The sequence below is a fragment of the Magnolia sinica genome, chromosome 11 (genome assembly GCF_029962835.1).
Source record: "Magnolia sinica isolate HGM2019 chromosome 11, MsV1, whole genome shotgun sequence".
Lineage (NCBI taxonomy): Eukaryota > Viridiplantae > Streptophyta > Magnoliopsida > Magnoliales > Magnoliaceae > Magnolia > Magnolia sinica.
Window position 1 is genome coordinate 47266581 of NC_080583.1, and position 144179 is coordinate 47410759.

Below are 144179 nucleotides of genomic sequence, written 5' to 3' on the forward strand. Positions count from 1 at the left end.
GTGGACTTTAAGGCTAATAGGCCCACCACTCTAGTGCCATTGTGAACATATTAGTGGAGTCCACAAATCAAGCCCAATACTATTAATAAGATAGGTTCAACAATCCATCTGACACATGTCCTAAGTTCACATACCTAAGAGGTTTCACCATCAGCATAGTTCACAAGTCTGAGTAACCACACAATTCTCATATGCCCACATGGTCTTATGGCCACTCCGTTATCAGAAGTCCATATGGTTGAGAGGCCATACAAATGTCACTATACATGTCATAATAAAGGACTAAAAGTTAGATGGTTATGTACTTTCATTACATCACAACTCACATAATAGGGCAACTGCTTTACTAAACTTTCACATGGTCAGGTGATACATACCACAATTTCACATAGTTTAGTATGTATATGATTATTATCATGTTCTAGTATCCATGCATATTTCAAAATATCCAAGCATAGTTGAACAATCACAATCGTACCCACCATTCATGGCTACACTACGTTACACCAATTCTTATACTACAACCACTTCACACATCACATAACTCGTATTCGATGTCACATGGTTAAGGGCCAAGGGCCACATTTCATCATACCATTTATGGTTTAGAGGTCACATTGCATAGAATCTAGGACCTTAATAGCATTAATTTGTGTAACCTAACCCTACATCACAATCGGTCTAATGTATAACTTGGTCATAATTGATTCAAGTGGTGGTGTCTATGCTGATAAGCATAAACCCATGTTGTTGAATGGCCATCAATGCCACTTGATTTCATACAGTTAGGTGGCCTTGTGCGTATTTCACAATCGTATGATTAGATGACTACATATACACCACCTTTGTACATGATTAGGTGGCCATACTTACGTTACATGACCTCATGATCAAGGAGTTAGCCCCAACTCACTAAATTGCATTGCTCATACCCAACCACTCCATCACACCCTAACACAAACATTATTCACACATAAGTTATAATCGAAAACGTTCCAAAAGCTAAACACAAATCTATGCTTAGGGCCACACTCCAACCACAATTCCACGGGGTCATGGGTTTTCTACACATTAGATAACTACTTAATTAAGGGTCGAAACTTAATGATGCTAAATTTATATCAATTTAGACACTGAAAATCGACGCCCACGATGATTTAAAATGTTATGGATTTGGTGGTGGGGGATTAGGCTGATTTATGAATGTTGGAGTCGCCACTAGCCAATAAAACTCAGAAACCCGCAGTCGGCTAGAACCTACGGAATATGTAAGGTTGGAGAAATCCGGAGACTTTCCTACCTTAGAGTGACTCCTGATCTACGATCCGGGATTCCGGGTAAGGGACCTCGGTTACAAAGAGGGAAAGAGTTAGGCACCCTCTCTGCCCGTACAAATGTACGATCTCTATTTAGTGTGGTAAAATAATCTCAAGGGATGATGATGATGCTATGGTCATGATGGGACTAGTCACACGTGGATTTCTGATGTAGCAAGATCCGAGATTTTGGCAGGCTACAGACCATACGTCTGACAATGTGTCTAGAAGGTGGATATGATGATGCTTATGCAAAGAAGTAAGAAAAATGGACTAGATTACTAGGAATTTCTGATGTGACAGGATCCGATTTACGGCAAGTCACAGAGCATACGTTCACTAGAGATCTAGAGAAGTAGGGAGGTTGAGAAGGGAGTAGATGTCATGATGAATGCTTATAAGATGATGGATCTTTGGCTTGATACTTGAATAGGTTAAGACATAGACTGAACCATATCAATTTGAGTTAGGCCTATGGATTGGATGGGTTGAGTGGAGGGTTAGGGGGTGGCTGGAAAAATCAGAACTTTGAGGGTTTGGGAGCTCCCTCCCTTTCCCTCACTCTCTTCTTCACTCACTCTCTTTCTCTCTCACTTTCTCTCTCTCTCACTCTCTTAGTTATTGTGTTGTGGTGTCTAGAAATGAGAAGAGGAGAGGGCTATTTATAGCCTTCTCCAATGGTTGAATGGTAAATAGTGGGTTTGAGAGGGTTAAAAGCTGAGGTGGCAAGTGGTGGTTGGTGGAGAGGGGAGAGATGCCACATGGCATGCTCTCATTGGCTAATGGGGTTGGTAAAAGGGTAAATAAGCTCAGATTAAGGGGTAATTCCAGGAGAAAGTTGACTTTTGGATGCTGGGACAACTGTCCACACGAGGGCCACGAGCGGTGGCAATCGAAGTACCACAGGTGGCAGTCAGACTGCCGCCTGCGGTAGTCAGACTACCGCACGAGCCTGGTTCGGGCCGGATTCACGCGTGTGGGTTTCGTGTGGTGCTCTAGTTTGTCCAATGGTCTCCGTTTTGGGTTCCTGGGACTCAAAGTGGTGAATTTAGGTATGGTTAGAGGATTCTAGCTAGGGTATAGGGTATAGGCAAGGCTGTATGTGTGCTGAACGGTTTGGATTGTGGTTTCAGGTTATGGATTGGGAGTTTTGGGACTTTTGGGTCATGGTTTGGTTTAGGCTAGGATTAGGGTTGTCCAAGGTATGACCATGGTTCCTAAATAGTCTTACCCTTCTCAAGATGTTAGCCTGGGTGGGGTGTCTACAGATACGCCTCTTTGGCTGAGGTTACAAGCAACTGAAGGCCAAAGCAAGTGGACACCCCACCCTTCTGGTCAGAAAGGATAGTGATTCAAATCTGTTGTCTGCCATTACATCGTTATCAGTTGACTATTTAGAAAAAGATGATCTACGCACATCACGAGGGTTGAGGAAAATGTTATGATTGTCCCCTGCACATTCGTCGCGGATTTACGGGTCACCAATCACAACCCTTTCACGTCAGATTGTTGATAGCATTAGAGAGTAAGTATGAAAAGTAAGGGCCTCTGCGCATTTATCGCGGCTTTACGAGGATTCTCGTACTGTTTGATCTATCGTTTCCTTTGCTACATAATCACCCTACGAGTATTCTTTCCATTTGATCGTCAAAGTGGTTAGCTGCCCTGCGCATTGGTGTGGCCTTACGGGGAACTCACTACGTCGACTTGGACTCGATCAAATTTTCTGAACATCCCGGACTAGGTATGTGTAGGTAACCTTTTGTCGTGCAGTCTGCTGATTCTGATACCTTGGTTACAATGGATTGTTGTCACTTTGAGTTTGATTATTCTTCCTAGAGATGGATCCACTCATTTTACTAGCATTTGTACGACTGTCCAGATATAGAGATCGGGCCAATCGTACATGTATCATGTACGGATTCGATCATCCTTTGGGGAAACCGGAAGGGATCGAATCTTATTTAGCTATTTGCACTGACTACAACTGGAGAATATGGAAGATTCCTCAGTGTACTGCGCGACGCGTGTATTTTTATTTATTTTTTTTTTTGAAAACTATCCGTTCCATCTCGCGGGTGGGCGTCGTCGTTCGGTTTTTTTATTTGTAAAAAAGGTCAGATGGCTTCCTCTAATAAGTTAATGGGGTTAATGATTTAGAAGAGACAAACCTTTTTGAGGCTATACTCACTGGGGATTTATTTTGTATTAGTTTGGTAATTTTTGGTAACTTTTGGGACTTTTTGGGATTTTTTTTTAGAGATTCTTTGGAATTGTTGGAGATTTTTGGAATTTTTTTATTTTTGAATTTTTTTTGGAGATTTCTTTAGAAATTTTTGGTGGCTGTCTTGGTAATTTTGAAAATTTGGGACTGTTTTGGTAACTTTTGAAAACTTGGGCTTGTTTTGGTGACTTTTGAAATTTTAGGCCTGTTTTGGTGACTTTTGAAAATTTGGGAGTGTTTTGGAAATTTTTTGAAAGTTTGGGATTATTTTTAGAAATTTTTTGGGTATTATCCAGGCAGCAGTCGGACTGCCGCAGGCAGTCCGGCTACTGTCGGTCCGTCGCTTGGACCGTTGGTCCGTCCTGTGCACTGGTCCATTTGATGCAACCTCCTTCCTTATTTGAATCTTGTATTTGGGACATCCAAAGACCCATTGTGGTCCCTGGAGCTATTTTGGAGGGGTTTTTATAGATTTCTTGAGCCCTTTTTTGTATTTTTCTTTATTTCCCCAACTTCAGGTAATTCTGGCCCTTTGCTGGATCTTGTCAGGCCGTTCATTTTTGGGAGCTTTTGATGGGTTGGATTTTCTCTTGGGCTTGGAGAGGGCCATGATCAGGACCGTTGGACCATCCTGATTGATCTGATCTGTTGGACTTATTTGTTTTGGGCCAAATGGTTGGTTGGATTATTCTCATATATATGTATATATTTTTTTTTATTTTTTGTGTTTTTCATTTTTTTTATGGAGTGGGGGTGTGATAAGAAAAGGGCCCTATCCTTAAAGCTTTACTTGATTTGATTTTTTTTCGGTGATGATCTGAACCGTTGGATGGATGATCTGGGGCCTACTTGTGCGAATGGATGATGTAAATCGTGATGGCTGGCCATTTTTGGTGAATGATGGATGGGTGGGATTTTCCAAGTGGTCCCCACATCATGATCTTGACAGATCTAGATGTATGGATTTATGTTGGATGATGATTTTTGGGAGTGGTCTCTGAGAAGAGGTCTTTTGGGAATGGGCCTTGAAAATGGGCTTGGACTTTTGAGATGGGCCTTGAAAAGTGGGCTTGGGCATGGGTTTTTTAGATGGGCTTTTGGAATGGGTCTTATTGGAAATGGGCCTTGAAAAGTGGGCTTGGGCTTTTTGGATGTGGGCCTCGATGTGGGCCTTGGATATGGGTCTTGAGAAATGGGCCTAGGCTTTTGAGCTTTTTGAAATGGGCTGTTGTGTTGTGGTCTTGGATGGGTGCTTACTTGTGTACCTTGCTTGTGTAGCATGCCTCGTCGTGGTAGAAACGAGGCTAGTTCTTCCCGTTAGTCGACTGATTCGTGTTATGTGCCTAGAGAGGGCCGACATCTGTCTGACCTGGCCCAGGAAGGTGGTGCGCCTACAGTTTTGAGAGGACGAGGAGTCAGGACGCATTGGCCCGATTAGTTCCATGACCCGCAGCCGCTATTCTTTGAGGTCTTGGAGCGCACCCCCTTTGCTCATTTGTTCTGAGTTCGTCTGAGTAGGATGAACATGTCTCTCTTGTCTGCTTTGACTGAGCGGTGGCATCCTGAGACCCATACGTTCCAGCATTACCCCGTATGATATATACATGCAGCTGGGCCTTTGGTACGATGGAGGATCCATACCTTTTGAGGATGACCTTCCGGTGCCCACTGAGGATGACTGGATGGGATTATTGGGGATGATGCCAGATGCTGCAGACTTTACAGGTCCTCGATTCAAACTTCTCTGGCTATCATCGAACTTTACCAGACGCATCCCTGAGACTGAGGCTGCGGCTGTGGTGAAGGCTCAGGCCTTGATTTTGTACACTATGGGTGTGATGATCTTCTGCCACGGGAACGAGCTCGTGAGTTCCCGTCTGTTGTCGCTCGTGGCAGACATCACTTTCCCCACACCGTATAATTGGAATGCGGCCCTTCTGGCCCATTTATATGAGGGGCTGGACAAGGTCAGCCGTTGTATAAACCGATCTTTGACTGGCTTCTACCCAGTCATTGAGGTGCCTTCTTGTTATCCTTCATGTCCCGCTTTCCCTGGGGATGGTCTGGTGTGCCCTATCTGATCATAGTTTTGCGCATCTAGGTCCCACCTTAATTGATCATTCGCCTCCGCATGATGTTGTGGTACAAAGATAACCGCAGTCGCACGCGCTTGTTTTTCGATCTTGTTTGGAGGTTGAATATTGATGCCCTCGTTCCTGATGATGTGAGTGATTCACCTTATTTTGTGTTGCCCCTGTGTTGCTTTCTGCTTGCTTTTCAGCCTTTTACTTGTTTTCCTTTTTGCAGTTCCATACCAGGCCGTACCTCCGGTCGAACGCGACGCTTACTCCTGGAGCTCAAGAGACTTTTCAAGTCTCCCGACGACGCCGTATTCTGGAGGACCCGCGTGTGACGAAGTGGTACCTGGGGGAGAGACTTTTTTGGTAGTTGACCGGCAATGCTTTGGTGCCACTTAGCCCGCCATTTGGGCCTTCTAACTGGAGATTGGTGCCTGAGAGAGAGTTAGCTGCCGCCTTGGAGGGCTACGATGCTAGCGCCTTCGTCGATCTGGATAGAGAGTATAGTTCCTGGTGTGAGCAACATGGCATTGGTCCGATCTTGCAGCCCGGCTACGCTCCTGGTGGCGGCGCACGTTTTGCTGGAGGAGAGATCTTGGGGCCCCACTTTCACTGCAAGGACACTAATACTTATCTCCTTAATGATGACTAGTTTATTGTGCCATGTAATCATGTATCCCTGCTTGTGTAATCCGATGTTTATATGAAGTTTAGTTTGTTTAATGTCGCCTTCTCGCATTATCTTTTTTATCAGTTTCACAATCTCAATTGAATACATAGACATTTGTTCTCGGGTCTTGACTTTTCGGAGCGGGCCCCGCCTGATTTTCGTCTGTAAGTGGACCTGGGCGGCAGTCGGACTGCCGCGGGCGGTAGTTGGATTACCGCCCGGAGACTTTTTTCCTTTCCGTTGTCCTATCCTGTCAGTGCGGCAGCGATGCAGAAATGTCAGATCTGTCGGCGGTAGTTGGAGTACCGCAGGCGGTATTCGGATCGCCGCCTCCTTTCATCTTTTCTTCCAGCGAGTACCCCTCTTCTCTGTTCATTCCTTTTGCCCCTCTTTCGTTTATTCTTTCTTGATCAGACCGTCCGATCATTGTCCTTGTCCCATCCTCCCTTCTCTTTGTCCTTTTTCCTCTTTGTTTCTTCCTTTTTGACTCTTCCTTTTGTCTTCATTATGGCTGACCATAATGAGAGGGTTGGTGGATCCTTGAATGGTGGGAAGGTTGGTGTTCTCACAAATGATGAAGAAGATCCATTTAGAGAAGTATTGATGGAGGTTGGTGGTGAGGAAATTAATGGTATTTATGGCATGGCTCCCATCATCATTGATCGAGGATATGAAGTTGGTTTGGATGGGATGGACTTGATGGTTTTGATGGTGTTCATGGGGAGGGATTGATGGGGTTTGATGGATTTATGCCAGATGGGCCGCTAGGTTTCGTGGATGCTGATGTGGCGAGGATGAATGGTTTGAATAATGAGTATGGTTTGATGATGGCATCTGATGGCTTAATTGATGGAGGGATGGACATGGGCGGTGTGGATGATGGCATTATGACGGTAGACAGTATGAATGGGGTGGATCAGACCTCGATGGGTGGTGGGCCCTATTTTGGTGGCCCAAGCGGTTTGGATTTGGCGGGTGATGGATTTCTTATAAATGACTTGGCTCAGATTTTTAGCGCGGATATCGGGACAGTGATGGGACAGTCAGCTATTGCTGGGGCCCAAGGTGTAGGCCCTATCAGTGATTTGGACACTTTGGGTATTACGGCTCCTAGGGCGTGCGAGTTCGCGACAGCTCCTGATGTGACAGTTGTTGGCGGCTCGGGCCCGCCTATTGCAGCTTTCCAGGACACCTTGCGCGATGCGATGGGCGATGCTGGCTTCTTTCGCCATCATGAGATAGACTTGCTGGACGAGGGGATGCCCATTGTTAACGATTTCCATCGGGTTCGCTTAGACTGGTGGCTGTTGAGCGCGGCATTGTATGATTGGTTTCCGTCTCTGAACCTGTTTTCCTTCAATGACCTGGAGTTGGGACTGTCACTGGAGGAGCTCTCGTGCCTGTCTGGTCTTCCTCTCACCCGAGAGCCTTACATTCCTGCGTCCGAGCCAGTTCGTTCTATTGATCTGATCTCCTGGTTCGAATTTCTTATTGCTCTTCCTACTCAGAGGGCAGGGTTGGCAAGCTTTCGCTTGAGGTCTTGTATGATCGCTGCTCCACTGCCCGTGATGATCCTAGGTCAGATTGCCAGCTCCAGTGCCTGAATGTACTGGTATTCTGTGTTTTGGCTAAGCTGCTCTTCTCTAGCTGGCGACAGTCCTCTTTGGCAGCTTTATTGGTATTCTGTGTATTGTATCGCAGGAGCATCATTTCTGTGGTGCTGGCGGAGCTTTTTCTAGGGCTGACCTAGTGTTCGTTAGGGTGAACTCGCATCCTCTGGGGTTGTTGTGCATTCCTTCGGGTATTCTCTGCTCTTTTCCTTTTCCTTGCTTAGCACTGTTTTCCTACTTGCAGCCTGAGTTTGAAATGTATTTCCTTGCAGGTTTGGTTATGGGAGCATTTGTTCATGACCCCTCAGCTTTATGGCCGCACTCCTGTCACGGTGATGTGCTGCTTGACGACCTTCCCCTTGGTGCTGAGGCCACTGAGTCACTATACCGTTGTATGCTCACTCAGCTACGAGGGTGGGAGATCAGTTGGGAGGCTCCCTGGCTCCATCGCTCCCCGTTGATTTGTAGTGCTGCTCGTACTCCTTTACTACTGCTGGGGCTTTGGGGGTACTGCTCTTATCATCCTGTACGCTTCCTTCGACAGTTCAGCTTTTGGTAGGATGTTCCGGAGTTTGCTGTCTCGGGATTCGGTCATGCCCCTCTTCCTTCTGATTTGCCAGCTTTGTATAGGCGAGTCTAGATTTCCTGGTAGGGCTCCTTGGATGCGACGATGCTGGAGCTCGAGTCTTGGGCTCCTCCTCTGACAACCGTACTGTACCAGCGATGGGTGGTAGAGCAGTCATTATATCGTCAGGTACCTGGTTGGCATTTGGAGGACGAGATTGCTGATCAGGACATGGTGGGCGATGCTGCTTCCTCCTCCTTGTGCGTTGATGATTCGTTTGAGGCTTTCGAGGAACGTCCTTTCATTGATCCGTCTTTCTTACTAGCCACACATGGTCACCTGATTTCTGAAGTTGCTGTCCTTCACCACATTTGTGAGGATATGGCTCGTCGACTCGCCATGGGACGACGATATGACGAGAGTATGTTTGCAGCATATCGTCCAGAGAGGGATGAGGTCTTCTACCTGCGCATGGAGGTAGAGAGGCTCAGATAGAAATTATCGCTGTATGAGAGGTAGGAGCTTACCTTTGATCCCTTTTTTTGATCGACTGCTTATTTTTGTATGCATGAAGGATTTTGTTTTTGATACAAAAGGAAAGAAAAGCAGTGTATTTGTAAGAAGGATGACATATTTTTGTTTTGTGCCAAATTTGTCAATGTGCGCTTGTGTTTGGATTTATGCTTTGGATGATTGGGATCAGACTCTTAGGCTCAGCCCATGTTGTATGCAATATCCTAGATTGTGTTCCTAGGGTCTTGGTTCCTTGAGAGGGTGTCTGGAATCGCATCCGCAGATTTGAGCAGAGTTTGATAGAGAACTGATCCGCAGTTGATCTTTCCTTTGTATCTCATTGTGGTGCTTGTTGCCTTGACTTTTCTATGCCTGCACTTTTATTTTTATTTTTTTCTTTTTCTAGCCACTTTTGCTCGTAATGCCCTTTCGGGTTTTCACTACGTCCGGTTCATCCCGTCATTTTTGCCCATAGCGTCCTTTCAGATTTTCACTACATCCCGGGTTTTTGATCTTGCCTGCCCCTTGGCAGCTGTGTTGTTTTTACCCTTGGCGCCTTTTTAGGTTTTCACCAAGTCCGTTATATGCCCGCTATTTTTACTCGAGACACTCTTTCGGGTTTTCACCTCGCCCTTTTTGCTTAGACATGTCCTTCTCTCTTTTTTTCTTTTTTTTTTAGTGTTGTGGGAGATGGAGAGACCTCTTTCATAGCTGGCCAACTCGTTACCTTTCTGTCCTTGTCTTTGATTACAATCGTAAGCTAGTTTCTGGTTGGGTTATTTGGGGGATGTGGTATAAGCTTATTCTCTCCTTTCTGGGTCTTCTTTTTGAGATCTTCTTTTCTTTTTCTCTTTCTTTTTTTTCTTTCTTTTTGCTTTCCCGCTTTTTTCTTCTCTTTTTTTTTCTTTCTTTTGTGGGAGAGATGATTGATGTTTCTGATGGGAGAGGTGGCGGATACATTTTTTTATTTTTGATTGGGGAGTGAGGGATGCAGCTTTGCGATTTTTAATCATTAACAAGGTTAGTTATGGTTACCCGTAATAGATTTTCACGTTATCGGCGTTAATGGGCTCGGAAAGATCCTCTCCTTTCAGATTAGTGAGCCAGAGAGCACCTCCTAGGAGTACTTCCCGAATGATCAGCGGTCCTTCCCATGAGGGTTTGAACTTTCTTCTGAGATCTAGTAGATGCGGTGGCAAGATACACTTCATGACCATGTCGTCAACCTTGAAACTCCTCTTCCGGACCCTCTTATTGTAGGCCCGAGGGATCCTTCTTTGATAACATTGGGAGTGGCTTAGCGCTCGCATGCGCTTTTCATCTGCCAGATGCAGTTGATCATATCTTGCTTGTTGCCACTCGCCTTCCTCAACTTCGCTTTTCAGTAATATCCACAGTGATGAGATTTCGATTTCGACTGGTAGTACTGCTTCAATTCCGTATACGAGTTCGTAAGGAGTTGCGCCTGTAGCAAAGCGTACAGACGTCCGATAGGCCCAGAGTGCTTAGGGAAGTATTTCTGACCAATCACGATATGTCTTCACCATCTTCTCTAGTATACGAATGACAGCTTTGTTTGCGGCTTCGACCCCACCGTTCATTTGAGGACGGTAGGGGCTTGACCGATGCCGTTGAATCTTGAACTTGTCGAGGAAATTGCCCATCCTTTTATTGATGAACGGAGTTCCGTTGTCAGTAATAATGGCCTGAGGGACCCTGTAATGGCTAATGATGTTGTTCTTCATAAACTTGACTACATGAGATGCTGCTATGGTGATGTAGGATGCTGCCTCTATCCATTTGGTGAAGTAGTCTACTGCTACCAGGATGTATTCATGCTCATTTGAAGCTTTAGGGCTGATCTTGCCGATGATGTCTAGCCCCTATGCAGAGAAGGGCAGGGTGATGTCAGGTTGTAGAGTTCGGAAGCAGGCGCGTGGATCTAATTTGCATGTTCTTGACACTTGAAACATTTCTTGACGTGTTTACAGCAATCGGTCTCCATCGTGAGCTAATAATAATCAAGTCGTAAGATCCTTTTTGCCATCATGTGTCCATTCATGTATGGACCGCATAGTCCTTCGTGGATTTCTGACATGACGTGCATTGCTTCTGTTTCATCCACGCAGCGAAGGACTTGATTGAAGGATTGCTTGTAAAGGACGCCGCCGATAATCACGAACCGTGCCACCAGCCATTGTATGATGCGACGATCTATCAGTGTTGCTCCTTCCGGGTATTTCTGGTGCTCGAGATATTCTTTGATGTCTGTGTACCACGGCCGATCATTCGAGGGTGGCTCAGCTTCGTCGATCTGTAAGCAGAATGCGGGCTCTTCTTGAAGTTCAACAGTGAGTTCCCATTCAACAACTCCTTTTAGGATCTCCAGCATCGAGGCGAGGGTAGCCAAAGCGTCTGCAAATTGATTCTTGACTCGGGGCATGTAAGAGAATAAGATCTCTTCAAACTCTTCGATTAAATTCTCCAGATAGACGTGGTATGGGATCGGCTTTTCATCCTTGGTCTTTCAGTCACCATTCGTCTGATTGATGATGGGTTGCGAGTCTTCGAAGACCCATAACTTCTTTACATTGAGTATTATAGCCTCTCTTAGACCGGCGATACATGCTTCATACTTAGCTACGTTGTTGGTGCATTGGAATGCTAACTTCCTGGATATGAGAACTGGGACGTCCTCGGGAGAGTAGAGTATGGCACCTACCCCACTCCCTTTTGAGTTTGCAGAACCCCTCATCCAAGTGGGACACATATAATGGATGGGCTGGATTTGTGAACCACATGTCGGTGGGCCCAACAAATGATTATAAATGTTATAATGGGAAGATAACCCCTCTCAACTTTTGTATGTGGTGTGGCCCACAAAAGTCATCGATTGACTTGATTTTTAAGCCTGAGGCCCACCATGGAATGGTGCATCTGACTGATGGGGTAGATGCTTGGCACGCATCACAGTGGGGCCCACACAGCTCAACCTCATCGGAAGTTCCCATGAGCTCGACTGCATAGAACCTATATATATATATATATATATATATAGAGAGAGAGAGAGAGAGAGAGAGAGAGAGAGAGAGAGAGAGAGAGAGAGAGAGAGAGAGAGAGTCATGTTCCCCTGCGCACGTGCAGAGAGAGAGAGTCATGCTCCCCTGCGCACCTATGCACGTGTGCACCTTTGCACATGTGTCATGGGTGTCTAATCTGGACGGTCCATGTGCTGCGGAATCCCATGAAACCTCATGTGGGAAATTTTCACCCTAATCTAAAATTCTGGTGGGCCATAGCAAAGAGAAATGCAAATCAAGGGAGGAAACTGTTTTAATTTTTCCTGGCCCATCAAAGTTCTAGATCAGAGTAAAACTTGGTCCTCGGGGGTTTCACGAGGTGCTGCTTCACATGAATGGTTCAGATTTTGGATCCACATCACGTATGATGGGTTCTCAAAAAAGTTCATATGTAACAGGTATGAACTGGTTCGCAGGTGAGCGTTTTCGTGTGTGTGTGTGTGTGTGTGTGGACTTAGTTGACCAAACTGTCCAGCTTTAGTCAAGGAACTGTAATTTTGATTTTCTTGTATAGTTTCCAAGTTGCCATCTCGGCATCTCTTTCTTGTGAGTTTTTGTTCTTTTAATAAAATTTTCATTCTCTCAAAAAAAAAAAAGAAAAAAAGACCAGCGATCTAATATGCAGATAGCCCTGTAAAAGTAATATACATCTAAAATGTAACTCAGAATTTTAACAGTTTAGTGTGAGCTTGTCCATGGCAGACAGTTCCTCCGTAATTTCTAACTGCGTGTATATCATCCAACCCATAATTTGAACGGTTTAGCGTGGATTAATTGTATGCAGGCCTGCAGTAATTTCTGTGCGCGTATCATTCATCAAGCGGTGCCTTCGCTACATGACAATGGATCCACATGATAATTGATCTTGACCATACAATCAGCCAAAAAACGTAATAATTATAACAGCTATTTTAGTTCATAACGATCACAACCTTCTTTTTTTCCAAGATTGTGCGCACACAATAGTCTTGAAAAAAAAAATAAAAAACCTCACCGACTGCAGAAGAATAGCAAACCGATAGAATAGTTAAATGTGCCCCATCCATCATTCTGACATATAGCCATTGGAACACCCACGAGGTGACATAGCAAATTAGCAATTGTTTGGCCCAGATTATCCAATATATGTCCGCCATTACAACCAGTTACAAAATGGTACCAAGAAAAAGTGTCAAGAGTCCAAATGCGAATCAAGGGCACAATCAAGTTGGAACCATTCCAGGATGTCTACACATGATTCTAGCAGCAGAAGCTTCCTTTGGGTAATCCATGATTACCAAACAAACTCATTTAAACAAGGACCAACAGCAACCTACTGGGGGTAAATGATCACATACGTTCCAACACATGGTAATTACCATACGTTAAACCAGTGTGGTTCTCACCCAAGGTGTGTAATCCGAACATGCATCCGTTCCACATCTTCATATTCATCAGACGTCTCAACAACCATTCCAATCCAAAGTGGGACACCGCAGGGAACAATGTACAATCATGCCCAAAACCTATACATTCACTTGTGCCCCACCTAAGTTTCATAATTGTTTTAGGTGTCCATTCATCCTGGTGGGGCACACCTGACGACTGGATTGAATGACTTGTACACAACACGTTGTCTGACATTCCATATGGAAGTTTCTATAGTGAATCCCATCCCCAGCATCCCACATTGTGGCCCACCTGATTTACCGATCAGGCTAGATTTTGGGGTTTAGGCCTAACATGAGGAGGCACATCTAGCGGATGGGTTGGATGGCACTCACACATAACATTGGAGCCCACATAGCTCGAACGCATAAGTTTATACGTAGTGATCATCACCCCAAACAATATTTGAAGATGTATATATGTACAGGATCAGTACCAGCCAGATAGCCCTTGCAAGCAATTTAAGCTTGTTTGGTCAGTGTTCTTAGTACAATGAAGAAGACCATGTGCTGTCGGATCCAAATCTATGCAACAAAATAATCAGCACATCCCCGTTGGATGGCTTTCAAGGTCGCCCTTCTCCATGAGCTTCCTCAAAATACTTTTTACATTCTGAAATCCAAGACACACACGGTGTTATTGGAGAAACAGGCAGCAATCTTGTCACCTTCCTTGTTCCAGCACACCTCGAAGATGCCTCCGCTCCCTCTGAATGTCTTCACAACCTTCCCTTCTCGCACCGACCAGATATGCATGCACTGATCTAATGACCCACTTGCCAAATACTCCCCGTTTGGGCTAAACGCAACAGAATATACAGGATCCCTGGTGTTTGTATTGAAGAAAATGGCAGTAAGGACAAAAGGTACATGTGGTTCTGATCATAATCAAAATCCTATTTCAACCATCACTACTTTCGACTAACATGCAATGGAATTTGGTAAGTTGTAGTTGGTACCTGTGACTATTCAAGCTGTAGAGAAGGCGTCCTAGCTCCACATCCCATAGCTTGATTGTTGAATCAAACGATGCACTGGACAATGACAAATAATGTTTGTAATTAACTCTTCTTCTTTTTTTCTGAAAGGCATGTTTGTAATTAACTTGATCCATTGAAACAAGAAATTCATGTTTACATTAGAGAGGAGACTGAAGAGAAAAATGTATTCATACAATGTGGCAAACGAATGAAAGAAAACATCGGCTGAAGCAGGAAAAGGATGCCGGGAGATGTAACATTGGGTGCAGCATTCTAAATCAGGGGCCCCAAGATGGATAGAGCATGGCCCAAAATTACTGATCGAACAATCCTTACATTCCAATTGCTGACCATCAATTGAATATTCAAATAAAATGGGCAGGTGTCCAAAATTAACAGGTGAAATCAGGTGGCCCAATTTGGATCGCTCAAACTTGCACGGGCAGGAGGGATCCACCCAATGTGATTTTTCAGGGTAAGCAGTAAGCATGATCCACGTTGGAGTACCCAAAATTGGATGGCTCAAAAATGGCATGAGCTGGAGAATGAGCAGCTGCACCATTGTCAGTTTGAGCTTACCTGATAGTAATTAGACCCAAAGAACATCTCTTCAAAAGAAAGAGTATCAAATGCTTTGGTTTGCTCATATCCTAGAAGCCAAAGGCTTCCATAGCCTTAATTCCATGTAAAGATTACAGCCACTTTCCAAGTGGAGATTGACATTTCTTGTTGGGTAATGAATATATATCGACTCAGTTTGAAGCATAGAATGCAAACCAGGACTCAGCCCAGCACTTGGTCACTGGGTTGGGTTGACCCGGGATCTCCTCCTACTAATGTTCTTCCTCTCATGGTATCCAAAAATGGTTATGTAATGGCTGTAACGGAAAAATGGCCCATAATGGATGTTACATTCTTCTTCTTGTTCTTTTTTCTTTTTTTTTTTGCCGTAATGGTGGCTGTAATGACAGTGACAAACGGCCACCGGTACTATTATTGAATACCTTGCTTCGTCCCCCTCACTAGAGAATAATCAAACGAGCAGTCATACTAAAACCAGGAAATACTGAGTCCGGCTGAAACCAGGATGGGACTGGTTTCCCTGACCCAATCACCCAATTAACTTTGCTTGGTTGATCAGTTTGGTTTGCAAACTCTGGACGGAAGTATGAATGGTGCTACTATAGAATAGTAATAGCCTCTAGAGTGAGCAATGGATCAGATTGACTTGTGACCAACCAACCCGACCCACTTAAAAACCAGACTCAGGACAAGTTTAAGGTTTCTGGTAGGGTTCATGTCAGAGAACATGACCCATTTACTAAACAGGTCAGGCTCTGGTTGACGTTGGCCCAACCAGACTCAACCTGCTCACATTTTATTTATACCAAGGGAATTGGAACGTGCAACGCAGGTGGAGAGAGGAAGGGAGAGAGAGGAGGGGAGAGATACTTTCGGAGGGAGAGAAAAAAACCGAAGGATGCAGCCACATGCACAGAGAGAAAGCAAAGGTCACCAACAGTGGGCAGGTTATCACGTGAGGGCTGATGTCCTAACATGAGTTGTCCAAGCTTTTTTCATCTAATTTTTTTTGGCCTGCTAGAGTTTTAGATGTGCCTCTTGCATGGTATTCAAAATCGATTACGTAACGGTAACGATCATAGCCGTTACACGTTACGGGTTTGAAATGGCCGTAACGGCCATTACAGAAAAATGGGCCATAACGATCCCGTAACAGACCGTAACAGTCCTGTAACGGTCCAGTAACAACAATTTTTTAAAAAAATAAAAAACTTAATGGTAGTGGCCGTTACGGCCACTGTTACCATTTTGGAACACCTTGGCCTCTTGTTTGGCTGATGTCCTAACATGAGGCAGCACGACAGATGTACAGATGGATGTTACAGTCATCATGATAGGCACCACATACCCTTTGTTGAATGGGCCCGTTGTGTGTGCTACGTGAATGCAACGAGGGGCGGGAGTGGACTACTCGCACATGAAAAAGGAGCGGGTAAAATCCAAGCTGTCGGTTGACATGGCTAAAATTCAAGCCGTCCATTTATAAGCACACAGATTGTCAAAATTCCAGGAATACCACTGATCTACGTTGAAAATCTCATTTAATGTCCGGTAGAATCTCAAAGGCCACAACTCTCCTAATTCTAATTGCATGGGCAAAGATATCCTTGGCTCGTCATGTTATATAGAGATATAAAAAACTCTGGCATAAAGAGTCTATGATTGCTCTACTAGTAGAGATGTGCAGATGGGAGGGTCTCTAGTTTGAGCCTATCCAAATCCATTTAAAAACAGGTCAGACCAGGGCTCAAGAATCTGCTTATTGGTCAGCCCCGGTAATCTAATCTCAGGTCACAAAGTGTACTCAAGCCTAAATTTTGGGCATCTTTAGTAAATGGGTCAGCCTCATGTTGACCCTCACCCAAGCCAAATCAGCTTCATTACCACCCATAATTGCTTCAGACATGGAAAGGTATCAACAAACAATCTTAAATTACTATGGCCAAAATAAATCGTATAGAAAAATGCCATCTTCCCCGTAATCATCTGGCTCACTAACAGAAGTATATAATGTAAGTTGACAACAAGCAAGGCGGACTAATCAGGTGCTTTGGTGTTGTGCCGTTACTTAGGCCTCAAGCTAGGTGAGAGGCATACGCATGTGACGAGGTGCACCTAGAGCCTAGGCACAAATCTCACATGCATGTGCCTTTGTGCAACCCAGAAAAGGATGCAAGGTACCAATGTGGCAGCTCCAAAGCGTGGAAATACTTAACATGGATTATATGAAGCCCCTTTATATCCTTTTCACCCTTTTCCGGGATCAAAGCTAGGATTTATGGAAAATAACTCCTCCAAAGATTTCTTAGATTCATATGATTTTAATGAAATATTTGAATGCTTAGGAATCATGATCCAATTCCTTCGAATGGTTTTGTAAATTTTGAATGGTTTATTATGAATGATTAGTTGATTCATTGGAATGTTTGAATGGATGTGAGTTTCAAAGAGTGATCTCTAACAGTCTAGGTCTCTAATAAACGTAATTATTTTTTAAATTAATTCACGGTGTAAAAATTAGTTTAGACCCGAAGCTGTTAAAAAAGTGTGTAAATATAGGAGAATGATCATATGCAGATGGTAGCTTAGCACGCAATTGACTGCTGTAAGCCCCACCATTGGTTTTGTATGGGCCCCACCATGTTGTGCATATGAAACCAGGGCCATTCAGCCCCTTCACCGAGCCTGGATGAAGGATTACGCCAAAATGAGGCCAATTCGCAACTCACGTGACAACCAAGGGTGGGCATCCTCTCATAACTGTTTCCCTGTGTGCATTTGGAATGTGTGTGGGTGTGGGTGTGTGTGTAAAAGATTGTACCTATATTATCCAGGTGTGCATTGTAGACAAGTACATTTCTAGACCGTGCGCCTTCTAGCTCTAGACTGGCCTTTTTCTTTCTAGACCATAGGTTGTCTTTTATTTTTATCTTATTTCTCTTATTATTTTTCTTTCTTTTGTTTTTCCTCTTTTGCCCTAGTACCAAGGATATTTTATGTAATTGGGGACATTTGAACTTCCAGCTCTAGTTGGAGTTTTCTCTCCCAAAAGCTTTTTTCTCTCTAGCATGGTATCAAAGCAAAAAAACTCCTAGGGTTCTCTATTTCTCTTATTATTTTTCTTTCTTTTGTTTTTCCTCTTTTGCCCTAGTACCAAGGATATTTTATGTAATTTGGGACATTTGAACTTCCAGCTCTAGTTGGAGTTTTCTCTTCCAAAAGCTTTTTTCTCTCTAGCATGGTATCAAAGCAAAAAAACTCCTAGGGTTCTCCTCTTCCTCACTTCTTGATGTCCCTTCCTCTTCTATTTTTTTCTCTTCTTTTCTTTCTTTTTCTCACAGATGTTTTCTCTCAATTTGAGAGTCTTGCAACCTAATGAGCGGTGGAATGTTATTAACAAGGATCTTGTCACAGTTTTTATCAGGCTTTTTGAGCATTTTTTCCCTTTTTTTTTTTTTTTTATTTTTATAACAGAAATTGGTTTGTGGCAGCTAGAGTTTGCTGGATATTTTCACTTGGATAGGTTTCTTATTCTTCTTCTTTTTTTCTTTTTTCTTTTTTTTCATCTCGATTTACAATGATTCTTTTACAGCCATCAATCAGGTATTTGGGATTTGTTTTCTTTTTAAAAATCATCAAGATTTGTTGATATCTGGTGAATTTAACCGTACAATCCACTTCTCTTTGGTGGTTGATTTGGAATAGTGTTTTAAATAGCGGATAGTGTGTAGCGTAGCGTTCACCCCTCTAAGGAGAGAGTTGTAAGCTACATAGCGTGTATCGTAAGCTACATGCTCTTCTAGATTTTTAATCAAGGTTGTGCTCAGTTGCTCCAATTTCATTGTATTCACCAAATTAGCCTGATTAATAATGAAATTAACGAAATTTCATGATACTTGGTGTAACCAGTAATTGGAAGGGGGTATCATCAAGGATAAAGGTAAAGAAAGAGCAACGAAACTGATTTAATACTGTTATTTATATTTCTTTTAACTAAAAGCATTGAAAAGATTAACTATTTTTTATTGAAAATAAAAAATAATAATAACAAAATAATAATTGTAACAAATCATTATAAACATTGATTGATTTTAATGTAGTGAAAAATAACTTGTAATGCAAGCCACGTAGTATGTAGCGTGTGGCATAGTATATGTAGCTTGTTGCTTATACGAATTATCATATAGCGTAGGCTACATGCGACTTAAGCTATTTTCATGAGCTACGTAGCATTGACGCTAAGCTATGCTACATGACGTAAACTGCATACTACATAGCGTAGCTATTTAAAAAACTGATTTGGAACTATGAGGATTAGTACTCTTTTTATTTTTTATTTTCTTAATTTTTTCAAAGACTGCTAGAAGCAATAGTTTGTTGTATCAGAATTTTTTTTCATTGATTGATGTGAAGTCGTGATATTTAGTACTCTTTTAATCGTTTGGAATATGGCTTCATCATCAATATCTAAGATTGTTGATCCTATCCCCTCTAAGATGGAGAAGTTGATGGTTCATTCTGAGAATCCTAGGTAGTAGATTACAAATGAACCATCAACCTCTCCATCTTAGGATATATAGATGGCAGTATATCCAAACCTTCTATGACTAATCTTTCTTATGGAGAGTGAAAATCGAACAATTTGTTGGTTATGTCCTAGCTCCTAAATTCTATGGAAGTGAAGGTTAGTGAAGGATTGTTTCTATTGTCCACTGCATGTGAGATTTGGTTGGCTACTTCTGAATTGTATATTGATCAAAATAGGATGGCCTGAATTCACAATATTTATCAGGAGATTAGTCATTTGAGATGGGGAGAGAGGTTAGTATTTGATTATTATACTAAAATGTGTAGTTTGCGGCATGAATTGTCTTTCATAGATGATCTACAATTTGGTTTTTTCCATAAATGCAAAAGCATATAAAGTAAGTGTTGAGAAGAAAATAATATTTGAATTGTTGGTCAATCTTAATTATGAGTTTAAGCCTGTTCGAGCTCAAATTCTTAGTTCTCTTACTTTACATTTAACTTAATAATGTATATGATTTACTTTTACAAGATGAGAAGCATTGTATAGCTACTGGATCAACTGTGGTTAAGAAATCTACCCTAATGACCGGATTCAGGAATTTTGGTTATGGTCGATGTTGGTCGAGGTAGAGATATAGGGAAAGGAGGTTGTGATGGTGGACAAGGTCATAGTTGTACTTGTAGTATTGATCCTAGTCATGATATGGGTAGAGTTAGATTCATGTCGAAGTAGATGGGATGTGTCATGGTTTGGGAGGAGATTTCAATGTAGTTAGATTCCTACACAAAAAATCAAATGAAGGTCAAATTTCAAGAAGTATAAAGGGCTTTTCCGATTAGATTTTGAAGAATGAATTGCTAGTCCTTCCTATGGGAGGAGCTAAATTTACATGGTCAAATGGGAGTGTCGCCAACCAAATCTAGGCTAGATAGATTCCTCATCTCTCCAGAATGGATTGAGAAATTCCCTTTGAATTGTCAAAGAGGGCCGCCTAAATCATTCTCGGACCATTGCCCAATTTAGCTAGAGATGGATGAGGATTGGGAGCCAAGGCCATTTCGGTTTGAGCTACCATGGTTAGAAATTGAAGGTTTTCGGGATTTTTTTAAAAATAGAATGGTGGTCTTCTTTCTCAATTTAGGGGGTGCAAGTTACTCCTTTTTCAGAAATTGAAGTTGCTTAAGCAGAAGATTAGAGAGCGGAAAAAGATCATTTGCATGTTCGAGAGGACTTTCAGTTTGAGCTACCATGGTTAGAAATTGAAGGTTTTCGGGATTTTTTTTTAAATAGAATGGTGGTCTTCTTTCTCAATTTAGGGGGTGCAAGTTACTCCTTTTTCAGAAATTGAAGTTGCTTAAGCAGAAGATTAGAGAGCGGAAAAAGATCATTTGCATGTCCAAGAGGAGGAAAAGTCCAATTTCCTTCTAGAGATCCAAAGGTTGGACACTAAAGAAGAAGAAGACGGTCTTTCAAAGGAGGAAAAAGCTTGGAGGGAGGTGTATAGGGCAAAATATAATGTTAGGTGTTGAGACTCAAATATTGCATATTTAACCCTTCAATTATATTAGTTTTCCTGGCATTTAATTGATAATTTGATTCAATTATATACATTTTTGTCATGCGAGGTAATTCGAAAGCTTATGATGAATATGCGCTCAAAAGGATGGATTTAGAGCTCAAAAGAAGATAATGAAGAATTGGATATTTGGAAGTCATTAACGAAGAATTCACATGCCAAAGATCCAAGAAAATTAAGTGAGGAATGAAGAGAATCGAAGGATTGAAGTTAAGAAAAGGAATCCTGAAAATTGGGAATTTTCAGGATTTTTGGAAGTTTATGATGAATATGTGCTTAAAAGGATGGATTTAGAGCTTAAAAGAAGATAATGAAGAATTGGATATTTGGAAGTCATTAATGAAGAATTCACATGCCAAAGATCCAAGGAAATCAAGTGAGGAATGAAGAGAATCGAAGGTTTAAAGTTAAGAAAAGGAATCCTGAAAATTGGCAAGAAAAATAATATTCTGAAACTCCGAGTCTAAAAGAGAAAGTACTGAAACAATTCCAGAAATAGACTTTGATGGCATCGACAATTTATAAATTTCGGGCTCAACTCGTTGGATAGTTCTGGACAAATTTCGATGGAATCAAAGACAGTTCGATGCTATTGAAGGTGCAATCGAAGACTATTCGATGGCATCGAAGTTTGCCATCGAAGATGCGCAGAGTGCATAAATTTGAGGCGGTTTGCGAACTTTTCTGAGGCAGTGCGAAAGTTTGACTTACAAAACTATTTAAAGGAGTCCTTAGGCTATTCCAAATCATCTTCTAGCGTTTGGAATGGGAGAGAAGGCCTAGGTGGAGGGCCGACAACATTCTTCCATTTCGATTTCTTCACAGTTCTAATAGATCTTTAGTTTTCTTTTGTTTTTGAGTTAGATTTGACTAGCTAATCTCTTAGCTAGGGCTAAGAGGTGAAGTTTTAGTTTATTTCGATACTTCCTTTGCTTTGATTCACATTTATGTTGAACTTCATTGATTTCTGATTTGAATTAAGAAATATTTTCAGTTTTCTATGGTTTATTGTGACTCAAATTACAATAGATGATGTGATAGCTTTGAATATATTCTTATCTATTTTGATATTGTTGAAATTGGTAAAATTCGTGATTCACCATCGTCTCCTAGGCAATTCTCTTCCAATCATCACAACAGTGCTTCATTTGTGAACTATTTCAATGAGAGTTCAGATTGTGCTTCAACTGTTTTATCTTCCAACTGGATAGGATGGGACTCCGATTCTAGTTGTGTTTTGTTGAGTCAAGTAATGTAACATCTTAATAGCTACAAGTGGATCCTTGGCGCTCTAGTTTCCTCTTTGATTGATAATTCATTGACAATTGTTCTCAATTCTTCCAGATTTTAGTTTTAGTTCCAATTCTAGTTCTACTTACTTTTAGAATACGTACAAGTATAGTCCCTATGGATTCGACCTCGTTCTCACCGAGTTATTACTGCATCGCGACCACGCACTTGGGGTTGTAAACACTAGCTTGTGAGAGGAAGAGATAAAATGGCAACAAAGGTCTAGAGAGACATGGCTGAAAGCAGGGAATAAAAACACCAAGTTCTTTAATGTGATGGCTAGTGCTAGAGCGAGATCAAATAAGATCACTTCCTTATTGGTGGATGGAGAAAGGATTGAAGATAAATCAAAGATTTCTGATAACATAGTGAAATTTTATACAGGCCTTCCGTCCAAGGATAGGAGAAGTAGACCATCTCTTGATAATTTGCCTTTTCATTCATTGTTGTCAGAGGAGGTGGATTCTTTGGGAGAAGCATTCTCTGAAAATGAAATTAAAAAAACAATAACAGAATTGGGTAGTGATAAAGCTCCGGGGCTAGGTGGTTTTCCTTTAGCCTTTTTTCAAAAATCCTGGGAGTGTGTGAAGGGTGATGTGTCGTGCTTCTTCCAAGAATTTTATGATAAAGGTTGTATAGCGATAGAGTTAGGAGCTACATTTATAGCATTGATCCCTAAGAAGGAAGGAGTTGAATGTTTGAAAGATTTCCGTCCTCTTAGTCTTTTAAGTGGCCCGTACAAGATTTTAGCAAAGGTTTGCCTTCCAAATTTCGGAAGGTGTTGGGAAACGTCTTTTCTAAATCACAAGGGGCTTTTGTTGATGGTATGGAATAGTTCGATTGCCCCTTATTGGCCAACGAATATGTGGATTCTTGGTCCCGAAAAGGAGAGGAGTAGTGTGCAAGCTTGATATCGAGAAGGCTTATGATCATGTCGATTGGGCATTTCTTGACTGTATGTTGGGCAAACTGATGGCAATCTTGGATTTAGAAATGTTTTAGATTCGCTAAATTCATCATTCCGGTAAATGTTTGCCAAAGGGGCTTTTTGCAGCTTCTAGGGGCTTCGTCAAGGTGATCTATTATCTCCATTCTTTTTGTCAAGATTATGGAAGCTCTTAGCAAAATGATTGATAAAGGTGTTCATGTTGGTTTGGTTAGAGGGTTTGGAGTGGATAATTCAAATTTTCAGATTTTGCATATTCAGTATGCAGATGATACTCTCTTATTGTGTAAAGCGGACTTCTTCATACAAAATCTTTGGTCAATTGTAGTTTCTTTTGAGGTGGTTTCCGGATTGAAGGTCAATGTCTCTAAAAGTAAGATTTTAGGGTATCCATGGAAGAAAACTGGATTTTTGCGGAGATGTTTGGGGATGTCGGGAAGCCTATTTCCTAACAACTTATTTAGGATTACCATTCTGTATAGGGCGAGACCAGCTAAACATATGTGAGGCAAAGTTATCGAGAGATGTGATAGGAAGATGTCCAAAATGGATGTCAAGGTACCCATCAATGTGAGGAAGAATGATTATAATGCAGGCGTCCTTGTCAAATCTTTCGGTTTACCTTATGTCTCTCTTTAAGTGCCCAAAGTCGATTTTAAGTGCTTTAGATAGACGAAGGAGAGACTTTCTATGAGAAGGGTCGGGACAACAACATGAATTTCATCTTGTGAATTGGGATGAAGATTGTATTCCGAAGGATAAAGGAGGTGCGAGATTGAGGAAGTTAAGACGAGATGTATTTAGCCTTGTTAGGAGAGTGGGTTTGGAGGTTTGGGGTGTAGAGGGTGGGGAAGTGGAGGGAGGTTATAGCTAGGAAGAATGGGGTAGAGGAAGGGGGGTGGTGGGCGAAGGCATCTTCTCTATACCAATCTTCTCATATGTGGAAATCAGTAGCGTCCCTTAAAGATAGAGTGTGGGAGGGTATAGGTTTTTCCGTGGGGGATGATGAGGGAATAAAATTTTGGGAGGATAGATGGGTCGGAGAAGCAAGTTCGAGGAAAACATTTCCATCTTTAGGGCCTTTAGCTAGGGAAGAGGGGGTGAAAGTGAGTAACTGCTTTTCAATGAGAGGTGAGCAAGTATCTTGGACTCCCATTTTTAGAAGAAATCTTCAAGATGAGGAAATCGAAGAATTGGTTCATTTGCTCCAACTGCTAAAGAATTGTTCTCCGGTGATTTCAGATGTGGAATCTTTGTAGTTAAAGGATAGGTCTGACTCCTTCGTTAGTTCTTTCTATCAGTTTATGACTAATCATGAAAGGAATGGGGGTGTTTCTCCAACGGCACATTTTTGGTGCTATGGTGCTCCTTTGAAGGTGGCGGCGTTTGGGTGGCCAGTGGGGAGAAATAAAGTGCTTACCATTGACAATCTTTGCAAGAGGAAGATGGTCCTTCCAAACATTTGTTTGATGTATTATAAAGATGCGGAATTTGTGGATCATCTGATTATTCATTGTTCCTTCTCGAGGGGGTGTGGAGTCTTGTTCTTCCTTCTTTTGGAGTTTTATGGGTATTCCCCAACCATATTCAAGATCTTCTCACTTCTTAGCATGGTGGGGGTTCTCTAACTTTGGACAAGAAGTGGTGGAGATTAACTTTGTTAGTGATTTATGGTGGGAAAGAAATGAGTGATGTTTCAAAGATAAGAAAGGAGCTTCAGATGTCTTCAGAAGGGCCATTCTCTTTGAAAACGAATGGGTGGAAGCTTAGATTTCTTCGCTTCTTTTTCGGGATTCGAGGGTGCATGTGTATAGGAGTTTTTTCTTCAGTGTTCATTTGTATATTTATATTTATTTATTTTTTTCTACGACCTTTTTCTTTTTATGGAATATCATCATAGTTTCAAAGAAAAAAATGATATGGATCATCTATGTACTCATTATGGCAGATATGGACATACTGTTGATTATTGTTGGGTCCTTCATGGTCGATCTCAAGGTTGAACCACTAATTTTGCAACTATAAATGGCAAGGATTCTCAGGATATTATCAGGGATAATGTCCCATTGGCAAATTCACCTATGATTTCATCAGTTGGTGATGTAGTTCATCTTTTGAAAAGTGAGCATAATGCCTTACTAAGGGATGTCACTAAGAATAAGGTCTTTTTATATACGTCTTTGGCTCAAGTAGGTAATACTTTCATAGTCTTTCACACTACTTTTATGTCAAGTTCTTGGGTAATTTACTCGGAGGCTACTATACTGATCATATGATAGGTACATCTATTAATTTTTCTTCATTTACCCCAATCCTAATTTAGGTCGTGTGAAATTAGTAGACAATACCCTAACACCTATTGGGGGGAGTACGATTATATGCTTCTTCATATTCCTATTCTTAAGACTGGTTCGAATGTTTTTGTTCATTCTAAACTTGATAGTATTAAAGATATGGTTGTCTCTAATTAACAATTGACTAAATCAAACTGGAAGATGTATGAAAGAAGGAATGTTTGTATTCCAGTTCTTTTTCAGGTCACCACTAAGCATGCTTCTTTAGTGACAGGTAATATAGTGTTCCTACAAGCTTGCCCATTTATACTAATCCATTTTTAGAGTCATCCTTGGATTTTTCAGTTGCTATCATAAAAGACAAAAAATAGGGTACTTCTTATCATGTTGATAGGTCTATTGCTTATCATTCTTCATCTACAATTCATGGGTTATTTATTTCTTCCCTTGAGTGTTCTTCTTCCACTATTCCTAAAAATTTTAAAGCGGCAATTAATGCACCTCTATGAATGCAAGCTATCGAATAGGAGATGGTTTTTCTTGAGATGAATCATGCATGGAAGATGGTTGATTTATCGATTGGGAAGAATCTGGTGGGTTGTCGTTGGTGTATGCTCTTAAGTACAAGCCTTATAGTATAGCTCGTTTATAGCTAAAGAGCTTATACAAACATGTGGTGCAAATTATTCAGAGACTTTTGTTCTTATTGCTAAGATGAATTCGATGTAGTTGATAATTCCTCCTGCAATTAATTTGAATTGGCCATTGCACCAATTAGATGTTAAGAATGCCTTTCTAAACGATGATTTGACTAAGGATGTTCGTATGCTTCCCCCTCCTAGTTTTGCTAGAAAGGGGAAGGAAAGAAAGGTATATTGTCTTAAGAAGGCTATATATGGTTTGAAGTAGTCTACTCGAGCCTAGTTTTAGAAATTTTAGGCCCTTACCCGTATTGGATTTACTCGCATGCACTCGGATCATTATTTGTTTGTTAAGTGGCATTTGCAGGACATTTAGGGCCTGTTTGATTTTCCATGATACATGTAAATCCTGGAAAATAAGTAATTATTACTTTTTTCATCTCATTTGAAAAGTTGAGAGTAGTTCCACCTCAAAAATCGATACAAAAGTGTTGACTTAAATCTGTGGACCCCACCATAATGTATATGATATATCCACATTGTTCATCCATTTTATTAGAACATTTTGGGGCATGAGCCGAAAAATGAGGTAGATCCAACAATTAAATGGCCCACATGAAAGGAAACAGTGGCATTAATTCGTCTGCCGTTGAAAGTTATTTCCTTTACTGGGCTCACATTGAGGCTTTTTCATCATCAAACCCGTTCATAAGGTCACACAGACATGGATAAGGGGAAAACACAAATATCAGCTTGATCCCAAACTTTTAAGGGCCCTGAGAAGTTTTTAATTGTAGACGTTCGATTCCCACCGTTTCATGTGGTGTGGTCCACTTGAGCTTTAGATCTGCCCCATTTTTTTGCTCATGCCCTAAATTCAGCTGGCATAACAAATGAGTGGTGTGGATAAGTCACATACATCATGGTGATCCCCATATTGATTTTGTAAATTTCTCGATTTAAGTGTTAAAAAAGTAAGTTGTCACATCTGCATTGAGAAAGATGTGGTAATTACCTAGGTAAATAATTATTACCCATTTACATGGGAATTACAATTGAGCCAGAAAATCAAACAGGCCCTTAAGGTCTCTTGTTCTAAGAAGGGAATCATTTTGTGTCTACAAAAATACGTCTTTGATTTATGGACTTCAACTAGTAATCTTGATGTCAAACCTGTTAATTTACAGAGAGAGGTTAATAGGAAGATTTGGGCTGTATCTCTCTCTCTCTCTCTCTCTCTCTCTCTCTGTGGACTGTGAACCTTTACTCAAGAGTTTTTATCTATCCAAAGGCTTTTTTTTTGTCTCTAACATGCCCTAGGAGTCATTTGGTGCCTTGGCCATATGAAGGAACGTGTGCCTTGGGTGTGTGTAGCGCCTACAACTATACTAATAATATACAGACAATTTTACAAGTCCATTGTGAAGTAGGAATCCTAGTGCTGGGTGAAGTACGATGATTTCAATCGTATAGAATCAAAGGGTTACACTCCTATGATAGTTCACCACCACTTTCAAAAAGGCTAGTGATTCTTCCACCATAGTCATGGCAAAGTTCTTTGGCTGTCCAAATTGCTGACTCAATTGTGGACAACTAAAACAACCAACTATATGAAGCTTCCCTTTATAGGATGCACTATAGGCCAAATGCAAAGCATACATATCTGATCACAATGAAAAAGGAATTTATGACATGAAGTATGTCAAAGATCAACCCGCATTTACCTTGCCAGTAGTAACTGCTGATTAGGATTGTTAGTTCCGGGGCCAGTAGGACTCCATCTAATTGTATAGATCTCCTGCAAGAGATTTATTCTTACTTCTGTGATACAGTTACAGAAATGAAAGAAATCATATCCACATTAAAAAGAAATGGGGAGAACCTTTGTGTGCTCCTTCAAATCGTGAAGGCATTTGTCCTGCTTCAAACTCCAAATCTGCAGCAAATTTTGATAGAACTATCAAACATGACATCATAGTCAACATGAGAGATGCCCAACTACATGGCAAATTGCTCTTGTAGATCAGTCAAAAGAAATATGAGGACATTAGATTCTGAGAAAAAAAATAATAATAATAATAAATCAAGTTGTTCCAGGAGCATGGCAACACATAGATCAAGGCCAAAGAAAGAATGGAAGACTTCCCTATGCTTCAGCTAGGCGCCGTTCTTGCAGCATGTACCCATTAAAACATGACAGAAATATATAGGAGCAGCAGCATCTGAATTATGCTATTTTAAGAAGCACGCGTGCAAATAATTTAGAAAGAATAGTAAGAATCACCTTTGCAGTAACATCATCAGAGCACGAAGCCAGCAATGAACCGGTAGGATCCCATTTGATGGCATTAACTTCACCCTGAAATAGTAGATAAAGATCATTCGAATGGTTTGAAGCCTCTAATAGATCCAGGCAGTCTTCTATTCCAACGGCTACCAATACTCCAGAAAAGCAAGCAATATAATTCCACACAACCAGATCATAACTTCACTCAAGAGTGTCTATGGAGGAGAACCCAACTTCGGTCTTTTTACTGAATCTGGAAAAGTAGTGTTTGGATTGCCTGTGAAGTCCAGTATGGAAATTGAGACGGGCCTAAAAAGGTGCCGCTCTCCAATTGGCCTTTTGTTTCTTCACCTGCTTGAAACAAAACAGATAGGGATGTCCGATCCGATTTGATCAGGTACACTCCCATACAAATGGGCCCTTATAAAGTAGGAACAAGAGTTAGTTCACTGAGGTCAATTTTGGAAATCACTGGGTCAACTTGCAGAGAACCTGAGTAAGAAAATCAAATCTGACTAGTTCAAACAAAGATCTCAGGGATCCCCCACTGACCTACCCAAGTTTGACCCTATTTTTCTGGACTTCCCTTGAAAATTACAACCTTTTTATATTAAATATGTAATTCTGTATGTCTTATGCAGATTTTACTTTACTCCAATATTTCTTATTGATGACTGGAACGATGATGGTAGGTGAGCAAAGAAGAAAAGACGAAACCAGGATTTTTGTTGGTAAGTGTTGGTTTAGTTCTCAGAATCTTTTTTTTTTTCCCTTTAAGGGAAAAAAATGAAAGACAGTTTAGTTCTCAAGCACAAGATGTCTCAACCAATTCATCAGCAATACAGTTGGAACTCCCTATATAGTAAAAAGAAACTCGTTATCTGAAAAGCAAAATCAAGAATTGTGTTGAGTGCTGGTACTCCAACAAAGGCTGCAACATGATTTAACTATTCAATAAAACTGAGGTCCCTTACAAAAAGACTACCTACGTGTCAAACTGTCAATGAATGAACTCATCATATATATCAGAGAAAGCACCTCCACCTTGACTGGCAGTGCCACACTGAGAAGTAAGAACAACAACAAAAGCCACAATTATGTTTCAAGAGCATGGGAGAACCAAGCCCATATACAAGCATGTAGAGTACCAGCACTGCTCATGATCATTGCCTTATGAAATTTGAAACGATGGCACATCCCTGGAAAGTGGACAGCTTGTTTCAGAATGAATTTTCCTTCAATAATCACTTACATACTCAGAACTTTTTGGAATTTGCTTCTGCTTATTACTATATTTCTATAAACAATAAACTTGGCTATCTGACCATAATCATTTGTTTCAAAATTTCTCTTCATTCAAGATTTGGCAATGCCTATCTCCTAAAGTGACTTGTTTCAGACTCCTAAAAGTAACTTGGTTTTCCACTTTAACTAGCCACATTTCCACTAACAAGCAGTTCTGGTAGACGGAACATACACTCAATGAGTGAACCAACTCAGCCAATTCAAGCTTTATGGTCCAAGTTTGTCTGCATCACGAATTCCAAACCTCTAGTTAGCTAAACATCCTTGAGGTAAAGAAGGATACTAGTTGTTAATGGATGTACAGTCTCTCTCTCACACCTATGCAATTATACATTTGAGTAAACAATGATGTGGAAAATACAAAATGCAGAGCTACCAAATATATATATATATATATCAACAACAGCATTAACTGGATGAACAAACCTGGTGCCCTGAAAAGGCCTTAATAGGGCGATTCTCTCCAATCTTGCAAACATAAATCATGTTGTCTGTTGAACAGGTAGCAAATGAAACATTGTTTCTCCAATCGACATCTAGTGTTGGAGCTGAAGAAAAGAAACTAGCAGACATGTCAAGCACGATTTACTCTGATATAGGAGAATCAATTCACCATTTTCACAGAGAATTAAGTACCAGAATGAAATTCAAATTGTTGTTTCCATTCCCCTGTTTTAACATCCCATACAATTGCTGTTTTATCCACGCTTCCACTAAGAAGACAATCACCCTTCTTGTTCCACTTCAGAGAGAAGATGGGCCCTCTATGTTTGCTTAGGGTATTCTTTAGCTCACCTGCTCAACCATGCCATGAAATGGCATACATTAGTCACCTTAACAATAGAGACCACTATACAAACGCTACTACGACTACTTGATAATGATAAAAGATGTGATAGCTAGTGAAGTATGAAGACAACAACTTATAAGCAGTTCATAGAGATTATTGAAGGCTTATGAAGATTTGGTTTGAGTTCGGATTGGGCGAAGTCCATTCGGTTCGAAATCGACTCACCCACTCAGTTCGGGTCAAGTGGGGTCTGAACAAGTCGAACAAGTCAAGTCAACCGAGTCGACTTGTCCCGTGCCCAGCTCTATATTTGCAGGTTTTACTATTATTTATAGTATTGGTGTATTACATACCTCGCAACTCGCATACATTCATTTCAATATATAGAGTCTAGGGACTTTCGTGTCCTACTATGTAATTCATATAGCTAACAATTTGATATCATTTCCTTCCATAGATCTTATGAAAAAATTAAAATTAGATTCAGTAAATAATGGTGCCAATTTAGGGTTGATTTGGGGGACCATTCGATGCCCCAAATTAGCCTCAAATTCATGCAATCTATTGGCACTTATTCCACTAATGGATTGGTGGACATTTATTAGACAGTGAAGAATCAAACATATCAAATGGTCCTATTTCAAAGAAAAAGTGTCTGTAAATTAATGATTCATATTTCAAAAAACAAGTCTGTAAATTAATGGTGAAAATTGTTCAAACAATTTAATTTGGGATTGTGACTTGGCAACAATGGTCCCAAAATTTAATTGGTTAATTTTGAATTGATATATTGATGCAGGACATGGAAAATTAAATATGATATGCAAGTTTTCAGGCTTAGATCCTACCAATTCAGAAACAATCTCACAAATTCCACGTCCCACATGAATAATCCAAACATTCAATTAAAAAGGGGAATCTATGCGGGTCCAAGCCGACATAGGTTAGGACTGGACTAATAAAAATTATAAACCAAACGATGTCAAAGGGAAATAAAATCAACTACTCATGCATAAAAATCAGTCTCTAATCTAAGGGATTCCCTAATTTCAATTCAAGGAACCCTAAGGTGATAAAAAGGGGCAAATCAATTAGAGATCATGTAATCTAGAGTTAGGATTCATGAAAAACGGCTATGAGAGGATAAAAACCTGAGCCAAAAGATGATCTCGCGTGTGGACAACAACAATGGCCCTAGACGGACGTGCGTGTGATCCCGGCCGTACGTGTGTGGGGCCCACTATTCAGAAAAAGGCCACTTTGACCCTGGTCAGCCGGGGATGGACTCCAAAACTCTCAAATCTTAGCTGGATCCGATGTACGGTTTGTGCGTGGTGCTCCGCCGAAGTTTCAGCTCGCCTGCGGGCCGAAATCTGGAAACCTTCTATAATGAAGAAATCCGATGCAATAAAAGGACAAATTTGAAGTACGGATGGTGGGAGAAGATGGAAAAAAAGATGATGGAAGATGGGGGTGAATTGGGATCGATGTGGCTTCGCACCACGGTAGTTAGCCCTTCGAAAAGGGAGGGCTTCGCACCCACTTTTGAATTCTTCCACAACTCACGAAGAGAGCAGAAAAATAAAGCAGGAATTTTTTATTAACTTCAATGAATGAAAAAAACTACAAAGGGTCCCAAAACTCGCACCATGTGCGCAACCTATTACTTGGCGATGAAGTAAACTAAAATAAAAACCAAATAAAGAAATCTAAAGTGTTCACAATGTTCTAAATAATAACAATAAGCAAAATCTAAAATATGAAATCAATCCGACTAGCGGGCCACGATCATGAGATCCCATGATGGGCTTTTCTTGATTACCGGGACCTTTTCTTAAACAAAAACTCCATCTTCTAGTATGGGGGCCTTCCCTGGACATCGTCATCGATCCAGATCGACGGTGGAGTCCTCCTTCGTGTGTACATGCGTAGGGGGCGGCATGCGTGCGCGTGATGTCCCCATCATATATGCCTCATGTACAATTTTTAAGGCCATGTATGTGGAGCCCACTCGATGTATTTATTATGTATCCACATTGCCCATCCATTTTACCAACTCATTTTAGGGCATGGTCCAAAAATGAGGCAGCTCCAGATCTCAGGTGGACTAATAGTGGGTGAGGTGGGCCACATCGATTTATTTGTACATCCATGCCGCAATATATTTTGCCAACTCATTTTAAGGCGTGGTCCAACAATTCAGGTAGATCTAAATCTCAGGTGGCCCACTAGTGAGTGACGCCTTAAATGTGGGGCCCACCTCAATGCATTTGTTATATATCCATAAGGTCCATCCTTTTTGCCAATTCATTTTAGGGCATTGTCGAAAAAATGAGGTGGATCCAAATCTTAGGTGCGCCAAATAGTAGGGATTGAATTCCCACCATTAAAAAGTTCTTGGGACCAATTGTTTTTTAGATCAAGCTGTTATTTGTGTTCTCCCTTCATCTACATCCATGTAACCTTATCAACAGGTTTGATGGAAAATAAACATTATAGTGGGCCCTAGGAAGTTTTTAACAGTGGGTATATTCTATCCTACTATGTGGTCCACTTGAGATTTGGATCCCTTCATTTTAGGGACCATGCCCTAAAATGAACTGGAAAAACTAATGGATGGCATGGATATACTACACATAAATCAAGGTGGGCCCCATGCAGTGACACAGTGCAAGTGCACTGAGCTACGTGTGTTGCGGAGTATCTTAAAAAAAAAAAAAAAAAAGTGCGTGGTTGTAAAATAGCCATGCAATCCATTTGGTGTTTTTTTTTCAAAAGAGAGGGAACCAAAAAGAAAAATAAGAGAGGGGGGGTCGCACCACCAGGGAGAATAAAGAAAGAAGAGCAACAGTTGTTGTTGCCACCATAGTCGCAACAGTCGCGGAAGAAGAAGAAGAAGAGAAAAATGTAAGTTTCGTTTTCTCCCCTTTTTCTTTAGGGTTTTTTCTTTTCTTTTTCCCACCTTGTTCTTTAGGGTTCTTGAGCATAACAACGATTACAAGACCGTAACGGCCGTGACCATCTCAAAAAACTAGGGGTCTCTGTTTCGGACCTGTATCGCATAATGGCTTCAACCGTTTCTTTTACATATCGGCCGCTAATACATAACCATTTTTGCACACCTTGGTCAAACTATACCATCTCTAAGTTTCTTCAGCTCAAATTTTTTATCAACCATGGGTCTCAATCATGTAAAAGCAAACCAAATCAAACTCAATAGTAAGAACTAAGAGCTACACTTTTAGGATTCTCCAATGAGAAGTTTCCCACTCGACCATATTCAGTGACATATATAAACAGTTCAGTGGTGAACCCCTTGTGGCGATGAAAATCACGCCGGGTACGTTGAGAGATACTATCAAAATTATTGGGAGATCACTGACAAGACATGGGATTGGTTTCTTTACCACCCCAATGGTTCAAAACATCCAACATGGCTTGCCAAAATGCCATTTCCAGTCAAAGACTGATACAAAAGTAAATATAGTCCCTTGAAGAGGTAGATTATGCTCGAATCAACCTAATGCCATCCACACTCAACCTCATCAAATTTACAAATCCTTTTAGCCAAAACCAAGTAACTTACCAGTGGTATTTGTCATTGCAGATCGCATATGCGATGGTGGCATATGCGATCACATATGTTGCATATGCGAAAATATGCGATCGCATATTAGCCATGGCACATTGAATTTTTTTAATTTTTTTAATTTTTTTTAATTTTTTGCAAAAAAAAAAAAAAAAACATTTTGTCTATAAAAAGGCTTCCAAATCTCCTCCATTTACAATATTCTTGCTCTAAAACTCTCTTACTCTATTTTTCTCTTACATTTCTTAATTACAAATGGTCTTAATCTCCCTCTCTCTTGTATTTCTGACTTCCAAGTGATCTTAATCTCTCTCTCTTACATTCCCTCTCTTTTGGAAGTTGGAAGATCAAGATTCAAGCACTTTTCAAGGAAGATAGCTTGTTGATTTTCTACCGTAATAAATAAATAGCTTATTGATTTTGTTGTTACTTCCAATTAACTATATTGTTAAATGTGGATGACTTGATGTTTTAATTGATTTTATCTCTCTCAAATGTATTTTAAATATGCAAAATTAGTGCCTTGATGGATGTGGAGTTCTACTCTAATCTTCTAAAAGGTGAGGGTTGGGTGCTCCGCATTCTCGATAATCTCTACTTTGGAGTAGGATCACCAAGGAAAATGCAACTTCGCTGGAACAACCCACAAGGGAGGAAGAGCTTAGGCCAGCAGTATCAGAGTTGGAAAGAGATAAATATCTCGGCTCCAAAGGTTTACCTATTGCCTACTTCCCAGAATTTTTGGAGGAGGAAAAATGGGTTAAAGGAAAGGAGAAGTTATCCAAAGAGATGAAGCATCCTTCATAGCGCTAGTTCCTAAGAAGAAACGTGCAAAAAGCCTGACAGACTTTAGACCCATCAGCCTGATTGGAGGTCTGTACAAAATCTTGGCCAAGATCCTACCAAGAAAGCTTAGGTGTTGTGGGTATTCTCTAAACAGCAAGGGACATTTCTATGTGGGAAGCAAATTCTGGGAAGTGCCTTGATGACGCACATATGCATCCACACAAGATAAGGTAAATCAGTTCTAATATGTAAGCTGGCTATAGAGAAAGCATACAACTTTGTCTGGAATTCTTGGAACATATGCTAAGGTTGGGTTTTGGGGGTGATTTGGAAATAGTGGATATCAAAATGCGTTGTTTCAACGCACTAGCTAGTCCTAACTAATTGGAGCATTCAAAGGTTTTTTGTGGGACAAGCGGCATATACCAGGTAGATCTGCTACCCTCTTATTTTGCATTTTGGGGGGAGAAGCCCTTGGCCGTGAGGGCCCTCATATTGGCTAATATTTCGAACCATAATGAAGAGGTATGTATTATAGTTATTGAAATGAATTAGGCCCATTGGGCCCAGGCTCATGTAATAAGGCCCATAAGGCCCCTACCCATTATTTTAAATGAAGGGGTGCTAGAGTTTAGGAACCCAAGCAACCTACTCCTCTCACGGTCCTCTCCATTACCTTTCTCTCTCTCGTCTTTCTCATCTCTACTTCATCTTCCTCTCTCTCCTTGCATCTTCTTCTCTATTTCCATTGCCCACCATTGGCCCCTAAGAACAGCACCATGTAGCCACAAATATGGTATTAGAGCATGGTGATCTTGGTGTTGGATCTAACATCATCAACCCCCATTAATAGAGTAAGGCGATTGTGCATTGTGTTTCTCCCGGATCAATTGGATCCACGTTATCGTGACGGTTGTCCCACCGTTTCTCATATTAGATCATGAACTCTAACGTTGTCCATTTTGGCCCGTCTATGAAGTTGTTCGATGTTGTTTTCTCTCACAGTATATACGAGCATGCCAGAATTGGATTTGCGGCTCCAATTCGAACCGAACACCAATGACCCCCAGCGACAAGATAGGCAAACACAGAGTATGACCGAGATCTCGAGAGATCGGCCACCTATTCAACCACTCACTCAATGTGTAAATGGATTAGGCGATAGTCAAAGGGTGGGGTTCGTCATTTGAAGATGGGTTACTCCTTTGCCTTTCGTACGAAAGGACTTTTTGATACAGATTAAATGAAATGGAAAGGAAATCCTTATAGTCGGCCACTGTAAACTCTTGAAGAACGCCTCTCCAATGTAGAACTGAATTCAACATATGAGCGTAGACCCAAGATTACAGCTAAAAGTTACCAGCTACTTGATTAACAATACTGATTATACTACGGAATGTAAAACAACAATCTAAAACGTAAAGATTACACTAAGAAATGTAATTCGCTTGATAGAGAAAGTAAAGGATTACACTACGGAATGTAAAGAGACTGGTAATTGAAAGATAATTGAAAAGATAATTGATCTGGTTTGATTGGTTTGGTATGAGACAAATTATTTTGTTGCAATCTTCTTCTATTTATAGCTCTAATCCAGCCATTCTGGATTCTTCCCACGTTCCGACGGTTATGGTAATCGTTCTTCATTACTTGGCTTCTGGATGCTTCCTACGTTCTGCTTCTTCTGTTTCTCCTTTAGCTACCTGTCAAGTGACCGTGCGAACTCGATCGCTTAGTACTTGTCGTTTAATCGTCAAAGCTCGGTCGCTTGTCCTCTCGACCACTTTAGTAATGTCAGGCCGTAATTGATATGTTGTGGCTTCGCTTTCCAACACATAACCATACATATTTGTAGGAAATCATTTGACTGCCCCATGCATATCCATACAGATCACACGTAAATGACCCTGATTGGTCGAAATAGGGCTCGGCCGAAACAGGGATGAACAGTAGCAACATCACCTTACGTTGTTGTTGTTGATGTTGTTGATGCACTGCTAGGTCGTATTTCATTGGGCCTCACGTGTTTTGGATCTATGCAGTGTTAGTTGTCTTAGACCTCAGATTTGAGACAACTACAGAAGTTGCTTTAGATCTAGATTTGTTGTGTTGTTGATCAGACCTACACCATTGCTCCATTACTACTATTCTCAGCTTTCTTCCTCAAAGCAGATTTGTTATGGTGTTGACAAATTCTCTCCACCGTTCATTGGATCGTTGTCAGAACTGTAGATTTGATTATGCCATATGATTAGATCGTTGTTGCCTCTCTTTTTTTTTTCTTGTTCTTTTTTTTTTTCTTTTTTGTGCTTTACAATGATATTCCTTTTTGCCTTTAAAAAAAATAAAAATAAATAAATCTGTTGGAGATTATTCAAAAATTAGTCCAACTCTTATGTACCCATGTTGATCAGCATTGTGCACTAATATCTCCTACTCTTTTGCACGTCATTGGCTTATCTAAATGCATTGATCCTATTCCTGCAGTAATGTTTTTTTTTTTTTTTTTTTAAAAAGTAATAAATAAATAAATAACAATTCTTGTTGCTGGGCCATTCACATTTTGCCATTCTACAACAGATGGAGTGGCTGTTGGGATAATGCCTTCTGCACTAACAGGGAATCGATTCGATCCTTCATTTTCTCAGTGCCCAGAGGTGTGACAACCAAGGCCTCCCAATGAACTCTGTCGTAATTCCAACCCAACTGACGTTGAAACTAAGGCCATCAAAGAGGCCTTGAAGATAAACCTTCCTTGCTTTGTCATTACCATTCTTGGATCTTCGGGGCACAGAAGCTCTGAAGGGGCTAGAACAACCAAAGGGCTCATTGAGGTCCTACATATCAGCTCCTTAGAGTAGATGGAGGCTTCGACTGTAATGGCATCTGTAACTTTGCAAAAGCCCCTCTCGAATTCTCCTTTCTCGACTCTGTGATCGGAGAGCGATATGACCTGGGGAAAGGGTTCTGCGCACGAATAAATAGAGATGACACGTGTGTTATTAGAAGAATACTTACACGTGCTAAGAGTTGAAGCATAAGATCGAACATGGGACTAAGGAGCACGAGCGACTTATTCTTATTGCAGCCAGCATGCAACTTCGCATCATGCATGAGGAACCCTCCATCGCACTGCCATGTGCCCTCAATTGAACCATCCTCCTTGTCATTGTCAGTGTAATCGTCGCTTGCTAGAATCATATCCCGGATCATCCACACTGTTGATTGCGAGGGGATCGTCGCCGCTATTAACATCTTCTGAACATCTGCACCATCTGCCATGTGATCCACCAAAATAGCAATCGTGATTAAAACATCACTACCTGCATTTCCATCTTCAACACGTAGATTGGAGGGAATCGACGGTAAAGGAAATGCATTCGCCTCGAGATGACGCGTGTCCCAAGCATGGCTCCAATCCAGGATAGTTGTTTGAGCTACCGCCATGCCCAGATTCAAAGCATGTGACATGTCTAATCCTCTACTCTCTTGGAGGATCAGTGGAGGCTAAGAGCCTTACAAAGATCCCATGGCGCACCAAGAATAGGTGTGGAGATGGTTCGCTTGTACAGTTGTACTCCACCTACCCCCTCTACGTCTTCATGCGACATGTCTCCCCCCGGCAAACAGTGCTCCGCAGGACTTTTCCACACGAAACTCCATCGTCTCCCGATCGAAGGATCCAATCGCCGCCAGTCGCTTCCATCTCCCAATGATTCCAATATCACCCCACCGCATCAGACAAGCCCCTGGTTCCTCTTTCTGCACCCATAGGTTCAGCCAATCTTCCCCAATCACCTTTGTAACGAAAGATGGAAACCGTCTAGCTATCCTTATTCGCACCCTGATCTTAGCAACACCCAGCTCTTGACCATTTTCCGTATCCGAATCAAGCTCCAGAACTTCCCCCAGACAAGAACCAACCGTCATGAAGAAGTCATGGAACTAGAACTCCAAAGGTATCCCCCAAATAAAAAAAAAACCAAGAATCTTTCGTGCCAAAACTTGAGCATTCCTCCCACCTATGGAGCATTCTCAAAATGGATGTTGCAGAAGAGGAAGGAAAAGATATTGTGCTTATGGGAGAGGATAGTCGAGTGTCTCAGTGAGAGAGTGGTGTCTCGAATGCGGGAGAAGGAGATAAGTATTCTGAGGAGACGGAAGGGGATGAAAGGAAAGGGGGTGGAAGATCGTCTCATCCCGAAGTGGGAGGCCGTCGAAGAAGACGAAGGGAGGCCGTAAGAGGCTGTCAAAATACACAATGTTACGTCACAGGTTTCTCGGAAGGGTGGATGCCAATCAACTTTGAAGGGTTTTTGGTAACGCTGGATTAGTTATGGAAGTCGTGATTCCTAGGGACTGAGTTTCTGCAGTGTACAGGGGATTCGCGTTTGTTCGGTTGAGCTTTCCCGAGCGGCGGAGACCTTGCATGGTGTGAGCTTCGGAGGAGCTAAACTCTTGGTGCGGAGAGCTCGGTTTGGGCTTGAGATAAAGAACGAGGTGGTGGGTCCGTCTGGCGCTAGGACGCAAAAATAGATTGTGTGGGCCAAAGGGGAGAAGATGGCATTGGAAGCATTGCCACCTCAGAAATCTGCAGGAGTGATTGTCTCTGCTATTAATTCAAAATCTTTTAGGGAGGTGGTGGAGGTAAAGGATCCTCTAACTGATCCTCATGTAGAATGAAAGGGGAATGTTTCGGGTGGTATCAAATATGTTGAGGTAGGGAAGCGGGTGATTATGGAAGACACCCTAGATTCTAGGGCCATTCGTCTAAAGCCAGAGGCGATTGTTGAGTCCTAGGCCTCTTTATAGTTCTATTATAGCGACTTCGAAGGACGAGGCAACTCTTTCATAGATCAAGCTATGGTTTTCGGAATATTGTGGTTTGAATCCAAACGATTACGATTTGAAACCGATTAAGGACAATGAGATATGGATTCGACTTCGCCCGGACAGGGATTTGGATAGCTTGATTTTCACTGGTTCCATCCACAAATACGGTCCTTTTGCTCGAGTTCAAAGATGGGAGAAATATTCCTCGTTCGGGAAGGAGGACAACTGGTTTCTCCTCTAGGGGATACCTTTGGAATTCCAATTCACAGATTTCCTCCTCGTGGTTGCGAGCTGTTTGAGGGAGTTTGTGGAAATTAATTCTGCAACGGAGAGTGGAGAGGAATTGGGGTTGGCAAGAATATGCATCAAAAGGAAGAAGGGTATTAGGGATGTTGATCCGATTTTGGTGAAGGTTGAAGAGGGAGTTCAGGCTCAAGGTGCAGTAGGATGTAGTGGGAGTTCGGTATGATCGATGGAAGACAAGGGAACATGGTACTTTTTCTATAGGTAATGGTGATTCCCTGACCCCAAGAAGATGTTGCTGGAGGGGGGTGCTCTCGCGGTGTATCAGATAGGGAAGAGAAGTGTTGTCGCATTTCCGTTGGCTACGAGGGGGTTAAGTGGCGGAGGAATGAAGGAGGTGTTGACGATGGCGACGGATGTTCGGCAGGTGAACAAGACGGTGGTACTCTAGCTTTGAACCTTCCTTTGAATGGTAGCTTGTATGGAGGTTCTGATCTGGGAGATATCCCAACCCTGACTCGCTCTTCCGAGGCAGAGTTTAAGTCGAGTCCGATTTTGGTTCGACCCTCAGGGTTGGACACAACACAATCCATGTGGGTCAACGATTCCGAGCTAGAGTCCTAACCCGATACATGCCACGACAATGAGTTCTCTTCGAGCAATATGATCAGTCGCTGGATGAAACAAGTGTGGGTATCTGCACGTGTCCCCCGCTCGACTCGTCCGCATGTGGAAGCGTCTAACATTTCAAAACACTGCCACTAGCCCTCTTTTTATACTTCGTAAACAGCAGCAACCCTCCTTTTCTTTCAAAGAGTTAATTGTAGTAGGCCCTCCTTTTCTTCTAAAGAATTAGTTGCAGCAGGTAGCGAAGATTTTGATTTGGTAGTTTAGAGCGATCTATGCGTCGAGGAGCCTCACTTCTTCCCTGGCGATGATCATACCCCTGAGAGCAGTCAATGCGCGGTCTCTTTAGCTGAAGGTGGGGCAAGTGTAGTTTAAGAGGCGGTTCAAAAGGATCTTCCGAGGGAAGGGATTTTGGTCATTCATGAGGCGATCAAGCAAGGAGAGCTGAAAAAAGAACTGATGGTGATCACCTCTTGCGCTGAGAGTGTCGGAGATTCCAAGGTCGAAAGTTCTTGTAGTTGTCGGTCCAATGGAAGTTTTTCAAAGACCTTCAAGCTACACTAAAGGTATCACCCAAAAAAAAAGTTTTTATGGGCTAAGGATATACTGGAAAGAGTAGGGGGGCTTGGCAGGGCTTTCCTTCAACAACGTCGAAGAAGTCTACGAATTTCATCAATTCGTCATAATCAGGAAATGAAGCATCAACAGGACGACCATGCTTTGAACCAAAGAAAATCTCCCAAAGGCATGTGGATGCTATTGGGTTTAGAATGTTCGCGAAATTATGATAATTTAGGTAATGTTGTTAGCGGGAAGATTAGTTTCTCAATGATTATTTTATCTTGGAATGTTAGAGGTTTGGGTTGCAGGGTCAAGAGAGCTAGGTAAGAAAAGTTTGCAAGAAAGCTAAGGCAGATATCATATCCCTTAGAGAATCCAAGTTACAGGCTCTTGACTCAGGTATCATGGAATCTGTGTGTGTGTGTGTGCGCGCGGGAGGGTTAAAGCCGTCGATTGGGTGGGCATTGATGTTGTTGGATCTGCTGGTGGGATTTTGCTCTACTGGAATACCGACAAGTGGAGGAAGGTGGATTCTTTCGCTGGTTCTTTTTCCTTGTATGTATTGCCGATGGATGTTTAGAATGATTTTTAGTGGATTTATTCAACAGTTTATGGGCCTTGTTCTTATAGCATTTAGGACAAGTTTTGGGAGGAACTCAACCATGTTTGTCAGAAGTAGGTAGATCCGTGGTGCATCAAAGGAGATTTTAACGTTGTTAGATTTTCTTATGAAAAATCTTTTTCTTTTCTTTTTTTTTTTTGGTGGGGGGGGGGGGAACTTCTCGGACTAGGTGGCGATGCACGAGCTGGTGATTCACATGGTTGAATGGGCAGCCAGAGGCAATTATGTCAAGATTGGACATTTTTTTTCTCTCCATATTAGATGGAGTGTTTTCCTTTCATACATCAATGGTGCCTCCCAAGGATTGCTTCAGACCATCGACCTATAATCCTCGAAGTGCCTAAAGACAATTGGAGCCCTCGATTTTTCAGGTTCAAGGTTGCTTGGCATCAAATTGACAGTTTTATAGAGCTAATTGAGGAATTGTGGAGCTCTTTTGTAGTGGATGGGTTCGCTGGCTTTCGTTTGAGGAGAGAGGTTATGAGCGTCAGGGAGGTAGATTTCGACTCTATGGCGGAAGAGATCAACGAGCTTGATCTGTTAGAGGAATTTAGTAGCCTTTGTAGTCAAGATAAAAGCACAAGAGAAGACCTTTCTTTGGAATACGCCCAATGCGTCAAAGAAGAGGAAATTAGGTGGTGCCAAAGATCCAGGGCCTTGTGGTTAAAAGAGGGCGACAAGAAAACTCGTTTCTTTCATGGCTTTGTCAGTGCTCGTGATCAGGCAAACGGAATTTCTTCACTTCTAGATGATGGGTCAAGAATTACAGAAAAGAATCAGAATTGCGACGCAAATAGTTCATTTTTATTCTAGTCCTCTTTCTGGGGAGAATTGGAAGCAGTTGAGATTACAAATTATTGAGCTTTTGCAGCTCCCATCAATCGATGCCTCATTCCTAGAAGCACCTTTTTTGGAGGAAGAGGTGAGTGCGGCTTTGGGTTCTATGTGTGGAGATAAAGCATCAAACCCCAGTGGTTTTCCGATGTTGTTTTACTAGAAGTTTTGGCATATTTTAAAAGGCAGTGTTATGGATTTATGTTCGGAATTTTATCGTTGAGGACGCTAATCTAGAGACCTCGAGGCCTTCTTTATCACTATCATCCCTAAAGTTGAAGGGGTAGTTCATCTCAAAGACTTTAGGCCGAATAGCCTTATAAATGGCCCTTACAAACTTCTGGCCAAGATTCTTGCTTTTTGGTTCAAAAGTGTTCTTGCTAAGGTTATTTTTTACTCCCAAGGTGCTTTTGTAGATTCAAGGAGAAGAAAAGTGGATTGGTGTGTAAGTTGGACGTGGAAAAGGCTTATGATCACATAAATTGGGGTTTCCTAGACTATATGTATGGTAGATTGGGTTGTGGCCCTTAGTGGAGAAGTTAGATGAAGGCATGTGTTCAATCTGCCTCTTTTTTTGCATTGGTCAACGGCTCACCGAAAGGCCTTTTCAAGGTTTCAAGAGATTTGAGACGGGGATCAGTTATCCCCCTATTTGTTTGTGGTTATTGGGGAAGCTTTTTGCAGAATGCTTCAGAAGGGAGGGGAAAATGGGCTTTTGAAGGGCTTCAAGACCTCAGTGATTGGGTGTCAGATCAGTCACCTTCAGTATGCCAATAACATGCTTCTTTTCTATGATGTCGATCTCCCCTCGATGGATAATCTTCGAAAATTGATTGTTTGTTTTAAAGTTGTGTCAAGATTGAAGATCAATGTGGCTAAAGTTGTTGGGAATAAATGCTTGTGATGAAGATCTTTGTCACTTGGCGGGTACTTTTTGTGCAAAACCAGGTCTTTTCCTTCATCTTATTTAGGGCTTTCTTTGTGTATCAGCAAGCCAGCTAAGCACATTTGGGATTGCACAGTAGAAATGATTGAAAGGAAGATTGCTTCCTACCAATGCTAGTATCTTTCCTTGGGGGGTTGACTCACGTTTATCAAAACATTTCTTGTCCAGTATGATGGTTTATTTTTTGTCCTTGTTTAAATGTCCCAAGGAGGTGTTGGATGAGTTGGAAAAGATGAGGAGAGATTTTCTTTGGAATGGTGCTTCGGATGCTAGGAAGTTTCGTCTTCTCAAGTGGTCCGAAGTGTGTAAACCGATTAAAGGAGGGGGGCTGGGATTAGATGCCTGCAAGATATGAATGTGGCTCTTCTTGGCAAATGGGTATGGCGGTTCATGTCCGAGGAGGGAAGATTATGGAGGAAAACAGTTGCTTCAAAATATGGGGTTCAAAGGGGTGGTTGGTTGGTGAAGGGATGATCGCTATATAGAGCTTCTCATGTTTGGAAAGCGATAGCATCAACAGAGCATCTTGTGTTTCGGAGGATTGTGTTCTCTTTGGGCAATGGCCATCGCATTTGTTTCTAGGTGGATAGATAGTGTGGAGATCGAGCACTTCAAGATTTATTTCTTAGAGTGTCAAGGCCAGCTCTAGACCGTTTTGTAATGGTCGCGAACTGTTATTCTATTCTTGGAGGGGTAGTGGTTTGGAATCCCCCATGTAGGAGGAACATGTCGGATGACGAATTCGATGATTATATTGACTTATTGACTCATTTGGCAAAGGTTCATCCCTCCCCTTCTGATTTGGATTTTGTTCTTTGTTTAGGGTATCCTTCCGTTAAATTCTCAGTGCGTTCATTTGTGAAGTGTATTCGGGAGCATAGTCCTCCTTCGATGGCTCCTCGCCCATTTCATTGATGGTTTTATGGAGCCCCTCCGCAAGTTGCGGCCTTTGTTTGGTTGGTGGGGCATAAGAGAATTCTCGTCGTGGATAACCTTCAAAGGAGAGCATTGATATCGCCGAATACGTGCCTAATGTGAGAGGAGAATGCAAAATCTATTGATCATTAGTTCTTGCATTGCTCCTTTGCTTCTACAGTGTGGAGTGATTTTATCTAGTTGCTTCATGTGGAGTGGGTTATGTCGAGGTCAGTAGAAAGTTTTTTTGTGGGCTTGGCATGGTGGTGGTGTGGGCAAAACTGAGAAAGTTAAGTGGCGCTTGATTTTGATGGGGATTTGGGCTATTTGCAAGGGGTGGTAGAAATGATCGTTGATTTCGAAATGAAAATGTGTGGGTTGAGGCTCTTATTAGTAGAATTGATGGGCTGGTTTCCGAGTGGGCTCCTTATGTTAAGGGTGTTTCTCTTGGTGATCTTTTTTGCATGGTTTAGAACTTTCTTCATTGTATTCTTTTCCTGCTTTGCGGGTTGTTTATAGAAATTCTTGCTATCTCTATAAATAAAATTTATATAAAATAAATAAAATAAATAAAAATATTCTCGCATCTCGCACCAACATCAATGATCTTATCCAAGTCGACCTTTGGCCATAGAGAGATCCAAACATGGCATAGCCCAATCAAGAAGGGCGAAAAATCTTCTAGGAGCATACCACAAAACTTCTCGAACCACACCCTAATTAGAGAGAGGGAGACGTTCTCTCACGGCTCTGCAAACAAGGAATGCTATAGATTTTCCTTCATAAGATTCAGCACCTTCAGAATCACCCAAACCATAGGCATCCAATTGGTGTTATCTATAAACACCCATTTCTTAGCAGGAAAACAATTACGTTTAGAGGACACTTCAATGGTCACTTGTTCTTCCCTAGTCTCTCCCATAGTAGACTTCGCCACACCACCTCAAGCAATCGCATTTCTGGAGGATTTGGATTTGCAAACCTTAGAATTCTCTAGCACTTGTAGAGGGACTCTTTCCCTACCCATTTTAGATGTTGTTGTTGCCGACTCCTTGTTTTTCAACTCCGGCCCAAAGTGCGCCCGTTGAACCAACAATTTCTTCCCACCGAAGCTCTCCCCGTGCAGCAGCCTAACCACCCGGGCTAGCTCATCTTCCAAACCCAGTCGGACGAAAGCAAAAATCCACAAGGGGTCGCGGAGAATCTATCTCCAAGGATGACAACCTCCATAATTAACAGCTGCCCAGGTAAAAACACATTCGAAATTGGTTGGCGCCCATCCTTCCAGAAAACCAAAAACATACAGGGGTCAGGTATCGTCAAGCTTGGTTCTCGCCCCAGTTCTTTTGCCATTCATCGAGGATCGATTCTTCCCTGTTATAAAACCACCGCCCTCTTCCCCCTCTTCTACACTATCTCTTTCTCACAAACTAAGATTATCAACCCCTAGGAAAGTCCCTACGATAGGGTTCTTTTGCTTACGTTGAAACCCCTTCAGCACGTCCAGCAGAACCTTTGCTACTTCCCTCATGATGATGTCGAGGCATTGTTTCCTTTTCAAGCGGAAAAAAGTATTCATGTGAATGGCTTTTACTAAAGGTAATAAATAACACCTTTTTGTCCTTCGGAGTATTTTCTTGCACTTGGATGCTAATAGATGGGAAATGACTTCACAAGATTGTTGCATGTGAGGCTTATCTCATTATGTGATGCTAGTCAAATAGATGGTGTGATGCTATGCATGTGTGTGAGGTAAGATCTAAATTGCTCCTCATTAGTATAGAACACATTCAGAGGGTGATTTCGAGATAACCTAGGTCATCCCATGCTCAAGTTGCATGAGCATGCTATTTTAACTAAATCAACTTGAGCATGTTATTTTAACTAAATTAAGCTAAACACACAAGGAACTTCCATGAATAAAGGATCAAGAGGATGTAGAAATGGATCAATGCTAACTCTTAGGGCATGTTCACATGCAGGGCATGGTCCAAATCAGACAGGATTGCCATAACAATATTATTTCCAGCATGTGAAGAAACAAAACAATTCAGAAAGAATGTCTTTTTAAGCTTTCTTTCTTTCTTTCTTTTTCCAGTGAGTGTGTTTTAAGCTTTAGCATGTTTCCACTTGTTCAAATGCTTTAGATAACCAAACACCCAAAATTTTGGATTCAAATCATTTTGGATAGAAGTGAAAAAAGTAGGATTCACCCTCTCCAAAGATGCCAAAAAGGCCAAGCTGGCCAGAATATTCAAGATGCATTCCCAGTATATGCAGACAACATATATAAAATAAACAATACTTTCCATTTAAAAAGATGAATTTGTAAAGTTCATATAGAAAGAAATGTGTTAACAGATGTGCATAACTGTACAACTGAGATTAAATTGTTTGGTGAACACAGACGCACCCACATGCACTTACACATGCACAGCAGAAGATCACAGTGAACTAATTTCGAGTATTTCAAGATTTATGTCATCGCCAACAATAGCAACATGAAAGTATCATAAATAAGTACATTTATGGTGAACACTGGATTAGCTGAAACATAAGGTTGACGTGACAAACGCTAAAAATGAATGACATTCCAACTTTTACTGTCAGATGTTTGAACCAAATAAGCACAAATAATAAATGCATGTTAAGAAAACTTACCATCTCTGCTCCATATTCTTGCCTGTCCATCGTAAGAGCCTGTAGCGAGAAGGGTCCCTTCCCCCTGCATGATAGCAAACAATAGAGAGAAGATAAGTGAAAAGGGCAAGCAAGACCATTTCATAGCAGTGTCCACCTAGATTAGTACTATGCAAAAAAGATCAAGTAAGATTGAGAAGATATATCCAAAGCATTTATCCATGAGAAGAGAATAAGGATGATAATGTATCAAAAACTTCAACAACAATAATGCTGGCAAAACTCACATTCCAATCAAGAGTTGTGACATCCTTGCATTTCTCGTTGGTTCTTCCCTTAAAATGTTTCAAAACTAGTACCTTTGGAGTTCCATTTTGTAAACTAGAGCTACAAGGTCCATCTGCAATTGCCCAAATCCGCGCCGTTGAGTCACCGGACCTATTATAAGTAACCCATAATCAAGAACAGAGTAGAGTAAACAGCAGAAAAAGTGATACCAAACAAAACACATTCACATGGGTACCTTCCAATTAACCATATCAAAAAAAAAAAAAAAACCAAATATAAGAACAGAAGGAAAATAACAAGTAAATGAACTCTAGCAGAAGTTTGATGATGCATAAGCAATAAGAGCATTTACTAAGTGATTATAAGACACTACCTAGAAAAATGCAATGGATTAGGTTTAGTGATCTTTGAATACCAATCTGAACAATACCACCAAATTTTCCAATAGATAGAAATGGTGTTTGTCCAGATTCAGAACCTGAAAAAAATACTGAGTAGATAGAAATTATATCAACATCCTGACATTTTTTAGACCTTCCTCTAACAAGGATGTTTGCTTCTGATCACTAGATTATTGGGTTAAAAAAAAAAAAAAAAAATCTCATTGTTTAAGCATCGTTTTTTGAAAAATCATTGAATAAGCATTGTATTCTGCAAAACTCTTAAATCAGTTGTAAAATCTACATGAGTTAAATTTGCTGAATTTTTACAGGTTTCCATGACTTATAAGATCCAATCTTGTGGCTTATGGAATTACTCAAACACCTGGAGCTGGATGGAACATGAAACAAGTATGGATGGGAGGTTGGAACTAGGCAAAAAAATTAAAGTTTGTGTGAACTCCAGAATCTTAATTCCTTTATCAATTTCATGATAGGAGGGCTAGGCGAGAGAGGGGTTAGCATGGCAGTGCATATCAGGTGGTTAGGTAAACCGGTTAATCACTCTTCACTCATGATAGTTTTCTCATGGAACATCAGTGGCTTAGGGTGCCCCCGGACAAGAATGCAGGTCAAGGGCGTATGTAGATGCCAGAATGCTCAAATTGTTCCACTGCAGTAGACAGAACTACAGATCTGAGACAGCGTCATGATCTGATTGATGGGGTTGTCCATCGTTTGGAGTGGGGGGTGGGCGCGCATCAGGATGAATTATAATGATATTATGAAAATGTAATAATTAAGGAAGATGGGAGGGTAGGGAGATCATCAGTTTCGATCTCTTTCAATGAAATAGTATCAGGATCCAGATGGATGTTGCATGGGCCAAATGACCTGAATCTTAGAAGGGAATTCTACGCTGAGCTGAACAAAGTAACAATCATGTGGAGTCTCCCAAGGTGCATTGGCAATAACTTAGGTGTAATCAGGCTCTCCAAGGAAAAGAAACGAGACAGTAGGATGACAAGAAATATGGGCACTTTTCAGTGTGCATCCACAGAAATGATCATATTGATTTTCCTCTCTGGGGAGGGTCCATTACTGAAGACCAATATTGAAGTTATCGGCGAAAAGTCGATAATATCGGTGTCGCGAGCGTTGCGACACTGAAAACCCCTTTTTTCGTTTCTCTGCCAGTTGTCGGTGAATTATCGACGATTTTTTAGAGTTTTCGCGATAATCATAGTTGTTGGGCGACAAATTCGTTGTAGCTACCTAACTGGGTCACAAGCTGCACTGTAACTAACAACCCGTTTCGCCGAAAAAAAGGTAGTATCAGAAATTTTGGGGAGAGCATCGTATATGCGAAAAATTAAAATTAAAATTAAAAATTTAAAAATTGTAAGAAGGTGATTTCGGTACCTGTAGAAGAGGTACGCCAGATTGGAAGAAGAATTCAGTGGGCCAATCAATCGATTGACAACAGATGTGTGTATGAAAAAACCTCCCCTTTCCTTTTTGTCTTCGAATAAATGAAAATTTTCAAAATCAACAGGAATTCTGGCAAATAATCTATGATATCCCTTGGGAATTTTGGTTCAATTTGGGGATTTGGGTTCGAAATGGAAACCCTTATATTGGGATTTGGGTTCGAAATGGAAATGGGAAACCCTATTCCCCTTTCCGAAAATGGCATCAGACACCCTTTTTAGGGACGTGGATTATGCTGGTGTTGCTTGTGAGTCGTGAGTTGCGGCTACTTACAGTATTGTGGGCCCCACTACGATGTAACGTATTTTATCTACTCCTTCCATCTATTTTGGACACTCATTTTATGGAATGAGCTAAAAAAATGAGTTAGATCCACATTTCAGGTGGACCGCACCATAGGAAACAATGGTGATTGAACGCTTACCATTAAAAAATTCTTAAGGCCCATTGTACTTCTTACTTTCCACCCAACCACTTCATTAGGTTCACACAGACCCGAATGAAGGGAAAACACAAATATCAGGCTGATCATAACTTTTGGGCCCCAAGAAGTTTTTAATGGTGGCCATTCAATGACCACTATTTTCTATGGTGTAGACCACCTCAAAATTGGATCTGACTGATTTTGTGGCCCATGCGCTAAAATAATCTGCTAGAATGAATGGACAATGTAGATATACATCTTATATTATTGATGTAGCCCCACGGCCAGGGTCGCACCCAATAATGGACTGTGAACAAATCCCACTGGTACTGGGTTACTCGTACGGTTTTAATGTACTAGGTAAACTGTGTTGGGCCCACAGTGAATGTATGTGCTTTATCCACATCGTCCATCCATTTTTCGAGCTCATTTTAGGGGTTGAGCCCAAAATTGAAGCATATCCAAAGCTCAATTGGACCACACCACAGGAAATCGTGGGAATGATGATTTCCAACGTTGAAACCTTTTTAGGGCCCACAGTGATGTTTATTCGTTATCCAACTAGTTCATAAGATCAAAAAGACATGGATGAATGGAAAATACAAATATCAGCTTCATTTAGAACTTCTATGGCCCTCAAGAATGTTTCAAAGGTAGACGTTCAATTCACACTATTTCCTATGGTGTGGTCCACTTGAGCTTTGGATATGCTTCATTTTTGGAATAAAGCCCTAAAATTGCTTGGTAAAATGGATGGACGTAGTGGATATAATACATAAATCACGGTGCACCCCATGGAGTTTACTCAGTATGTTAAGACTTGCTCGGTCTGCAATCCGCTCCTGCAAAACCTTCAAAGAAGGGCTTGCCATGGATGTAGGTGGGGCCCACCATGATATTTGTGAGAAATCCACTCCGCCCATTTGTTTTTCTAGATCATGTAAGGACATGGGCCAAAAAATGAGGCATACCCAAAACTCAAGTGGGTCGCATGATAGGAAACAATGCAGAGTAAACCTCCATCGTTGAAACATTCGTGGGGCCACAGAAGTTTTGGATTAGATTTATTTTTATTTTTTTTCCCTTTTTCTTGGTAGTGGCCCATCTGATGTTGGTTGTTTGACAACAACAATTGTATGATCCAAGCCATCCGAGCGAGGGAGGTGAAAAACAGCATTGTCTCAAGGCCATCCAGAAATGTGTACTTTTTTAATTCATTTACTTTTACCTGTCTTAATTATTATATGTTAGCTACACTTGTATTATATAAACTCATTTTGGTTATTATTGGAGTGTTTTCTTATGGCAGCACATGCTTTTTTGAGCCCATTAAATGAGAACTTATTATTTAATGCATTCTTTTTGTAATTTTTTATTCCTAAATATGCAAATATGTGTATGTAGGCATGTCATGAAGTTTCACCAAAAAATTCCACCGTTTCTCCCATATTTCCCCTCATTTTCCACTCATTTTTGGTTATCAACGATAACAATATTATATCTTTATCTCCAGCCAGCAAAACTTGTAGCGATACCGACAACTCGAACATTGCTTAAGACTAATAACCAGGCAATTTTGGTGCTGACAAGAGTCGATTGACTACCTTTATAAGGTGATGGGGAATCCATTCATCCGAAGTTGTTGCAAAAGGCGGTGCCTCACCCCATCTCTAATCATTGTCCTATCACACTATGTCTAAGTTGGACCCCTATTCCCCAATCCAATGTCAGTTTAGGATGATGTGGATGGAAGAGGGTTTCTTGCAAAGTGTGAAAGAGTGGTAGTGTATGTTACAAGTAGAAGGGGGTGAAGCTCAAAATGCAAAAAGCAAAGAACGAAGAGTGGAATAGATCCTACTATTGGAGAGTCGAGCAAGTGATGTAAAAAATTCTCATCTGATCTAGGCAGGAATGGATAGGAAGGAAGAAGTTGGAATAAGTGGTGGGTTTTGTTGTAGGTAAAAGGGGGAGGTTACGTGAGGCTTATATGAAGCTCAAAACTCATAGCAAAGAACAAAGAGTAGAATAGATCCCACTTTGGGAGACATATCAGAGATTCCATATGAGATCGAGGAGATAGAACGGAAAAGGCAAGCTCTCAGAGGAAGATATAGTCTGTAAAAAAGATTTATAAATTGAGTATAAAGGAAGACGAAGGAGGAAGAAATAATGTGCGTCAAAAGTCAAGGAACCTCTGGTTAGAGGACTGGTATACAAAATTCTTCCATGGCTAGTGCTAGCAGGGTTAACCGCATCCAAAATATTGAGGCAGAGTATACCACAATCCATCCTATGTAAAAGATGCTAACAGGTCCGAACTGTTATTAGTAACCTAATTTATATCGTCACTCAAGTATCCTGTCCAAAGACTCCACACAATGAGGAACATACGAACTAGCCCTCTCAAAGTAGGCAAAGACTCCACACAATGAGGAACATACGAACTAGCCCTCTCAAAGTAGGCACGTTGAATTGTAACTTTCTGAACTTGAGAAATTTTTTAATTTTGATTTGTGACCTTCTAAAAGGGAGATTTTGTGAGATGGCTATAAGACCGGCCATGCTTTACATTATAGAATGTTGGGCAATTAAGAAACAATATGCTCATAAGATGATTGTGGCTGAAATAAGGATGTTGAGATGGATGAGCGTCAAGACAATGATAGAATTAGAAATGAATGCATTCAAGGGAATTTAGGAGTAGCACCAATAGGTAATAAGATGGAAGGAAAGTAGACAGATGTTTGGTCGAGCAACGGAGATCAAGAATTGGTCAGTTAGAAGAAGCGAGTTGGTACAAGTTGAAGGCTCTAAAAGGGCAAGGGGCAAGCCAAAAAGGACGTGGATGGAGGCAGTAAGAGAAAAGGATTCATGTAGCTAGACCCAATTCTTTGGGATAAGGCTATGATGACGGTGATTTGTACCCTTTCAAATATTTACCATAAGTTTGTGCTTGAGTTAGTATAATATAACAAAATAAAATCTATAAATTAATATGCGCAAAAGTTTTGTATGCTTACTTCCATGGAAAATATGAAAATACATGAGGTTCTTATAGACGCACACACATGTTCGTGTGAGTATTGATGTGCAGAGAAAAGAAACAATATTCTAGTGGAATCAATCTTTCTTGACAAAGAAAGCTAAACTAAAGTATACAATAAGCAAGAAAGATACCCACCCTGATGCTAGAAGGGAGCCTTCTGGACTCCAGGCACAAGCAAAAACCTGTAGGTGGAAAGAAATGGCATAATGCAAAGAAGCTTTAGCTCATCTGTCAGTAATAGCTTTAAAAAAATGTATGGAGAGATTATTGCAACCCCAGACCTCAGAAGTATGTCCTTCCAAAATGGTTACATCAGAACTAGGGATCTCACAAGACAGAGATGGCGTGCTAGGAGTTATATCCATTGGTTCTGGACCTGCACAGCATATGAAAAAGAGGTCTTAGATCATTTACATGAGAGATTGAGATGCAGAAATTACAACACATATTGTGTGTGAGCGCACGTGTGTGAGAAAGAATTTTACAATAAGAAGAAAAGAAATAATACAAAAGGACACAATAGTTCTGCAGAAGCAGAAGCATGTGTGATGTGTCTAAACATTTTAATAATGGACTTTACAAATAGTATTCATCACAGGAACTTTATCATGTATTATTTGTCCCTAAAAACACAACGTCCAAATTATCTATTGAAAAACTTAAGTGGTTCAATGTAAAACGTTTGCTATAAACTCCCACTAGTGTGATGCCCCAGCCTGGGTAGAGGGTTGGTGTCAGGTATGTAACTAGTCATTGATTTTTTATTTTTATTTTTTGAGAGGTAACTAGTCATTGAATTTTGCTGAAGCAATTGTGTGAATTCCACCCCGACAAGTTGATTGGCGGATCTACTAATCCCAACTCAATTTGGCTCAGATGAAACGACGAAACCAAGCGGCCTCTTGTGTGACTTGTCCCAACACGAGAGTCCGAGACTGAGCTGGCTGATTCTTGTGGTGGGTGCGCCCAAACTGCCAGAATTCTGATTTGACTACGCCGAAACCATGTGATGCAGGATAACTAACCATTTTCTTTAAAAGCTCGAATTGATAGAGTGTGGTGAATCATTCCCTTTATCTCATAAACCCAGGCCCCACGTCCCATGGGTTGGGTCATGGGTCGAACCCCCCTCGTGGGCCCCACATCACATGGGTTCCACCTCACACAGGCCCTCCACCCCGAGTGTGCCCCTGCATCCCACAGGCCACCCCCCTCGAGCCCGGTGTGAAAATGTTTTTGCATTAATCACCCCCGGTGAGGAGTCTCGAACACTAGACCTCCCGCTCTAATACCACTTTGATGCAGGACAACTAACCACTTGCTCTAAAACCTTGAACTGATAGAGTGTGGAGAATCAATCCCTTTATCTCATAAGCACAGGCCCCACATCCCATGGGTTAGGTCTTAGGCCAAACCCCCTAGTGGGCCCCACATCACATGGGTTACGCCTTAAGCGGGTGGGGCCCACCTCACATGAGCCACCCGCCTCATGGGCCGCCCACCCTGAGTGTACCCCTACATCCCACAGGCCACCCCGCTCGAGCCCAGTGTGAAAATGCCCCCGCATTACCATGGAGTGTCAAATGATATTTAAACCTTGATGACATATTAACCTAATCTTCGAAATTACCACAATGCCTTTAGAATTAAAGTATCTGTGGTTATAATTAGAAATATCACGAACAACATGTATAATATTTTAAGTTCATCATTCTTTGCAAATGAAACTCCTTGGTGACAGCATAAAAGGTACATGATGATAATATGGAGAGAGAGAGAGAGAGACTCCGGCCCCGTTTGTTAAATCTGAAGTCTAAAGACCGAATCTGAAATCTTAAGCCTGAATCTGAAATCTGAAGTCAAAAAACTTGTTTGATAATTATGGCTGAAGTCCGAAAATTAAGACTGAATTTAAAACAACCTGTTTGTTAACAAACATCTTAAATGTCTGAAATATGTTAATTTGACACATTTGCCCCTATCTCCCATTTGGAAATGTTTTACATTATAAAGAAATTATTTTTTATTAAATAAAAATAAAATCACTATATTTAATTCAAATAAACTAAAATACTTAATAGAAAACTAAAATATCATTATTCATAAGGCCCTCAATTCCTCTTAGCGGGAAGATTGTCACTATGTGTCATGTAGCGTTGAGCACCAGTAGCAATAAAACCTTCAAATAAGGCCCACCTTGATGTATGTGACCCCAAAAACGGTTTTAATGGTAGATGTTCAATTCCCCGCTGCTTTTTGCAGTGTGGTCCACTTGATAGTTTGATATGTCTTATTTTTCGTCTCAAAAGCCTTAATATGAGCTCGCCAAATGGATGGACAGTTTGGATATAATCATATAACACATACCTTATGATGGGACCCACAAAACTTGACGTCAATACGGCATCTATATCGTTGGTGTGAGGTACACCTAGAGGTGTACACGAACCGAACTAGCTCGGTTAGCTCGCTCGACTCAACTCAAAAAAGCTCGATTCGACTCGGTTCGAAGTTGAGTTCGAGCCAAGTCGAGCTGATTTTTTGAGCTTGAAAATGAGTTCGAGCTGGCCCCAACTCGACTCGACTAGAATCGAACCAGTTCGGTGACTCGGTTACTTTGATATTGATGTTGCTCACCAAGTGTTTAATGAAATGACTCAACGAAGTGTAGCTGGTGGAAAGGAAGGTATGTATATGAAACCAATACCCTTTTTTTCTTGATTTTTATATTGCTTAGAAGGTGTTTGATAAAATATCTGTAAAACCATTGCTGCTGTCTCAAATTCAGTGAGATTGGGCAATCCAGGTGTTTGTGAAAATGTTGCAATGGCGAAATTGGCTCGAACTGGCCCGAGCTGCTGACAGAACCGAGCTGAGCTGGCCAGTCAGGCTCGAGGACCGAGCCGAGCCCAGTTTGAGCTGAGGTCAGCTAGTGGCTGAGCCGAGTCGAGCTGAGGCCGACTCGACTCGGTTCAACTCGATGTACACCCCTAGGTACACCAGCCAATCCGCATTCTACTTGGATGTGGATTAGCTATTGACAGGTTGAATAGCGAGATTCGCTGCCGAAGTGACGTCACCAAGTTCTATGGTCCCACTATGATGTATGTGCTTTATCTACACCATCCATCTATTTGGAGATTTAATTTTAGGGCATGAGTTAAAGAATTAGGTAGATCCAAATATATAGTTGACCCCAACACAACAAACAGTGGGGAGATTGATGCCTACCGTTGAAACCTACCTAATGCTCACCGTGATTTTTATTTAAAATCCAACCTGTTCACAAGTTAACACAGACATGAAAGAAGGGAAAAAACAAATATCAGCTTGATCAAAAACTTTTGTGGCCTATTTAAGTTTTTAATGGTGGGTGTCACTCTCCCCACTGTTTTCTGTGGTGAGGTCCACTGGAGCTTTGGATTTGACTCATTCCTTGGATCTTTACCTAAAATTATATTTCCAAATGGATGGACGGCGTGGATACAAAACATACATCATGATGGGGCCCACATAACTTGGTGACGTCACTTCAGTAGCGAGTCTCGCTACTCAACCTCTCAGTATCCAATCCGCAGAAACAGATTAGCTACTCAACTGATGATCGGTGCTATGTGGGCCCCACCATGATGCATGTGTTTCAACCATGTCGTCCATCTATGTTTCTAGATCATTTTATGGTATGAGACCAAAAATGAGGTATATCCCAATCTCAAGTGGACCACATTATAGGAAAACAGTGTTTAATGAATGTCAACCATTAAAATCTTTTTGGGGGCCATAAAAGTTTTGGATCAAGTTGATCTTTGTTTTTTCCATTCATCTGGGTCTATATGACCTAATCAACAGATTGAATGTCAAATAAACAGTACATTGGGCCTTAGGAGAATTTTAATGGTGGATATCCAATCACTATTGTTTTCCCGTGGTGTGGTCCACCTGAGATTTATATTCCTCTCATTTTTGGTATCAAGCCCTAAAATGATCTTTCAAAATGGATGAATGGAATGGATGAAACACATACATCATGGTGGGCTCAAAGAAGTTCCCCATGTTAAAAGTTGGGATGTGTATAACGCAAGGGACAAAATTTCTCTCGCAAAGGATAATTTTGGATTTTAAAAAAAATTAATCACAGAGTGCATTCTCCATTCCCCATTAAGCTAGACTCCTATCACGGAAAAATTTCAACATAAAGGACTCCCATCACGGAAAAATTTCAACAAAAAATCGTGGAGCGCTTTCCTTCTTATGCGTTAACAAACACCACTAAACATGGAATATTTTCAGAATTCCACGTTAAGAACAAATATTCAGCGTTAACAAACAGGCCCTCAAGTCCCCAAAAACTTAGTGGGACTTCCCATGTTCAGAGAAATGGTCCAGTACCCTCAAAGCACAACAAGCTATGGTGCTCCTACTTGTATTAGGATGTATACGTAGTCTTATCAATCAATCTTCACTGTCAATTAAGTCTGGCACATGCTTCATATGCCGCCATGCAAAAATAGACTGATATGATGATTCTACCATCTAATCAACAACCTATAAAAACAGAAGGGAAGGATTATTTAGGACAAATAGGTCCAATCAACAATTGCAACCACCCATATGCCAAGGCCTGTCATGAATGGGTTATGTTTTAAAGAATTAAACATGATAGTGACCATCTCATCCATGGCTTGGAAAACAATCGGCTATAAAATAAATAAATAAATATAAGGCCAACTTTCGGGTAGATAGGATCAGTGTTCGAAGTATCAGTATCGCTACAAGTTTCGCTGGCCAGGGATACGGAAACAATATTGATATCGACAATAATATCGCTGATAACCGGAAATGCAGGGAAACATGGGAAAAACGGTGGAATTTTAGCAAAACTTTAGGAAATGTTAAAATGTACATATTTGCATCATTGTTTTCAGTAGCGTGTGTAGCGTAGCGGTAGCGTACGCTACGTAGCTTGCCTGTGCTTTTTTTTTTTTTGGTTTTTCCATTGTATTAAACAGTGGTGAACTCACACCACAGGCAACAACTAAAGTTTTTTTTTTTTTTTTTTTTTTTTAAAAAAAAAACCTATTCAAAAAGGCTTCCAGACCCAAACCGATGCTACCGACGCTGCTACTCTCCCCACCCTTCAATCTTGAGATCAAAAATCTACTTCTAGAGGCAAACCGACGCTGCTGACGTTGCTCTTCTCCCCACTCTTCAATCTTGAGTTCGAAAAGCTACTTCCAGACGCAAACCGATCGGCTGTGGAGCTTCAACATTTGCAGTTTTCAATGATTCAATTTCATCTTGAGATAAAAATAGGTACGCTCATTCCTATTTTTTGATTTTTTTTTGATTTACAGTGAAAATAACTTGGTATTTTTAGTTTTTTCCTCATTTTTTTCCCTTTTAAAATGTCGGTTACTATCGGTTGTTTATTCTTTATACTTTTTTAATTTTTTTCTGTGGTATGGCCCACGGGAGGCCCACTGAGGTGCGTGAAGGAGTGGATGTGCATTATTTTCTATGGTGTGGCCCACGTGGGGCCCACTGAGGTGCGTGAAGGGGTGGATGTGCATTATTTTCTATGGTGTGGCCCACGTGGGGCCCACTGAGGTGCGTGAAGGGGTGGATGTGCATTATTTTCTATGGTGTGGCCCACGTGGGGCCCACTGAGGTGCGTGAAGGGGTGGATTTGCATTGTTTTCTATGGTGGGCCCACTGTGGTGTGCGTGTGTGTGTAAGTGGTGTGCGTGTGTTGATTTTTGTGATTCTATGATTTGTTTGTGACGTGTTTTTTTTTTTTTTTTGGTTAAGTAGTGAACTAAAGAGAGAAGAATGTTTGAAGAAAAAGAGATTTTGCATGGAAATATGTGGCTGATAATCCACTTGGACAATCTCATAGAAATTATGTGCTATGCAAATTTTGCGGTCAAAGATGTACAGGAGGCGTGACTCGCCTAAAGAATCATTTGGCCGGAACCCACAATGGGATAAAGCCGTGCCCAAAAGTGACGAAAGAAGCCAAGGATGAGTGTAGAAAGGCTTTAAAGGAATATCATGATGGAAAAAATAAAAGAAATGAGGTGTTTCGAGATATTGGGAAAGGGGGATCAACATATCTTTCTGGTTCTGCAAGTGATAGCGCTATCGTAGGTAATGATGCTTTCATTAACAGCCAACTTGGTAGTGGTTCTTCTGGTAATCAACCAATGGCAAGAGCAAGGGGTCCTATGGATCAATTTGTTAGCAGTGAGCAACGTCAATCCACATTGAATTCAAGGTGGAAGAAGGAAGAAAGAAAAGAAGTATGCAGGGTGATTGGAAGATTTTTTTTGGGGGGAATGCTTTGTCATTCAACCTGTGTAATAGCCCATACTTTTCAGCATTGTGTAAGGCTATTAGCAAGTTTGGACCGGGATTGAAGCCACCATCCATGCATGAGATGAGAACATGGATACTAAAAGAGGAGGTTGCTAATACTAATAGTTTAATGAAAGCATACAAAGCTTCCTGGAAAACTTATGGATGTTCAATTATGTCTAATGGTTGGACGGATGGAAAGAATAGAAGCATCATTAACTTTTTGATTAATTCTCCGATGGGAACAATGTTTTATAAGTCTATTGATGCTTCAGATTCAATAAAAGATGGAAATTTGTTATTCAAATATCTTGATGAAGTTGTGGAAGAAATTGAGGAAGAAAATATGGTCCAGGTTATCACGGATAACCATTCAAGCTATGTGAGTGCTAGGAAGAAGTTGATGGATAAGAGGAAAAGGATATATTGGACTCCATGTGCTGCACATTGCATAGATCTGATGTTGATGGATATTGGAAAATTGAAAATATATTCTGAAACGCTTGAAAAGGCAATGACAGTGACCAAGTTTATTTATAGGCATGGAATTGTATTGAGCATGATGAGAAGCTTCACGAATAACCATGAGCTTCTATGGCCGGCAGTGACACGCTTTGCAACATCATACCTCACCCTTCGAAGTATTAACAAGCAAAAGAATGGTCTTATAGCCATGTTTGCATCGGAACAATGGTGCTCATGTTCTTGGGCTAAAAAACCTGAAGGAATAAAGGTACGGGCTATTATAATGTTTGATCCGAAGTTTTGGCCGAATGTTGCCTTATGTGTTAAGAGCATCATGCCATTGGTAAGTGTTTTAAGAGAAGTAGATTCGGAAGAGAGGCCAGCAATGGGGTTCATTTATGAATTAATGGACATAGCAAAGGAGAAAATTGCATTTAATTGCAATGATGTCAAAAAGAGATGTTCCAATTTGGAACAAAATAGATGAAAGATGGACTCCTCAGCTTCATCGTCCTCTACATGCAGCCGGGTACTATTTGAATCCTCAAATACAGTACTCAGATAAGTTCTCTACACACCCCGAGATAAAAAGGGGGTTGTTGGAGTGCATGGATAGGATGATCCCCCATGAAGAGCATGCTGATGCTGATATTCAGTTGGATGAATATGACAAGAGAAGAGGGGATTTTGGCTCTCGCCTTGCACTCGAAACCATGACAAAGCGTTCCCCAAGTAATTTATAATTTTATATTTTGATATTTTCATTTTTATGTAAATTATATTTTTATAATTGGTGAAAGTATTTCATTAATTTATAAATTATAACTAATTTATGCAGCTGATTGGTGGGAACACTTTGGAGATAGAACTCCACAACTTACGAAGTTTGCAGTACGAGTTTTAAGCCTCACATGCAGTGCTTCTGGCTGTGAGAGAATTGGAGTACTTTTGAACAGGTGACTTTTGTACCATTCAATATTCTAAATTGGCTAATTTTTATTTAGTAGATTAGCAAGTCTTTGATAATTGGCTGACATAGATCATCATATGATTAGATCCACACAAAGAAGAGAAATCCGCTAGAGCAACAAAAGCTTAACTCTCTAGTATATGTGATATATAATATGAAACTGAGAGAAAGAAGCATGAAGAGAAGGGCGGCAATGGATCCAATATTGGTGGACCACATTGAATCAGATGATGAATGGATTGTTGAGAAAGAAGGCCCTGTTCTCCCAAATGATCCATCATGGCTCGAAGATCAAAATATGGCCTTTGATATTAGTGCCATTACAACTATTCAGGAGTCTAATGATCCAATTGACAGCAATGCACCATCAACATCAAATATTTCTGAAGGAGTTTGCCCCCCACCTTCCTCAAAGAAAAGGAAGGCAACTACTTTAAGGGCCCGTTTGTTAAATCTGAAGTCTAAAGCCTGAATCTGAAATCTGAAGCCTGAATATGAAATCTGAAGCCTAAATCTGAAATCTGAAGTCAAAAAACTTATTTGGTAATTATGGCGGAAGTCTGAAAATTAAGTACCGAATTTGAGACTATGTTTGTTAACAAACATCTGAAATGTTAGAAATACGTTAATTTGACGCATTTGCCCCTATCTCCTGTTTGGAAATGTTTTACGTTATAAAGAAATTATTTTTTATTAAATATAAATAAAATTAATTTATTTAATTCAAATAAACTATAATAATTAAGAGGAAATTGAAATATCATTATTCATAAAATAAAATTAAAAAAAAAAATTCCTTATGAGGAGTATCCAAAACTCATTTTAGGACATTGGAACAGAATGAGGAGTATCCAAAACTCAAGTAGGCCATACAAGATGAAACAATGAGAAAGGAATGCCTACCGTTAGAACCTTCCTAGACGAGATGAAGTGAAAACATCATGAACTTAAACTAATACAAAACTTTCGTGGCCATATAAATGTTTCAACGGTGGTCACAAAATCTCCATTATTTCCTAGTGTGTGGCCCATTTAAGTTTTGGATACATCTTATTTTTTGTTGCATGCCCTAAAATAAGCTCCAAAAATGGATGGATGGACTGATTTTCTCACAAACATCGTAGTAGGCCCCACACAGAATCTTTCGCAGGAAGTTCCTGCGGGAGTCTTTCACAGGAGGCGTATTAGATACTGACAGGTTAAGTAGGAGACTGGCTACACTGAAGTGACATCACCAAGTTCTGTAGGACCCACCATGATGTATGTGTTGTATCCACACCATCCATCCATTTGGAGATATCATTCTAAGGCATGAGACAGAATGAGTCAAATTCAAATCTAGAGTGGACCCCACCACATAAAACAGTGGGAAGAGTGATGCCCACCGTTGAAACCTTCCTAAGGTCTACTATCATGTTTATCTGAGATCTAACATGTTCAAAAGTTAAGACAGACATGAAAGAAGGTAAAAAACAAATTTCAGCTTGATCTAAAACTTTTGTGGCCCTTAAAAATTTTTAAGGGTGGAGGGCACTCTCTCCACTGTTTTCTGTTGTGGGGTCCACTCGAGCTTTGGATCTGACTAGTTATTTGGCTCATACCCTAAATTTATATCACCAAATGGATGGACGATGTGGATACAACACATACATCTTGGTTGGTCCCACATAACATAACATGGTGATGTCACTTCAGTGGTATTCTCGCTAATCAACCTGTCAGTAGCCAATCCGCGTCCTTCGCAGGAAATCCAAGAAACGGATTGGCTACTCCGCTGGTACCTGCCAATAGCTTGTGGTCGGTGCTCTGTGGGGCCCACAATGATGTATGTGTTTCATCCATTCCGTCCATCTATTTTTGACAGATCATTTTACTGTATGAGACCAAAAATGAGGTATATCCCAATCTCAGTTGGACCATATTACAGGAAACAATGTTGAATGAGGGTCGACCATTAAAAACATTTTAAGGGCCATAAAAGTTTTGGATCAAGCTGATTTTTGCTTTTTCCCTTCATCTGGGCCTATATGACATAATCAACAGATTGGATGTCAAATAAACAGTACAGTGGGCCTTAGGAGGATTTTAATGGTGGATATCCAATCGCTATTGTTTTCATGTGGTGTGGTCCACCTAAGATTTATATACCTCTCCCTTTTGGGATCAAGCCCTAAAATGATATTTAAAAATGGATGAACGGAATGGATGAAATACATACATCATGGTGGGGCCCACAGAGCACCGACCACCAGCCCGGGCTGGTGTCAAGGGGAGTAGCCAATCCGTTTCCAGAAATCCAGGTCCGATCTGGACGGAAGCGGATTGGCTAGTGTGCCACACACCTGTGGGTCACATAATAAAGTATGTGTTATACCCAAACCTTCCATCCATTTTTCGTGCTCGTCTTAAGGCTTGAGCAGAAAAATAGGACAGATCTAAAGATCAAGTGTACCACGCTGCAAAAAGTAGTGGGGGATTGAATGCCTACCATTAAAATCCTTTTTGGGGTCACAGAAGTTTCGTATCAATATGAAATTTGTTTTCCTCTTCATCCAGGTATTTGTGACCTTATGAACAGATTGGATGAAAAAGAAACATTATGGTGGGCCATATGAATTTTTTAACGGTGAAAATCATTATCCCGCTGCTATTTTTGGTGCAGTCCATTTGAGCTTTGGATATGATTCATTTTTTGGCTACTATTGTAAAATGATCTCAAAAAATGGATGAATGATGTTGATATAATAAATAAATCATTGTGGGCCATGTAACTTTGATCTACTTTGAACCGTTCGCACAACTCGAAGCTCGAGGAGCGTAGGCGCTCGTCTTCCCACAACACGTATCTAGTCCCCTGCCATCAACCCTGTGGCTTGTGTTCGGTGCTCTGTGGGCCCGTTATGATGTATGTTTTTCATCCATTTTTACTGATCATTTTAGGGCTTCACAAAAAAAATATAAATAAATAAAAATAAAAATAAAAAATTGAGAGGGATATAAATCTCAAGTGGACCACACCACAGGAAAACAATGATGATTGGATATCCACCATTAAAATTCTCCTAAGGCCGACAGTACTGTTTATTTGACATCCAATCTGTTGATTAGGTCATACAGGCTAGATGAAGGTAAAAAAACAAAGATCATCTTGATCCAAAACTTTTATGGCCCCAAAAGGTTTTTAATGGTGGACTTGAGTTTTATTCAATTTCCATTGGTTTTTATGGTGTGGCCCACTTGAGTATTACATATACCTTATTTTTGAGCGCATGCTCAAGAATGATCTGAAAAAGTTGGACTGTGTGGATCAAATAAATTACGGTACGGCATAAATAAATTTCACATGTTAAAAGATAGTTTTCTAAAAGAAAAAAATATCCGTAGTAGTAAGGGTAATTTTGGAATCAAAAAAAAATTTTAATAGAAAATTTTATGGAGCGCATTCAACGTTCACCATTAAGCCAGGCTCCCATCGCCAAAAGAATTCGGCGAAATATCGCAGAAAATCACTCAGCACTTTCCGATTTCAGTGTTAACAAACAACTCTTAATACGAGGCATTTTCTCAATTCCGTGTTAAGTGTTAATTTTAAGAGTTAACAAACAGGCCCTAAGTAAGTGTTTATAGTTATAGATTAAGTTACACGAACATTTTTAACAAAGAAAGTAAAAGACCAATGAATCTCTTTTCTTTTTTAAATGTGTAGGTGGTCCCATGGGAAGATTTCTTACTCCTATAAGAGAGGAAGGAGATATAGGAATGAGTGTTCATGGTGTGGATGATTTACATGCAGATGTAGATGCTGATGCTGATGATGAAAGGCCTAGACCTGGTGACGAAGTGAATGAGGATGATGACAACGACAATGATCTATTAGATATAGATGACCTTTAGAGTTTAGACACTAGAGTCTAGAGAGTAATTATTGAGAATTTGACATATCGATTTTGAGGAACGTGACATTTGTATTGTACTTAATGCTCTTAACTTTGGGATTTTTATTTTAAAGAATGTGACATTTATATATTTTGCTTTTTTCTTATAACAAGTTCTCATTTAATGGGGCCTTAAAAGCATGTGTTGTTGTAAAAAATCAATCCAACCATCCCATTTGTCCTATTTAACCATCCAACATTCCATCCAAACATTCATTGATATTGTAAAATATCAACAACACATGATATTTCACCAAGAAATCATCAACAATTGTAAAGGAAATGAAAGATTGTGGTCTCAATATTACGTATATTGCGTTATCGATAATATCGAGATAGTATTAATATTATCAACGAGAAATTGAACACTACACACAACCATGTGCCCATGAAAAAATTTTGAAATAATTTTTTTCCAATAAACAAAATTTTGATGATATTAATACGTTGGCGATACTATTGAAATATCATCGATACACTTATGATACAAGTATTACCTAAAATAAAGGATTGGATCCACTAGAAATGTTGATGCATTGGCAATACAAGCGACACCTAAAATTTACATAGTTGAAAATATTGGCGATTACATTAGCGATATTGATACATTGACGATACTTAGCAATACATTGCTAATACCTGAAATTTTTGATACTACCAGCGTTACCGGTTTCGCTACCAATGTTATCAGTATTGTGAGCTAGAGATAAAGATAATATCGGAGATATTTCGATAATATCGGAGATAATTCGAACACTGGATAGGATCACCTGTTCAAGGTGATTTTTTAATGGTGGCCCATAAGCAAAGCATTACATAACAATATCGACCGGTACAATATGACCCTCTAACAACCTCTTTCTTTGGAAAATAAAATCTCAAAAATCATTTATAAAATTCTTAAAACGTGAGGATCCTAAATATGTATTCCATCCTGTTTTAGACATTTATTTGGTGTAACAGGCCATTCTTCGATAAGAAAGTTATCCGTTGGGCAATGTCAACTTGACATGCTAAAAGTTGACCATATATGCCTTAATCAAACACAAATCAAGCATGATTTAGTGGATTAAGGACCATCACATATACATACAACAAAATGATGATGGAAAAATGAGAGGAAAAAAAAAAAGGGGTGACAGTTTAGTCCTTCAAATATTTCCCAAAATGGTTCACTCGCTTCAATTCATCGAATCCAACGCATTTGATCCTCAAAACAGACCTAGATCCAGTTTAAAATTAATTTAAAAGCTTCCTTCATGGTTGAAATGAATAAATAAGTGGAAATGGTAGAAAAACTGAAAATAAAAATTTTCAAAATGGGACCGTGGGACCATCGGCCTATAATAGCCATATCGACCCTGTAACAGTGTGCCAATATGGGGCATATCAAGCCCATATCGATCGATACACCCTCATAACGGACTGATTTACCCCCTATAGTGTAATGGGGTGACCGTTTCCTTTACGAAACAGCCGATACAGCCGAAACAAAACGTTTTTTAATACCATGCCCATAAATCTATGTAGGGCCCGACGGACTATCCAAAAGGGTTCCTAGGACAAGATGACCCGCTGAAAATAGGAGCATCATAACTTACAGTGCTCCGAGAGCACCAGACCTTCCTCATATTTGCTCAAAGCTACTACTCCCCAACCTCATGACAGAATTTTTTGCACTTGATCCTAACCTGAGATGGCAGATAGGAAGTGAGGTGTTTAATGAAGAGAAGGTATACCATAAATGTTATACAGCAAAAGGAAATAAACAATACCATTTATTAGTAGCCTGTGACGAAACAATGACACTCCACTTTTTTTTTTTTGCTTTTTTTTTTCTTTTTTGAAACTTTTAATCAAAACACGTCCGAACTCCAGGACATGACTCATGTATTTCAGGAGACTTTCTGCTACTTGGGTTGAGTTTCTCCTGGAAACACCGTTCCCCACGTGAGAAATTTCCTGAAAAAACTGCCGACTTTATTTTTTCACCCTCACCCCTAAGAAAGGCAGTCTTGCCATGATTCATAGGAAAAGGGATTTCTCAAAATCCAAAACCCTAGTTCATCCCTAACTCTCCCCCAAGCATTGAATGACCTCAAGTATATCGCCAAAGTCGGTGAAATCAAATCCTTTGATGGTTTGTTAAAGGTTGATGAGGCCATATCTGTACAACAGATATTATCCAATGCTTAATGTAGAGGTTGGATGTTATCATTCAGGTTTTCAAACTGCACTAGTGGGGCACATGATATAATGATCCCAATCATTGATATGATGGGTCTCACCATGGATGACCCATCAGCCAAACACGAGTGGGAGATCTTGGATACAAAAATTTGGCCTAGTTCTTGGTTGCATATGAACCTGTACTGCAATATCTTTCCTAAACATCCATTTCAGGCCCACCTATTTCATAAGGGCAGTCTTGGCTGGTAGACTGCTTGGACCTACTAGCTTGGCCCGTGGGCCGGACTTGGGCCTTGCATGCATGATCAATTGTTCGGTCAGGCTTGGGGTCATGTCATTTTAGCCCAACCTAACCTGACTTTATACGCTGAATTATATCCCACAAATATGCCATTTTAATCCTCAGTTAGGTGATCCATCCATCTTGAATTTAGACCTTTGGTTTCATTCCTCTAAAATGTTTATTTCCGTGAATGTGTGGCCCACTTGCTAGACAGAAAAATTAGGAACATTCAAGTTTTAAATAGGAATTTAATCAAATTTCAGGCTCAGGCGTGGACCGTTATGCTAGGCCCATGCCACACTCAGGCCAGGCTCGGGCCTCATGTCTTAAGTTACAGGTTGGCCCATTGCCACCCCTACCTATTCAAGCCTTCATATTTTTCCGCCCAAGAGACTTACTCCTTGGTATGGGCCATCCAAAGTGGGACCCATTCATCAATGGTTTAAATCAGTGCACCATGGGCCCCACTTTCTCAGGTCAAAAGTTTCAATGGTGATGTGCAATTTTTCAGCCCTCCAAATGTCTAGTGAAAAAAAAAAACACGCAGAAAGAGAAAATAACCATCCACAACAACCATACTACAGTGAAACAAAAAAGGTTCATTTTTGAGAAAGGAGATTTATGATTAGGCCCACTGTTTGCAGATTTCATGCAAATTACACATATGACATGCAAGGTATTCCGTAACGGTAACAGTGGCCATAACGGCCACCACCGTTACCTTTACGATACGGGGCATAACAGCTGTTACATCTCCATAATGGCCGTTACGGTCTCTCTTTTTTTTAATTTATTTATTGAAAAAACCTCCGAAAAACATGTATCTGCCCCGTAATGTTGATTAAAAAGTATTGAAAACCTATGTCTCATAACAGACTATTACGGGGCTATTATGGCCTTTATAGGAGATGTAATGTGTTGTTAACGGCAATTATGGGTCATTTTTTTTTCCATAATAGCTGTTACGACCGTTACAACCCCATAACGTGTAATGGTTGCCACCGTTACCTTTACGTAACGGCCTTTACGGCCCCGTAACGGCCTTTACGGCACACCATGATGACATGCTGGTGGGAAATGCATGGTTGCATGATAGTTGTATGTAGGCCATCAGTTCTAAAAGTAGTTTAAGTCGGATTTAGCTATTTTCAACATTGATCTTTAAAATCAATCCACACAATTTGTTCCCAAACATTCCTAAAACGCCCCCAACCACTAGAATTCACAATAGCAGCCCATCTTTTCATATAACTCTTCATTGTGGGTTTTGAGTTTGTATAAGCAGACCTGACAAGAAAAGGGCAGGCTTGGGATGTAGTCGATAAGAGCAGTAATATTACCTCTTTTATACAAAAAGTCGTGGAGGATATGGTACCCAAAGATGGTTTACGTAACAGTGACAATGGGTACCATTACGCGTTACGAGGCCTAATGGCCACTACAGAAAATTGGCCCGTAAAAAGCCATTACACTTGGGGAAAAAAAAAAGGAATAAAAAAGGCCATGATGGCCCATATCTTAATGGTAACAACAGTAGTTGTTATGGCCACCGTTACCGTTATTGAATATCTTAAAGGATTGCGGGTGTCGAGAAGCACAGGGGGTGAGGAGATGACTAGTTGTTAGGTATGGGATGGTCAGAAATGGTTGGGACATTAATGTAGCAACTCGTAACTAGAGTTGCACACAAACTGACTCAGCTCGAGTAACTTGCTCAACTAAAGGCAACTTGACTCAGATCGAAATTGGGTTCAGGCCGAGTCAAGCTCATTTTTTGGTGCTAAAAATAAAAAAATAAAAAAATAAGTCGAGTCTAAGCTGGACTTGGTCTTGGGCTCGAACCCGACTCGGCTGATTTGACCGGGTATATAAATACTCGGCCATCCAAAAAGCCTACTATGGATCCCACTCGGCCACCCCCCTTTTTCCTCTCCTCTCTCTCCAGCGTCTTCCTAGCCGTTCTCTGATCCGTCGAGCACCGAGAAGCACCCCGCTCAGCCACCACCCTTTCTCCTCTCCTCTCTCTAGTGTCCGACCGGCCACTCCGATCCAACGAGCACCAAGTAGCACCCCACCATTTCCGATCGGCTTTTCTCCGTCTCCGATCTAGCGAGCACCGAGCAGGTACTCTCTCTCTCTCTCTCTCTCTCTCTCTCTCTCTCTTTCTATTTGCCCCCTCTTGCTCGGCCAGGCAGCCGGCCACTGTCAATAGCTGACAATGGCAACCCGATCGACCACTGGCCATGTGTACAGTATATATTATATTAATAATATATATAATATATATTATAGATTTACATATAATATATATAATGTATATATAATTATATATTCATATATATTATATATAATGTATTTATATATTTGTAATACATTATATATTATATTATAATATAATATTATATAGTACATTATAATATAATATATAATATTATAAACACCTAAATCCCTAAATCATTTTAAAGTATAGTATATATATTATATATTAATATTATTGTATAATATATTATATAATACACACACACACACACACACACACACACACATATAACTATAAATTATACAATCTAAGTTAAATGGATGGATGGTTGGGAGGCAGGGATGGTTGGATGGATGGATGTATTGGGTGGTTAGATGCATGGATGGAAGGTTGGATGGATGTATTTGTTAGTTTGTTAAACTGCTTTTAATTTGTTAGATTGTTAATTTGTCAATTTGTTAGATTGTTAAATTATTATATATTTTTTTAATTTGTTAATTTGTTAGATTATTAAGTTGTTTTTTATCTATTATTGTTGGATTGTGAGATTGTTTTTAATTTGTTAGATTTTTAAAAAGAAAATAGACTGTAAGAATAGATAATTAGCTACCCGTTTGAGGATTTTTATGTTGTCAAACATAGATACAGCATGTTCTTGGATGCATAGAAATCCTCAAATTGTCTCATTTTTTAACAGTTCAGGGTTAAATAGATTGTAATATCTTCATTTATTCCAATTTAATAGTCTTTTCTTTTTCTCTCTGGATATATTTCCTACATTTATTTCAATCATCAAATATTCACACTTGGTGTGAATGGTTGACATGGGAATTAAATACAAGATGAATATATCTAGAGAGATAAGGGAAGATGCTGCCGGAATTTTGACGTGGCATTTAAATTGAAAATTAAAGTCATTACAATTTATCCAACATTGAATGGGTGACTGATTAAGACGTTTAGGCAAGTATAGTCGTCTAGGTAAGCATTACATATTGTAATTCTATAGAGTGATGTAGTGAAGATGGATAGATAATCAATTACCCGTTTGAGGATTTCTATGTTACCAGACAAAAACAGTATGTTCTTGGAGGTATATAAATTCTCAAATTATCCTATTTTTGGACAGTTCAGGATTAAATAGATTGTAACTCAAATACATAAGCATGTTTCGATTCGTCTCTCCTTTCTCTCTGGATATATTTTCTGCATTTATTTCCGTCATCAAATGTCCACACTTTGTGTGGATGCTTGACATGCGAATCAAATACAGGATGAATATATCTGGAGAGATAAGGAGAGATGTTGCAAGAATTTTGGCGTGGCATTGAATTTGGAAAATGAAGGCATTATAATATATTCAACCTTGAATGAGTGGTTGATTTAGACAGTTAGGCAAGTATAGTCATCTAGGAAAGCATTACAATTTTCAATCTATAAAATGGTGTGGTGGTGAATATTATAACATTTCAAAACCGTCCTATATATGACTAGTGAGGAAGCCACAAATACCCTGGTATGGGTGTATAGCCACATCTCCTCTTATTGTAGAGGGAGACGTCTTCAACTGCAGCTAGATGAAAGAAAAGATCAGTAGTATGGGATGATTTTAAAGAAGTCATGGTTAATGATGTGTTGAAGATCAAATGAATTTACTGCAAGTCATTGTACGATAAGAATCATGGGGGGTCAATAACACATTTAAACATACACAAGCAAATTTTTTTAAGAAGACCAAAGATCACACGACCAAGCGGTTGTTGTCATTTAATAAGTCTGAAGCGGACGACTCCCAAGGAATAATTTTCACTCATAAATTTGAGAAAGAGAAGCTGAAAGAGTGGTATGTTAAATTAGTGATCGTTGAAGAAAAACATTTCAGAATGATAGAAAACAAAATGTTCATATCTTTCTATCAATTCTTTAACCTTCGAACTAAGGTCTCCCACGTCACTGTGCAGAGAGAGCATGAAGATGTACACAAATGAGAAGATTAAACTAAAAAAAGTTTTGGCATCAGTCTCTAGAATAAGTTTGACATATAATTTGTGGACGGTGTCCAATGAAAGAAAGGTATACATTTCATTAACCATGCACTACATAGATAAATATTAGAAACTCCGTAAGATAATTTTAAACTTCCGCCACCATCTTCCTCATACTAGTTTGTTTATTTCATATTGCATCTACAGTTATCTACAAGAGTGGGGCATTGAGAATAAAATTTCTACAATAACTTTAAATAAAGTTTCAGCAAACAACAATGTAATTTCATATCTACGTGACCAATTCAAGGCAATCGAAAATTTATTTTTTGATGGAAAAATACTACAAGTCAGGTGTTGAGTCCACATTCTAAGCTTGGTTATGCAAGAAGGGCTGAAAACAATTGACCACACTACAGAAAACATAGGAGAAAGTGTAAAATATACAAGGGGTCGCCTTCGAGATTGAGTATATGGAATGACATGATCCAACGTTTGAATGTGTCATCTCAAAAAATGTTTTAGTTAGATGTATGTATACGTTCAAACTCGATTTATGAAATGTTAGATACAGCAATGGAATTAGAGCTTGCATTTTCTGAATACGCACCACGTGACAAAACGTATTCTTGGTTGCCAAGTGCAAATGATTGGCGTAAAGCAAAAAAAGCTCACAACTTTTTTAAAGTTTTTTATGACTGCACGAAGATTTTTTCTGAAAATAAATATGCAACTGCGAATCTATTTCTTCCATCTCTTTCGAAGACTAAGGATGCCCTACAGAAAAAATTGTCAGCATGGGTCCAAATTTTATACGACAGAAGACAATTGGTATGCAATTGAAGTTTGAAAAGTACTGGGACGAATGCCATTTGTTAATGGCCCTAGCAGTTGTTCTTGATCCTCGTTGCAATATGGGCTTGGTCAAGTTTATTTTTATGAAGATTTATTCTGTTGAAATGGCGGTAACGGAGAACTCCAAGGTTCATCACGCACTGGAAGAATTGTACAATTTGTATGCTACTAGTTTACCCAGAGTAGGTGTTAAAGAAGTTAAGAGCTACAGATGTTTCTATAAGTGATGATAATGTACTCAATGAATACATATCTTACTTAGCACAAGAAGAAACAGAAGTCGAACAAAAGAATCAGAGCTAGAATTGTATTTGGAATAGTCAATCATAAAGCGCTCGAACTTTGATGTTTTAGAATGGTGGAAGACGAGTCAGTGAATCAAAATACCCTACATTATCTATGATGGCACGGGACATATTATCAATAATAATTTCAACAGTGGCATCAGAATCCGCTTTTAGCACAGGGAGTAGGGTTGTGAGCAAACATCGAAGCTCACTTTTACCAAAAAAGTCGAAGCATTAATTTATACACAAGATTGGTTGTGTCCGATATGGGGAGGTAATATTCATGATGAGGAAGAGGAGATCGAGAGTCAAGACGAGACTACACCTATAACAACAACTACATGAAGGCGGTTATAAATTATTTTCATTCTGTTGAAACTTGAATGTAATGTAATGTAACTTGAGTTGAAAGTGGTTCAATGTGATTTTTCTTCATTATTGCTTATTTGCTTTTGTTTATCATATTGCTTCTATTTAGCTCTTATACCAAGTTATTCGTTTCTAATTTCTATTTATTTTTATAAATCCTCAACATACTACCTTTTTTATTTTATTTTTAAAGGTATGTCATCAAATTAAGAGCTTTAGAAGAATAGCAACTCCAACTCACCTTAAAATGTAGTATGGAAGATGATTCTAGATAAAGAAGTCCAAATTCGTTTTTAGACCCTTCTAGATTCAAATAAGAAACCTTCCACTCCATCGAAACCTTCTAGTATACGGAGAACTACTACGGAAGAGGTAGAGGAAACCAGATTAAGAGCTTTAAAAGAAAAGCAATTCCAACTCGCCTTAAAACATAGTTTGGAAGAGGCTTCTAGACATCAGCGATATCCTCCAAGACAACATGATGCCGAAACAGGATCGAACATGAGCAACAAAAAGAAGAAGAGTAACAAATTCAAGTTTCTCACCCATCTCGGTGAATTTTATAAGGCGTTAGGTACTATATACAAATCTTCACACAAAGAAAGTTTGACAAATCCAGTTCAAACTATAAAGGAGCACGAAGGAAACCTCTCTTCACCTTCTAATTCAGGAGAGTTGAACCACTATGTATATGAAATATTAGAGAGCAACTCAGATAGACCGAACGACGATGCAGGAGTGTATAATTATATATGCCAGGAAGGCACTCAATTAATGTTGTGAACAATGTAATTATGATGGATGTAATCATAATGGATTATAATTGTATTTTATGCATTTTAGTTTTATGTTTAACTTTGAACTCAAATTTGAAATCGAATTCAAAATCGGCTCGTTCTCAATAGATCGAAATCGAACTCAGCTCAAAAGCACGAACTTGAAGCAAAATGATAAGCTCGAACTCGACTCGGAAGCTCGAGCTCAAACTCAGCTCAAAAGCTTGAGCTCGAAAGCTCGAGTTGGCCCAATTTGCTGACCAAACCAGGCCGAGCTAGAAAGCCAAGCTCGATGAACGAGCCGAGCCGAGCCGGAGCTTGGGTTGGCTATTAATCGAGCCGAGCCGAGTCTGAGCTTGGGTTGGCTGTTGATCGAACCAAGCCATGCCGAGCTTGGCCCAACTCGACTCATGTACAGCTCTACTCGTAACAACAAGTCATGCATCTAGAGGGCCATTTCTAGGTGCAAAGATTCACGTATAGGTGTATAGATATACTAGATTCAAGGATGGCAATGGTAACAAAATCAGATTCTGGAAGGATCCTTAGTGATTGGATCCTTGTTTGCGATTGCGCTAAACAGAAATAGCTTGGTGGTGGGTGAAAGAGTGGTGTGGTTTCCACAAATTAGGCACCACATTAAAGATGAGGAGATTAACAGCCTTATTGGGCTTATGGGAATGCTAGAAATGGTATTCATACCCTGCAATGGGAGGGATAGAAGGATATGTATTCTCGACGGGAACGGGACCTTTTTGGTGAGGCCTTTAGCGAATCATTTCAACAGTGTTGTTATGTGTATGCGCACACGTGCACAGATCGCATATGCGAAGGTGGCATATGCGATCACTGCACATGATATCCCATATGCCACGTGCGATAATATGCGATGTATGTGATCGCATACAGCATATGTGCCAACGGTCAGAAATCAGATCGTTTTCTGACCTTGGAAATTTTTTTTTTTAATCTTGATTTTTGTTCTCTATAAAAATGGATTCTAAGCACTCCTACATGCACTCAAAGCTCAAACTCTCTCTATCTCTATTTTGCTCTCTCTTACACTCTTTCTAATATAATTCCAAGCCCCAAGCTCTACTCCATCTATATTTCTTTCAAGATTGACGTTTCAATCAAGGGAAGGGATAAGTACATCTACAAGGATTCAAGAATCAAGAGACAAGACAACCAAGCTCCATCCATTGAACTCTCTTTCTAGTTTCTGATTTTTCCAAGTTATAAAGATCATAAATTCATAATCATATTCACACAACTCTCTTTCTATCTCTCTTTCTAATTTCTATCTCTCTTTCTTATCTCATTATCTCTTAAAGTTTCATAATCGTATCCAAGTTCTAACTTCTAACATTTTTTTTAGTTTGTTACTTTGTCTTACAAGTTACAACTTACAAGTTTACAAGTACAACAACACAACTTACAAGTTTACAAGTACAACAACACAACTTACAAGTCTACAATATTCTAGAATCAAGACTCAAGGGTCAAGGCAAAAGTGAAGACAAGATCAAGAAGTGAAGAATTTGTTTTTTTGTAAATTTGTAATTGTAATTGTTGTGTTTGTGTGTAAATCTCTCTCTCCCCTCTCTTTTACTACAAGTGTAACTCTCTCTCTCTCTGTTTCTTCTTTTCTTTTCCCTCCGCCCTTTCTACTACTAGTGTAAGTGTGTAACTCTCTCTCTCTCTCTCTCTCTCTCTCTCTCTCTCTCTCTCTCTCTCTCTCTCTTTGCCCTCTCCCTTTCTAGTTTCTACTACTACTAGTGTGTGTATAACTCTCTCTCTCTCTCTCTCTCTCCCCAAAGTCCCATCTCTTTAGTCTCACTCTTTACTCTTTAGTCGCTTACTTTAGTTTTTAGTTTACTTCTTAGTTACTTTTTATATTAGCAATCAATACACACACACACCACCAAGGCACCAACATAATGTCTTCCTCTCAATCTTCCTCTTTGAAACCCAAGTCGAATGACTCGAGTTGAAAGTATGGGTACTATCGTAGTGTTTCGGATATGACTCACAGTGTGTGAGTTATGTGGGTACGTGGGTTCCGGTAGCATTGCAAGGCACAAGCAACACCTTGCACATTTACCGGGGTCAAATGCAAAGGCATGCTACAAAATTACTCCAGAAATCCAAAGGGAGATCATGGAGTATATGGAAAACAGTCAAGAAAGAGATGCGATAGTGCCTTACGTCAGGAGGAATATTTGGAACAAGGCGCATATGAAGATATAAATGTAGTTAATGTAGATGAAGCTAATCCCACTCCCCCTACTTCGACAAGCCAGTCTAGACGAAAAGTACAACCAACGGTCTCAAAAAGACCTTGAGGGCATAAGCCCATGATAGATGGGGTAGACCACACCCCGAGGATGTGATCAACCAAAGGGGTCGAGGCAAAGCGATGGCTCAAACAACTTTAGAGAACCAGTATAAATAAAAAGATAGGAAAACCACTATTCAATATATTGCTAAGTGGTTTTACCAAACTGGCATTACTTTCAATGTCATTAAATCGAAAAGCTTCAAAGGAATGGTTGAGGCTATAGATCAATTTGAACCTGGGCTTAAACCTCCTTCATATCATGAAATGAGGGATGCATGCCTAAAAACCAAAGTTGAATATACACGATCCTTTATAAATGAATATAAAGAATCGTGGAAAACATATAAGTATTCACTAATGGCCGATAGACGGACTGATAGATCCGGTCGATCTTTGTTGAGTGTGAAATATTGCATATTTTCCCCTATTTATAACTTAGTTTTATAAACATGATAGTGCTTAATCAATTTAATTATGCATGTTTCCATGTGCGAGGTGATTTGGAGAGCTGAAGGTGAAATTGATGCCAAAAGGAAGATTTATGCTCAAACGATTACTAAATGAAGATTTGGAGATTTGGATGTCATTAATGAAGAATTCACATACCAAAGATCCAAGAAAACCAAGTGAGGAATGAAGAAAATCAAAGATTTGAAGTGAAGAAAAGGAATCCTGAAATTGTCCTACAAAAAAACATATTCCTGAAATTGTCCTGAAAAAGCAGATTCTGAAACTCCGAATCTATTTTGGGAAACTGTGCAGAGTGCATAAATTTGAGGCGATTTAAACTCCGAGCGTATTTTGGAAAATTGCGCAGAGTGCGTAAATTTGAGGCGGTTTCTAGATTTTTCCAACTCAGTGCGAAAGTTGGAGTTCCACAACTATAAATAGGACTCCCTAGGATGCTCCAAAGCATCTTCTAGGGTTTAGATTTGTCTCAAGAAGCATACACAAGGGTGGAACAGCTGCCAAAGAGTTTTTCTTCTTCCCTAGTTTATTTTCATGCTTAGTTTAAGAGATTTGGTTTCAATCAAGTCTATAGTTGGTAAAACCTCTTAGCTAGGTGAAGCTTATAGCGTGTTTGGATGTTTATTTTGCTTTGATTCTTGTCCTTATTGAACTTCATTGATTTCTAGTTTGATATTAAGGGAATATTTTCAGTTTTCTATGATTTATTATGACTCAAATTACAATACATGTTGTGATAGCTTTGGATATCTTATTTTCCTGTTTTGAGATAATGAGATTGGTAAATCCCGTTGTTCACCATCGTCTCTTGGGCATGGAAGGGTGATGGAATCCCTTCCGATCATCACAATTCTCCTCTATTAAGAACTAGGTCAATGAAAAGTTCGGATTTGATTTAAATTACTTTTATCTTCCAATTGGATAGGATCAATTGGATAGGATAGGACACCAATTCCAATTGTGTTCCTTAAATCAAGTAAGATAGCATCTTGATAGCTACAAGTGAATCCTTGGCACCCTAGTTTCCACCTTTAAATTCATAAGTTTTAATCAACATTATTCACCATTACTCTCAATTATTTAGATTTCAATTTGGATCTTTTTCTAGTTCTAGTTTTAGTTATTTTCAGAATACGTACAAGTTTAGTCCCTGTAGATTCAACCACGGTCTTACCAAGTTATTACTACATCGCGACGCTACACTTGGAGTTGTGAACAAGTTTTTGACACCGTTGCCGGGACTACTGCTGCATTTTTTTTCTGAGATTAATTAGTTTTGGAATTAGTTTAAGATAAGGATTAGTTCTTCTTTTGTGCTTCTAGGTTAGAATTTTTTGAATTTATTTCTAGAACTAACTTTCTTTTCTGTTTTGTAGAACCCTAGCATAACAATCTTAATCAGGTAACTTCTCTCCAACTCTCTATTATCTTTTCTAGATTTCTTATTTGCTTTATTTAGTATTTTTTTTGTTAAGTTTAGTTTTGTTTAGTTGTTTAAGGGTTGTGTGAGTATTTCATGCCCAAGTGAGTTCGTGACAACACTCAACATCTCTTAAGTGAAGAAGGATTAGTCGAAGGGTTGTATATCCATCACCGGATTAGACACCACTTGAGATCCTTTGAGTCAATTGAAGTGAAGGCTACAAATCAACCTGCAAATCAGCCTCAACCTCCAGTTGAGGAAATCCAAGATGAAAACGAGGTGCACAATACATCCCTGCCTCGTACTCTACGAGATTATTTACAACCGGCAGGGGTGAGTACGCCTTCCTGCATGGTCTTTCCACTTAATGCAGGAAACGTGGACATCAAACCTAGAGTGATACAACTCCTTCCTAAGTTTCATGGACTAGATTCTGAAAATCCATACCTGCGCATCAAAGACTTTGATGAAATAGTCGCTACATTACACTTCCCAAACGTGTCTGAGGACACAGTGCGACTTAAATTATTTCCTTTTTCATTGAAAGAGAAGGCTAAGACATGGATGCACTCCTTAAAGCCAAGATCCATCGGTACATGGACCGAGATGACCCGAGAATTTCTCAAAAAGTTTTTCCCGTTTCGTAAAACTAACACTAAGGAAGGCAATTATGAACTTTGCCTAGAAAGAGGAAGAGACATTCTTCCAATGCTGAGAAATGTTCAAAGATCTCACGAATTCTTGTCCACATCATGGCTATGAAATATGGCGACCAATTAGTTTTTTCTATAACAGATTAACTTCACCAATGCGTCAGTTCGTAGAGATGATGTGTACTGGTGAATTCATGAATAAAGAGGTCGATGATGCATGGGATTACCTTGATCAATTGGCAGAAAATGCACAATTATGGGTCAGCTCTCCAAGACTCACCACTTCTAAACCTATTCAAAGGAAAGGGGAGGAATTTGTCTTGAAAGAGGAAGACGATATGAGTGCAAGAGTGGCGAATCTCACAAGAAAAGTCGAGGCCATGGAACTTAAGAAGGCAGAACCCAAAAAGGCTACGGAAGTTGTTTGTGGTATTTGTGCTTGTAACATACATACAACTGAGAATTGTCCAACAATTCCTACTTTTCAAGAGATATTGAACGAGCAATTAAATGCCGTAAGCAACTACTAAAGATCTTTCGGAGGTCCCACCTCAAATACATACAATTCCAGCTGGAGAAGCCATCCAAATTTCAGTTGGAGGAATGGACAAACGGCTAACCCACAAGAGGCCCTTACTCAATTTTTAAATCAAAAGAAACCTCAAGAGGATACGATTCAAAAATTCATGCAAAACCAAGAGCTATTCAACCAGAATACGGTACAAGCATTCCAGGATATCAAAACAACAATGGGAATGTTTGCATCGTCCATTCAAAGGATTGAGACACACTTAGCGAGCGGGGAGAAAGGGATGCTTCCAACCCAACCTCTCCCCAATCCAAAAGCACAACGTAAAATAAGTGACCCGAGTTCTTCAAATCAGATGGAACAGGCTAAGTCTATCACCACTCTTAGGTGTGGGAAGACAATTGACAAAGCTATTCCGGCAAGGGCTAAAAAGCCTAAAGACCCAGAAATAGATGAGAATGATAGACCTAGCAATGCTCCACATGGGTTAGAACCGGAACCTCAACGTAAGCCGATTGCGTCATTCCCTCAATGGTTGATTACACCAAAACCACTCTCTAACTCTCAGGATATTCTAGAGGTGCTTAAACAAGTGAAGGTCAATATTCCTATAATGGATGTCGTGAAACGAATACCTTCATATGCTAAATTTCTGAAAGATCTATGCACTACCAAAAGACGGCAAAACATTCAAAAGAAATTTTTCTAACAGAAAAAAGTGAGTGCCATCCTCAAGCAAGATGTGCCACAAAAATATAAAGATCCTGGTAGCCTAACTATCACTTGTATAATAGGGAATCGCCATATTGAGCACGCATTTCTTGACTTAGGATCGAGCGTTAATTTAATTCCTTTCTCGGTATACGAACAATTGGGTCTAGGTGAATTAAAACCCACCAGGACTACATTACAACTTGCAGATCTCTCAGTCCGTGTACCGAGAGGGATAATTGAGGAAGTGTTGGTCCAGGTTGATAAATTATACTATCCAGTAGACTTTATTATCTTGGATACTCAACTCATCGTAGATCTGAGCACCCAAATTCCCGTTATTCTTGGTCGCTCATTCATTGCTACATCAAATGCTATCATTAATTGTAGGAATGAAATTATGAATTTATCTTTCGGAAATACGACATTGGAACTCAATATTTTTTTCAACATGAGCAAACAGTCAGAAGATGTTGATGATATCCACGATATTAATTTGATTGATTCTTTTGTGGAAGATAGAGACTCTATACTCTGACCCTCTAGAGACATGCTTGGCCAACTCCCTTGATTTAGATGATGACATGATTAAGGAGATGAATGTCGTGCTTGATGTTACGCCAGTACTTGAAGTTAACCGGTGGAAGCCACAATTTGAAGAATTACCTCAAACCGATGTAGTGTCTCTACCGTCTAGCCTCAAAGCACCAAAGCTTGACCTAAAACCTTTGCCCTCCGATCTTAAATATGTCTTTTTAGGTTAAGATGAGACATACCCGGTGGTGATTTCTTCCCACCTTGAGAAAGAACAAGAGAGTTTATCTTAACTCTCATTGAGCATAAAGGAGCCTTTAAATGGTCTATTACAGACCTTAAGGGAATTGACCCTTTGATTTGTACTCACCACATTCATCTTGATGATAATGTGAAAACCTCCCGACAACCACAACATCGACTCAATCCAAACATGAAAGAAGTGGTTAAGGCTGAGGTACTTAAGTTGTTGGATGTGGGTATCATATACCCTATATCCGACAGTCAATGGGTGAGTCCAACTCAGGTGGTTCCTAAGAAGTATGGAAGCACCATCGTAGCCAATGTCAATAATGAACTCGTGCCAACTAGAGTCACTACTGGTTGGAGAATGTGCATTGACTACAGAAAATTGAATACTGTCACAAGGAATGACCACTTTCCTTTGCCCTTCATTGATCAAATTTTGGAAAGGCTAGCCGGTCATTCTTACTACTGCTTCCTTGACAGATATTCGAGCTACAACCAGATAGAGATGGCCCTTGAAGATTAAGAAAAGACAACATTCACACGCCCCTTTGGCACCTTTGCTCACCAAAGGATGTCATTCGGTCTGTATAATGCCCCCGCCACTTTTCGGCGATGCATGTTAAGTATTTTTTCTGACATGATGAGGCAATATTTAGAGGTCTTAATGGACGACTTCTATATCTTTGGTCCATCCTCCAAGTGTCTGGAAAATCTGAAAAATGTACTGAAACGATGCGAGGAAAAGAATTTGATTCTGAATTAGGATAAGTGTCATTTCATGGTTCCTAAGGGAACTGTTCTTGGACACATAATTTCTTCCAAGGGAATTGAGGTAGACAAGGCTAAAATTGACCTTATCTCTAACCTGCCTCCAATTAAGAGCATACGTGACGTGCTATCCTTCTTAGGACACGCCGGATTTTATAGACGATTCATAAAGGACTTTAGTCATCTCTCTCGTCCTTTATGTAATCTTCTCCAAAAGGATACCCCATTCGAGTGGAGTGAAGAATGTCAGAGAGCTTTTTCTAAGTTCAAGGGCATGTTGACTACCGCTCCTATCATGCAGCCACCCGACTGGAGCATATCTTTTGAGATAATGTATGATGCGTCTGACTATGCTATTGGGGCAGTGTTAGGCTAGAGAAAAGAGAAGAAGCCCTACGTTATTCACTATGCGAGTAGAACTCTAAATTCTACCCAAGTAAACTACTCTACTACGGAGAAGGAACTCTTAGCCGTAATCTTCACTCTGGACAAATTTAGGTCTTATTTGATCAGATCCAAGATCATCATCTACACTAATCATGCGACGCTGAAGTTCCTTCTTTCCAAGAATTATGCTAAGCCCCGTTTGATAAGATGGATCCTCATAGTCCAGAAATTTGACTTAGAAATACGAGACAAAAAGAGAGTAGAGAACGTAGTGGTTGACCATCTCTCGAGACTTGATCTTCCCGATCCCCTTGAGACAACACCTATAAACGACATATTCGTTGACGAACAACTGTTTAAACTCTCCCAACTACCTTGGTTTGCTGACATTGCAAATTATCTTGCCACGGGTTTCACGTCGACACATTGGACTGCGCAAGAAAAGAAAAAAAAAATTTCACCGAGGTATGCAAGTTCTTCTGGGACGATCCTTATTTGTTTAAATATTGCCCAGACCAAATTCTAAGAAGATTTGCGCCAGAAAATGAATATCAGAGTATCATCCCAAATTGAGAATTAGGTTAATGAAAAGTTTAGATTTGATTTAAATTGCTTTATCTTCCAATTGGATAGGGATAGGACTTCAATTCCAATTATGTTCCTTGAATCAAGTAACGTAGCATCTTGATAGCTACAAGTGGATCCTTGGCACCCTAGTTTCCACCGTTAAATGCATAAGTTTTAATCAACATTATTCACCATTACTCTCAATTATTTAGATTTCAATTTAGATCTTTTTCTAGTTCTAGTTCTATTTATTTTCAGAATACGTACAAGTTTAGTCCATGTGGTTTCGACCTCGGTCTTACCGAGTTATTACTACATCGCGACCCTAGATAATGTTGTTGAAGAAATAGGTGAGAAATATGTTATACAAGTAATTACAGACAACGCAGCCTCATATGTAATGGTTGGTCGTCTTCTTATGGAGAAGAGGCGGCGTTTATTTTGGACCCCCTATGTGGCCCATTGTATTGATCTTATGTTAGAAGATATAAATAGATTATTTATAAATGTGATTGCAGGGGTTAGAAGAATCACGGTCTTTATGTACAAACATGCTCTTCTTCTCAATCGAATAAGAAAACACATTGGGAGTAACTTGCTACGTCCAGCAATCACCTATTTCGCTACAACCTTTTTAACACTACAAAGATTACATGCAAAAAAATCAGAACTTGGAAGCTTCGTAGTGTCGGGCGATTTTCAAGTGGGCCTTGGTCAAAGAAGGCCGAAGGGAAACAGGTTCAACAAACAATCATTTCACAAAGTTTTTTGACACAGGTGGTAAAGGCGCTAAAAGCATCCGAGCCATTAGTCACTGTGTTGCGGTTGGTGGATGGGGATGAGAAGCCCGTAATGGGCTACATATATAATGCGATGGATAGGGTGAAAAATAAGATCATAGACCATTTTAGCTATAAAGACCGTGATTACAAGCCAATTATAGATATTATAGCTAGAAGATGGGACAGCCAAATGTCATCTCTATTGTATTCGGCAGCTTACATCCTTAACCCAGCCTGTTTATTCACTTCTGCTAGATCTTACTATGCATATGGTTGGATTTATTGATGTGTTGGAAAGAATGATTCCAGATAGAGAAGAACGGGACAAGATCTCAACTTTGTTGGACTTCTATACAAAGAGTGAGTGGATATTCTCAAGGGATATTGTCATCAGGCATCGGACAATGAAACTACCCTGGAAGTACTAATGTACCATGAATGTCAGACTGTCAGTCTTAGTGTCTTACAAATAGTTTTTCTACAATGTGTCTCTAACCTACTTAAATTGTTTTTCTCAGCTGACTGGTGGGCTGCCTATGGAGTGGACCCAAACAGGAAGGATCCAATTCTAAAGAAATTGGCTATGAGGATTCTTGGACTCACGTATTCTGCTAGTGGTCGCGAGTGCAATTGGAGCACGTTCGAGGCAGTAAGTTTGTTTAGTAATTGTAAACTTCAATTTTTTAGTGTAAGGCCTAAGCTAAATTAATTACCTAAATAGTTAAGCCAAATGCGCTTTCTTTCATGCAAATTCATACCAACAAAAGGAATCGCCTTGAGCAAAAAAGGCTCAACGACTTGGTTTTCGTTCAATACAGTCAAAATTGTGAGAACAATTCCAAACTAGGAAAGAAAAAGCCTGGTTTCTTTGACCCTATTTGCTTAGATGAGTTGGATGCAGATAACGAGTGGCTCGTAGAGACAGAGGACTCGTATTTGTTGGAGAGGACCTGACATGGGCGCAAGTTGAAGATGCCGCATACAGATCAACACTTGGAAAAGATACCACTCAAAGGCGAAGGATGGGGGCGAGTAGTAGCCGTCAACCCATTGAAGAGATTGAGGAGATGAAAGAAGGAAATGGTGATAATGATCAAGCTGAAGATCCACCATAGGATGTTGATGAAGTATTAGTACATACAGATGATGAAGAAACGAAAGAAAAAGTGTATGTGGAAGAAGGAGATGACTCAGATGATGATGGTGGTGGTGATCAAATGCCACAATGGCAAATAGATCAATGTATATAGTATATGATTAGATGAATAATAAATAAATAACTTCATTTTGTTTACTAAGTGTGTTGATGTTGATTGTTGACTGTAGTGTTGAATGTTGAATGTTGATATTTGTTAAGTTAACTATATTGTAGAATGTAGAATTGTTGATGAATGATGACTTAATATTTAATTCATTATGTAATTGGTTTTATTTTACTTAAATTAAATGTATTGCAAGGGCCAAGGGCATATAATAATTTATTCATTTTTTTCTTAATTTCTCCCTATTTTTCTGATTTTTTTAATTTTTTGAAAAATTTTATATATAAAAAAAAAAATGTGCAACCGCATATGCAATTGTGCGATCGCATATGCGATTTGACAACATTGCATTTCAATGATTCCCCACCCATCATACAATTTCCAGGTTGACGATTTATGGAGTTAAAGTCCCTCTCCAGATAAGAGCTCTTGCACGGCCGGCATGTTTGGACAAAATCCTGACAATAGATCAGCTTCAGTGCAAAGGGATGGATCATTCCTAACACGTGTATCATGTGTCGTGTTGTGGCAAAAGAGATGATGCATCGCCTTCCCATTCATTTCAGGTTAGAGAAGGAAATTTAGGCAGCAGTTCTAAACAAGGATGAACCAGGTGTTCCCACAGTCTGTCCCAGAAGTTTTCTAAATTTGGTTAGCTTGTGCTTGGGGAAGCTGCGGAAAGTGGCTGCTGAAGGGTGCCTTGTTTGCTGGTATAAGGGGGTTATGGATTAAAAGGAATAAGATAACACTTTCAGGGAGAAGCAGGAATAGCAGCTACATTGAGTGGGCAAGAGCAATTCGCAAATTCTACTATTGCAAATTTGGGAATAATTGTTGCCATATAAATGAAAAAAGGTTCCATTCCTTGGTGGGGGAGAATAAGCGAAAGTATATATATATATATACATATATATAGACACACACACACAAAAACGATAACGTAAAGGCCATTACATAACGAGAACAGCACTGGCCATTACGCAATACGAGATCAGAAAGGCCTGTAACGGTCTGTTATGACAGACATGTAACAGCCCAAGGACATTACACGTATATAGGCCCCCAAATGAGGGGATATTTTTCATTTATTTCCCACTTTAAAAAATAAATAAATTGCTTCTTAAGATTGTTTCTAAGCCATTTTCAACTAGATTTATGCAATTTTTTAAGATTAAAACACAAGTTTTACACCATTTTCAAAGGATCAAAGATCCAAGGGTGAATTTGGGGAAAAAAAAAAAAAAAAAAAATTTAAGGTAAAAATTCATATTTTTTTTTAGTTTTCTTCTCTCTACAAATGTATTGATTCAAATTATATTAACAAATCTACCAAGCTAGATTTATGTTTGATTTGGCCATGTTAGTATAATTTTACAATTTATTGTGTTTGTACTAGCTTTTATATAATTTCCGGCAATTTAAAAAATTAATAAATAATTTTAAAAAATAATAATAATAAAGATTCCCAGAGCATAGTTATGTGAGGTTTAGATCTACATACGCATGCACTAAGTTAGTGTTTTTCATCTCCTTGTTTTTTTTTGGTATTTTTGGTACTTTCTGTCAGTTTTTAATCAATATACTGTAGTTTTTTTTCCCTCAAAATTTTTGAGAAGAATGGTGTTAAATGCTTAGGAATATGCATTAGTGGGATGAATCCCACTGACTGCATGAATTTTAGGCTGTTTTTGGGCCATTCAGATGTACCCAAATAGGCTTGACACTATTCATCCGAATTTAATTTTAATTGTTTTCCTCAAATTTCTTGAAGGAAATTATGTCAAAAAGCTAGGGATATCCATTAGTGGGATGCATCCCATAGACTGGAAGAATTTTGAGCCATTTTGGGGATTTAAGTGTACCAAAATCGGCCCAACACTATTCATTTGAATTTATTTTTTATTTTTTTTCCTCAAATTACTGACGGGGGAATGATGTTAAATGGTTAGAGATATGCATCAGTGGGATGAATCCCACAAATTGCATGAATTTCAGGCTATTTTGGGTGCATTCAAGTGTTACCCAAATCAGCCCAACATTATTCATCCAAATTTCAATTTCAATTTTTTCCTCAAATTTATTGAGGGAAGCGGTATCATTTGACTAGGGATGTGCATTAGTGGGTGAATCCATAGATTGCATCCAAGTGGCCCCAAATCGGCCTGACAGTATTCATTCAAATTTCATTTTCATTTTATTTTTTGTATTTGTTTAATATAATGTTGTTTTAATAATTATATGTTTATATTTTGGCTAGAGCTTAGGGCCTAGGGACTAGTTTGGGGTTGACAACTTGAGTCACTTAACGGCCACGGCCCACGAATTGGTTTGATACATGGAGAGTTTTGAAATAATTGTTTGGTTGGAATTGTGAATTGTGAGTAGGAAAAAAAAAATGGCAAGGATTCCAAGGACCAAAGATATTGTATGGCAACATTAAGGAGGTGTTGAGTAAGATGCTTCATAAAGGAGGGGATGATGCAGACATCAGTCGTGCACCCTTTAGAGTGAACCAAAGGAGGAGGCGTCGCCAACAGAGTATTGGAGCGAAGGAGTTGACGTAGACCCTGCATCAGGGGAGGTTGGTTTAATTAGAAGTTATGAGGTAGCAACCGGGGGATTTTCATATTAGTCATCTGCAATATGCAGAAAACACCCTTTTCTGTGATACCAACGTCGGTTTAGTGGATAACCTTTGGAAAAATCATTGTGTTTTAAAGCAGTATATGGGCTTTTTAGGGTTTTAGGGTTTTAGGGTTTAAGGTTTGGGGTTTGGGGTTTTAGGGTTTTAGGGTTTTAGGGTTTAGGGTGGGGGCTGTTGGGTTTTAGGGTAGTGAGGGGCATTCCTGTTTGGCTGAGATTTTTTGATGCAAAAAAAAGGGGCATTTCCTTCAACTTGCTTGGGTTTGCCTCTTTGCATTGGGAAGCCAGCTCAACACCTTTGGGATACGATGATTGAGAGGATTGAAAGGAAGCTTTCAAGTTGGAAGCAAAGATATTTATCTTTGGGAGGCTGATTAACTCTTATTAAAGCAGCATTTTCGAACATGCTGGTTAACTTTATGTTCTTATTCAAATGCCCTAAGTCAGTTATGAATAGGTTGGGAAAGTTGAGCAGACTTTATGTGGCAAAGGTCAGAGAATAAAAAGAAGTTTCACTTCTTTAGGTGGGAAGATGTTTGCAAGCAGATTTCCTAAGGCGGAGCAAGTACAAAGGACTTGGAATCTATGAATATGGCAGTTCTCGAAAAATGGTTTTAGACATTCAAGTCCAAAGAGGGAAGCCTTTAGAGGGAGATTACTGTTAATAAATACGAGGTTCAAAAAGGTGGATGGGATGAAGTGTTCTTCTCTTTATTGTACATCTCATCTGTGAAAAGTAGTGACTTTGGTTGAGCATTAAGTTTAATAAAGGAATTCCTTTCTCCTTAGGGGCCAAGAATCAGGTCCGCTTCCAGGTAGACATTGAAAGTGCCCTGTCAATTAGCGCGAGGGTTGAGTCGGTAAGTCAAGTGAGCCCGGTATGAAGTCATACAAGATATTGCCTCAACCGGATGTGTGTTTCGAGATCATCAAAGGTACATTAAGCGTCACATCCCATGTCCCAAAACACCCAGATAAATAAATCCTTAAAAATCTTAGAACAACAGAGGTATTAAAAAGTCTGAAAACTTGTTTTTAAATGGAAAATTCTTCTAAGTTTTCCGCTTCAATCGATGACATCGAGCTTAGGTCGATGAAATCGAACACTCATTTTCGATGACATCGAACAGGCTTCGATGACATCGAAATGAGACCATTTATGTCCAGCAACCACATAAGTATTTGGACAGAATATTCAATGAATCAAACATACATTCGATGACATCAAATACCGTTGTCGATGACATCGAGGGTGATTCAATGAATTCGAAGAACTTAAGAGCTTTGTCCAGCAAAACTTCTTGGAAAATATTCTGACATTACTCGAGGAATCGAACGAGCTTTGACGTCATCAAGATTCAAACACCGATGACATCGATCAATGTTCGATGACATCGAATATGGACAAGTCTGTGTCCAACAAGCTTCAAAGGAAAATCAACTGAAATATTCAAGGAATCGAGATAGACTCGATATAATCAAAATTCAAACTTCGATGACATCGAGGAAGTCTCGATGAAATCGAAAATAGACAAGTCTGTGTCCAACAAGCTTGAAAGGAAAATCAAACTAAAATGTTCAAGGAATATAGCTAGCCTCGATGACATCGAAATTCAAACTTCGATGACATTGAAATTGGACAAAGAAGTGTCCAGCGAGCCTTCAAGGAATATCTTCTGAAAAGATCGATGAATCGAACTGGGATTCGATGACATCGAACTTTGAAATTCGATGACATCGAATCAAGCTCGATGACATCGAAGACAGCCTTAAACTTGGCCAGCAAGCTCTTGTATAATATCACATAGAATGTCGAGGAATCGAACTGTAATTCGATGACATCGGAGTTCAAATCTCGATGACATCGAAGAAGGTTCGATAACATCAATCTCCTGTCAAAAAGTTCCAGCAATGTTTTTTAGTTGAGTTCGTATCATTGAACTAATATTCGATATCATCGAAAGTATACGTTTGATGACATCGAATCAGGTTTAATGACATTAAACTCAGTCAGACACCGACTATTTTATTATCGTTGGAGCTTTTTGCCTTTATAAGGAGAGCTTGTTCTTGGTTGCTGCATTGAGAAAAAGAGAGAGAGCTTTGAGAGAGTAACTGCTTATTATCAACCCTAAGCCCTTTTTCTCATGGGAGTTCATCCTTCAATCCACCCTCATCATTGATATTCAATAGAGTGGATTGGTGAATGAACTTCCTCATTCAAGGATCATCCAGCTACCACCTTAATGGCAAATCATTGAACTAGGATCCCTTGAATGCTTAAGACCTTGGAATCACTCCGTCTCTTCAATGATTAACATTCATTAGAGTGGATTCCAACAAAACCTTGACCCAACCCCGAGCATCATCAGTGTTGCAGATCAAGGGAGCTGAAGAATCTTAATCAAGGGAGAACATCTTCATCAACGTGTTGAACGGGGCTCATCTACTTACCTGTAAATCATTAGATTCTAAAGACCCTGTTGATCATTCCTTGTGTAGGGTTGGGTCACAGGTGTATCTCAAACCTTTCAAGCCCTCGTTTAAGGATCAAGGGAGCTAAAGAATCTTCGTCATCAAGGGAGAACATCTTCATCAACGTGCTGAATGGGGCTCGTCTACTTACCTGTAAGTCATTAACATGCCTCCGACGAGAGAGTACATTTGGGTGCTTCGTGTAGGACCCTTGCTCTTGTGTAGGGCAGAAACTTCGGTGCTTAGTGTAGGACCTTTGCTCTTGTGTAGGGCATAAACTTAAGTCCTTGTGTAGGTCCTTGGCCTGTGTGGCCTAAACCAGGTTCTTTATGTGGATCCTTGGCCTGTGTGGCCTAAACTAGGTTCCTTGTGTGGATCCTTGGCCTGTGTGGCATAAACCAGGTTCCTTATGTGGATTATTGGCCTGTGTAGCCTAAACTAGGTTCCTTGTGTGGATCCTTAGCCTGTGTGGCCTAAAACCCAAGTTCCTTGTGTGGATCCTTGGCCTGTGTGGCCTAAAACCTAGGTGCTTTGTGTAGGACATTTGCTCGTGTAAGGCATAAACTATCGTGTCCTTGTGTAGGACCGTTTGCCTTGTGTAGGCATGTTTAGGTACCTTGTGTAGGTCCTAGAGTCAACCTTGTGTAGGTTGTAAAGGTTTGAGGTGAACCTGATTTGAAACCTCCGTTAGTGAAATCTGGTATGCTCAAGGGTTGCATGCGTCCGCCGGGAGTGGAGTAGGCATATAACCGAACCACTATACATGAATGTGTTTGGGATTGCTATTTGCATAAACTTTTGATTATGATTACTTTGAATGTTCACATGAAGCATGATAACATGAATATCTAGAACTGATAAGAATCACATCTCACACATTTTCACATACTTCATCCATCATAGACTAATTGCTAATCTTGCTTAATATTGAGTAGTCTTGTGCTTGGATCCTCTACTTGGCTTTAGGATTTTAAACTGACATAAAATTTTATAAAGTCTTATTCACCCCCCTCTAAGACACATTGACCTATTCCGACTTCTACTATAGCAGTCTACACTACAATTTCAGACATGTGGTGTGGTGATCAGGCACTTCAAGAAATTTTTTCCCGTGTTGCTCGCATTACTTCAAATAGATCTATTGCTATGGAGGAATGTTATTCGATATGCGGCAAATCTATGGTGTGGTCTCCTCTTGTCATAAGGATATGATAGATGTGGAGACCGTGGAGCTTCTTGGTCTTTTAAGGAATGTGGTTCCCACGGCCAAAGAAGATGACTCAATGATTTGGCATGGTCATAGTTCAGGTCATTTTTCATTCCGATCATTCTATGGTCTAATTCGCGAAGCACCTCACAACCATTTACATCCGTATCATTTGTGGTTTTTTGGAGCTCCCCCTCAAGTGGCGGCATTCATTTGCTAGTGGGAAGAAAGAGAATGCTAACCATTGATCATTTACAAAGATCTCTTGTTTTCCTCAATATTTGTTTGATGTGTATGGGACATGCGGAGTCGATTGATCACCTCTTCATTCATTGCTCGTTTGCTCAAAAGGTGTTGGACCATTTTCTAGATGTGTTCCATATTGCCTAGGTGATGCCAAATTTGGTTGTGGATCTATTGTAGGCTTGGTGTGGAGGTGGGTTAGGGAAAGTTGTTAAGCTTATGTAGAGATTGCTCATTTTGGCGGTACTTTGGGCCACATAGGGGGAACGTGATAGAAGGTGCTTCCAAAATAGAAGATCATCATTTTCAAAGGTCATCAAGGGGACAAAATGGGCTCCTTATGTAAAGGTAGTTAAATCTGCTAATATTTCCTTTTTTAAGGTGTAGTGTGGTTGTGTGGGTTATTTTCTTTGTATGCTTTGCGAGTTTTTTAATAATTGTTGTTATCTCTCCCAAAAAAAATTAATTTATGAGTAGGTAGGCATAGGCACGCCAGAAACTGCAATTACTGTAGCAAATTAATAATTAGGGGAATCACACATAATGAAACAACATTTGGCACATCAAAAGAAGCTTGTTACGAGGTGCCCAAACGTCCCAAAAAAGATAATGGAGATGATGTAGAAGAATTTGAAGGTATTAAGGGGAAGAATGCTACCACACAGAAGAAGCATGATGTTGTTAATGCAACCTGAACAGAGGTTTTTTAGCCTAATTATATGGGTGTGGGTGACGATGATGATCTTGTGTCTGGTAATGTTCTAATAGGGAGGTGACAATGGCGAGGAAAGAACCTACGCACTACTCATGAAGATAAAGAACGTCAGCAAATGTTTGGAGGAAGGGCAATGCGAGGGGGAGTGGGAATGGGGGAAAATGATGGGAGTGCCTTTAGTTGACAACAGCCTTTATATGCACCTTCAACTACCAAAGAAGGTAGAGCTCATGTAAGGGACTTAGATGATGCTGATGTGGAGCTAGGGAGACTTTTATGTTATCCCATTTTGTTTAGAAAAGAAATCACAAAGCAGAAGAGGCTAAATCAAATGTAGAAAGAAAAAAAAAAATTTGTTGTTTAGAAACTTTGTACAGCAACGGCCAAGCTATTCATACATGACAACATAGCTCCAAATGTTGCAAACTCTCCCTGTTAGCAAGTGGTAATAGATACAACCAGTGTTCGTAATATCAATACTATCAGCCGATATATCGGCCAATATTATCATTATCGCTGGCTAGCAATACGAAATACCATAGAAGTCCCTCAAATTTGCAAAAAAATATGAAATCCTATGTATCGTGCGATATATCGCAAGATATCGCAAAATATCATGCGATATCGATAAAATAGGCATCGTTTTCGGCGAGAGTGACCAAATCCCCTCTACCAGATACACAAATTTCAAAAAAAATAAAAAATAAATAAATAAAATCTCTTACCTCAAATCTGCCTGTGGGAGTAGCCTTCGACTGGATTTGGTAGGCCAATCTCTGATTGTGCCGGATCATCTAAGAAAACTTCGAAACCCCCCTCTTTTTTTTCTTCCGGAGAGAATTGCTTTAAAAAATCAGATTTTTACCAAGGTTTAGGGGATTTGGGAAGGGATTTTTTTAAAAAAATTGAAATCCAGGCGAAATTTCGGGACATTGAACGAATTCACGGGGGCTTGCAGCAGCGAGCATGCGGCTTTGACGGAGAAGAACACTAGTGGGTTTCGTCTTTCGAAAGGAGTCGGGAGTCCTTAAGGAGTCGATTTGGTGCAACTTCGGTTGCATTTAAGACCGTACGTACCTTACAATGGGGCCCACCTTGATGTATATATTTTATATCCATTTCGTCCATAAGTTTGGAGAGAAGTCATGATATAAAGAATGAGGCATATCCAAAGCTCAAATGGACCCATCACAGAAAACAATGGGGATTGAACGCTTACCATTAAAAACTTCTCAAGGGCCATATATGTTTTCGATCACGTTGATATTTGTGTTTCCCCTTCTTTCATATCTTCCTAAACTTATGAACAGGTTGTATCTCAAATAAGCATCATGGTGGGCCCTAGGAAAGTTGTAAATTTCAATGGTGAGAGTCACTGTCCTCGCTGTTTTATGTGGTGGGGTGCACTTGAGCTTAGGATTAGCCTCATTCTTTGGCTCATGCCATAAAATGATCTCTCCAAATGATTGGACGGTGTAGATATAACATATACATAATGGTGGTCAAGGTCCTGCCCACTTCTTCAGCGCAGACTGGGGAGTACCCCAACTCAGACACGATCCATATCGTCCATCCATTTTGAAAGATCATTTTACGGCATAATCCCAAAAATGAAGTAGATCCAAATCTTAGATGTACCATAATACAGTTAAAAGTGTGAATTGACTATTTACCGTTGAAAAATTCTTAGGGGCCATTGAAGTTTTCAACCAAGCTTATATTTGTTTTTTTCCCCTCATCCAAGTCTGAGTGACCTTATGAATAGGTTGGATCTCAAATAAACATCATGGCGGACCCTAGAAAGGTTTCAACGATAGTTGTCACTGTCCCCACTGTTTTCTGTGGTGGGATCCACTTGAGCTTTGGATGGGCGTCATTCTTTGACTCATAACCTAGAATGATCTCTCCAAATGGATAGACGGTGTGGATATACCACATACATCATAGTGGGGCCCACAATCATGGTCCCACCCACATTGTTGTTATGTGTGGATTGGGCACGGAACGCGACATGAAAAGCCTTTCGCAAAGTTATTGCGCCGGGATGTTAGGTGGGGCCCACCGTAATGTTTGTGATAAATCTACACCGTCCATCCATTTTGGGAGTTCATTTAAGGACATGCGTCCAAAAATGAAGTGGATCCAAAACTCAAGTGGGCCGCATGAGAGGAAACAGTGGGGATTCAGTGACCACCATTTGAAACTTTCGTATGACCACAAAGTTTCACATTAGGCTAAGTTTTTCATGTTTTCACTTCATCAGAGTAGGAATGACCTTATAAACGGTTTGGATGGCATATAAACATCAAGATAGATCCTAGGATAGTTTTAATGGTAGGAAAACTCTTTCCCTGATTTTTCCTCTCGTCCGGCCCACTTGAGTTTTGGATTCACCTCGTTTTTGGTTGCATGTCCTAGAATGAGCTGAAAAAATTGATGGACAGTTTGGATTTCTCACAAACATGGCACAACTTGGGTGCTAACCGTAGGGCCCACCTCGGTAGGTGTATTATACATCCACACTGTACATCTGTTTTTCCATATTATTTTAGGATATGATCCCAAAAATGAAGTTGGTACAAGTTTCGAGTAGACCACACCACTAGAAAAAGTGATCATTGAACTTCCACCATTAAAAGCTTCCTAGTGTCCATAATAATATTTATTGAACATCCAACCTATTGATAAGCTCATTCAGATCTGGATGAAAAGAAAAAGTAATATCGGCTTGATCTAAAACTTTTGTGGCCCATAAAAGGTCTTCAATAGTCATTAACCACTGGTTCCTGTGGTGTGGTCCACCATTAAAAACTTCCTAAGGCCCACTATTTCTTGTGGTGTGGTCCACTTGAGAATTGGATTTGCTTCATTTTTAGGCCCATGCCTTAAAATGAGTTGGCAAGAAGGATGGACAAGGTAGATATACCACACACATTGAGGTGGGGCCCACATAATAATAATTGTCTAATGGTCTTATTTTAATAATTAAGTGTCCATTGATCAGAGGTTAAATTTTTTTTGCCCTAATAATAATTGTGTTTTCATACATGTCTTGATACATTTATAGATGTTATGCATCATATTTGAATATAGTTGTTTTAGTTCAATCGGACAGCGCATAGCTCAGGGCCCTATACAAAGGAAACCTATTATGTGCACTTCTTTTTTGAGATTTTATGATTTAAAAGTATGTATTAAGGTCTTTTTTAATAATACCTGAAGTTTTATGAAAAAATTCAACCATTTCCCCAATGTTTCCCCATGTTTCCCAAAAAGTGCGATAAATTACGCGATACAAATGATATATCCCATGCAATAACCGATACATATCTGTATCCAAAGGGTGCGATACATTGTGCGATACCGATATTTCGAACACTGGATACAACAACAGAGGCAAGAGGAGTTTGTGTGCCTACAGTTTGCAAGATTAGTGATAAATGGACAGATGCGGGGTACAAAGATGTTAAGGTGTATGTAGCTACTTTTAGACTGATATGGCAAAGTAGAAGATGCAATATTATGTACCATGGTTAGATTGGCCCACTAGATGGAGCATGATATATAATGTACTGTCACTTGAGAACAGGGTTCCAAACTGCCATTAATACATCCGAGGAAACGAGAAAAGCATTTTATAGTTTCGGTCTTATAAACAAGATGGTAAATGAAATTGAGGCGGAAATGTCATTGAAATTATTACTAACAATTAAGTACTGCATAAATGTGCTAGAAAACTGCAGATAAAGAAGCAGAAACATTTATTTAGATCATCCCGCGTCGCACACAATATCAACCTCAAGTTGGAAGATATCGAAAAGAAGAAAAATATTGCAAAATTGATTGAAAAGGCGGGGAATGAGGAAGTTTACAAAAGGGAAAGAGTTACTTAAGCCTGCGACAACTCAATTTGCTACAAACTTTATTGTCCATGAGAGTTTATACAAACATAGGGGAGAGTTTAGCAAGATGTTTGCTTCACGAAAGTAGCTCAACACAAAACATGGGTAGAAGACATTAGGGACAACAGTTGAGGTTGTGGAGACTAATAAAAATACTAAATATTAGAAAGAAAAAAAAGGTCCAAAATAACCCAAGGTAATGCTAATGAGAGTTCATCTTATATAGTCCAAGAAGATACCCACCATGGGCTTCCTCAATGAAGCCATGGATAAAGTTAAGCTCATTATTCTTCGTGATTATGAAAATTACAAAGATTTTTGGAAGATGATGGACAAATGTTGGACGATTCTGCTTCACCAAGGCCTTCATGAAACACGTAATATTGTAAAAGTGATGTACAGTAACTAATTCTCTAGTAATTCCTCATGCACGTTCACTATGCACTTATTATTGAGTTATTTTTATGATATAAACATTAAAGTCCTTTATTGTTTTCATTATTGCAATGTAGACTACCATGTACATCCGAGATTCCCATATGCTGCATCGTTTGTTAAGGATGAAAAGATTCCTGTTGGGCTCAAAAATATGATAAAGAGAATAAAACCTAACTTAGATGTGTGAATAAGGGTATTAAACAAAGTGAATTATCCATTATTCATTCATTGCATACATATTTTGTTGTTTTGATGCTTAAAACGAAATGAATGTTTTAGTGTATTATCCAAAATTGGAAATGGCACTGATTTCTCATCTTTAGCCCATTTCTCTTACTATAGTGTAAGTTATTTTTCGAAAAAATGGAAGGATATTCACTCAGTTCAAAATAATAGCAAACATACAGCTTAGAGATGTAAACTAAATGTGGCTACGCAAATTGACAATTAAGCATACTTAAAAATACATCAAATAACATTTGCTGGAAAGGATGATGTGGTTTTCACCTGCTAGATGATTTTACGAATGTGACCCTAGTTTTACAGATATTTTATGTATAAATGCCTCCAAACAAAAGCAAAAAACAGGTAGTGTCTACAATTATGGTATCATAAACATCAAAGAGATAATCGTTCTAGAATTTACACATTGTCTTATCAACTTCCAATGGTAGAACAATAAGGAGTCATGTAGTAATATTTATTAGTTAACTGTGTGCAAAGAATTCCTAGCGGTCAGAGACAATATGCATTCAAAATCTCCAAATATTTTTTTCTGGGATTCTTAGAAAGATTTTGAGGTGTAAATATATGCCCACAGCCATTGTTTTGTGGCAGAAAAGATTATTATATACACACTGCACACTGAGAATAGGTGTACACAAATCTTCCACTGCCTATACATAATAGGTGGGCTTTGGGAATCCCAAGACTTATTTCTAAATGGTTTCTTCATTTTCAATTTTGAAGTACATGTTGGATTCCCAGTTTCCCACCCATCATCTTTGGATTGTAGGAGATACCTGTACAACAACTCAGTGCACTGCAGTCATGCCCCTAAGTTTTAAAGGTGGGCAGACACCTCACGCTATAGTTGCACAAAGTGTGAAGTGAAGCAGCAACAGATTCGGGTGCTAGAGCAGGGAGGCATTCAAAATTTAAGCAAGCACAAATAGGTGGGAAGGGGGAGCAGGAGTGAGAGTCTGAAGCATGAATCGAAGCATGAGCAATACCTAGTTAGAAGGATCCTAAAACTAAGCCTCACACATCACACAAGGCGTAATCGTGCAATTAAGCCTTGTGCCTCAGCCCCTAAGGGTGTGTACACCTCATGTGAGGCGCAATCCTTATGTATTTCATCAAAAAACACATGCATGAGCGATAATGCGTTGAGTCATCCATCAGTTGTACATGTTAGAGCCTTGGTGGTGGACCCCACCACAAGGGCACGTACATGTGCAGCACTATGTTTATTTCGGACCACTATATATTTAGCTGTGTGGTGCTATGGGTTGCACTTGGACGTGTGGATAGTCTATCAATCGATTTGCACCACATTTCATAGGCATCAACCAAAAGGAAAACCAATTAAATTATTAAGCATTAATAGATTAAGCTTCTATTTCAAGATGTTTTTTAATGGTTTCTGTTTCAAGATGTTAGAAAGCATATACAACTAGGAAGTGGGAGTAGGGTTGCAAGTCCAAAGCATGACTCGAAGCAGGGGTAGAACCTGAATAAGAGATCCGTGCAATTAAGTTATAACAATCCAACCAACAGCTGATAAAATGGATGGTCAAGATCATTCACGGAAAAGATCCTATTGTCAATCATAGCCACCCATTTGCGGCTCCCAAGTTGGGTTGCTTTTATTTGCACAGAAACCATCCTAACCATCCCATCCTTGGCCGGGAAAGTAATCGTTAATCAAATAGGCCGACATTTGGATGGATATGATAATTTGACCAACATGGTCATTGCATGGTGGCCCATGAAGTGTGGCAGGCATAATGGACTGTCCAGATCAACCAATTGGGTTGTCCATGCCTCCAAGTCCAAAGGCATCTCAACTCACTATAATTTATAGTGTTATGGTCATCAATGACTACAACACAAGTGGTTTACTAGTGTTCGCTAATTGTAAGTTGGTGCTTTGTATTTTTTTTATTTTTTTTATTTTTTTCTGTTTATTCATATGATTTAGCTGTTTGTTGCATTTGCTAGAAAAAATAAATAAATAAATAAATAGAAAGGTAACAATACCATGGATTGAACCCTGGATCACTCACACACACTACACTGTCTCTACCAGCTCATCTAACAAGCAGGAGACTAATTAGCAATAGTTTACAATTCCACTAAAACACAAATGAATAAATTACATTTGTCGTGATAGACTAACACACCCCACTTCTTGTACATATTACATTATTTACTAATTTTCAAGTATATCAAATCCTAGCAAGATGGTACAAGCTGGAATGAGTAGGTACGAGTTGAAAGCCCTAGATGGGCAAGGGGAAGGCCCAAAAGGACATGGGTGGAGATAGTAAGAAGAGACTTGATGACCTATGGTACTTTAAGTTATGGCCCTAGATAGAGTAGAATGGTGGAAAAGGATACATGTAGCTGACCCCAATTAGTTGGGATAAGGCTTAGATGATGATGATGAAGTTGATGATGATGATCAAATCTTTACAAGGTTTTCTACCTCTTAGCGTTTTACATTTTTAAATAAACTCTGGAGTTAATTTTTTTAGGGTTACCCCTCGGTATGCTTCCCAACTTTATACCTCATATCATAACAGAAGACCGCCTCAACTACTACATGTGCCTTTAAAACCTTGGGTCATGCTTATGTGACAACACAATCTATTCAAGCTAAAATAGGAGGAAAAGGGCATGCTTAACTTACCTCCATGAATTACATTCTCATCATGTTTGACCTTAATTTTATCTTCACGATCTCTACCCAACTCCTCATGCTGCTCATGCTGCCTTTCCTTTTCCTTCTCCTTCTCCTTCTCTCGCTCCTTATCCTTTTCCATCTTCTCTCTATCCCTCTCTCGTTCCTTCTCTCTTTCTTGCCTCTCCCTCTCTCTTTCGCGTTCTTTCTCTCTCTCTTGCCTTTCCCTTTCCCTCTCTCTTTCACGCTCTCTCTCTCTTTCTTGCCTTTCCTTCTCTCTTTCACGCCCACGTTCTCGTTCTGGCTCCCGGTCACATTCCTTATCTTTTTCCTTATCCTTCTCTCTTTCCTTTTGAAGATTTTCCTTTTTCTCTTTTATAATTTGCCGTAACTCATAGACATCTTTTGTGATAAGATCCAAAGGTTGAAGAAAAGAGAAGTCTTCATCAACATCTGATTCACTCTGGAAAGCTTAAAACAAGCATTGATCAGCATAAATAAAACAAAAGTATTCTAGAACATGCACAAAAATTAAGATGCTTCAACAAAATCAAATGTCAAGAAAAGCAAGCAACAAATAAGATCACATATCATCAAAGAAGGATGCTTACATTACTCAAATTTGCTTCCAGCTCTAGATACTGAAGTCCTTTCTGTACAAATGTTACCAGAGCACCTGGTGGAACTAAGTTGCCATCAATAGGACTTTTGTTGATCCCCGCCTCATATCCTAAAGCAAATGCTGAATGTGTGAAACCTGGAGTACATTAGAGCATAAAAATGTGACTAATCACTCAAAAGGGTGTCTAGACAAATATTGTTACTATGAGAGCCTCCCAGTCCCAACTCCCAACACTTTAGTCTATCCTTTCGTTTAGGTACAGTAGCACACCAATGTATAACTAGAGAGAATCACGACAAAATCAAGTGAAGAAAGAAATGCATGAGAATAATGTATGAACAGGTGCTTTTTTCTAGAGAGTGTTAGCGTATAGTGTGTGTGGTTAGTGGCTCCTTTAAGGTAAGTGCATGTGCACACTTTCCTCCTCCTGCAGTGCACTATATGCTCTATTCTAATAAAACATTGTATGTTAGGGCATGTTGGCCAACACATAACATTTCCCCAAACTATCTTCTTTCCTCTTCTTCTCTCTCACTCTTCTCCTTTTCTCCACACTATAATCATCAAATCATCTTCTACTTGGTATCAGAGCATATATCAGGGCATTCCGCATTTAACAACTTGAAAGGCGACACGTCACCTTGCTGACTTCAGCAGCCATACGGTTGACATCAACGTTGTACAGACGCATGGACCCCACTTAAGCTAAAAGTTTAGGGGTTTGATAGATCTTGATTTTAGAAGAGTTGTCATGATTTTTTTAGCATTTTAAAGACCTTTCATGGTGTTTTGACCGAAAAAGAGAAATTCAAAAATTGGGTCCCAAATCCGTTTTTCTTCGATTTGCCTCAAATCGGTAAGTTTCTCTTTGGTTTCTTTGCTCAAGAGGGACCAAAATCTTCCTCCCAAGCTACTCATGAAGGATATTTTTTAGCTATGATTCATGTTTGAGTGGGTTTTAACCCCAAATGGACGTGTGGTAGGCTTAACCACGCGAAGGCGAAAGACCGGTGAGGAGCACCTTTAAAACCATTATATGCCTAGTAAGTCCCAGGAAAGCCTCAATTGGGTAGGTCAAAACTTCCGATATGGGACAAGCGGAGCGATCGACTAGGCCGTTTTTCAATCGTTTACGCCAAATCTGACTAGATTTGTTGTTATTTTAGAGGATTACTGATTGTTTGGGGTTTATCTCTCATTCCCTTGAAGGATTTAAGTGAGCAAGAGTTGTTTGAATCAATCCTTCCTACGTGGAGTCTCCTATGGATAACAAAGGGCCCTCATCTCTTAGCATGGGCTCTCTTGAATCCAACCCCTTGCAAATTACCTTCATTAAGTTGAATGGTGACAACTATCTTCAATGGGCACAATCTGTAAAAGTGTTTTTAGGAGCCCGTGAGAAGTTGTCATATATTTTGAATGATCCTCTCAGCTCTATAGATGTTACCTACAAGTCTTGGACAAAGGAGAATTATCAAGTTATCGCATGGCTGTTGAATAGTATGGATTCTTCGGTTAGCCACTCAATTATGTTTTTATCCTTAACTAAAGACATTTGGGATACGCTTCATGATATGTTCTCGGAGTCTCAGAATTTTTCACGAGTATTCTAGCTTATTCAAGAAATTGGTCAATTCCAACAAAACTCAAGATCATTAAAAGATTATTATTCGACACTACGGGGCATGTGGGATGAGCTGGACCTGTATCAGCCTCTTCTTTCTAAATGTGAAGAGGATCATGAGCATGCCCATAAGCGGTGGGATGATACTCGTATCACGCAGTTCCTAACCGGGTTGAACTCCGATTATCTTCATGTTTGGGATTAGGTTCTTGTGCAGGATCCTCTTCCCCCTTTGACGACAGTCTATGCCATGTGTCATTGCGCTACTGTCTCCGCTCTTCCTTCTCATTCATTTATGCCACCAAAGCATTCGACACATCTTGCTGGCAATGAATCTTCTCTTCTTCTTAGCCTTTGGGCACCATCCTTGAGTTCAAGGTGCATTTTTTGTTATGGCGAGTGTGGTAGAGGCCACGAGGGAGATCGCGGTTGTGGCGGTCGTAATCTTCGTAGTCATGGTAGACATGGACATGGACGAGGCCGTGATGGTTCCCGCATTTGTTCGCATTGCTGAAACTAATCACACTATTGATTATTGCTGGTAGCTCCATAGTTATCTTACGTGTGTCGTTGCTTCTGTTGCTTCCACGGTTGCTCCTGAGAGACAGTCTTCCATCCCGATAGTTGAGCAATCTTCCTCAAGGGAGTCTCTCATAATTTCTCAGGCTGCATATGATGCCTTGATGCGGCTTCATGTTTGTGATATTCCTAAGCCTTCTCACACAACTTCGGCCCAGTCAGGTACTACTCTTCTTGCGTCATCCTCTCCTACCTCCTGGATCATAGACTCTGGAGCATCCTCCCATATGATTGGTGAGTCACAACTCTTTTCCTCTTATTCTCCTTCTCCCCACACTCAGTATGTCGCAGTCGCAGATGGAACCCAAACTCCCATCTCTAGGATTAGTTTCATCTCTCTCTCCTTCCTTGCTTCTGTCCTCAGTCTTGCATGTGCCTCATTTTCCATTAAACCTATTGTCTGTTAACTCTCTTACTAAATCATTGAATTGTTCCATTACCTTCTACCCTTCTCATTGTTTGTTCTAGGACCTACAAACAAAGACAGTGATTGGTGGGGGGCATGAGCGAGGAGACATTTATCTTCTCAATAATACACCCACTGCCGCTTCTAGTACCCTTTCTCTAGATCAAGAGTCCATGACACGGTGGCACTGCTGCTTAGGCCACCCATCAATAGCCAGATTGAGCCTTTTGTTTCCCTCCTTATCTATCACTAAACCGTTATGATGTAATATTTGTGAATTGTTTAAACATCATCGTGCTACATTTCCTCCTAACTCTCCTGGGAGGAAACCTCAACCTTTTGTTCTGGTTCACTCCGACGTCTAAAGACTAGCTCCGGTTACCTCCACTTTTGAATTTAGATATTTTGTCACCTTTATTGATGATTATTCACGCATGACTTGGGTTTATCTTTTAAAATCTAAAAGTGAAGTGTCTGATGTGTTTAAAGTGTTTTATCATGAAGTGTGCACTCAGTTTCAATGTTCCATCAAAACCCTCCATTCTGATAATGGGGGAGGAATACATGTCCACTGCCTTTCTATCCTTCTTGCAGGAGCATGGTATTTTGTCTCGGACGTCGTGTGCTCGCACACCTCAACAAAATGGTATCGCAAAACAAAAGAATCGTCATCTTCTTGAAGTTGCTCGCACCCTTTTCCTTGGTATGCACCGTACCTAAACATTTTTGGGGTGATGTTCTTCTAACTGCTACTTTTTTTGTTAATCATATACATTCACGTATCATGTCTTACAAATCATATACTATATCCTCATGACAATTCGTTTCCTCTACCACCTAAAGTTTTTTGTTGCACATGCTTTGTTCAAATTTTGGATGGAAGTAATGATAAACTTAGCCCCAGGGTAATTAAATGTGTCTTCTTAGGGTACACTTGGAGTCAGAAAGGATATAAATTTCATGACCCCTTGACTTGCAAGAAATATGTCTTTGCTGAAGTAACCTTCTTTAAGGATGTTTCTTTTTTCCTCAACTCCAGGTTGATCCCTCTGTGATCCTCTTGCAAGTCAGGGGGAGCATGACTTTTATCCTCTTCCCCTTTCCACTAGTGATCACAGGGACACTCCTCTTCCCTCCGTTCAGTATCCTGTTGATGATTTGTGTGACCCTACGCCTCTGCGGGTGTATCATCGTCGAGATAAATCTTCACACGCTCAGTCATCCACCCTTCCACTAACTTTGAATATTGGCTCAAGTGACTCTCCCACCTCAAGTCTGGATCTTCCCATTGCCTTGCGCAAAGGATCAAGATCTTGTACTCAGCCCCCCATTAGTAATTTAGTTTCATATGATCATCTTTCACCGTCCTTTCAGTCATTTGCAGCTTCCCTTTCATCACAGGCTATTCATCGATCTCTCTCACATGCTCTTCAAAGTCCTGATTGGACAAAAGTATGGCTGTTCACGAGTCGAGCTAGCTCGAAAAACTCGCTCCACTCGGCTCGAGTCAACTCGGATTAACTCGGCTTGAATGGCCAATTCGGGCCGAGTCAAGCTAATTCTTTGACGCTCGAGTTGAGTTTGAGCCGAGTTCAACCAAGGGGCATTTCAACTCAACTCAGCTCGATTAACTTTATTATAAAAATTTAAAAAAAAAAAAAAAAAAACAAACCCTAGAGTCTCTACCCGACTGCACGCACCCTCTTTCCCGGTCCCTTTCCCTTTCTTCTCTTTCTCTACCCGCTACCAGCCACGCCCCCCCAGACCACCACCACCAGTTTTTATTTCAGCTCCACGATAGTATGATTTCAATCTCTTGAGATCTACTTTTTAAGCGAGAAATCCAAGAAATCCAAGATGTGTTCTTCTCAGATTTGTTAGAGCTTCAAGGAAATCCAATGATCTGATTGGCTAGAGCTCTTTACTTGGATTTCTGATCTGTGTTCTGCTCTAATTCTTTTTTAGTACTTGGATTTCTGCTGGTGGAAGAAGATCAAGAAAAGATCGGTTCTTACAGGTTTCCTCATCCGATTCGAAGCTTTGTTTGGTTTTTTCATCGGGTTTTGCTTTGATTCTCCTAAGATTTTTGAATTTTTCATCAATGGAGGAGGATCAAGAACAGAATCCATTACTCTCTCACCCAACAAGCTCGAGCTCGACTCGAGGTAAACTCAACTCGACTCGAACCACTAGCTCGACTTGAACTCGAGTCGACAGCTTTGGCAAACAAGCCAAGCTTCAATGTTGAGCTCAAGGTCGAGCTCAAGCTCGAACTCGAGTACAGCATGGACAAGCAGAGCCGAGCTTGGCCCACCTCGACTCGGCTCGGCTCGATGCCCACCTCTAGACAAAAGCGATGATAGAAGAAATGTCTTCTCTTGAGAAGAATCATACTTGGGAGCATGTGCCTCACATAAACATGTTGAATGTCGATGGGTTTACACGATCAAGTTCCTTCCAGATGACTTCACTGATCACTATAAAGCCCGTCTTGTTGCTAGGGGCTACACGCAAACTCATGGTGTGGATTACTTCAAGAAATTCTCTGATGGCTAAACTTAATTTTATTCGTGTTGTGATCTCCTTGGTCGTCATTTATCCTAGCCCTTGTTTCAACTTGATGTTAAGAATACATTTCTCCATGAGGACCTTGCAGAGGAAGTCTACATGCATCAACGTCCTAGCTTTGTTGCTTCCCACAACCCTGCGCTTATATGTCGGTTGAAGAAAGCTCTTTATAGACTCAAACAATCCCCGCGTGCATGGTTCAAAAAAATTAGTCAGATTCTCGTGGAGTTCGGCGTTGTTCGTAGCAGTGTTTCAAATAGCGCCCGTAGCATAGCGGTAGCGTACACTACATAGCGTAGCGTGGCCGTAGTGCTACGTAGCGTCCCAAATAGCAGTAGCGTACACTACATAGTGTAGCGTGGTCGTAGCGTACGCTACAGCTACGTAGCGTCTGTAGCGTAAGCTACAATGTATATTTTTACTATTTTATTTTTTATTATTTTTTTCACGTTTTCTTTGTTTCTAATGTTGAGGAATGTGACACTTGTATTATACTTGATACTTTTAACCTATGGGATTTTTATTTCTTTTCATAATTGTGACTTGTGGTTTCAATTAGACATTATTAATTAAAGTGGTTTGCTTAGAAAGTTGTTGATGCGATAATTATTTGATTTGGCTTATATATGTGGATTGGCTTTTGATAAATGATAACTAATAACTTTTTTAACATGCTTATAATTGATAAAAATGAATCATCTTTTAGGCATTTTTATATTTTTTTCCTTTTTTTTTCAATATTTATTATATTTGTCCTATTTTTAAATTAAAAAATAGAAGTATCGTGTAGCTTACGCTACACGCTACGTATTTACGCTACACTATAGAGGGCTGAGCGCTACGCATCACGCTACTGCTATTTAAAACACTGGTCGTAGTCATGTCAATCATTCCCTCTTTATATGTCGTCGATCGATGGGCATCATGGTTCTCATTGTGTATGTGAATGATATTGTTCTATCCGGTAGTGATTCAATTGGAATGTGAGAGGTCAAAGAATTTCTAAAAATCAAGGAACTTGGTCCTCTTCGCAACTTCCAAGGAATTGAAGTTGGTCGCTCCTCATCCAGGTTGGCCTTGTCATAACGAAAATATGCGCTTAGGGGGTGTTTGGCGCGTGGTATTGGGAAGGATTAGGTGGGATGGGATTTAAAAAAACATAATTATTACATATGGCAAGGATTGTCCCCTGTTACCATGGGATAAGCTTAATTCCATACTATGTTTGTAATACCGTGGTACATTGAATGAATATACCCACCATCATTTGAAACTATTGAGAATAACAAGTGTTATATCCAAACCGTTCATCAGTTTTGTATTCTCATTTTATGGCATGAGCCTAAAAATGAGGCAGATCCAAAACTTATGTGGCCCCAAAGAAGTTTTCAATGGTAGGTATTCAATCCCCACTGCTTTCTATGGTGGGGTCCACTTGAGCTTTAAATCTACCTGACTTTTTGGCCCATGCTCTAAAATGATCTCGAAAAATGGGTGGACAGTGTGGATATAGCCTACACATCATGGTGGGACCTACACAACTTGCTAACATTGAGTGGAATTGGCACGGGACCCAATGCAACTCCATCTGATCTAATTCCAAGCTTTTCCATTCTTCCCAAACATTGAGTGGAATTGGCACGGGACCAAATGCAATTCCATCCCACCTAATCCCATCTAATATCATGCGCCAAACGCCCCCCTTAATCTTCTCATGGAGACCAACACGTTAGCATGCAAACTTGCTACCACCCCCATGAATACTTCGCAGAAGCTTCGGCCAGATGATGGTGCTCTCCTTTATGATCCCGGGGTGTATCGACGACTTGTAGGCCGGCTCATTTACTTGACAATTACTCGGCCAGATCTCTCCTTTGCGCTGGACATTGTTAACCAATTCATGAAAACTTCCCATGCTTCACATCTCATAGTTGTATACCGCATACTTCGGTATCTAAAATCAGCCCCAGGTCTTGGCCTCCACTTTAGTCGCATAGTCATCTTCATCTTTCTAGTTATCCCGATGTTGATTGTGCAGGTAGTACTTATGATCACCGCTTTACGTCCGGCTTCTATACCTTCCTAGGTGGCAATCTTATCACATGGACGAGCAAGAAGCAACCGGTTGTTGCTCGGTCCTCAGCTGAAGTAGAATATCGGGCTATAGCTCATGCAACATGTGAGCGCCTGTGGCTTCGCATCCTTCTTGAAGAACTTGGTTATCCTCCTTCGACTCTTATTCCTCTTCATTATGACAACTAAGCGGCCATCCATATTGCTCGTAACCTGGTTTTCCACGAGCACACCAAGCATATTGAGGTCGATTGTCACTTTATTCGGTAGAAAGTTGCCTCTAAGGAAATCATCGCCCATTTTTGTTCGATCCGGGGATCAACTTGTTGATGTTCTTACAGAGTCCTTGAGTCCAGATGCTCTTCATGGTGTTTGTGACAAGTTGGGCATGATCAACATCTATGCTCTAACTTGAGGGAGAGTTTAAAGACTGTTAGTGTATAGTGCGTGTGGCTGGTGGCTCTTTTAATGTAAGTGCATGTGCACACTTTCCTCCTCCTACAGTGTACTATATGCCCTATTCTAATAAAACATTGTGTTAGGGCATGTTGGCCAACACACAACATTTCCCCAAACTCTCTTCTTTCCTCTTCTTCTCTCTCACTCTTCTCCTCTTTTCTCCACACTATAATCATCAAATCATCTTCTACTGTTTTAACCAATAAGAATGTAAGACATGCATCCAATGGAAACAAATTGGTGCAGTGGTGAGCCATCTCATTAATGGAACTTCTCCACGGTCACATTCAAACGCTTCATGCAGAACAAAAGAAACAATTAAAACTGGCTTCAATTAAAGGACAAAAAGGAAACACAAATCATAATCACTTACCTTCTTAGACAAAATGATATGCAAGCCTCAAGAAGAGGTGAGTACTAAAGACTAAATCCAAACAATCAACCAAAATCAACAAAAGAGAAGGTAAGAAACCATGAAAATAAAATAAAATAGAAAATAAAGATGAGAGCATGATGAATCATACACAAAAGGGGTTAAAATCAAATCTAGAAAAAACAATATCTCTTGATAGTCAATTCAATATATACCATTCACAATAGTTCAGCATACCTTTCCTACTAAATCCTAAAGCATATGATTAAATCTCAAGCCCACTTTACACACAATCCTAATCATTTCAGTAAAATAACGAATAATCGTAAGATACTATTGTAAATGCCTAGAATATCTTGCATGAAGCAAGAATAGTGGCATTGGATTTTCATGAAGAACTAGTGAAGCATCTGTTTTAAAATGTTAGCAACTATAAACTTCTAAGAAATGGGAGCGGGAGTGCGAGTCAAAACACAATTCAAAGTGGGAGCTGCAACCGGGTAGAAAAAGTTAAATGTAATTAATCCCTATTTTCCTTCACAACCTTGTATCTATCATAATTTGATGATTACTCGCTCAATTTTTCATGGAATTACAAATCTTGAGATTGTTGGATAGATAACACAATAGGATATCCAAGCATAGGAATTTTTGCAATGGTTCAACATCATTGGACACCAAAAATAATAGCTACAATCTGGAGTGTTGAAAACTAGGGTACCAGGTACTATTATGATCATGACAACATAAAGGCATAGTTAGCGTGGACGACTTTCGGGGGGCATATCCGCCAAGCCCAAAAACAATATGATACGAGGCGTAGTGGACCGTATCAGACCCATATCGCCCATATTAACCGGCTTTTCAGCAAAAAATATGAAAAGTTATCAGGAAATAGGAAAAAATGTCAAACACCAGGGAATATCTTTTTTCTTCTTTTTTTGTGTTTTTAATACGTATGCAATGGTGTCTCCAAGTATTCTTTGATAAGAATCTCATTGATCAGCTTGGCCTGCTGAAAGTCAACCAAATTGGTCTAATCAAACATAAATCAAGCATGATTTGGTAGATTATCGATACACTGAAATACAAAAAAAAAAAAAGATGGGAAAAAATGGCTTACCCTTTCTTCCAATTTTCCCAGAATGGTCCATTCCACTTCAACTTATCGACACACTAAAATATTGTTTTTTAATCCCAAAAATAGGCTTTTAGACCTAATATAAAATGTGTTTCTAAAATTCCACTATGGTTCAAATCAAGGAAAGTGAAAAAAGAGAGAAGAAAGAGAAAAGGGGACTTTATGGCCATCGTGCATGGTAAAGACCCTAAGCATCTCTTAGATGGGAAGATTCAAGCCATCCAATCTGTCTTCTTTTGATTTGAATATGAACAGTTCTTTTATTTCTTCTCCATTTGATATGGATTAAATCATGGAGTTGATCCCAAGTCTTCCCTCTTGTATTTCTCTTGCTCATAGATTAAATATGCATATCCTGGAGAAGTATCATATAATTGCTCATAGAGAGCCATGGAAAACACAATGGTTCCTGCCTTCCGCAAATTGCAGTGTGACGTAGGTGCCATTTGGATTCTTGTATCGGCCAATCCAGCATGTCATTGGCCAATTTAGGATTGAAATTCCCAAGATTTATAACTCCCTTGAGACTGTGAAGTCCCACCATCCCAACTGCTCCTAAGTTCTTGTATCAGTTGTTTGTTGTTTCTTGCTTCTTTAGAATGATTTTCATGCGTCCAAAAGTTAAATTTTAATTTGTACAGATAATAGTATATTAGAGCGGAATGGTTTAACTAAGGAATTTTATTTTATTTTTTTTGGAAGGGTAAAAGAATTTTATTAAAAAACCTGCTAGCAAAGGCTAGACAAGGAAAGAAACAACAAGAAAAAGGAAAACACCTGCAACACAGAACAAACAACAAAGAGACCAAAAACGTCTTTACGACTCCGTCCAATTGGACAACAAGTCATTAATCCCCACCACAACCACTAGAAAAGACCACAATTGGTTACAAAAACACCACCGGTTTCTCTCCCCCCAAATTGACCACCAAATCACTGGCAACATCAAATGCCATCTCGGCTGAGATTGCTTCCCCCCACCACCCCCATGTCGAGCCCAAAAAAGATCCTACACCGACTTAGGCATCACCAAAGCAACACCAATAGGAGCAAGGAAGCGGTACCAAACCTCGCAGGTAAAAGGGCAAGATATGAATAAATGATCCATACTTTTAGCATCTTGCTTGTACATGCAACACATGTTTGGAATCATCAAAGACCTCTTCTGAAGATTGTCAATCGTACAAGCCACGTGGCGTTAACGTTGGGTGGTACTCCATAAAACCGGAATTGAAAGGCATACCATTCCTAGGCCTCAGTGACAGGCGCAATCATTTTGTAAAAAGACTTGACCGAGAAACAACCTGAGCCATGCATCAGGCACACCAAGGAGTCCGGACCACCTCCTAGGCATAGAAACTATAAGCAGTGAAGCAATGCAGTGTAATCATCTGCCTAAATATCGGTCAAGTTCCTCCTAGAAGGAGGGGCCGAAATGACCGACAAACCACTATGGGAGAAGCAATCCACCACTGCCAAGTCTGTGGAGGGCACAAGGTTAAAAAAAGAAGGAAAGTCACGCTACAACGGAGATTCGCCACACCAGCAATCCTCCCAGAACCAAACAAAGAGCCATGCCCCACCGAAAAATCGCACCTTTCCAAAAGCATCTCTAAGCAACATAATCTATTTCCAAATATAAGAGGCCTTGTAAGGGGAAGACCTTCTGGTTTCCCAACCCCTGCAAGTAGTACCATACTAGGAAGAAATGATTAAAAATTCGCTATAGTATTGTTCCGATCTAAATCGCTACAATCATTTTCCAAGGAAGGTAGAATTCATATGACTTAAAATTCGCAAACCTGCACCACCCTCAGAAACAGGCCTACACACCTCTTCCCATTTCAATAAATGGAACTTGAAACTTACATCAGAACAACTCCAAAGGAAATCTCTTCTAATCTTTTCCAATCTGACGAGGACGGCTTGCGGGCATTTAAATAGGGACATAAAATATAGTGGCGTGTTCGAAAAAGCTGCCTTGATCCAAGTAAGACAACCACCGAGAGTCAATTCTTTTTATCACCCTATCCCAAAGATGAATCGACAATTTACCAATACAAAGCGGGAGACCCAAATATGTAGGAAAGGAGCTTGCCTTGCAACCAGAGGAAGTTGCTAGACGAAAAGTCTCATCTTTTGACAAGTGGATTCCCAACAATTCACTCTTCCCTACGTTAATTTTCAACCTGAAACCGCTTCAAAACAAAGCACCACTTTCCTCAAGCCTACTCTTCCACCATCCCCGAGTTTGCTTCACAAAAAATGAGCGTGCCATCCATGAACTAAAGGTGCAAGACCAAGGTTGTCGTCCTACCCACCATGAAACCACAAAACAAGCTAGCTTCTTGGCCTTTAGAGAGGATACAACTGAAGGCTTCTACAATTACCATGAAGAGATACGGAAACGAGGGATCCCCCCTGCCCGAGGCCCCTGGAGGACTTGAAGAAACCTTTCAAGATTCCATTCACGAGCATCGAGAAAGAATGAGACCCAACACACGCCTAAATCTACTTCCTCCATTTGGCACCACAACCCAACCTTCCCAATATATAATTTGGAAATTCCCAATCAACATGGTCATAAGCCTTCTCCACATCCAACTTACAAACCACCCCCGATGTCTTTTACATAAAACGAGCATCAATATGCTCGTGAGATATCAAGGCCGTATCGAGGATCTGCCTACCCTCCATAAAGGCCCTTTGATTGGGGGAAATGATGCTTCCCACCACATTCTTGAATTTGGAGGCAGGCTTTGGGGAGGATGTTATGCGGACTCCCTATCAGGTTAATCAACCGAAAATCTTTAAAACCCTTCCATGCCTTCCACCTTAGGGATGAAAGCTATGAACGAGGCCCCTAACCCCACCGGAAGATTGCCACCCGCAAAGACCTCGTCGAGGAAATCCAACAAGTCCTACTTCCTAAGGATATTGTAACCAACCGAGCGAAATTGTGGAACAAAATTGATGCAGGACATTAACCACTTGCTCTAAAAGCTCGAACTGATAGAGCATGGCGAATTAATCCCTTTATCCCATAGCCCAGGCCCCAAATTCATGGGTTCCGGCCCCCTTATGAGCCCTAAATCCATGGGTTTCACCTCACACAAGCCTTAAATCCATGGGTTCAGCGGGCCACCCACCTTGAGTGTACCCATGCATCCCACAAGCCACCCCACTCGAACCCGGTGTGAAAATGTCCCCACATTAATCACCCCCAATGAGGAGTCTCGAACACGAAACCTCTCGGTCTGATACCAATTTGATCCAGGACAATTAACCACTTGCTCTAAAAGCTTGAACTGATAAAGTATGGCAATTTACTCCCTTTATCTCATAGCCCAGGCCCCAAATCCATGGGTTAGGTACTCGGCTGAATCCTCCTCGTGGGCCCCACCCAAATCTATGGGTTTCGCCCCCTCATGGGCCTTACTCGGCTAAATCCTCCTCGTGGGCCCCAAATCCATGGGTTTTGCCCCCTCATGGGCCCTAAATCCATGGGTTCCACCTCACACGAGCCCCAAATCCATGGGTTCAGTGGGCCACCCACCTCAAGTGTACCATTGCATCCCACAGGCCACACCACTCGAACCCAATGTGAAAATGCCCCCGCATGAAGGATTTATGTAACTAAGGATATGGTCGGTAAGGAGCAATTGTCATCAGATCAGGATTCACCTAGGTGATGAATGGAAGATAACATTCAAGACACAATAATGTAGGGGCATTTTCACACCGAGCTTGAGTGGGGCGGCCTGTGGGATGAGGAAGCACACTCAGGATGGGCGGCCCGTAGAACCTATTGATTTGGGGCCCGTGTGAGGCAAGTGGCTCATGTGAGGTGGAACCTATGAATTTAGGGCCCAAGAGGAGGGTTCGACCGAGGACCTAACCCATGGATTTGGGGCCTGGGCTATGAGATAAAGGGACTAATTCGGCATGCTTCATCAGTTCGAGCTTTAGAGCAAGTGATTAATTGTCCTGCATCAAATTGGTATCAGAGCGGGAGGTCTCATGTTCAAGACTCCTCACCGGAGGTAATTAATGCAGGGGCATTTTCACACAAGGCTTAAGTAAGGTAGCCTACGGGATGCGGGGCAAACTCGAGGTGGGCAGCCTGCAGAACCCATGTGATTTGGGGCCTGTGTGAAGCAAGTGGCTCATCATGTGAGGCAAAACCCATGGATTTGGGGCCAACAAGGGGGGTTCGGCCAAGAACCTGACCCATGGATTTTGGGGCCTGGGCTATCAGATAAATGAATTAATTAGCCATGCTCTATCAGTTCAATCTTTTAAAGCACGTGGTTAATTGTCCTGCCTCACACGAGATAGCTTGTATGTGTGGTTAGTTGTGCCTTTTGCACTAACCAACACACGAAGCACCTTGATGAGCATTAGACACAAATTATTTGGTCTTTCATAGGAAATTCGTCATTATTCATTTTACTGGCATCCTTGTCTATAGTTGTTCGCACAAGGACAATTTTTTGTATCTTCAATAGGTGATGAGAGTGTTACGAGAAGAAAAGCTCTTCATCAATCTAAAGAAGTGAACCTTTATGATTCCTAGCCTGGCTATTCTAGGATTTTGTTGTGTCTACAAACGAAGTTAAGGCTAATCCAGAAAAGATTCAAGCAATAGTTGATAGGCCTCTCCCCACGATCATTCATAAGGTTTGAAGCTTCCATGGCTTGGACACATTCTACTAGAGGTTCATCAAGAACTTCAACTCTATTATGGCACCCATTACAGAGTGCATGAAGATTGGTACTTTCAAGTGGACTAAAGCGACAATAAAGGCCTTCTAAGAAATCAAGCAAAAGATTATGAAAGCCAAAATGCCTTAGGCTTCTCGATTTCGAGAAGATAACTCAAGGTTTCCTATGACGCACACATAGGCATTAGAAGTGTCTCAATCAGGAAGGATATTCAGTAGCCTTTTCCAACGAGAAACTCAACAATGCACGAAAATAAGTAGTCTATTTACAACATAAGAGTTCTACATTGTTTTGTAGACCTTGAAACATTGGCATCATTACCTCATCCATCGATCATTTGTGTTACGTTCTAGTCATGTGGCATTCACTACTTGAACTCCCAAAAGAAATTTAGAATGTGGTGTATTAAGTGAAGCGTGTATGTATATAAGGCAACGAGCAGGCACGAAAAATAGGATCGTAGATTGAGTGAGGGCACAAAGATAAGATGGTCGATGACCTCAGCCAAAAATTGCATTTCTTGTCTGCCCCATCAGTCTCTGTTGTTGGGTTCAAGGAACTCAAGAGAGACTACACAGCTTAAGGTGATTTTGATATTTTCAACTCTCTCTTCAAGCTCAAGCACCATGTTATTTATGATGGGTACCTAATTTATGAAATTAGATTGTCTGCCTAAAAGCTCTCCTTGCAAGAGCTTGTGATATGAGCAGTGTTTTAAATATCGACAATATCAGCCGATATATCCCACGATATATCTTGTATCCCACCTGCACAATACGAAACACACTAGTGGGATATATCACAAATGTTCGATCCAGTGAGCATTTTTTTAATTTTTGATCCTTTACATATATATATGTAAAATCAATGTCAAATTGTTACAAATCTATAATTTTTCATGTTTTGCATGGTATGAAAAATCATGGATTGGGAACTTCAATTTCAAGATTTGGAGGAGAAGGACCGAGTTGCGGAAAATTGAAAAAAAATCAAAATCAAACATGTATGTTACCAAATCTAGTGATTCTTCTTTTGCTTTTGAATGTATTGCTTGTGTTTCCACACGTCTTCTTACACTTATAAATTATTTGAATAGACTTTGAATATACTTACATCAATTCAGTTAGACGACGCATAGATTAGGACCCCATACAAAGAAAACCTATTATGTGCACTTGTTTTTTATAATGTTTTGATTGGTAAGTGTGTATTGATGTCTTTTTTAACAATCTTTGAAATTTTGTTGAAAAATTCGACCAATTTCCAATGTTTCCCCATGTTTCCAACAACAGCGACACATTACACAATACAACCGATATATCACGTGCGAGCGATACGTAACACAATACCGATATTTCGAACATTGGATATGAGAACTTCATTCAAGTGGCCTTAGAGGTCACTTCAAGGTAGACAAAATGATATGCTGGTTGAGGACTATTTTTATTAGCCAGCTTCCAAGAAAGATGTTTGGAATAGTTATTTGACTCAACAATGTCAAACGCGCAACTAAGTAAAGGTAGCATGCAAAACAGTGGTCGTTACTTCATTGCTTGTGCCAAATAACCATGAGAAGTCAGCATTGATTTCGTCTTAGGATTGCCCAAGACTTTACATGGATTGGTTTCCTGAGATAACCCATTTCATCCTTGGTAAGAAGACAACTAGAGCTATGGTTTCCTGAGATAACCCATTTCATCCTTGGTAAGAAGACAACTAGAGCTCTACACATCACTAATGTTTTCTTCAAGGAGTTGGTCCATCCACATGGTGTTCTGAAGATAATTGTGTTCGATCATGATGTCAAGTTTATGAGTTACTTCTGGAAACATTACAATCTAAGATGGGAACTAAATTAAAGTTTTCTAGTGCCTACCATCAGAAACAGATGAATAAACCGAGGTCATCAACTACAGTCTTAAGAATCTTCATATATACTTGATTGGCGATCACATCAATTCATGGGACCTCATGTTGTCCCAAGCCAAGTTCAACTATTACAGTTCCGTGAACCTCACTACCAACTACCAAGTGCCAAACTTTCCTTTCGAGATTATGACTAACATTAAACATTAAAAACATATCAATTTAATTCCACTTCTTATTACAACTAAACCGAGCCAGGAAGCCAAGGCTTTTGCACAACAAATCAAAGACAACCCTTAGTATGAAATTACATGGGGCATATAAATGTCCAGTGATGCTTAAACCCAAATTCAAGAAGGGAATGAGATAATGGTGCATGCCAAGCCTAAGAGGTTTCCAGCGGAAACCTATACTGAGCTCCAGCAAAGGCAAGTTCTTATTGTGTTTTAAAGAAACTAGGTAATAATGCATACATGATCGAACTTCCATCTAAAAGGAAGATGAGCCCTATTTTCAATGTGGAAGAATTATAGTTTACCTTCAACATCATGAAGATGAGAGCACAAAAGAATGAGCTATCCAAACACCCAAAGTACCAAGCCAATCCAAGGAAGTCATCAAAGATGTGTTGGACAATCGAATAGTTTCAATACATCAAGGAGGGTAATAGCCTCGGTAGCCCATGGAAGTCATCGAAGATTTGTTCAACAACAAAATAGTTTCAACAAGCCATGGAGGGCATTAGAAATTTACAATCAAGTGGAGGAGGGTGTCAGAGATTATACGTGGATTTCAGTTGAAAATTTCAACCGCATCAAACCGGAGCTCTCTAAGGAGTGCATCACCATCATCTTCAAGGATCAATGTTCTTTCAAGTCGAGGGGGATTGATGTAGTCGCACACCATCCGTAAGATACATGTACCACAAGTGTGCACAAGAAGAAGCCCAAATGGTCCAACTTAGCACCATGGTATCGAAAAACAGTTACATAACAGTCATTACATAACGGTAATAGTGGGGTATCATTACGAATTATGGCCCATATCATAACAGTAATGATGATGGCCAATATGGCCACCATTACCGTTGTTGAATACCTTGCTTAGCACATACCGCTAGTCTCTAGAGCCCTTACCCTAGAAATATCTAAGAAGTTCTCTTATGTGTTTAGGAGTTCATTAAACATATAGGTTTTCTCATATGCATAAGAATAATCATATTCATGTAAAGCCTACAAATATGGCCTCATGCCTTACACATGGAACAATTTTATGAAATTTTTTGCAATAAGAATTTGATAAGAGGATTTCCTAAGGTAGAAGATTTGGGGAAGGATTAGTATAACACTAGCAGACAGCTAGAGGACTGTTGACTATGACTCACTGTCCCTTTGTTTCTCTATTCTAGATTTTGTTCCCAAATCTGGTACAGATCCCTCAGCCCACTGTTTGTTTGATTTCAGTCCTTTGTTGACGGTGCATTATCCATTCTGTTCTTCATATGATCTGGTGAATTTGGAAGATGACGTTACATTTCCACAAGATACCATCTAATTTCTCATGTCTTTCAGCAAATCAGAAGATTTTCCAATTGCCTATAACAGATAGAACAAAGGCTTGTTTTCATTACCAATCAGTACCAAACCAAACCCGCGACAGTAACATATTTTCTGATACAAAACATAGTTCCATAATCGAACAGTGGTACAAGAACATGCATTTCCTGCAAGCGAATGCCATATTATTAACAGATAAACAAGACCATAGTGATAGTTCACCACCATTTCCTAAAACTAGGGCTCCTCACTCTCATCCGCCATACACATGGCATGCATGCATATCAATCCAGACCGTGCAAATCGCACGACCTACTGTGGATGGAGCACAGGCTGAAAGACAAACGAATATATCCATCTCAACGGATGGTAAGGCCACCATCAACCTTTTGCAATACAACCAAATAGTCCTATCTACACAACATCTGAGACCTCAAAAGGGCTTCCCTTGTGTTGAAGATCATTGGACACAAAAATCTGACTGATCCATTCATCAGGTGGGCCACACGTCCAAATCGAGTCAATCAATCAGCTGTCCATTGTTTCCTACAGTGTGGCCCACCTGACGGTCGTCCATTCAGTGACTATAACCATAATCAAACCCTTGAACGGCTACCCAAGCAACCGTTGCAGATCTGAGGCCAATACAACAATAAAAGGAATCGCAGCGAAATCTTGTGGAGGAAAAAGAAAACAAAAAAGTAGATAAGAATGAAGATTTATTTTCACTTTTTGGTGGGAAAGAGGAGATGAGAAATAGAGGGAAGAAAGGGAACGGACCTGATTCGTGGAGGTAACGGAAGACGAGGTAATTCAGCTCGGTTGAGGTTATGCTTCCGCCCATCGCAACACTCGAATTAACTGATACTAAACAATCATGGAAGAAATAAAAACCTTTTCCTTTTTCTTCTTCTACCCTATTTCGCTCGCTCAAGGCGAAGAAGCAGCTCAAGGGAGAAACAAAACCTTTCACCCTTCTCTTTGCAGCGTTGTTTGATACTCTGGCAGAGTTAGATAGTTCATACGCAGGCACTTCAAATAACAAAACTTTTAACTGAAACTGAACCGCCTATACTTCTTGGGAAGCGGATTGCGTCCCGCCCACGATAGACGTAAATTGGTCCGGTAACGGGCTCATTGGGCCACCGCGATATATAGGTTTTATCCACGCCGTTCGTTCAATTTTCAGATCGTTCCAAGTTTTTAGCCAAAAAATGAAGCGGATCCAAGGCTCAAGCGGACCACACCACAGGAAACTGTGAAAACCCTCCTACGGCCCACCGTTATTTGCCATCCATCCTGTTCACAGGGTCACGTAGACCTGAATGAAGGGAAATCATAAATTTTTCAGCTTGATTCAAAAATTCTGCTCCCCCCAGAAGTTTTTAATGGTGGCGTTGAATTCCCACTGTGTGGTCCACTTGAGCCTTGGATCTGCCTTCGGCTCACACTCTAAAATGATGGGGAGAAATGGATGAACAGCGTGGATAAAACCCATACATCACGTGGGCCCTTGCAGCCCTTACCTAAACCAATTTTGGGGCCAAGACAAATATACTTCCTATTTTTTGGGGAATTTCAAAAATCAGAATTAATATAAATTTTATACTCCCGTGCCTTTCACAATCGGATACCAACGGCCTCTTTGTTATTGCTAAAAATTTTTACTTAACATGGATTTTAGAAAGCACTCAGCATTTATTGGTGTTTGTCAACACCGAATGTGGAAAGCCCTCGGTGAGTTTTTGTCAAATTTTTTTCAACAACTTCACGGTGATTGTAGAACGCGATCCACAAACTTCTTTAAAAAATCCAAAATTGTTCCCGGTGATAGAAATTTTTACATTTGAATATACAACCCAACTTTTAATGTGTGGCACTTCGCTTGGCCTACTATTATCTATGTGATAGGTCCACACCATCCATCACCTTTTTTATATCATTCTATATCACAATCTCCAAAAAAGGCACATCCACCGCTCTAGTGAACCACACCACAGAAAGCCGTAGAAATGGAACAACTATTGTTAAAACCTTCCAGTGGTCCACTATAAAGCTTATTTGGCATCTAACCTCTTCATAAGTCACACAAACCTGGATGAATGCAAGACAAAAAAACCAGCTTGATCAGAGCCTTCGGTGGCCCCAAAAACTTTTTAATGGTAGGCACTCAATTCCCATTATTTCTAGTAGTATGGCCCACTTGAGCCTTGGATCTACATTGTTTTTTGTCCTATTTCCTAAAATGATATGGAAAAATGGATGGACGGTGTGGATAAAACATATACATCACAACAACTCCCATAGAGCCATTTTGATAAGATCTTCCATCTATAGCTAGATCTTTGTGGGGGTAGTATGCAATCCCTGCCCGCTTGGACGTGGATTGTGTCCTACCCCCGCCCGGACGATAATCCGTCTGGGCAGGGCTCTGTGGGGCTTACCATGATGTAAGTGTCTTATCCATGCCTTTCATAGTTTTTCGCAGATCATTTTAAGAGAGGATCCAAAAATTGAGGCAGGTGCAAGTCTTAAGTGGACCACAAAGTGGGGATTGAACACCCACCATTAAAAACTTATTGGGAGCTAGAGAAGTTTCGGATCAAGATGATATTTGTGTTTTCACTTCATCCACGTCTACATGACCTTATTAATCAGTTGGATGGTAAAAAAAAAATCACGGTGGCCATTAGAAAGGCTTCAATGGTAGGTGTCATTATCACTACAGACTCCTTTGGTGGGGTCCACCAGAGCTGTGTACCTGCCTCCTTTTTAATATCACCCCTCAAAATGATCTAAGCTAAATGATTAACAGCGTGGATAAAACACTTACATCACGGTGGGCCCCACAGAGCCCTGCTCAGACAAATTACCGTTCAGGCAGGGGTAAGACGCAATCCGCGTCCTGCCCGCTTTGGGGGGAGCAGATTAGGTGAGACCCTAGATCCACCGAGGTGGGCGACCCTGAAAAGGCCAAGCTATATGTCCTAGAGGGGGGGTGAATAGGACAATGCCAAATAAAAACTTATAACAGCGGAATAATAAAGAAAATGATAGCCAAATTAAATAACAATGCAGGAAAGAAAAATAACCTCAAAATTCAGATCTTGAGAGGTTGATACAAACGTTGTTCTAAGGACAACCTTACACCAAAAACAGAGTTTATGGTAGGACAACCTTATTTCTAGAAAGGTCTTTGTATCAAGTCTCAAATCGAAGAGGAATACAAAAATAAATATAAACTGAATTGAAATGACTTGTAATTAAAAATGTATTGTTCTAGGGACAGCCATACACCATAAAAATGGCAGGGCAACCTTGCTGGAACAACTTTCAAATGAAATTGAAAATCAAGCTTATAAAGGAATAGCAGAAAGTAAATTCTAAGCTATTACAACATTCTCACAAAGCTTGAAATAATTACAACATTCACCACCATACATACATCCCACAAAAAGAATAAAAAATTAGAAGAATAAAACAATCAACCACAACTCAAGGGATTATAGTGGTTCGCCTGTGTGTTCACCAACTGTTAAACAACAGCCATACAAAATGCTACTCCACTCCTAATATCCTCACACAGGGGATATTAGCGTTCACTAAAAATAGGTTTTTCCAGGTTCACCCAAAACCTTTACAATTGTGTCTTTGTCTGTGGGCTTACACAATTAAAAAAACCCCACTTCTGAGTTTTCCTGGCTTTCCTCAGATAACCAATATAACAAGATTTTTCTGGCAAATCTTGAAAGAAACCAAAATAATAGAAAGGAATTTACAATATGTAAAATACCTGAATATCTTCTTCGTTGTAGCAGCCCGGTAGAACCAAATCAAAGTAGATGATTGAATGTCCAAGTTCAATGTCCAGTACTCGATTACAATGGTTCTAATTCTAATTGATTTTAAATTAAACCAAATAGGGCTTGCCTTAATTGATTTTGATTCCAAAGAAAGGGAATAATAATTCCTCTTTATCAAATCAGATTGGAATAGCAGAAACAAAATCAATTAAATAAAGCTAAGGAAAGAGAATATTAAATAAGCACACTTAGCTTAGATGGAGCACAAAATTATCTCTCAGAAGTTCGACGAAGATTGGCTTGAATACTTTAATTAAATCGATAATTTCTTCTGAGATTCGTGCACTATTTATAGGTGAGAAGATCGGGTCTTCGACTGGTCTAGAGTGCTCTTCGACTAGTCGAAGCAACAACAGATATTTGAAAAATCCGGCGGGATATGCTCTGACCGTTCTACGACTGGTCGTTGCTCTCCTACGACTAGTCGTAGGTTTCCTTCGACTGGTCGTAGGTCCTGTAAACCTTCGCTGGACTTCGAGTCGAAGGTTGTATGACTGGTCGAAGATCAGTCGACACTGTTCCTACGACTGGTCGAACAGATTCCTGGACTAGTCGAAGGCTAACAGATTTTATCCAGAATTTGTAACAAATTCACGATTGATCGAAGAATTTCTTAGATTGGTCGAGCAGGGCTTAGACTAGTCGAAGAAGGCCTAGGACTAGTCGAAGAACAGACCAATCACATGAAAAATAACATTCGACTTATGTATCCGAAATGACCTACTTCTAAGGTCAACCTATGGTTAAACAAACCTCAATCATGAAGTATGGACATTGAAGCATTAGGAACAAGTGACCTTGAAGTATGAGTCTTGAAGTCTTAATGTAGTTGAACTCTTCATGTAACTCAATCTTGAAAGTGGCTTGAGTTTCAGCTTAAGTCTTGAGTTCAGCTTGAGTCTTGTGAGCAGTTCTTTCATTCCAGAGTCTTGTCTTGTGAGCAGTTCTTTCATTCAAGATCTTGAGTCTTGTACTTGAGAGCTTTGCTTGTTGTGAGCTTAGCTTGTTTATGAATGTTGATCCTTGAGAGAGCTTCACTTATGCAAGTTATATATAACAGAGTATAATAGTGATTTTGGCACTACAAATTTGACAACAAAGAGGGATAGAAACTATAGCACTTACAATCTCCCCCTTTGTCAAATTAGTGACAAAACACATAATCAAGATAAACAAGAGTAAAACAACTGGTTAATACCTGCAAATCAATATTCAACATTCAACCAGTTTCAACATTCAACAAACATTCAACAAGATCAAACATATATTCAAGATCAAACATATATTCCCCTTGACACCCCACTCCCCCTGAGTAACATAACCAATGCTACTCCTCTCACAATCATATTAACAACAAACCATTCTCCCCCTTTTTGTCACAATATGACAAAGGAGAACTAAATAAAGGAATGAGAGTAAACAGAAGGAGGAAATAGAGTATAGCAAAAGAGTCATAGAGATACTCAAGATAGCATCACATATATCCAGCATAAATATTACATCAAGAACAAATATCCAGCATTAAACATAGATAGAATCCAAATCAAAATCAGCCAAGTGCTAAGTAAGAAAGTTATTACAGACCAGAAGTCTCATAAAAACTAGTCAGAACTAGAACTTGAAGATGGAGCAAGAATAGAAGAATCAAGTTGGTGCATGCCTTTGTTCAAGCGCCTAAGATATTTGCGCATGTACTTGAATTGCAAATCATGAGCAACAGACATGTTTTCCAACTTAACATTTATATTCTCAACTTTACCTTCTAATGCACTCGACGTGCATCAAATGAAGAAGGCTCATAATATGGATCATTTGTAGACGAATCCAGTTCCTCAAAAATGTCATCCATATTAATGTCAACACCAGCTTCTTCAGGACCACCATCACCACCACCACCTTGTTCAGGAAGCAGATCCAACTTCATCTTATTAATATTTGTATTGTTGAAGATCAGATGATGGATTGGTGCTTCATCAACAGGCATATCGACTAACATATGAGTAGCCAATACAGTCATAAAGTATGCAAATGGAATATCACTATGACCAGGATGGAGTCGAAACTGAATAATGAAATGACAGATTAAGGATGGCAAACAAATCTGAGTACCATTGGAGATAGCATGGATAACACGAACCATAAATGAAGTCAGGTCAGATTTATTACCCAAACGAGGATACAGATTAGACACAAAGATTTTGTGGAGAATTCTGTATTTGGGTAACAAATACCTTGTGGGAAGCGCATTCCCTTTTTGAGTCCATTGAACATCCATATTGCATAAGTCTCTAGTGAGCATGCGTTTTTCAGCCATTGAGGGTTTATCAGTTAAATTATGAATTGGAATACCCTCATCATTCACAGGAATTTTCATAAGGGCTGAAATTAAATGACGATCAACGTCAAATGGCCCTTCTCTAGTAGAAATTTGAAAAGTTAAATTATCCTGTGAAAATGCACTAATACATGAAAACATGGATTGGGCAATGGACCGGTATGCAGGCCCACCCTAATGCAATAAGTTAGTCCAACCTACAGCTTCAAGCATAGGAAGGATGTCAAATGGAGCAATGTGATTGACATCAACAGGATGTTCAACGATAACCTTACGAGATCTAATGTCCCTAACAAATGATGGATCATCATTGGGAACAAGAAGATGACGTTTAGAGATAGGGGTTGATCTGGAGGAAGAAGAAGGACCACGTGAAGTAGTTTTTCTTCCTCTAGAAGCCATTTGCAACAAGGAATTAAAGGAATAAAGAAGTTGCAAAGGATTGAGAAGTGGGTTTGCTCAAAACAGATTTTTCACAACCCAAACCCCAAATCTCAATGATTTTCAAGATAGAAAGCTTCAAGAGAGAAAAGGAAGCAATCTTGACACAAATATACAAGAAAAATGGATTTGTAACACTAACCTTGAAGAACTTGAAGGATGGGTTCGACGGGTCGAAGTTCGGCTCCAAGGAGAAGAAAGAAGAAATGAGGAAGAAAGTGAAAAATCCCCAATTTGAAGTGAAACCCGTGCTCCACGACTAGTCGTGGGTATCTACGACCGGTCGTAGTACGACTGGTCGTGTATACTCACGACTGGTCGTATAAACCCCAAAAATTCAATATACTTGCAAATTTTACAAAAATTGAAATACAATCTAGCAAATATATACAATATTATACAAGAAGGCATAAATTATCAATTTAAAATGCACATGCCAAGATCAAATTTCATCTTTTTGAACCTGCTTTTATCAAGAGGTTTTGTGAAAATATTAGCACGTTGATCTTCAGTAGGAATATATTCTAGAGATATAACATTTTCTTCTACTAATTCCCTTATATAATGAAATCTAATGTCAATATGCTTAGTACGAGAATGCTGAATAGGATTTTATGAAATATTTATCGCACTGGAATTATCATAATGTAATAACATAGAATCCTGTTTAATTCCATAATCACTTAGCATTCGTTGCATCCAAACAAGCTGTGTACATGCATTACCAGCTGCAATATACTCAGCTTCAGTTGTTGAAAGTGATATAAAATTTTGTTTCTTACTAAACCAGGAAACTAGACAATTTCCAATGAAAAAACAACCACCACTAGTTGATTTTCTATCATCTAGATTACCAGACCATACCCAACTAATTGAACATTGGTTTCATGAGGATACCAGAGACCGAGATTTACAAAATTGCGACATATCTAATAATTCGCTTGACAAGGAATCAAGTGAGATTCTTTTGGATCGATTGATATCTTGCGCAAATACCAACACTTAGAGAAATATCAGGTCTACTAGCAGTTAAATATAACAAACTACCAATCATACTCCGATAAAGTTTTGAGTCAACATTTTTACCATTAGAGTCTTTTGATAGTTTCAGGGTAGTACTCATAGGAGTATCAAAATTTTTGCCATTTTCAAATCCAAATCTCTTGATTAGGTTTAAGGCATACTTAGATTGAGAAATGAATATTCCTTCAGGTTGTTGCTTTACTTGCAATCCAAGGAAATAAGTCAATTCCCCAACCATGCTCATTTCGAATTGTGATTTCATCAAATCTGCAAACTCAGTAGTCAAGTCAGTACAAGTTGATCCATAAATGATATCATCAACATAAATCTGTACCATTAAGATATGATCATTATGTTTCTTAACAAACAGAGTTTTATCAATAGATCTCATTTGAAAATTATGAGTTAAAAGAAATTTTGTTAGTTTCACATACCATGCCCTAGGTGCTTGTTTTAATCCATAAAGTGCCTTTTAAGCCGATATACATGATCAATATCCCATGTAGCCAACATACCTTCTTTTTAAGTTTTCCATCTAATGGATCTTTATCTTTCTAAAACATGTAATATAGTTTGTCCCTTTTAGGACATTTATTTGCTAAATTATGTTACCAAGTTCATCCGACTTATTTTTAAAAATCCATTTTGTTCCAATGATGTGTTTATCTTTAGGTCTTGATCAGATATCATTTCTTACAAATTGATTCATCTTGCATCGCAACAATCCGATTTTCATCACCAGAGCTTCTTTCACGTTAGATGGTTCAATTTGGGATGTAAATACATAATTACATTTATCCTCAAGTTGTCTACGGTGCGAACACCTGAAAGGGTTTCCAAGAATTTGTGTGGTTGGATGATCTTTAACAATCCTCAACTCTTAATTTGATTCGATGAAGTATCGTTTATCAATGATTAGTACTTCATCATTATCTCAATTAGAATTAGAGATTGGTGTGTTTAAGTGATCATCAATGACAACATTAATGGATTCTTGAATTTTACCGATTCTCTTATTAAGTCGAGTGTTTAAAGAATATCCTAGAAAAATACCTTCATCACTCTTCGTATCGAACTCAAATTTTCACGATCACATAAAATATAGCACTCTCGAAAGTATTTAACAAGAGGCTTTTATTGAACCACAATTCATAAGCCGTTTTATTATTATCTTTCTAGTGTATACTCGGTTAATAATATAGCAAGTTGTGTTGCCCAATGATTTTTAGAGAGCTTCATGCTATTCAACATGACATTAGCCATTTCTTGAAGCACCCTATTCTTCCTTTCTACAATTCCATTTTATTGTGGAGTTTTGGGAGCAGAGAATTCATGTAATATTCCTTGGTCGGTACAGAACTTCTCATTCAGATCCATGATCACTACGAATTTTATTGATTTGAGAGGATTTTTCAGTTTGAATCCTTTTGAGAACTTTTCTTACTTCTTCAAGGGTTTTAGACTACCCAAGTGAATCTGGTAAAGTCATCGACTATTACCAAGATGTACTTTTTACTATCACGACTTTCCATTCTGGTAGGTCCTATCAGGTCCATGTGGAGAAGTTCGAGTGGTCTTGATGTGGTATTTGAATTCACCTTTTTGTGTGAGTTCTTTATTTGTTTGCCTATCTGGCACTCACCACATATTTTATCTAATTTCTGAAGTTTGGGTAAACCTCTTACAAGTTCTCGTTTGCTCAATCGATATAAATTTCGATAATGTACATGTCCAAGACGTTTGTGCCATAAGTCAGTCTCGTCTGTTTGGACCATGTAACATGTTTGATTAGATGAGATGGAGTCACTAATAATATAGCAATTTTCAGACGTTCTACGTCCAGTTAATATTACAGAACCCTTATTGGTTAGTATTTCACAGCTTTGATTAGAAAACCGAACATTATGATTATTATCACATATTTGTGATATACTAAGCAAGTTGTGCTTTAGGCCTTCAACGTATAAAACATTTTTAAACATGGGAAGATTAAAAAGTTGAACCGTACCTTGGCCTATAATCTTGCAGTTGCTACCATCATCATATCTTTCAGATCGGTGAATAAAGCTTTGTCACCTGTCATATGCCTGGAGCATCCATTGTCTAGGTACCACTTTAAATGACTTGTTGCTTTGAAAGCAGTGTGAGCAACCAAGCAGGTGACTTTAGGAACCCATTTCATAACTGTTTTGGGTTTAGGAACATAGTTGGTCTTCTTTTGTGTATATTTGTAGGAATGACCTATAGAGTTAGATTTTAATAGCTCCTTGAGTAAATCAACTATCTTTTCAGCTAGTGGATTTCGTTTCTGATTAAAGTTGACATGGCTGTTTCTAGGTTTTTGAAAAGTTTTTGAATTTTTAGAAAAATCTTGATAAGTACTTTTCCCTTTTGAGTTTGAGGACTCTCCTTTAACAAACATAAGAGGAGTATACATTTGTTTAGGAGGTAAATTTTTATCATAGCCCAACCCGGATCGATCGCCACATTTTCTTGATCCGGATAAAAGTTTTTCTAACTTTGGATCACCTTGGGCATATTTCCATGTGTCCTTTAAACTCAGAAGAGAAGATACTTCAGTTTCTTTTAAATCAATAATTAGGGAGTTTTTTAATTCCAAATCGCATTTTGATTTTTCAAAACAATCTGAAATTTGTGATTTTTCTAAGACAAGTGATTCAAAACAATTTTTGAGTTTAGAAATCTTTTCTTTTTTAAGTTTGACAGCAATTTTACAACTTTCCTTATATAGGGCATTGTAAGCGTCTTGAAGATCATCTTCATTTTCACATTCACTATTCAGATTTTCTTCACTTGTAGAGTCATTATCTGAAAATGTGAATTTGGCTAGAGTCATAAGAGCTTTGACCTCATTGCCCGACTCAGTTTCAGACAGAAGAACCTTCAGAATCCGATGATTCATCCCATGTAGCCAACATACCCTTCTTCTTGGGTTTGTCCCTTTTAGGACATTTATTTGCTAAGTGCCCATATTCTCGAGTTGTAACATTGACTTTCTTTCAAAGTTTTTCGATATTTGGGTCTAAACTTCTTTTATCATTTGATTTTTGAAAATCAACTCTTTTCTTGCTTTTGAAAATTTTGTAAAATTTTTTAGCTAAAAGAGCTATATCATCTTCTAAATCAGAATTCTTCTGAATTACATTTAGAAGATTTTAGTGCGATAGATTTACCTTTAGGAGCTTTAAAGTTTAACTCGTAGGTTTGTAGAGAACCAACTAGTTCTTTAACCCTCATATTATCCGTATCACGAAGTTCCTAGATTGCGGTTACTTTAGAATTGAATCGTTCAGGAAGTGAGCGTAGTATTTGCACACTTTACTTTCTGGGATTTTATCGCCAAGACCCCACATTGAGTTTACAATGTCATTCAATCTAATGTAGAAGTCCATAAACATTTCATTTTCCTCCATATGAATTTCTTCAAATTTATGAGGAGTTGGACTTTAGATTTTTGACAATTGTAGTACCCTCGTGTGTCATTTCTAATATATCCCAAGCTTGCTTTGCAATATTCTTTTGAACTCATCCGCTGATAGTGCGCAAGTAATTGCATTTAGTGCTTTAGCATTTGCACTACTCTCACTTTTCTCAAGGGTGGTCCATTGGTAATATGGTGTGGCTTTCATTGATTTTGAACCATCAACCCCAAGAACTTCCATGATAGGAGGATTCCATTCACCACCGTGGCTTGCCACACATTTTCATCCATTGATTTGAGGAAGATCCTCATTCGGCTTTCCAATAAGCATAGTTGGAGCCATCAAAGGGTGGAGGCCTAGTGATGAAAGGCTATCAAAATTTGACATCTTAAATAGCTTAAATCGTTAGCTCAGAATTAAATCCAAAAAAAAGAGCTATTAGGCTTTGATACCACTTGAAAAGGCCAAGCTATATGTCCTAGAGGGGGTGAATAGGACAATGCCAAATAAAAACTTATAACAGCGGAATAATAAAGAAAATGATAGCCAAATTAAATAACAATGCAAGAAAGAAAAACAACCTCAAAATTCAGATCTTGAGAGGTTGATACAAACGTTGTTCTAAGGACAACCTTACACCAAAACAGAGTTTATGGTAGGACAACCTTATTTCTAGAAAGGTCTTTGTATCAAGTCTCAAATCGAAGAGGAATACAAAAATAAATATAAATCGAATTGAAATAACTTGTAATTAAAGATGTATTGTTCTAGGGACAGCCATACACCATAAAAATGGCAGGGCAACCTCTGAACAACTTTCAAATGAAATTGAAAATCAAGCTTAAAAAGGAATAGCAGAAAGTAAATTCTAAGCTATTACAACATTCTCACAAAGCTTGAAATAATTACAACATTCACCACCATACATACATCCCACAAAAAGAGTAAAAAATTAGAAGAATAAAACAATCAACCACAACTCAAGGGATTATAGTGGTTCGCCTGTGTTCACCAACTGTTAAACAACAGCCACACAAAAAGCTACTCCACTCCTAATATCCTCACACAGGGATATTAGCGTTCACTAAAAATAGGTTTTCCCAGGTTCACCCAAAACCCTTACAATTGTGTCTTTATTTGTGTGCTTACACAATTAAAAACCCCACTTCGAGTTTTCCTGGCTTTCCTCGGATAACCAATATAACAAGATTTTTCCGCAAATCTTGAAAGAAACCAAAATAATAGAAAGGAATTTACAATATGTAAAATACCTGAATATCTTCTTCGTTGTAGCAGCCCGGTAGAACCAAATCAAAGTAGATGATTGAATGTCCAAGTTCAATGTCCAGTACTCGATTACAATGGTTCTAATTCTAATTGATTTTAAATTAAACCAAATAGGGCTTGCCTTAATTGATTTTGATTCCAAAGAAAGGGAATAATAATTCCTCTTTATCAAATCAGATTGGAATAGCAGAAACAAAATCAATTAAATAAAGCTAAGGAAAGAGAATATTAAATAAGCATACTTAGCTTAGATGGAGCACAGAATTATCTCTCAAAAGTTCGACGAAGATTGGCTTGAATACTTTAATTAAATCGATAATTTCTTCTGAGATTCGTGCACTATTTATAGGTGAGAAGATCGGGTCTTCGACTGGTCTAGAGTGCTCTTCGACTAGTCGAAGCAACAACAGATATTTGAAAAATCTGGCGGGATATGCTCTGACCGTTCTATGACTGGTCGTAGCTCTCCTACGATTGGTCGTAGGTCACCTACGACTGGTCGTAGGTTTCCTTCGACTGGTCGTAGGTCCTGTAAACCTTCGCTGGACTTCGAGTCGAAGGTTGTATGACTGGTCGAAGATTAGTCGACACTGTTCCTACGACTGGTCGAACAGATTCCTGGACTAGTCGAAGGCTAACAAATTTTATCCAGAATTTGTAACAAATTCACGACTGGTCGAGGAATTTCTTAGACTGGTCGAAGCAAGTCTAGGACTAGTCGAAGAAGGCCTAGGACTAGTCGAAGAACAGACCAATCACATGAAAAATAACATTCGACTTATGTATCCGAAATGACCTACTTCTAAGGTCAACCTATGGTCAAACAAACCTCAATCATGAAGTATGGACATTGAAGCATTAGGAACAAGTGACCTTGAAGTATGAGTCTTGAAGTCTTGATGTAGTTGAACTCTTCATGTAACTCAATCTTGAAAGTGGCTTGAGTTTCAGCTTGAGTCTTGAGTTCAGCTTGAGTCTTGTCTTGTGAGCAGTTCTTTCATTTCAGAGTCTTGTCTTGTGAGCAGTTCTTTCATTCAAGATCTTGAGTCTTGTACTTGAGAGCTTTGCTTGTTGTGAGCTTAGCTTGTTTATGAATGTTGATCCTTGAGAGAGCTTCACTTATGCAAGTTATATATAACAGAGTATAATAGTGATTTTGGCACTACAAATTTGACAACAAAGAGGGATAGAAACTATAGCACTTACAGACCCTTGACTATGGGGCCCATTGTGATTTATGTGACTACATTCACACCCTCCATCTGTATCGAAAGTTCATTTTAGGGCATGAAAAAAATGAAGCAATTCCAAATCCCAAACGGACCATAGTGTAAGAAACAGTGGTGATTGACCATTAAAAACTTCTTATGGGGCACAAAAGCTTTGGATCAAGATGATATTTGTGTGGTCTCTTCATCTAAGTATTTGTGACCTTATCAACAGGTTGGATGGCAAATAAACATTTCGATAGAGTCCATGCAATTTTAATGGTGAGGATTAAATCACGACCGTTTCCTATGGTGTGGTCCGCTTAAAATTTGTCTATTTCATTTTTGGGATGATGCCCTAAAATGAACTTTCAAAATGATCAGACGGTGTGGATTTAAGGTACACACATCACTGTAAGCCCCACCGTCAGGGTCTCACCTAATCTATTCTCGAATTTGGGGGCGTGGGTTCAGTTCTGCCTGGGATCCTAGGTGCGGCCCACCATGAAATACACCTCATTCATATGGTTCGTGTGCTCATTTTAGACCATGTTACAAAAAATGAAGTGGATCCAGAACTCAAGTGGGCCACATGAAGAAATAGTAGAGATTCAGTGACCACCATTGAAACATTAGTATGGCCACAAAAGTTTTGAATCAAACCAAGTTTTTCGTCTTTTCACTTCATCCCAGTGGTACTAACCTTATAAACGGTTTGGATGGCATATAAACATCAAGGTGGAGCCTAGGAAGGTTTCAACGGTAGGCATTTATTTCTCAAATTTTCCTTCTCATGTGGCCCAGTGAAAGCCAAAATTACGAGGGTAGTAATTTTGGGAGTGGAGTGGGTGTGGTTGTTTTAAGCACTGAACCACTATAACTCATTGGCCATGTGGTGAATGTTTTATTCTTTTTCGTGTTAGATGTTATTTATTATTTCATTCTTGTGGTGAATATTGTAATCATTTTATATTTTCTTGCTAGTTTGAAAGATTGATATTAAAGATATTCGTGAAATAAAGTTGTCCTGCCTAATATTTTAGGTGAAGGTTGTCCTACGAATTATTTGGAATCAAAGTTTCAATACTCAAGCGATTGATATTTTGTGATTTTTACATATTCTGCATTTATTTCAATTATTTGGCATTATCTTATTCACCCCCACTCTAGGACATCGCTAGCTCTCCATTTCAAGTGGTATCAAAGCCAGTCGCTCTTTTTATTTTTTAAATTTACCTCTTTGATCTAGATGCAGAGCTACAAGATGTTAAATTTCAAAAGCTTATCCATTACCAGGCCACCTCCCTTTGATGGCTCTAATTATTCATATTGGAAAGGTAGGATGAGGATCTTCCTCAAATCCATTGATGAAAGCGTGTGCAAGCTACTGTAACTAAATGGATCCCTCCTATGATGGATATAGTAGCTGATGATGGAACCATATCAATGAAAGAAACTGTATATACTTTTTGGACTACCGTTCAGAAAAGTGTAAGCAATGCAAATGCAATAACTTGTGCTTTATCACTAGATGGATTCAAAAGAATCATTTCTTGCGATACAGCTAAACAAGCATGAGATATTCTCAAAATGACACATGAATGAACTACTATTGTCAAAAAATCTAAAATCCAAATCCTCATAACCAAAGTTGAGGAAATTTATATGGAAGAAAATGAGTCTTTTATGGACTTCTATACGAAACTAAACGACATAGTAAATTCCATGTAGGGTATTGGAGATAGAATCCCTAAAAGCAAGGTTTGCGCAAAAATACTGCGATCACTTTTCGATAGATTTAATTCAAATGTTACTACTATACAAGAATTAATGGATACACATACCATGAAGGTTAAAGAGTTAGTTCTCTTCAAATACGAGCTGAATTTCAAAACTCCTAAAATCCAATCCATTGCTCTTAAATTTTCTAAATCTAATTTAAAGAAATCTAATGTAAATTTTGATTTTGAAAAAAATTAAGATGATATAGATATGTGAGCAATTTTTTTTTTATAGAATTTTTGAAAATAAGAAAAGAATAGATTTTCAAAAACCATTTGATAAAAGAAAAGGAAATTCAAAATTTTGAAAATCTAAAAAAAAAATACACTCAATGTTTCAACTGTTTTGAATATGGACATTTAGCTTCTAAATGTCTTAAAAGGATAAATTTAGAAGAAAATGCATGATAGCTACTTGGTATAAATCATCAGAGTATGAAACTAATTCTGAAACTGATGAATCAGACCAGGAAAATGCAAATGATTTGAAAGCTTTTATGACTATAGCCAGAATCACTTCATCATATAACTATGATATATTTGATTATGAAACTCCAAGAAGTGACTCTGAAAATGAAGATGATCTTCAAGATGCATATGATGCCCTATAAAGAGAAAGTTGTAAAATTACGGCGAAACTGAAAATTCAAAAAGAAAATTATGTTAAAACTACAAGTAGAACTTGAAAAAGTTGTTTTTAGAAAAATCTCATTTTTCTGATTATTTTGAAAAGACTAAATTAGATTTAAGTTTTAAGTCTTCTGAATTACAAAAACTTAAATCTAAAAGTGAGAAATTAAAACTTGAAGTTTCCTCCTTTCAGAGTTCAAAGGACACTTGGAAATATACCTTTGGTGACCAGAAACCAGAAACTTGAAAAATTGTTAACCTCATGTAGGCGATGTGGTGACAAGTCTGGACTATGTTATATTAAAAATAACTCTTTGAAGTCTAAAAATTTTGCTGAGAGAGATGTAAAAGGAGAATCCTCGAACTCTAAAGTAAAGACTTTAAAAGAATTAAACTATAAAAGGAATGATTTCAAAAATTCAAAACCTTTTCAAGTTTCTAATATAAAAAATAGTACCAACAACCAATAAAAAATATATATTAGAAATCCTCCTTTAACTGAAAAAATTGTGGACTTCCTTAAAGAGCTATTGAAATCCAACTCTGTAAGACTAGAGTATATAGAAAAGGGAGAAATCCTAACTCCCAAACATAATGTAAAGTAAGAGATCCTCTTAAACCTAGAATCGTAATGAAATGATTCCAAAGGTTAAGTGTCTTGTAATCCACATAGCTTTCAAAGCAACTAGCCATTTTAGATGTTACCTGGATAGTGGATGTTCGAGACACATGATAGGTGATAAGGATATACTCTCAAACATCAACTAAATAAATGGCGGCTCAGTTACATTCGTAGATGGAAGCAACTGTAAGATTATTTGCCAAGGTAATATACAACTTACTAACTTACCTCCCTTTGAAAATGTTTTATATGTTGAAGGGTTAAAACATAATATTCTAGGCATATCTCAAATCTATGATAATAAACATAACATAAAATTTTTAGATCACGGATGTGAGATAATTAATGAGAAATGAAATGTAATGTTAAATGGTCGTAGAACTTTTGAAAATTGCTATATAATTGATAACTCTTGCTCAACAAACCATTCATTTTATATGGTCCAAATAGACGAAACTGAACTATGACATCAATGTCGTAGACATGTAAATTATAGAGATTGATCTATATAAATTGAGTAAAAGAGATCACTTACGTGGCCTACCCAAACTGAAAAGGATAGAAAAAGTTTGTGGCGTCTGTCAGATAGGCAAGCAAGTTAGGAGTAGTCACAAGAAAGTGAACTCTTTAGCCACGGTTAGACCTCTTAAATTTCTCCATATGAATTTAGTCGGACCAACTAGAACGGAGAGTAAAGGTAAGAAAAAATATTTTCTAATTGTAGTTGATGACTACACTAGATATAATTGGGTAGCCTTTCTAAGAGAAAAATCAGATACTCTTGACGAAGTCAAAAAATTTAAAAAACGTATTCAGACTGAAAAAGAGTCATCTGTGATCAGAATTAGAAGTGATCATGTAACTGAATTTAAAAATAGCAATTTTGAGAAATATTGCAATGACCATGGAATAATGCATGAATTTTCTGCTCCAAAAACACCTCAGCAAAATGAGGTTACTGAAAGAAATTTTTTTTTTAACAAGAAATGGCTAGTGTAATGCTAAATAGCATGATTTACCTAAATATTTATGGGGCTGAAATTGTTAGTACTGCATGTTATATAATTAATCGTGTTTATATTAGAAAAGCTAAAAACAAAACTGCTAATAAACTATGGTTTAACAAAAAGCCCACAGTTAAATATTTTCAAACTTTTAGAAGCAAATGTTTATTTTATGTGACTGTGAAAATTTGAAAAACTTTGAAGACAAAAGTGATAAAGGAATATTTCTAGGTTATGCTCTAAATAGTCAGGCATACCGAGTACTTAATAAAAAAACTGGGATTATACATGAATCTATAAATTTTGTGATAGATGATTAATCGATCACGCCCAATCTTGATCAAGATGATGATGATATCAAATTGGTTAATATACCTGAATCTTCATCTACATTTGACAATATTGAGTTAAGGTTAGTTAAAGACCATCCGACTAATCAAATACTTGGTAATCCTCACACTGACGTTCAGACAAGAAGACAACTTGAAAATATATGTAATCATGTCTACTTTACTTCTCGAATTCAATTAGATAATGTAAATGAAGTGCTAGCTGATGAAAGTTGGATAAATGCCATGCAAGATGAATTAAATCAATTTATTAGAAATAATGTATAGTATTTGGTTTCTAGAACTAATGACAAACATGTGATTAGAACCAAGTGAATTTTTAAAAATAAAACTGATGAAATGGAGAACATTATCAATAAGGTACGGTTGGTTGTACAAGGTTATACTCAGATTGAAGATATTGATTACAATGAAACCTTTGCATCGGTTGCGAGTCTTGAATCAATCAGATTATTTATTTCCATTGTATCTATATAAAATTCAAAATATATCAAATGGATGTAGAAAGTGCTTTTCTAAACGGTGATTTAAATGAGAAAATTTACATTGAACAATCAAAGGGTTTTGAAGATCCCAAACTTCCTAATCATGTTTATCGTCTAAAAAAGGCTCTTATGGTTTAAAATAAGTTCCCAAAGCATGATATGAAAAGTTGACTAAATTTTTACTTAGTAATAATTTTGTTATGTGTAGTGTTGACAAAACCCTATTTATCAAGAAATATAATGATAATATCCTTATTGTTCAAACCTATTTTGACAATATTATATATGGATCTACGTGTGCTAATTTATCTATTGAGTTTACAGATCTTATGAAATCTAAGTTTGAAATGAGTATGGTCGGCGAACTAAACTATTTCCTTAGATTACAAGTCAAACAACTTGAAGATGGCATATTCATTTCTCAGACCAAGTATGCATTGAACCTTATAAAAAGGTCTGGTTTTGAAAATGGTAAGAATTTTAATACTCGGATGAGTATGATTCTTAAACTCTCAAAAGATGAATCAAGTAAATGTGTAGACTCAATTGTATCACAGTATGATTGATAATCTTCTGTATTTAACTGCTAGTAGACCTGATATTGCATTTAGCGTTAGAATTTGCGCTAGATACCAATCGGATCCTAAAGAATCTCACTTATCCACTGTCAAACGGATAATCGAATATGTCACAAGTTCTGCGAACTTAGGCTTATAGTATTCACATGATACATCTGTACAAATTGCTGGTTATACAAATGCAAACTGGGTAGGAAATGTTGATGGTAGAAAATTGTAACATCATGAATTTTCACGGCTAGAGTTCATACTCGTGCTCGAGAAAAACGGATGTCAGTGAATGGATTGGATGCTTTAAAAATCGCACCTTATTTATTTTTTATTTTTTTCATTTTGATCACATTCAGATACATTCATGAAGGTAACATCCACGAGAATAAAATTGACTGTATTGATTATTTCATCAGAGTAAAAGAATTCAATAGATAATCAAATGCCCTCTCGATGAGAGCTTATTACATTTATCGAGTTCACAACAGAAGTATAAAACCAAATCATAAAACTATCTTCTCATTCATTCAGTATGATCTTCCATAGGGAGACGGCCCTCTAGGTCTTTAATCTGTACATTACCTGCATCATCTGTATGGTTGGAGAGGGTCAACGCCCTACTCATAGTGATAGTTATCCTTTAGGATTAATAATAATTTAAGAGATTCATAAAAGTAACATAAAGGTTCCTATACTGTGATTGGTGTATAGTGTTATCTATTCTTTGTTTCATATTCCGTAGTATTTATATTTAATTTGGCATAGTCCTATTCACCCCCCCTCTAGGACATATAGCTTGGCCATTTCAGGATACCAATTCTCTTTGATGTGCTAAAATCTCTAGAGCAATAACTACGTTGCGTGCTGATTCTAGATTATTTAGTAAAGTACAAAAATGAGTTAGAGAGTCATGCAGAGGAAGAATATTATGTGTTATACCCTCGCTGCATAGTCAAGAATGGCCAATGCACTATTCAAATAGGGCCACTGTTCAGGATCCTTGTACATGCATATAGCGGCAAAGATAACATTCTTAAACAGTACAAGCATAATAAGAGGAATTTTATCTAAAGAGAGTATACCGATATTGTGGCTACTGAATTGGAGCTCATCGATCCGCTGGAAGAGTGAATAACTACAACTGAAAGAGAGAGAATAATATAGCAACAATAACATATAAAGAATGAAGACGAATGAGAAGAAACTTGACAAGAAAATATATACCATCTTCGGGGGCCAGTTGCGAAATAATTGGCAATGTAGAAGCCCCTATTTTTGAAGATTCGGGAATATTTGTGATAGTAGTCGTAATATTAAAAGATAACTCTCTAGCCTCGGAACTCGAATCCAAGGTTGTTGGCGTTGTCGCGTCAGCAAGATTAGAAGGGAATTCGAGACTGCAAGCAACTAGTTGAAGGGTGACATGGCGTGCAATTACCATCCTCTCAACATGAACCTATTCAGCAACGACTCTATTTTCTTTAGCAACTAACGGAATATTTGAAGCATCGTGGTTCACCTCTACGCTACGAGGAGAGATCAATGCTTCCGTCGTTACTCACCCCTTCATTGCGGAAATTCCAGCCTCTCTTGATGACGAAACTTCTACGATACTAGGAAGGGTTACAGGTTCTTGTTGAAGCATATTAGTGACTGCTACAAGCAAATGAGAATACAAAGCATCATAAGATATAAAAATATTTACTCCCGGAGAATGGCTAAGATCCCCATAGTCGAGTTGTTCTTCTTCGATCGAAGTGCTTAATTGGACAATTGGTGAAGAGGCACCTTGAATCTTCTGCTGAATTTCCATATTTAGAACTTCTCCAATTTCGCCTTCTTCACTAATGTCCACGTCTTCATCTTCCCCATGATTAGCGTCTTTCAACACGTCAGCTTTGTCAGTCAGACTTTCACTAGAAGATGTCCTGCTAGTTTTGGTTTCTTCAAAATAATTAGACTAGCTTTATAACGCCCTGAATTTCAGGGGTCGAGCAAAGCTTAACTCTCGAGATCTAACGCATCACTTATGTAACATAGATAATGATGATTAAATGTTGTTCATGTTAGTGTATTTAAACATGAGTGGGATTATACTAAATCAGCATATCATACTCCAGAGTTAATGTAATTAGGTAAGCAGAAGACTGAGATAGATATATAAAGTATATAAGTGTTTCACAACCTCCAAAGTATGAGTATATTACCAGGCTGAATATATACATGTATGGTTCTAAATTTTACAAAATATCAAAGTGTAAATGTCCAACTAATCCATAAGTCCCCGTAATCCCGTTGAATCAGCACGGGGTCTACATAGACCCGTCTGAGAGCTGAACGTAGGAGAATCCTTACTCCTCGCCTATGAAGTCCAACTCCACTGTATAGACTTCGCCATCACCTGCATCTAAACCAGAGTCTGGGTGGTGTTTTAAAACACCGTCCCAGGGTGGGAATGAGTGGCCAACTCAGTGGTACTATAAGGCAAATGTTAACATGTTATCAATTCAATCAAAGCAATATAACAAACATATCTAACTACTCTTGTTAATGCAGGGATGATATGCAGTAATGATGCATGCCCTTGCCTGCACTCCCTCATTGACTTCATCTCATGATCGCACATGACAAACTCCTTAAACGTGCGCTTCCTTACCAAAGCACATGCAAGGCGGTGTATGGTCATGTTAGCTAAGTAATTAATTAGGCTATTTATACAACAGATTCGGAAAGCTAAGGTACCTCCCTTTATATCATTAACCCAAGCGAAGGATCCATCTAAGGTTGTCAATCCTAGTCAATCACATATGATAGGAAAGTTATAGGGCAACATCACCCCTAATGAAAAGCAGTGGATAGGCAAGTTCAAAAGTTTATACTTGAGGTCACTCCACCAACGCCCTACCAACTGGAGAGCTATTTTTGAAGGGGGTCTGGATCAGACGGTTCACCCCAACCCACACTGGGACCGCAGCCAGGCTGTGCCGGTGTAGGCTAACAGCTCGAATACAGTGTCCCATACACCACCATATTCGGCTCATGAGTTTGGGTTGATCACTGGTCACTACGGGGAGGCTCGTCACCCTAGCGTAGGCCGACAGCTCGACCATGGTGTCCCATACACCACCATGTCCGGCTCATGAGTCTTAGCGAATCGTGGTACCATGGTTGAAACAGGCATTTACATTGGTAAGTGGTACCTTAGATTCAAGCAGTAGCGTCCATACATGGTAAACACACAATAAGCCAATCAGTTTATTAGGCAAGTTCGACTGCGTACGCTGAACTAATTGACATGGAGCGTATAAGCATTCCACGTGGCTTAACCATTATTGACAATCATCGCACGACTCAGATTCACCGAACGCATCAAATGTGACGAGACTAATTCGGCCACTCAAACAGGAATTGTTACCGATTGCCTGGACTACGTAGTAGTCCCAATCATACTCAAATGCAGCATGTGGAGACATGTGATAATCATATAGGCATTTAACAAACAATCCAAGTACAACACTCATTTGAGCATTTTATTAACATATTGAACATGCTACTGAACATTTCAATTCATCCATAAATTGCATAGTTGAAATTAAGATTACATGAAGGAAATTATACATATAGATAAGGTAATTGAGAATTCTATCTCAATACCCTTATTAAATAAAATTCATCGGACAATTTCTCATTCAGACATTTTATCAAACACTTAGACTACACATTACCACATATATGAACTAAATTAGTTATAGCATATATTATGGCAAATCCTTTCATAAAGGAGTTATCATACATACAACAATCATGTATTCTAGGTTAATATCTATGGCAAGCACAAATCATGATTTCATATTCATTCGAACATTTCAACAAACAAATGGAATGTATCATATATTCACATAGTTCACACACATCTAAAATTTATCGAATACATCGTAACTAAGATTATATGGCAGCAATCAAGTCAAACATAAATCATTAGCTGACATTGAAAGCCTTAAAAACCATAACCTAAATGCTTATAGTCCGCACCTTTCGTCGGAATACCAGATTTGTACTCGGTTCCAATACAATGTTCCTGAAAACAGAATGACGGTACCTATATGATGAAATAAGTTAGCTATTTCGTCGTTTATTCTATTTAGATTTCTAAACCAAGATTAGGGTTATGATTTCTTACCCAAATCAAAGTTGGAATGACTCGTGTAGCGATGGTGGGGAGGTGATTCGGTATGTGGAGTAGTGGAGTGAATCCTAGCAATGATCTCCCGAACTCTCACTCTACTCCTCACTCTTTTCTCCTCTTTTCTATCTTCTCTCACCTAGGGTTTGAGAAATTCGTATGGAATGAGAGAGGGGTGGTTTAAGGTCCTTATATATGCCTAAAAGTGATGTCAATGGCCCCATGGCCATGGTATACTTGGGTTATAGCTAAAGGGCGACTGTTTCTGACGAATGGGGCTCATCTGGAGGTCCATTACCTGTCTATGTCACGGAGTAAGTTCCCAGACAATGTATCTAAGCGAGGTTATGATTTCAGTGCGATCGGGCTAGCGGATCGATCGTGAAGGACCTGTATCAGATCAACGGTCGTTGTTCCTTGATCAGGGCCACAAGTATACTGATAGGTGCAGGAAAATTTTCCTGATCCATGGGTGAAGTTTGGTCAGAATCTGACGATATGAAGTCTTCAATTTCGCTCACAAGCGAATGGTCCAATTCACTCAAGTTTTTGTTCACTTTCTAAAGATATTCACGTTCCTCACACATTTGGGCTCGAATCCCCTGATGGTTGTCAAGCCCAATAAGGCGGTCATAACCCTATAGTTTCGTGGTCATCAGACTTTCGACGTGCGGTCTAGGTCCTATATGGAGTTTCAATGTGCTCCCGAGAGTAACTAGCTTTTGGGATTTCTCCTAAGTTTTTAAGTAGTATTGAGTCAGTGATTTTGATAGTTTTGGGTCTTGTCATTTGTATATAAGTGTTTCAAGTTAAATTTAGCAATTATTTAGTTTAGTACTTAACCAAATTCCGCCCTACTTATGACAGAATAAGGTCCTAGGGTAGTTCTATATCCCTTTTTGACACTTTTAGTTATTATATTATTTTAATTATTTTTCTAGTAGTTCATCATCAAGTCTACTTTATCTCCACCAAATTTTATTAAATTTCATATTCTAAAATTTTTTAAAAAATTCTGGAAGTAGCAGTTGCCCGAACTAATAATTTTTGGATAGTTGTCACATCAACTTATATTTAAATATATTAAAAATTTTATTTTATTTTTATCTTATTTTTATATGAAACTAGACTTATCATGCTTTAATCTAGATTTTGAATCACTTAAATCGGAGTTATATTGAGGGAGATATGAGTTTTTGAAATCGGTCGAAGATTGCAGAAAACTGCAGCTAGGGTCCACCAAAATTTAGTGCACCGGTGGCACGCCGCGGTCAGGGCGGTGCCGCCACGCCCCGTTGTGGAGGCGGGCGGTGCTGTCGCGGGCCTCTGGTGGTGGTTCTGCCACTTAACTTTCGAAATGAGCGTATCTTGCAAATTGGAATGAGTTATTTAATATACAATATATGATTTTGGGGTAGGAGAAGCTGCTCTATCCAAATAACTTATTTATTTTGTGATGTTACTAAGGTTAATGGTAAAAAACCCATTTTATTTATATATTTACTATTTATAGTAAATTTTAGTTTAAGTGTTGTTTTCATCATTTAAACTTTAGGATTAGTGTTTAATATGGAAGTACTTAGAAAAATTTGAAGAATAAGGTGGTGAAAGGTGAGATTTTGAAGGAAATGGGTTGAAAGGGGATTTAAGACTTTAGGATTTGAGTTTTGAGAAGTCGATAAGGTATGATGATAGAATCATTGCCTAAGGACGTCTAACACCAGGCCGGGATGTTACAAGCTCTCCTCGAAAATTTTCTTACCATTGGATGGAAGGTCTACCTCGACAGGAGAGGATTTGACATCTCTACGAGGAGGGTAAGCTCTTTGTTGGACCTATACTTGAGGAGAAATAAATCTTGTTTGAGAATGGGTTCTTGGAGAAGAACAAATCAGCTCTGCTGCAGGAGATATCGTAACTGTAGCTTGGTCCCTTACCCTTCGAGTAACAGTATATAAATTGGTGGTTAGAACTTCAGGCTAATTCGGAGAAGTAGTTGTAGCAGACTGTCTCTCTGATTGTCTTATGATATCCAAAGAAGATCATAAGCAATCCACCCTTTCAAAGTATTAGCTAGCTTTATCTACCGAATGGGTTCCTCTAAAGAAATTTTCAGAAAAACCTGACCGGGAGCGACAACATGGTCTCTTTAGATGATATAACCAATGCCTTGCTCTAGCCTGTAGTTTCTTATCATGGTAGAAGGAATCTAAACGGGTCGATCCGCCGGATAATAGTTGCGCATAAGATGAAATTGGTGTATCCACCACCGCATCCAGACGTAAGAGGCTTGAACCTGATGATTGTAGCAGGGGAGAATGAAGCGAGAGACGAAACTTCTAGCTAGTAGCTGTTTCCATATCAAAGCTCAGTTATAAGGACCCACCCCTTTGCTCCTCATTACTTAGGTGACGGCTTCTCCATCCTGCAGCACAATTTGGTCATAACTAAATTGTCGTGCAAACTTACTAGGGTAGTAAGGTTTGCGCCAAAATTCACTGCCTTCTCGTAGGGGGAGACTGTTAGATTTGATGTAGATGAAGAAGGTTCACTCGATTGGTTTCAGATCCTTGTTGTCTATCACGTATCTGTCTTTCTCTTGGTGAGACAAGGGAAATTGGAAGAAGTCAATAGAATCTGTGCTTTTGATCTTGTCAACTATCCAGTTGTAGGTCTTCTTTATCATTTTATGTTTCTAGTAGTGGCATAGAGGGAGACGCTCTGATAGACATAAGCTTTCTCAGGATTGTCATATGTCCACGGAAAATATATACCCAGCCAACCAGAAAAGTAATTAAAATGGCCAAGCTATATGTCCTAGAGTGGGGGTGAATAGGACTATGCCAAATTTTAAGATAAATACAGCGGAAATATAGAAAGATAGAACTGAATAAATAAATCAATTCACACTGCTAAATGCTAGCTCAAAATATTGATAGTTCTAAGGACAACCATGCACCATAAAAATGGCAGGGCAACCTTACTAGAACAAATAGAGAAACTGAAGCTCAAAGTAATAAAGAGATAACAAAAATATAATGCTGAAATGCAAATCTAAATTATTACAACATTCCCCACTATGCTTGAAATGTAATATTTACAACATTCACATCCACACATACATTCCACAATTCTGAATGATAAAAGGTAGGAAATATAAATCACACATCCACAACACAAAGAATTATAGTGGTTCGCCTGTGGGTTCACCAACTGTTAAACAACAGCCACACAGAATGCTACTCCACTCCTAATATCCTCACATAGGGGATATTAGCATTCACTATCAAATAGGTTTTCACAGGTTCACCCAAAACCTTAACAATTGTGTCTTTTTCAAAGGGCTTACACAATTCAAAAACCCTCACTTCTGAGTTTTCTGGCTCTCCTCAGATAACCAACAACTTTGAGATTTTTCTGGCTTAACCTCAAATAAAACCAAACAATGTAAATTACACAAATTGTAAAATACCTGATTTTCTCCTTCGTTGTAGCAGCCCAGAAGAACCAAGTCGGAGTAGAGATTTGAATGTCAAAGTTCAATGTCCAATACTCACTTTATAATAGTTCTAGGTTCTAATAGATTTTAAATTAAAACAAAAGGGCTAGCTCTAATTGCTTTTGATTCCAGAAAACGGAAAACAACAATTCCTTTTTTTAGATTAGATTGGAATACAAGAAACAAAATCAATTAAGAAAGCTAAAGAGAGAGAATATTAAATATGCACACTTAGCTTATATGGAGCACCGACTTATCTCTCAGAAGGCTGAATTAATTTAGCTTGAAGTTCTTTGATTTCCATTTATAATTCTGAGATTCCTGCTCTATTTATAAGTGAGCAAATCACGCCTTTGATTGGTCTAAGGACCTTTACAACTGGTCGTAGAACCAACAGATATTTGAAAATTCAAGCGCGATAAGATTTGACAGTTTCACGACTGGTTGTAGGTCTCCTTCGACTGGTCGTAGGATCCCTTCGACTCGTCGCAGGTGGTCGAATTTCAATGCTGTTCTTTGAGTCGTAGGTCTACGACTGGTTGAAGATGTAGTCGACATTGTTCCTACGACTGGTCGAATAGTCCCCAGGACTAGTCGAAGCCT

General features: G+C 39.4%; 1 protein-coding gene across 1 annotated transcript; it reads right to left on the bottom strand.

The window, feature by feature from the left end:
* Nucleotides 1–13904: 13904 nt before the first annotated feature.
* On the bottom strand, nucleotides 13905–117862 carry LOC131219090 (WD40 repeat-containing protein HOS15). The gene is made up of 14 exons (XM_058214091.1): nucleotides 117634–117862; nucleotides 99473–99618; nucleotides 98871–99324; nucleotides 53212–53306; nucleotides 53066–53112; nucleotides 47589–47739; nucleotides 47323–47386; nucleotides 30552–30710; nucleotides 30342–30463; nucleotides 28608–28682; nucleotides 28206–28259; nucleotides 28048–28121; nucleotides 14443–14517; nucleotides 13905–14309 (listed from the first exon to the last, which is right to left on the bottom strand). The coding sequence occupies exons 1-14, from the start codon at nucleotides 117695–117697 to the stop codon at nucleotides 14090–14092; spliced, it is 1800 nt and encodes a 599-aa protein (XP_058070074.1). The 5' UTR covers nucleotides 117698–117862; the 3' UTR covers nucleotides 13905–14089.
* Between the last annotated feature and the right edge of the window lie 26317 nt (nucleotides 117863–144179).

Coding starts and splice junctions, on each gene's coding strand:
- LOC131219090 (XM_058214091.1), bottom strand. CDS start 117,697: ATGGGCGGAAGCATAACCTCAACCGAGCTGAATTACCTCGTCTTCCGT. Junction 47,740..53,065: donor GGCTCCCTTCTAGCATCAGG/GTGGGTATCTTT, acceptor TACTTATAATAG/GTCCGGTGACTCAACGGCGC. Junction 28,122..28,205: donor ATTTGAAGGAGCACACAAAG/GTTCTCCCCATT, acceptor AATCTCTTGCAG/GAGATCTATACAATTAGATG.